Source organism: Rana temporaria, chromosome 1 (assembly GCF_905171775.1).
Source record: "Rana temporaria chromosome 1, aRanTem1.1, whole genome shotgun sequence".
Lineage (NCBI taxonomy): Eukaryota > Metazoa > Chordata > Amphibia > Anura > Ranidae > Rana > Rana temporaria.
This window is the reverse complement of record NC_053489.1, coordinates 50,484,510-50,618,304: the sequence shown is the minus strand read 5'-3', so window position 1 is coordinate 50,618,304 and position 133,795 is coordinate 50,484,510. Positions and strand designations below refer to the sequence as shown.

The 133,795-nt window shown below is 46.5% G+C and overlaps 1 protein-coding gene across 1 annotated transcript; it reads right to left on the bottom strand.

The window, feature by feature from the left end:
- Positions 1 to 12,204: 12,204 nt before the first annotated feature.
- Positions 12,205 to 117,309, bottom strand: ZNF532 (zinc finger protein 532). The gene is made up of 8 exons (XM_040337771.1): positions 114,976 to 117,309; positions 107,087 to 107,268; positions 103,288 to 103,464; positions 87,741 to 87,903; positions 86,182 to 86,469; positions 31,493 to 31,605; positions 25,460 to 25,607; positions 12,205 to 13,908 (listed from the first exon to the last, which is right to left on the bottom strand). Exons 1-8 carry the CDS (start codon positions 117,286 to 117,288, stop codon positions 13,414 to 13,416), a joined length of 3,879 nt encoding a protein of 1,292 aa, XP_040193705.1. The 5' UTR covers positions 117,289 to 117,309; the 3' UTR covers positions 12,205 to 13,413.
- Positions 117,310 to 133,795: the final 16,486 nt, after the last annotated feature.

Genomic DNA, 133,795 nt, shown 5'->3' with positions numbered 1-133,795 from the left:
TGTGTTGCAGCTATACAAATAAATTATGTTAAAATATATATTTAAAGGGCTTTCCACTTGAAGACTAAAAAAATAAATAAAGCCTGGTTACATCCCTTTTATCCCTTGCATGGAAGGAAGTAAATCCCCCCAAAAAATGTAAATAAATACAAAATTGTTGTGTTGCTTCCACTGCCTGGATAGATACAAGTCTCCGGCACAGAAGTGTTTTCTGTAGGCCCGTGCGTGTTGAGTTGCTCTCGTAGTGCCGCACACTAAAGCAAGGAGAATAAAGCACTAAAATAGATGAAACATGGCACCTGTATACATTGGGGACATCAGCCGATGGTAAATAAAACCTTTCCTTCCTTCTGTGTCCTCCAAAACTTTCACGTGGGACTGTCTCTCCATATATGTTACTGCTGTGCATACAGTGACCCAACTATGCCATGCCCCAAACCCAACAAAATGGCAAATTACAAAAATCCTGTGTGCGAGATCTAAAATCTGTTAAAGCCAAGGTTGCCATATATTCTGGGATCCAATACCAGCCCTATACAATTCCTTGAAAAAGTATTCATACCTCTTGAAATTTTCCACATTTTATAATTTTACAACCAAAAACAAATGTATTTTATGTGATAGACCAACACAAAGTGGCGCATAATTGTGAAAAATATGTGTTTTTCAAACTTTTTTACCAATATGTGAAAAGTTGCAATACTTTGTAGAACCTCCTTTCTCTGCAATTACAGCTGCAAGTCTTTTTTGGGATGTCTCTACCAGCTTTACACATCTAGAGTGGGACATTTTTGCCCATTCTTCTATGCAAAATAGCTCAAGCTCTGTCAGATTGGATAGAGAGCGTCTGTGAGCAGCAATTTTCAAGTCTTGCCACAGATTCTCAATAGGATTCAGGTCTGGACTTTGACTGAGCCATTTTAACTCATTAATATGCCTTGATCATTCCATTGTAGCTCTGGCTGTATGTTTAGGGTCGTTGTCCTGCTGGAAGGTGAACCTTCGCCCCAGTCTCAAGCCTTTTGCAGACTTCTTCAAAGATTGCCCTGTATTTGGCTCCATCCATCTTCCCATCAACTCTGACCAGCTTCCCTGTCCTTGCTGAAGAAAAGATTCCCCACAACATGCTGCTGCCACCACCATGTTTCACGGTGGGAATGTGGATGGAGAGTTAATGGATATGTGCAGGGTTAGTTTTCAGCCACACATAGCATTTTGCTTTTAGACCAAAAAGTTCAATTTTGGTCTCATCTGACCAGAGCACCTTCTTCCACATGTTTGCTGTGTCCCCCACATGGCTTCTCGCAAACTGCAAGTGGGACTTCTTATGGCTTTCTTTCAACAATGGCTTCCTTCTTGTCACTCTTCCATAAGACTAGATTTGTGGAGAGCACGACTAATAGTTGTCCTGTGGACAGATTCTCCCACCTGAGCTGTGGATCTCTGCAGCTCCTCCGGAGTTACCATGGACCTCTTGGCTGCTTCTCTGATGAATGCTCTGCTTGCCTGGCCTGTCAGTTTAGGTAGATGGTCATGTACTGGTAGGTTTGCGTTGTCCTATACCGTTTCCATTTTCAAATGATAGATTGAACAGTGCTCCGTGAGATGTTCAAAGCTTTTTTTTTATAACCTAACCCTGCTTTAAACTTCTCCACAACTTTACCCCTGACCTGTCTGGTGTGGTTTGTTCACTAAGGTTCTATAACAAACCTCCGGAGGGCTTGGAAAACAATTTATTCTTGCACTTCATAATTATGTGCCACTTTGTGTTGGTCTATTACATAAAACCCCAATAAAATACATTTAAGTTTCTGGATGTATCATGACAAAATTTGGAAAATGTCAAGGGGGTATGAATACTTTTTCAAAGACACTGTACAGTAAATGCTTTCCTATTAAAACAACTGGAAAGAAGACACATTTTTTTCTACCCGCCAGGTGAGCAACAAACCTACAAGATGGCAAGCATACCATATCATCAAGACTTGACCAGATAAAGCGATTGGATTAATTCTAGTTGCTATAATCAGAGACTCAGTGAAACCGTGAGAGAGTAGTGAGGAAGTACTACATCCCATCAGCCTAGACTAGGCGAGGGCAAACTCGGCCCTCCAGCTGTTTTGAAACTACAAGTCCCATGAGACATTGCAAGACCCTGACAATCACAGGCATGACTCCTAGAGGCAGAGGCATGATGGGATTTGCAGTTCCACCAAAGCTGGAGGGCCGAGACTGCCCACCCCTGGCCTAGACATTGGCTCTTTAGCCTAGTACACACACCACGAATGTTGGGCACCACCATTCGGCCAGTATGTAAGGCAGCAGGTCCGTAATAAGCCATTGGCTGAGAGCGCCGACTGGAGTGGGGGGATGATGAGGAAATCTTGAAACACAACACATAAATGGTATGAATCACGGGAATGCTTTCTTGACCAAAAGTGGAAACTCCTTTACGTATTTCTATCTTTGTCTTAAAGGAGTTGTAAAGGAAAAAATGTTTTTGCCTAAAATTAATGTCTGCAAGGTAGACAGAATAGTGTAATGATTCTGTTAGAAAACTAGCAAATACCTATTAAATTCCTTCATCTATATCACCTCCGGCGTTCTAGTTTCTGTTCTCTCATTCACTTCCTGGTTTGCGGCGCTCGTTCATGTAAGAACTACATTTCCCAGTATGCATTGCGGCACGCCCAGTAATTCACACCTCCTTGAAGTCTCTAATATGTAGAGAGCGTCCTGCCGCACAGATCTAGTTCCCAGGAGGGGGTGAGCACGTTACTCACCACTGCAGTAAAGCCTCCCGTCACGGTGGTGAGTAACAATCAGACAAGCAGGAAGTGAACAGAACAGAGAAGAAATAGAGCAACTTCTGAGCAAAAACAAACAATGAGGCAGGTAAAGGATGCTTATTATGACACATACATTTTTTTCCTTTACAACCCCTTTAAAGCGGGAGTTCACCCATTTGTAAAAAAAAATGTTTTCTCCCCTTAGATTCCTGCTCGTTTTTACTAGGGGAATCGGCTATTTATTTTAAAATATGAGCAGTACTTACCCGTTTTCGAGCTGCATCTTCTTCCGTCGCTTCCGGGTATGGGTCTTCGGGAGCGGGCGTTCCTTCTTGATTGACAGTCTTCCGAGAGGCTTCCGACGGTCGCATCCATCGCGTCACTCGTAGCCGAAAGAAGCCGAACGTCGGTGCGGCTCTATACTGCGCCTGCGCACCGACGTTCGGCTTCTTTCGGAAAATCGTGACGCGATGGATGCGACCGTCGGAAGCCTCTCGGAAGCCTGTCAATCAAGAAGGAACGCCCATTCCCGCAGCCCATACCCGGAAGCGACGGAGAGGATGCATCTCGTAAACGGGTAAGTACTGCACATATTTTAAAATAAATAGCCGATTCCCCTAGTAATAACGAGCAGGAATCTAAGGGAAAAAAGTGCCCTCTAAGGGTGAACCACCGCTTTAAGTAATAGCAATGGGGCATTTAGAAGCTTCAGGGACAACAACAAAAAAATACTGCCATTTTAATTGAATGCTTAATTGTCCTTTTCTTTCACACTATTAAAACATGGAACTAATACTTCATCTACTATAGACAACGCACCACCAACCGAAAACAAAAAATCAAGCTGCTCCAATTTCTAGTCATTTTTTTACTGGAAATTAATACATAAAACGCCAGTAACTACCAGTTCCACCAAGATCATGAAACCTGTTACAATACAATTTGAGGGATTGGATATGATAGCTAACTAGATTCTTTCCATCATTCTGAAACCCACACCAGAAAAAAAAAAATCTGTTTGGATTGTAACTAGTTATCATAGGCAAGTTCCATTCCATATATTAGTTCCACAGTAGTATTGAATTCTTCTACAATATTTATTAAAACGCTTGACCTAAATATGTTAGCTGCCATCCCCGCATAGGTCGCTTGGACCTTTTTAGGGCATCTTGGACAAAAACTCAATGGGGGAGATTTACTAAAACTTGAGCACTCAGACTCTGATGCAGCTATGCATGGTGGCCAATCAGCTTCTAACTTCAGCTTGTTAGAATTAAAGGGGTTGTAAAGGTACATTTTTTTTTACCTTATGCCCCTTTCACACAGGGGTGTTTTTCAGGCGCTTTGGCGGTAAAAAAAGCCTGTAAAGCGCCTGAAAGAAGCCTCATCTGCAATCCCAATGTGAAAGCCCGAGTGCTTTCAGAGCCCTTTCACACTGCCAGCGCCCGAAAAAAGCTGGTAAAGCGCCGCTAAGACCCCTTTCACACTGGGGCGTTTTTCAGGCGATTTGGCATTAAAAAAAAGCTCCCTTAATGGGAAGGGGGCTTTAGGAGCGGTGTATTTAACCACTTGCCGACCACCGCATGTATATGTACGTCCACAGAATGGCACGTACAGGCATATGGGCGTACATGTACGTCCCCGCCTTTCCGCGGGTCCGATCGGGACCCCCCCCCCGCTACATGCGGCGGTCGGATTCCCACGGGGAGCGATCCAGGACGACGGTGCGGCTATTCGTTTATAGCCGCTCAGTCGCGATCGCTCCCTGGAGCTGAAGAACGGGGAGAGCCGTATGTAAACACGGCTTCCCCGTGCTTCACTGTGGCGGCTGCATCGATCAAGTGATCCATTTTATAGGGAGACTCGATCAATGGCGTCAGTCCTACATCCACACCCCCCTACAGTTGTAGGCTGCATTCACACCTAAGCGACAGCCGCGTACGCGTGTAGCGGCAGATTTGCCGCGATTACAAATGTTTCTTTTTTTTTTTTTTTTTTTCTAAAGTATTCCCATTGCTGTCTATGGGAAAACGCGCCTGTCGCGTGAAAAAAAGGGTCCGGGACTTTTTTTCAGGCGACAGGCGTTGCGCGTCTATGAGATGTGAACCATCTCCATAGACGGCAATGGGAATTCTCCCCTCAAGCGACAGAAGCGTCCCGCGTCGGGCGTTTTGTCGCTTAGGTGTGAATGGGGCCGTAAACACACACTAGGTGCACCCTAACTCCTACAGCGCCCCTTGTGGTTAACTCCCAAACTGCAACTGTAATTTTCACAATAAACAATGCAATTTAAATGCATTTTTTGCTGTGAAAATGACAATAGTCCCAAAAATGTGTCAAAATTGTCCGAAGTGTCCGCCAAAATGTCGCAGTCACGAAAAAAATCGCTGATCGCCGCCATTAGTAGTAAAAGAATAATAATTAATAAAAATGCAATAAAACTATCCCCTATTTTGTAAATGCTATAAATTTTGCGCAAACCAATCGATAAACACTTATTGCGATTTTTTTTACCAAAAATAGGTAGAAAAATACGTATCGGCATAAACTGAGGAAAAAAAACATTTTTATATATGTTTTTGGGGGATATTTACTATAGCAAAAAGTAAAAAATATTGCATTTTTTTCAAAATTGTCGCTCTATTTTTGTTTATAGCGCAAAAAATAAAAACCGCAGAGGTAATCAAATACCACCAAAAGAAAGCTCTATTTGTGGGGAAAAAAAGACGCCAATTTTGTTTGGGAGCCATGTCGCACGACCGCGCAATTGTCTGTTAAAGCGACGCAGTGCCAAATCGCAAAACCTGGCCTGGGCATTTAGCAACAAAATGGTCCGGGGCTTAAGTGGTTAATGCTCCTAAAGCGCTGTAAAGAAGCTGCTTGCATGACTTTTTTTTGTTGCCCTGCCAGCGCTTGGACTTTCACATTGGGATTGCAGATGCAGCTTCTTTCAGGCACTTTTTTAAACGCTAAAGCGCCTAAAAAAAGGCCCCAGTGTGAAAGGGGTCTTAATGCATTCTATGCATTAAGGTGAAAAACATCTGCCAATTAGCTGCCCCCCCAGCCTACTTACCTGAGCCCTCAAAAGTCCTGCGTTGTGAACGCTCTGGCTTCTTGGCTCTTCCCGGCTCATTCATTGGATGAGCAGCGCAGCCATTGGCTCCCACTGCTATCAATCAAATCAATGACTCGGCGCACCGGGCCGAGTGATACAGTCGGCGGCTATAGCCGACTGTATCACGGGAGCGCGCCTGCAAGCTAACTACCTTGGGAGAGCGCTTCCCAGAAGGTGGTTAGCTCTTACAGGGAGGAGCCGAGACAGCCACCGAGGGACCCCAGAAGAAGAGGATCGGGGCCACTCTGTGCAAAACGAGCTGCACAGTGGAGGAACGTATGACATGTTTTGTTATTTTATTTATTTTTTAAAAAGGAACCTTTACAACCACGTTAAGCTTTGACAATAAAAACGTGGAAGCCGATTGGTTTCTATGCAGCGCTGCACCACATTTTGCATTGTCCAATTTTAGTAAATAACCTATTAACTGACAACATTCAAGAACATCCTACAAGTCCTTAAAAACAACCAGTTTTCAAATCCCGGTATAACAATACATATTTGCTTGTGTAAATGTGGTATATAGTCAGTTTTTCACATACCATCAATGACATTCACAATACAGAAAACCCAAAGGTGCTGCAAACTTTCAGATCTTTAAGAACATTTATGTGACCATAAAAAAAAAATCCTTAAAATCAAAAAAGTATGTGACCAAGTTTATAGGCACAAAAACAACAAAAAACAAACAAAAAAACAACAAGGTTGGCATTGCCAAGCCATTACCGTTTAGCTACGTACTTTTATAGCTTAACTGGTGATCTTGAAGTTTAATACTCCACACAAATCGCTAACCGGATAGTTACCTGAGAGAGGGGACGATTCTTTTTCTTACCTATTGTTAGACCTGTTACTTTTGGCCTTATCCATGATGGATTGTTTTGAGATTGCTGAATACTTGACCTTTTACTTGCCTATTTTCGTGTGCAAAGACTGTAATGCAAAAACCTTATTGTATGGCACCCATTAAAAACTATGGGGCAGATCCACATACATCTGCGTGGGCGCAGCGTATGTGAGATACGCTACGCCGCTGTAACTTACTTTGCTATTCTTTGAATCCTGAAAGAATTTGCGCCGTAAGTTACGGCGGCGTAGGGTATCTCTCGCGGCGTAAGGGCGCGGAATTCAAATGCTGCGAGTAGGGGGCGTGTTTCATTTAAATGAAGCGCGTCCCCGCGCTGAATGAACGGCGCATGCCCCGTCCGTCAAAACTCCCAGGGTGCATTGCTCCAAATGACGTCGCAAGGACGTCATTGTTTTTGACGTGAACGTAAATGGCGTCCAGCCCCATTCACGCACGACTTACGCAAACGACGCAAAATTTTCAAAATTATACGCGGGAACGACGGCCATACTTAACATTGAGTACGCCACCAGATAGCAGCTTTAACTATACGCCGTAAATGGCGCCCAGCCCCATTCACGGACGACTTACGCAAACAACGTAAAATTTTCAAAACTATACGCAGGAACGACGGCCATACTTAACATTGAGTACGCCACCAGGTAGCAGCTTTAACTATACGCCGGAAAAAGCCGAACGGAAACGACGTAAAAGAATGCGACGGCCGCTCGTACGTTCGTGGATCGTCGGAAATAGCCAATTTGCATACTCAACGCGGATTACGACAGGAACGCCACCTAGCGGACGTCGAAAAATTGCATCTAAGATCCGAAGGCGTACGAAGACGTACGCCTGTCGGATCTAACCCAGATGCCGTCGTATCTTGTTTTGAGGATTCAAAACAAAGATACGATGCAGGAATTTTGAAATTACGCCGGCGTACTTTCTTTGTGGATCCACCCCTAAAACAATAATATATATTTTTTTAAATTAGCATTTTCAAACTCATCTATATGAAATTATAAAAAAAAAAAACACACACACACACACACACACACACAGGAGCAAGCAAACACCTAGTGCATTAGTGTATTATTGTAAAAAATAATTGAGGGATAATAAAATGGGTACTCGTAAAGATGGAAGGTACAAAAGCATTAAAACCACCAGACACCATGCAGTGCAGGAATCATGTAACCCGAGTCACTCAGTTGTGCTGGCAGGCTGATGCATTTCGGGGCGTACCCCCTTCCTCAAAGCTACAGTGTTTCCCCCAAAAATAAGACCTACCCCGAAAATAAGCTGCAATATAAGCCCTACTCTGAAAATAAGCCCTAGTTTAAAATGCTTCTAAAATCCTATAATCCTTTCTATTACAGTAATATATAATGTACAATGTGTGCGTTTCTGTAATATAATTGAAGGAAAGAGAGCTCCGGCGAGTCACAGAAGTGCAGAGCGGCGCTATAGCGAAGGTATTTGGCACAATTATATTACAGAAACACACACATTGTACATTATAATGATTATATATTACTGTAATAGAGTGGATTATAGGATTTTAGAAGCATTTTAACTTGGTTCACACTGGGGATTCCTGTCAGGCTGGGAGAGAAGACAGCACATTACATGGTAAGACCTATCCCAAAAATAAACCCTACTGTGTCTTTTGTTGGCAAAATTAATATAAGACCCGGGCTTATTTTTGGGGAAACATGGTAGGCGGGCTATCACATACATACCCTAATATATAGTATACATACTCTCTCTCCTTCTCTCAAATATTATGATATGGATGTGCTGGCCGGCCTAGCTGTGAGAAAGGGGACCCACCTCTGAAACGTCATTTTGCCAGCATAGCAAGGTGACTGTCGGGTTACATGATTCCTGCACCGCATGGTGTCTCGTGGTTTTGATGCCCTTGTATCTTTGTACCCATTTTGTGAGCTTCCACATCTGAATACATTAAAACTCTGGCAATGCACTAGGCGCTTTCTCCCCTCCTGTGTGCTTTTTTTTTTATAGCTTTATACTGGATCCCCAGTCTGAGGAGGTGCTGCATGAGCCAAGCTTTCCTGAGGAATGTTCTTTTGTCGCCATTGGTGGTCTAGTTAAACTGTGATGGTTCTCCGTGATTCTATATGAGCTGGGAGTGAATGTGTTCTTTACTCTTCCTATATAAAACACATTGTGGTTGAAATGTACATAGAAGTAAGTTACATGCCCAGCAGTGCATTTCCTTAATGGTACTTTTTAAACACTGCAACCCAGAATTACGGTAATAGAGAAAGACAATTTGTAAGCGAAACCAATTTACGCAAGAAGGAGCTTGACTACTTGGCTCAGGACATAATCAGTTAGGACAGTTGCCCTGTTAGAGGTAGTCAGGGAAAATCAGGTCCAGAGAACTGTAGTAGTAAGTAGATAGCGGAGGCTAGTAGCTTATGACATAAGCCAGTAAAACTGAGCCATCAATGGTAGCAGAGCTTAACCTGTGACATTCTATTTATTTGTTCTGCTGACTATAAAATATTTAATTTCCCTCAGCAATCCCTGGCATCATTGGAACACGTCTGGCAGTGTGGGGGTCAATATTTCATAAAAAATAAATAAAAAAAAGAGTCCTAACATAGTCCCTGCATTCTGGAAGAGATCTGCAAACAATTAAAGAATACCTCTAGTTAGAGCCATACTTTTCCCATTCCCACCATTGGCCACTATGACACGCCAAGGCAATGCAAGGTGCACATATGATTTTTTTTAAACCTCCCCTACATGTGTATGACTGCTGGAAGCAACAGGGCTCTATAAAACATTACCAGCTCTATTTAATAAATAAGTCTGTGCTTCTTGTATCCCTTATTCAAACCGCCACTGCTGATCTATTCCTGAAAATGCTATGGCGAACCTTGGCACCCCAGATGTTTTGGAACTATATTTCCCATGATGCTCAGCTACACTGCAGAATGCATGAGCATCATGGGAAATGTAGTTCCAAAACATCTAGGGTGCCAAGGTTCCCTATCACTGATCTAGACCAATGATGGCGAACCTTGGTACCCCCAGATGTTTTGGAACTCTATTTCCCATGATGCTCCACTACACTGCAGAGTGCATGAGTATCATGGGAAATGTAGTTCCAAAACATCTAGGGTGCCAAGGTTCCCTATCACTGATCTAGACCAATGATAGCGAACCTTGGTACCCCAGATGTTTTGGAACTATATTTCCCATGATGCTAAACTACACTGCAGAGTGCATGAGCATCATGGGAAATGTAGTTCCAAAACATCTAGGGTGCCAAGGTTCCCTATCACTGATCTAGAACAAGGATGGCGAACCTTGGTACCCCAGATGTTTTGGAACTATATTTCCCATGATGCTCCACTACACTGCAGAGTGCATGAGCATCATGGGAAATGTAGTTCCAAAACATCTAGGGTGCCAAGGTTCCCTATCACTGATCTAGAGCAAGGATGGCCCTTGGTACCCCAGATGTTTTGGAACTATATTTCCCATGATGCTCCACTACACTGCAGAGTGCATGAGCATCATGGGAAATGTAGTTCCAAAACATCTAGGGTGCCAAGGTTCCCTATCACTGATCTAGACCATTGATGGTCAGGCAGGGTAAACAGTAATAAGAATCTTTTTATTTCCCAAGTTCAGCTTTCTTTTACATTTCAATTATTAAGTTTGAATGAACTCAAATCAGCAAATCAGAATCTATCTTTGACTAGTTTGCAATCCTTTGGCAAGGGTAGTACAGCGACTCTGTGGTTAGCACTTATACCTTGCAGCAGTGAGGTCCTCGAGTCCCAGTCAGGACACGCTGCATGACGCTTTCATGTTCTCTCTGTGCTTGCATGGGTTTCCCACAGTTACTCCAATGACATAATGCTAGGTTAACTGGCTATTGTCTAGCTTGGTCCTATTATATGTACAGATCCTGTTGACTGGCTAATGCGGCTATAGTACCTGGTACACATTTTGGGCATGGAGCCAGAGAAGTAAGGTTCTAAGTTTAGTGCACCACAGATTGCCATGTGGTAATGGTAGTGGGCATAGGATGGGGTATTCTTTGGAAAAGGCCATAGGAATTTTTCATGTGATGGGTATTGAGTTTTTTCTTAAATCACAAAGGTGTTAGGAGACCAGCTTAGAAATAAACAGTAATTTTGGAAATAAAATTGTAGCATTCTACTGCATTCACTTATTGATTCACATGAGTCTTTAGAGGCTTGTACTTGGTCCATGTCCCCTGGGTGGGAATTTAGGCCAATATGTGAAAAGATGCATCCTATATTCCTATGTAGGACAAAGTGTGAGGCCCCGTACACACAACCGAGTTTCTCGGCAGAATTCAGCCAGAAACTCGATCGGAGCCGTATTCTGCCGAGAAACCCGGTCGTGTGTACACTTTTGGCCGAGGAAACCGACGAGGAACTCGTCGAGCCAAATAGAGAACATGTTCTCTATTTCCTCGTTAGTCAATGAGGAAACTTGGCTCGCCAAGATCCTCGGCGGCTTCACAAGGAACGTGTGTACGGGGCCTGAGTGACTGTTTCTTATAAGCATTCTACCTGAAATTCGGTCTGGACGTGAGGTGCAATGGTGCTTTTTGACAATACTGAAAAAATGAGTCACCATTTATCAAAGAGCAGCTTACGCTGGACGTTTTACATTTCTGAGAACAATCAGCAAACCGGTGAATGTGCAAAAACATATACATTATAAAAAGGAAAAGAGCAATGCACAGAGCTTCATGCCACTGCAACCAATCAGTATGCAGAATTCACAGACCTGATAGGTTGCTGAGGGTTAATACACATCACTTCTGCTATTGGGATTGCATGATTAGGCAATTTTGAGGCATCCGGATGTGTTTTTTACCCACAAAAAAAATGACAATTAGGCTGGGTGCATACGATTACCCTTTCTTCCTGTGCCCCAGTTTTCATAATCTCCCAGGATCTCTTTTCCTGGTTCATACAGCTGGGCTCTCATTCTTGGGTCTTTCGGACTGGCAGGACTATGTAAACACATAACACAAAGTACAGCTGACCCATGCCACCCAAACAGAAGACAGGTCTAACTGCCAGTATAGTAAACTGATTGGTTGCAATGGGTTACTGTGTGCCATTACCTTAAGCACTGTGTTATTATATAAACCCAATACCTATGTAGCACATCTGTACAACTAGGTCAACTACAATTTTAAAAAGGTACTTTGTCACACCTGTGTAATAAGCCTCAGATGCAAGGAGCCATTCTCTTAATACTGGTTGCACTTCAGTGACCCATTGAAAGTTGCATTGCTAGTGTGCAGCAATGTCTTCATGCAAGGCTTCTCACATGAGTATTTTGCTTTGGGACAGGTACCCTTTAAATCAAATTTTCACCTAGGTCATATCACATATAAAATAACTTTTTTGTACATCAATACAGTCACAAAGAGTATAAAAAGGAGTCTATATTTACATCTGTTGTGGATTCTACATTGAACACTGCTTTTGTAGGGCCAGTGTATCAGTATCTTGAAGAGGCAGGTAAGTGACGATGAAAAGTATTGCAATGGGGTGATTCCATCGTCTTAGTCCACCAATTATTGGTTGTTGTTCTTTAAAGGTACTTAACAGCCGATCCAAAAAAGTGGACATGTTGGTGAAACAGTGGGGGCCATTGTTTAAGGTGAACCAATAATCATGGAGGTCGCAGCCCATTATTTGCTAGCAAAGGGAAAAATTAGATTTGTAGTGTATTGTTGAAAGTACAAGTCATCCAAAGACAATCCCTTCATGGCGCCAGTATTCCATCTTGTGTTCTCCCAGCTTTTTCGGTGGTCCATTCCAGCGACTGGTGGTCAACCAATCCTACCCAAAACAACTACAACGCCAACAGCTTCAGCAGCACTGCATTATAAGTGGATCTCCTTCATTAACCAGTAAAAGGCTAAAGAAATGGAGTGTCCATGCTGCATAGACACTTAGCTGTGGTCTTCGAGATCCTATCCCTTGGGGCTAGACAACTTTAGGTGACAATTGTCCCAAGCAGTCAACCTTTTCGCATTTGAAGTGAAAACCTCCCACTCATTCCGGTTTGATATCACTGAAAGTTACTAGAAGCTTCCATAAGGACAGAGGTAATGCCACAAGACCTCCTTATAGACTAACTCAGAGGCAGCTGTCTTCATCCGGGCCTTCTGGGCTGGGAGTGGCCACACTTCTGTAGCGCTAAAGATTCCATCTACACCATGGGAATGTTTGAGGTGGATTACTAGTACCCAGAATCTGATGCACATCCTTCCTTAGGAAGAAGGTACCTTCTCAAATGTAAACTATGAACCTCACTTGCACGTCTTCTCTGCCCTCATTCTCACCTCTTAGCTGCCGGAAGGGCATTGCAATGAACACTGCAAGTGAGGACTGAAAGTGTTTGGGGAGTAATTGGACTGCAAATGCAAGGGTAGAACTTGGATTCACCCCTAGCATTTAAGAGCCCTGTGCTTTTCCCTTGTACAGCAAGAAAAATGTACTATTGAACTACCCCTTGAGTATTGGTTCAATGCATAAAATGGCTGCTTTAGCCTTCTATAGATAGGTCTTCTTCTAATCACACTTTTGCAGGACAGAAGTGCTGTACTCCTTAATGTAGAGACAATGTCATTTCTCTGAAGTGCCCATCCTTTTAGACTTTATAAAAGCCATCCCATGAGTCCTCATGTGGGTATTTAAGGCAGCTTCAGTTTCGAATGTCTTGGAGCAAACTTTGCACGTTTTGTCAGATGTTATGCCATCTGCTGCTTCGTTCCCAGCTGCAGGTTTATTCTCCTGCTGAGCATCCTCTCCAGAACCATTGAGCTTGCCAGAGGTCTGTGGCTCCTTGAGCTTGTGAACAATGAAAAGGTGTCTGGAGAGGGACACTTGAGAGGTGTAGCAGAGGCCACATTCCTGGCACTGATAGGAGGAACCATCAGATTTGTGCTGGGGGATGTGCTCGTGGAACTGAAGAAGATTTTCTGTCGTAAAGCCACACACAGCACACTTGTGGACCTTGAAGACGTTGATCTTCAGTTTCTTCAGGGGCTGAGTAATGGCTCCCCGGGGAGACCGGAATTCCATAACGGGTTCTTCTAGCTTGCGCTTTTGTGCAGGCACCTGAAAAAAGAAAAAAAAAAACACATATTTAATATAACACCATGAGATACAATAGGCTTACCAGAACCCCAACACAAACCTGGGCAATGCAATGTTCAGCAATGAATTCACAAAATGCATAAAGATGTGGTAGATCCAGATGTATAGGCGGTTACATTTTAGATGTAAACTTTCATGTAAAATTATACTGGGCACTTGCCTCCTAAGTTACGGCGGCGTAGCGTAAATGGGCCGGCGTAAGCGTGCCTAATTCAAATTGTGAAGAGGTGGGCGTGTTTTATGTAAATAAACCATGACCAAACGTGATTGACGTTTTTAACGAACGGCGTATGCGCCGTCCGTGGACATATCCCAGTGTGCATTGCTCCAAAGTACGCCGCAAGGACTTATTGGTTTTGACGTGAACGTAAATTACATCCAGCCCCATTCACCGACGACTTTTGCAAACAACGTAAAATTTTCAAAATTCGACGCGGGAACGGCTAGGCCAGCTTTTTGTTCGACTAACTTTACGTCTGAAAACGCCTTACGTAAACGGCGTATCTTTACTGCGACGGGCAAGCGTACGTTCGTGAAAAGGCGTATCTCGCTGATTTACGCATGCTAGCCGTAAATCAGCGTTCACGCCCCTAGCGGCCGGCGGAATTAGACAGCTAAGATACGACAGCGCAGGCAGTGGTTTCCTAGCAGATATTCTACCATGAAGGCCTGATTCACACAGTCTCCTCTTAAAGCGGATGTTCCGCCAAAAAAAAATATTAAAAGCCAGCAGCTACAAATACTGCAGCTGCTGACTTTTAATATTAGGACACTTACCTGTCCTGGAGTCCAGCGGTGTCCGCAGCAGAGGACGAGCGATCGCTCGTCACGCTGCTGCTCCCCCCTCCATCCACGCTGAGGGAACCAGGAAGTGAAGCGCTCCGGCTTCACTGCCCGGTACCCTACGGCGCATGCGCGAGTCGCACTGCGCCCGCCGATTGGCTCCCGCTGTTTGCTGGGAGCCGAGTGTTCCCAGCACATAACGGCGGGGGGGGCGACGGGATGTGACGCAATGCCCGTCTTTTGCCCGTGAATGCCGGGCCGGAAGTGGGTGCCGATCAGCGCGACTTCATTTTAGGGTGGAGAACCGCTTTAACAGTTCTAGAGATGTGTCTGCTGCAAAAGGTGGCTACTTTGAAGAACCTAGAATATGAAATATATTTTCAGTTGTTTCACACTTTTTTGTTATGTATAATTCCACATGTGTTAATTCATAGTTTTGATGCCTTCAGTGTGAATCTACAATTTTCATAGTCATGAAAATAAAGAAAACTCTTTGAATGAGAAGGTGTGTCCAAACTTTTGGTCTGTACTCTGTGTGTGTATATATATATATATTATATATATATATATATATATATATATATATACACACATATATACACACACACACACACACACACATACATACATACAAGTATTATTATCCTTAAAAGAAATCATTATAGAGTTAAAAAACCCTTCAGGAGTGATTAAGTGAAAACAGCTGTTACTCGTCTCCTTCTCACTCCTTCCGGCCCCCTCCATCAAGTGAAGCAAGATGGCCCCCGTGAGTCTGAGTGAAAGACCTTGTGGCAAGAACAGACGTCACAAGAAGAAAAGCCATATATGGACTAACGAATCAGATGTGCTCATATGAATGATGTCATTCCGTCTATAAAGCTGTGATGATAAAAAAGGTTCCGCCTCTTTGCGGCTGGACACTGAGGGAAGCAGACTGTTCCTCCCTTTCTGCATGCTTTCATAATTTGGGTCAGAGGCAGTTTTAGGTTGCCCTGGAGTTGTGCCAGGGGATGTCCATTTCAACAATTTTCCTGGAAGTGTCAAAAGCTGAAGGCACTGATGGAGGCTGCAGTGCTGGAATGAAGGGGAGGCTGGCGACAAGGGCCAATGTAGTGGAGAGTACAATAGCTTCTCTCTTGCAATTACATCACAGTAACATGTTTTAGGAACCTGAGATTGTCACTTTAAAAGTGGTAAAAAATCTTCTGGGTGAGCCCCCCCCCCATATACTATCCTGAGCCCCATCTCGATCCAGCAATGTGCATGAGAGCAGTGGCTCTCTTAGGTTGCTCCTTTCTCATTGGCTCACAGCAGTGCGAGCCATTGGCTCTTTCTGCTGTCAAGCACACCCAGTGATCCAATGAGGAGGGATCAGGCAGAGGGGCCGAGCCCCGCTGTGTGTGTGAACGGACAATGTCCATTCACAGGAGCGTGCCTTGGGAGGAGCCATAACCGCCGGCAGGAGACCCAAAAAGAAGAGCATTGGGGCTGCTGTGTGCAAAACCATTGCACAGAGCAGGTAAATATAACATGTTTGTTAGTAAAAAAATTAATAAAATAATCCACCTTTAGAATCACTAAAAAGGAAAAATCATATTCTCAGGATCCTAGTTATATAATCCATATTATGCCCTACCTTAGTCTTACAGTTGAACTCCTCTAGTGATATTACGATATTAATACTCAATCATTGTGTCTATAGGAAAAAAAAAACCTTCTAAATTTCTGTTTCCTTGGACATCTTTCACACCACTGTGCAAAAGCAATAGAGCCGATTGGTTCTCAGTGCTGGCTCCTCCTCAAATAGTTCTGCTGTGCAGAGAATTACAGGAGGCTGATAGGATAAGATATTTAGCCACTTCCTTACTGGGCACCAATTTCCTCCTCCTCTCGTGTCCCTGGTCGGTGCTCCTGTCTCCTCCCTCCTACCAGGTGCCCCAACACCAAGCAGCTTTCTCTGGTGGAACCCAAGCAGGCGCGGTCCTGAGCTGCGGCTTTGTGTGCCCATTTCTCGGCCCGCCCCCTCCATCTTCTGATTGGCTCACTGGCTGTGATTGACAGCAGCGGGAGCCAGAGTGCGAGTCCCTGGAGAGGCAGGGCTCTCGTGGAGATTGCTGGATCGAGAGGGGGGTCAGACAAGTATTAGGGGGGCTTTTTTACTTTCATAAACAGAATTGAATGAATAGAATAGGTAAAAAAACTTGTGCCTTTACAACCACTTTGGGTAAAGCTGTACAATTAGGGCCAGATTCACAGAAGAGATACGACGGCGTTTCTCTGAAACGCCGTCGTATCTCTCAGAGTATCTATGCGGCTGATTCATAGAATCAGTTACGCATAGATAGACCTTAGATCCGACAGGTGTAATTGACTTACACCGTCGGATCTTAGGATGCAGTACCTCGGCCGCCACTGGGTGGAGTTTGCGTCGTATTCCAGCATCGGGTATGCAAATTAGCAGTTACGGCGATCCACAAAGGTTTTTCCCGTCGTTATGTTGGCGCAAGTCTTAGTTTCCCGTCGCAAAATTAGGGGTACTTTAACATGGTGTAAAATTACTCCACCATGTTAAAGTATGCCCGTCGTTCCCACGTCGCTTTTGAATTTTTTGTTTTTCCCGGCGTAAGTACGTTACGCACTTCGCGATTCACAAACACGTCGCGCCCCAGTCATTTCGCGCAAAGCACGTCGGGAAAATTGCGAACGGAGCATGCGCAGTACGTCCGGCGCGGGAGCGCGCCTAATTTAAATGGTACCCGCCCCATTTGAATTGGGCGGGCTTGCGCCAGACGTGTTTACGATACACCGCCGCAAGTTTACAGGTAAGTGCTTTGTGGATCGGGCACTAACACTGAAAACTTGCGGCGGTGTAACGTAAACGGGTTACGTTACACAGCCGCAATTCTATGTGAATCTGGCCCTTCGTTTTTAACTACAGGTACCCCTCACATGCATAGGCAGTTTTTCGTAAAGGTGATTTGTAATCAAATCGTACTGAAACAGACTATGCAGCAGAAATAATAAGAGATGTACGATTTGATCACTACAAATGCAGGATTTTGTTTTGGGGTTTGGAAAATTAACTCTGTATGGACGACACCCAAAACGCATTGGCCTTTTTTGCATTAGTACAGTTTCGGTGTTGGCCTAGATCAAATCGCTTTCATCCGTCCCCTGGAATGGCTGCGGAAATTTAATTGGTTGTTATGGGTTATGCGCTCTTTCCAACCCTGCTGCCATTTGTACGGTTTATTAAAAAAAAAAAAAAAAGGTCTGAAAGGGTATTTAAACAAACTTGATCTGTAGGAGATAATGGAGCATTCTCCGACTGGTCTGCTGGTTGCCATGGTGATGTTTTTCCAGCAAAGGGAAGACTGCAAGATGGCATAAAATCCCAGGCGGTGGGAGCACACAATCTATTCTCAAATATAGAAGTGGACACAAGTTCATACGCCCTACCAACACATAATGATGGCACACAATCAGAGAGTGTACATGAACTATAAAAGCAAAGATTTTATATTCTATATGCAACATCTAGAAAATAAAACGGCATTATAAACCTGCCTACCTTTTTACCCTGCGTAAGAGGTTGCCCTGTACACACAGCCTATTGTAAGGTAAATCTTCACGATCTTTTGTCAGCAAATTCTGTTTGTGTTCAAACGTGAGGCTACATGGTACTCTTTATTGTGTGACCTCTGTCTGTAGTCTAAGAACTGACACTTCCTGTGAAGAAACTATATATCCCACAATCTCTGGGTCTCTCAGGCTACTGCTAATAAGTGAATGTTCCACTTTACTGATGAGGCTGCACTGATGAGGTGCCACTTATATGTAGCACTGATGAGGTGGCACTTATGTAGCACTGATGGGAACTTTGGTAGTGTAGCAAAAAGTCGTCACAGTGCCCAGCTGTCCTACTGATCTTAGTATTACAGGCACTGCCAGCCCACCTGGCTGCAGCTGCCTCTTTCACTAGCCCTCCTGGCTAAGACTCCACAGTCCTCCCAGACTGACTCTGCATCCATTCCAGATCTCTCAGTCCTCTGGCTGTACCAGCCCTTCTGGCTGTCTTCCTTCCTGGAGATTTTCCCGGCATTGTTCTCCTGCTGTCCTCAACCTTGCTCCTGTGCCTCCTGGTCAGTACACCTCTGTGTCATGAAGAGGGTCCCTTCCACACCCGAGCCCAGGCCTGAGGAAAGCCTCCATCTCCATCTTCCACTCGAACGCCACTGCCCACAGCTGGGCTGACTCTGAGTATTTGAGGGGGCCTGCCCCCTGCCAACCCAACTGTTGTCAAAGTATTGAAATCATGCCCTGGAAGATTCTTGTGTGCAGCAATAACTTTGCATTCATGGAGGATTAGCAATGCATGTCTTACAGCATGGGTGCCCAACCAGTGGCCCGGGGGCCACATGTGGCCCTTGGCCTCCTGCTCTGGGATAGCAGGTTGGCAAGCCCAGATCACGGTTTGCCGACCACCATCCCAGAGCAGCAGTTTTGTGAATTAAGCCACTGGTAGAGGAATCAAGCACTGAGCCATAGACTTCTGTTATTACCTGTGGGTTTGTTGCGTTTTCAGAAAGTGCGCCACACCGCAAAAAATGCACCTGCGGTTTGAGAAAATCGCAGTGCATCAGTGTGAAAGCAGCCTTAGCCCCTTTTCACATGATCGGTCCGACCCAATCAGACTTAATATTCACCTCTATGGAGCAGCAGATGTAAACAGACTTGTGTCTGTTTACACCCGCCTACCTAAAAAAAAAAAATAGAAAGAGATCTGCCCCCTTCCATCTGGGCTAATCAGACCTGTCATCCTCCCGCTCCGCTCATTGTGCCCCGCGACCAGTTACCAATTCGCTTAAGTGGCCCTCGCTCTTCAAAAGGTTAGGCAACCCTGTCTTACAGCATAAGATAACAGGAACTGAATACAAACAAGTGCATATAACACAACAAGGAAGGTACTTCCTCTGATTGCATTACCATAGAAAACACATGAACTGTACACTATAATACTACAGCGCCACCTGCTGCATAGAGCCACCTGCTGCATAGATGGGTATATTGCATACAGTATTGCCAGTTTATAAGCAACCATGCTGCTGTTCTTTCCAACAGGGGATTGGTCAGGGCCCTCATGAATACTCCAGGCAGCTCCTCCACACCTCCTTTCCCATTCTTCTGGAAATTTCTAGTAAGTTCGAGAAGTGGGGGGTGGGGGGGGGGGTCTCAGTGATGCTGTCTGCGAGTCATCCAGCCCTCCCTGGATCTCTGCCCAACCCAGGAAAACAAAAACACATATAGGCAAGCCTCAACAAATTTACCTACACTAAACAATAATCTATTTACACTTCTAGCACACTAAAGGGTGCTACACGTGTATGCACTACTTTTGTTGCAGTCCATTTACATCATTGGGCTGAAAACACACTGCACCCAAAATCGCACAGGAATTAGACTTGAACGCTACTGAAAAATATCAGTGCACTTCCTGTGGCTAGGGACTCCTCTAAATCTGCTGAACATCCAATGAACTGCTGCCTCCGACTGCTAGTCTCGTGATGTTTTACTCTGATTCAATACATTTTTATTAAAAATTTTAAAAATATTATGGGGATACAAATAGTATATCGATATAGAATGATAGATTTATCTTGAAGAGATAAATGTATAAATAAAAGTAGAACAAAATTAATCAAGATAAAATAAGGAAAAAGAGGGGGAGAAGGTGAAGGGAATATAGAGGAGAAGAGCAAAGGTTAGTAATCGAGTTATTTCATTCTGTCCTAGATCTCCCCATTATTCAAATCTAGAGATTATAGGGTTTGGAGGTATTTGATCCAGGGGGACCATACTTTCTCAAATTTGGTCTGTTTAGCTTTAAGGATGCTGGTCAATTTTTCATTGACCATAATCCAAGAAATGTTATGTTTTACTAGGGCAAGATTGATTATGAGAGTTTTCCATGCTCGTGCTATTATAATTTTTGCTGCTGAAAAAGTGATGTTTTACTCATGTCACCACTGAACTGCTCACTATTCTGCTTCCTGTGGAGCAAGCTGTACTCAAAAGACCTGCAGTGGAAGCATCTCTCTGCTTCTACTTCATTTTTTCATTTCATTCATATGGACTTCCTCCAACTTTCCCGCTGCTCCTTGATCATTAGCCACCAGGTACAGTTCTGACATAGGGAAGCACAGCTCTGCTCCTCTACCAAGATGGATGTCTCCACTACAGGTCGACCGATATATCAGCCGATATTTGGCCATTTTTTTTTAAAAATCGGCATCGGCCGATTATTGTGACAATTAGGCCGATTTTCGGCTGCCACACTAAACCCTGCTGACCAGTGCCCCTCTCCGCCTACAGCAGCACGTAGAATAAATCCTTCACCCGCGCCACCGATAGCCTGCGTGCCGGCCCCTATAGAGGAGAAGAGAAACAAGTTTCACTAGCACTGCCCAGCCCCACCCCCCTACCTCGGCGGGCTGTAGCAGAGGAAGAAAGCATCATCATCAAACATCATGTCACAAGCCTTAGCCCCTGCTGCCTGTCTGACTAGTAACTCCCCCCCCAGCAGGTGATCGCGGCCAGCACTACCTCCTCTTCCTTCCCTGCATGGATGGAGGGCAAGTCAAAAATGTAATGTGTGCTGCTGTGCCCCCTGCAGACTTTAATCTCCTTTGATAGGACACCTGGCTGAGACTGACAAGCTGGCATTGAGTTGCATTGTGAAAATGGATGAGGATGACTGGGTGGATATGAGCCTCTTCACAATGTAACTCTCATCCTCACCCATTTTCACAATGCAACTCAATCATCTTCATCCCCCTCCACAATGCATCCCCCACCCAGCACCATCCATCCCCCTCCACAACGCACCCCCCACCCACGGCTAGCTCCATCCATCCATCCACTCCCCTCCACACCGCATCCCCCACCCACGGCCAGCACCATCCATGCATCCACCCCCCTCCACAATGCATCCCCCACCCACGGCCAGCACCATCCATCCATCCCCCTCCACAACGCACCCACCAACATCCATCTATCCCCCTCCACAACGCACCCACCAACATCCATCTATCCCCCTCCACAACACACCCACGGCCAGCACCATCCATCCATCCCCCTCCACAACGCATCCCCCACCCACGGCCAGCACCATCCATCCACCTTCCTAACGCATCCGCCATCCACGGCCAGCACCATCCATCTATCCCCCTCCACAACGCATCCCATGGCCAGCACCATCCATCTATCCCCCTCCACAATGCACCCCCCACCAGCACCATCCATCTATCCCCTTCCACAACGCACCCCCCACCCACCGCCAGCACCATCCATCTATCCCCCTCCACAACGCACCACCCACCCACCGCCAGCACCATCCATCCATCCCCCTCCCACGGCCAACATCATCCATTTCCCTCCACAACGCATCCCCCACCCATGGCCAGCACCATCCATCCACCCCCCTCCCACGGCCAGCATCATCCATCCGTCCCCCTCCACAACGCATCCCCCACCCACGGCCAGCACCATCCATCTATTCCTCTCCACAACCCATCTCCCACCCACGCCCAAGACCTTCCACCCACCTCCGCAATGCATCCCAATCCAAAAATCGGCCTAAAATATCGGCCGCAAAAATCGGCATCATATAACGGTCATCGGCCTCCTCGATTTCTAAATATTGGCATCGGTCAGAGAAAAACCCATATCGTTCGACCTCTAGTCTCCACACAAAAACACAGTGTAGAACACAGCATTTTAAGTCAGTAATGGGTAAAAGAACAGCTGCAGGGAGATCCCAGGCAAAATTGGTGACTAGTCTTTAGGCAGCCGATAGAGAATTTGATTTTATTTCCTTCCACCATGGGTTACAGGAAAGAAAAATGGCACGATTCCCCATTCACTGTTTATAGAGGAATGCCTCCTGCAGCGCTATTGTGGGGAATATTACCAGCTGGTAGAACACAATGATTACTACTAGCAGCTATAGCTGCCTCCAGTAATCATATGTAAAAAAAATCCAACAGGCTGGTTGTGCCCAAGTCGATCAATGCTGCCTAACTAGTCGAATTGTAATCCATGTATGGCTGGCTTTAGTTCTCCGTTATTGTTTTTTTTTTTTAGCACAGCTTTCACAATACAAGTCCTCCGTTTTACATAGCTAAATAGCTGTAGCCCAAAATGACTGAGCTGAATAAGTCATACTAATTGCCCATCCCATTCTTTTTTGCTCCGTTTAACTCAGTACAGGGTTTGCAGCTAGAAAGAGAACGTTTAAAAAGGAAACAGCTTCTGCTATGCCCTCTGTTTAGTATAGCCATAGGGGTTGATTTACTAAAGGAAAAAAGACTGAACTGCTGTGTAGTTGCTCCAGAGCTTGGTAAAGAAGCAGACTTTCATCATCCAATCATGTGCAAGCAAGAATTCCGTTTTTTTTTTTTTTCCTTGCATGTGATTGGGTAATCTGCAAAATGCAGCCTTACCTAATTTACTAAGCTCTAGAGCAAGGGTGTCAAACACAAGGCCCGTGGGCCAAATCCAGGCCTCCAGGCTCCAGCTCCAGCCCCCCTCTGGTCCTCCTCCAGACCCCTACTTTCTGCTTTCAAGCAATGCATCCAGCTTCTTCCCAGCAGCAGCATAAGGAAAGGGGGGCACTGTGAAGGAGAGTGGGGGAATCAACTTCTGATGGTGGGGTGGCTCTTGACATCTGATGTAAGGGGAGGGGATGCGCTGGACATCTAATCTTACAGATACAACCGGCCCTTTTGAGGGCAATCATAATGCTGATGTGGCCCACAATGAAATGGAGTTTGACACCCCTGCTCTAGAGCAACTGAACTTGCAGAGGGCAACTGCACAGTCTATTTGCTTTTAGTAAATCAACCCCACAATGTTATGCTGGCTGTACATGGCTTGAGTTGCAGTTGATCCATCAGGATGGTTGGCACCAATCAGCTCGACAAACTTTAACCTGAAAATCAAAAGAGCCAGACGAAAATTTGCGGCTAAACAGCAAATACAGCCAATTAGGTGTAGTCACTGGTCAGGTACCATTCAAAATAAGGACATCATTCTGTGCTTAGTATTAAATGTTTATATGTCAAACATGGTTTTTCCAGAAGTACAAAAAACAAACAAAAAAAAAACACACACAAACGTTAAACCTTTAAAAATGTATAACAAATGTTCACCTTAAGGCTCCATTCACACCTAGGCGTATATACGCCTGAAGCGCGACGCCGCAGCAGCCCCTAATACGCTGGAGGGATGATTTTACATTGCCCTCTATGGAGATGGTTCACATCTTCATGCCGAACGCCGAAACACCTGAAGCTCAAAACAAGTCCCGGACCCTTTTTTTCAGGCGGCTTCGGCGTTCGGCATAGGAGATGTGGACCTGGGGGTAAGGCTGCATTCACAATCGCTGTGTTTTGTCGCCGCAAATCGCGGTACAAAACGCTGCAATTTGTCGCCGCAATTCGCGGGACAAAACGCCGCGATTAGGTACGCCAAGGTGTGAATGCAGCCTTAGGAACTTGGCCCTGGTTTAGCCTAATTTATTCCCCCCAGTTATTCTACAACACATTTAGGTAGATTCAGTAAGAGTTAGGCCGGCTTATCAGTAGATAAGCCAACCGAACTCAGAATCTACGCCGACTTATGTTTAAGTGTATGCTCAAACAGAGATACGCTTAAACATATCCGTCCTATCTTAGATTGCAATATTTCGGATGGCCGCTAGGTGGCGCTTCCATTGCGGTCGGCGTAGAATATGTAAATGAGTAGATACGCCGATTCACGAAGGTACGCCCGGCCGACGCAGTACTTTTACGCTGTTTACGTAAGAGATAGGCCGCCTAAAGTAAGAGCTTAGCCCTAATGGAATAGTAATGTTAAGTATGGCCGCCGTTCCCACGTTGAAATTCGAATTTTTAACGTCGTTTGCGTAAGTCGTCCGTGAATCGGGATTTACGTTGTTTACGTCCACGTCGAAATCAATAGGCCCGTGCGGCGTACTTAGCCGCAATGCACACTGGGAAATGTAGGCGCCCGGCGCATGCGCAGTTCAACAAAAACGTAAAAAACGTAAGGTCAAGCACTATTAACATAAAACACGCCCCCCTCAAACACATTTGAATTAGGCGCCCTTACGCCCGCCGCTTAAGGCTACGCCGCCGTAACTTAGCAGGCAAGTACATTGTGAATCATGTACTTGCCTCGCTAACTTACGGCGGCGTAGCTTAAATGCCTTAAGCTACGCCGCCGCAAAGTTGCGGCCATGTACTTAAATCTAGCTAATTAACTTTATATTTTTTTATAGGTTCATTCAATTCTATTCTCTGCATAGATGACATAATTATATTATATTATTTCAAATCAGCTTAATTTCTCAATTACTTGTCGTCAAATAGCTGCCATGAAGCTATGATTATGACACTTCATGTTACATAATCTTATCCTACAATCCTCTAGGTTATCTATTTTTATTTACATTTATAAGAGTTACTTCCCTGAATGGTTACGCCTTTTTCTACTATACTATTGTACATGTTCTCTTAATGGAATATCGATTTCTATTATATTATTGTATATACTCTGTTAATGGAATTTTGTTGATAATTATAAAATTCAATAAAATACTTGAAACAGAAAAATGTTCACCTCAAATCCTTATATTTTCCCTTATATTTTTCCCAGAATTAAAATGTACCTGCGGACAGTCTTTCTCCTCCAATGTCTCTTCAGTTTTCACTTCTCTGCGGGCTTTCACTTCAGGTTCTTTGATGCCGTGCATGAGTTGAATGTGTTTCTCCAACATTAAGCGCTTGGTGAAAGCTCGTTTGGTGTCGGTACAATGCCTAGACAACAAAACATCACAATCACACATTAAACAAAACAAAAAAATGGCTACCGTAGCAATACTCATGCCTGCCTAAAAGTTGTTTAGCCCCTATAATGCTTAGTGGGATGCAAAGAGGTATACCTATTCTTTACAATGGGAAAAAGTAGGCACCCAAGGGGGGCTCCAAGTCTAAATGGTTTGTGGTTTACAGCTTATGCTACCAGACCAGAATCTCCATCTGCTATCCTATAGCGTTCCTAGAAGTCTGGAGAACCCAGGTGATCTGATAGATATTAGTGACCAGTTCCTGTAGTCGCAGGCTCTGGCTCACCCCCTCCAGCTCCCAACTATTTGCCCATTACAGTCTATCACAGGCTACCTCACTATCTAATAATATTAAAGTGGAGGTTCACCCGGAAATGACAATTTTTAAGATTAGATTGATGCTCATTTTGTCAAGGGGAATCGGGTGTTTTTTTTAAATCAAAGCCGTACTTACCGTTTTAGAGATACATCTTCTCCGCCGCTTCCGGGTATGGGCTGCGGGACTGGGCGTTCCTTCTTGATTGACAGTCTTCCGACGGTCGCATCTGTCGCATCTATCGCATCACGATTTTCCGAAAGTAGCCGAACGTCGGTGCGCAGGCGCCGTATAGAGCCGCACCGACGTTCGGCTTTTTTCGGCTACTCGTGACGCGATAGATGCGACCGCCGGAAGCCTGTCAATCAAGAAGGAACGCCCAGTCCCGAAGACCATACACGTAAGCGGCGGAGAAGATCGCTCTCTAAAACGGTAAGTACTGCTTCGTTTTTAAAAAAACTACCCGATTCCCCTTGAAAAAATGAGCCTCAATCTAATCTTAAAATTTTTTTTTAGGGTGAACTCCCGCTTTAAGCAGGCAATATGGGAAGATTTCCCCAAGGGTTTTTTTTAGCAACAATATAATGAATATCAAAAAAAGGAATGGATATGAATAAAGAAAAATAATAATCTTTATTACAAAAAATATCCAATATCATGTGCAGCACACAAAGAAGAAGTCTTATCTGTGAAAACTGAGGCCTTAAGTGATGAAGATTTCATCACTTCCAGCATTGGTTCTGCATTTACCTGGCCTTGGAGGACAGAGGAGGGATCAGGGGTCTAATAAATCCCAGATCTCTCCATAAAGAGATTATGTCACTACCCAAGGTATCACAAGGGATGAAAATATCACTAGTTTTGTTAGCTGTTTTTTTTTGTTAAGGTTATCTGAAAGATGGGTTTCAAATGTTTCGACAGGGGCGCAGTTTCAGTGCTTGCCATAGGCGCTATTTTCACTAGATACGCCTCTGCCCCCACCTCCCCCAAGGATGGGGCTCAGCTCAAGAGGGCTTGCAAGGAGCCACACTATTTGACACCCTCAAAGAAATAGGAGGAGCAGCACCTTTAGTGCCGATATGACCAATGTGGGCCGTTAATTTGATGTGGTTGATACCTGCCTGCAAATATAAATGAGAGGCAAGGGCTATGGAGCCATATGTGTTTAGTGATCATCGTCAGTTCAGATTTGCATGGGATCATACCGGGGGGGGGGGGGGGGGGGTCACTTTTGGAGGAATTGCTGTAGCAATCTGACCGGCAGTGGGGTAACAGTCTCCAGTCAAAACTAGGTTCCCACTCCCACCCTCCCAAAAAACATTCCAAAAGTAAAAGAGAAGGGGGAAGTGGAGGGCATAAAGTGGAATGAAGTTAGGATGAAGTTCCACTTTAAGCTAGCCAACAAGACCACTTTAAACCTGAAACATACTGGTTACCTTAAGTGAAAACCGAAAGTCAAGATGGTCAGTAGATCTAAAAATAGGCAACTGACTTTATATGCAAATTTCAGCATTCAGTGTAAATGACGAGCTTGGTTCTGCTACCTCCCACCTCCAGAGCTTCTTCGTTGGTCAGTAATGTCATTAAAATACCAATAAAAAGGCTTAAGAAGTAAGTGTGGGCAAAACCAGACAAGGGCCCGGATTCACGTAGCACTTACGCCGACGTTTCTCGAGATACGCCGCGTCAGTATAAATGTGCGCCGTTGTATCTATGCGCCGTGCCCACAGAACTAGATACGCCTGAAAATAGGCTTCATCCGACCGACGTAACTTTCCTATGCCGGCGTATCGTGGGCGCATATTTACGCTGGCCGCCTCATTGCAAATATGCAAATGAGGGAGATACGTCGATTCACGACCGCAGTTGCGCCCAGCGCATAATATACGCGGTTTGCGTAAGGCTTACGTCCGGCGTAAAGTTATTCCCCATCTATGAGGCGTAGCTCATGCAAAGGTATGGACCAGGGAACACAGCCGTCGTATTTTACGTCATTTATGTAGTATTACGTGAATAGGGCTGGGCTTAGGTTACGTTCACTTCGTAGGCAGTGATCCATCGTATCTTAGGGAGTAGTTTTGATGTGATTCTGAGCATGCGCAATGGGATACGTCCACGGGAAGGTGCATGCGTCGTTTCTTTCTAAGTACTTTCTATGACGCTCGGCCCATCATTAGCATGGGGTCACGCCTCATTAGCATGGCTCACGCCCACTACCTCCTACTCTGGCTTACGCCGAGGAAACCCAGCTTATCTTTAACAGCGAGTGGGGGCGAGTGATTTGTGAATACTGTGCTTGCCGCTCTGCGCTACGCCGGCGTAGCCTAAAAAAGATACGCTACGCCGGCATAAATATGCGCCAATGTATGTGAATCCGGGCCATGGTCTTTACTGACAGAGGTGCACATGAATTCAGCGACCTATAACAGCTTTCACTGAAGGTAACCTATATAAATATACACTATATCACTATATTGTCAAAAAGTATTGGGACGTCTGTCTTTTACACGCACATGAACTTTAATGTTCAGTTCCAGTCTTAGTCTGTAGGGTTCAATATTGAGTTGGCCCACCCTTTGCAGCTATAACAGCTTCAACTCTTCTGGGAAGGCTGTCCACAAGGGAGTGTGTCTATGGGAATGTTTGTCCATTCTTTCAGAAATGCATTTGTGAGGCCAGGCACTGATGTTGGATGAGAAGGTCTGGCTCAGAGTCTCCGCTCAAATTTATCCCAAAGATTTTCTATCGGGTTCAGGTCAGTGAAGTTCCTCCACCCCAAACTCACTCATCCATGTCTTTATGGACCTTGCTTTGTGCACTGGTGTGCAGTCATGTTGGAACAGGAATGGCCCATCCCCCAAACTGTTCCCACAAAGTTGGAAGCATTAAATTGTCCAAAATGTCTTGGTATGCTGATACCTTAAGAGTTCCCTTCACTGAAACTAAGGGGCCAATCCAACCCCTGAAAAGCAAGCCCACATCATAATCCCCCCTCCACCAAATGATGTGGACAAGTGCACAAAGCAAGGTCCATAAAGATGGATGAGTGAGTATGGGGAGGAGGAACTTGACTGGTCTGCACAGAGTCCTGACTGCAAATTGATAGAACACCTTTGGGATGAATTAGAGTGGAGACTGTGAGCCAGGCCTTCTCATCAACATCAGTGTCTGACCTCACAAATGCGCTTCTGGAAGAATGGTCAAACATTCCCATAGACACACTCCTAAACCTTGTGGACATCCTTCCCAGAAGAGTTGAAGCTGTTATAGCTGCAAAGGGTGGGGCCAACTCAATATTGAACACCACGGACTAAGATTGGGATTCCATTAAAGTTCATGTTTTTTGGGAAATTTAATGGCTGCAGATGGGCACTGAGAAAGGTGAATTTTTGGGCAATTTAATGGCTTCAGATGGGCTCTGAGAAGGCTGTATTGTTGGGCAATTCAGAGGCTGCAGATGGGCACTGGTGAGGCTGCACTGATGAGCAGTGACCCTAATTTTGCTTCAAAGTTCTTTATTTAAAATGTACGTTTTTTTCTTAAAACTTCCCCCTTAAAATTATAGGTGTGTGTTATATGCCTGTGCATGTTAGGGCTCTTTCACACAGGGCGGACGGTTTTCGGGCTCCGCTTTGCTCACCGGGGATCGCTCCGTCGATCCCCGCTGAGCCGGCAGACGACAGGTCTGTCTCTGCACACTGTGCAGGAACCGACCTGTCAGAGCGCCGCTCTCCCCTATATGGGATCAGAGGACGACAGACCGTAGAGTCTGTTGTCATCCGATCCGATAGACGGATGGAAAATAGGGTTTTCCTCTGTCACACTTTGGCGGATGGGAGTGGGTCGGATGTCAGCGGGCATATCACCAGTGACATCCGTGGCTCCGTAGAGAAGCACGAAGCGCCCGTTCAGGTCCGCCTAAAAAAACTGGCAGGTGAACCTCAACGGTCCGCCCGTGTAAAAGAGCCCTTATATGCCGATAAATACGTATTCTGACAATCTAGGGTATAATACCGAATATCCGGGTTTGTGAGAGATAAACTTTAAGCTGCTAGTTTACAAGTTTCGTTTTTCACCCAGACTCCGTATAATCTTCACCATACTGAAATGCAGGTCTTGGGTGAAAAAAGAAAAGAAATGGTAAAGTTAGTATAGCAGGGCTCGACAAATCCCGGTCGCCATGGCGACTAGAAATAGCGTCCTGGCGACTTGGCTTGGAAGGTGGGCAAAAAAAAAAAATATATATATATATATATTTTTGTGAGCTGGCTCCATCTGGTGGTGGCCGTTGGTATTACAAGTTAAAGCGGGGGTTCACCCGAAACATTTTTTTAACATTAGATTGAGGCTAATTATGCTAATTATGCTAAGCAGAATCGGGTGTTTTTTTTTTTAAATCAATGCAGAGAGATCGATGTTCTCCGCCGCTTCCGGGTATGATCTTCGGGACTGGGCGTTCCTATTTGAGTGACAGCCTTCCGACGGTCGCATACAGCGCGTCACCGAACGTCGGTGCGGCTCTATACGGCGCCTGCGCACCGACGTTCGGCTACTTCCTGGAACTCGTGACGCGATGGATGCGACCGTCAGAAGGCTGTCAATCAAATAGGAACGCCCAGTCCCGCAGCCCATACCGGAAGCGGCGGAGAACATCGATCTCTAAAACGGTAAGTACAGCATTGATTTAAAAAAAAACACCCGATTCTGCTTCGCATAATTAGCCTCTAATCTAATGTTAAAAAAAGATTTTTTGGGTGAACCCCCACTTTATTAAGCATTACAAGTTTAACAGCAATTCTAATGTCATTTTTCACTATTAGAACCCCCAAACATTATATATATATTTTTTATCCTAACACCCTAGAGAATAAAATGGCGATCATTGCAATACTTTCTTTCACGCCGTATTTGCGCAGCGGTCTTACAAGTGCACTTTTTTGGGAAAAAATTACACTTTTTTTAATTAAAAAATAAAACAGTAAAGTTATCCCCATTTTTTTTTAATATTATGAAAGATAATGTTACGCCGAGTAAATTCATACCCAACATTTCATGCTTTAAAATTGCGTCCGCTCGTGGAATGGCGACAAACTTTTACCCTTTAAAATCTTCATAGGCGACGTTTAAAAAAATCTACAGGTTGCATGTTTTGAGTTACAGAGGAGGTCTAGGGCTAGAATTATTGCTCTCGCTCTACCAATCGCGGCGATACCTCACATGTGTGGTTTAAACACCGTTTACATATGCGGGCGCTGCTCACGTATGTGTTCGCTTCTGCGCGCAAGCTCGTCGGGACGGGGTGCGTTTTCTGGCTCCTAACTTTTTTAGCTGGCTCCTAGATTCCAAGCAAATTTGTCAAACCCTGTAGTATAGGAATATAAAAATACAGCCAGGATGCAGCCTAAATGTCAACATGATATTGGTGGATTTTTCTTTGTGCATAGAAGAGAGAGATCACATGTAATATCCTGAGAAGGACTAAGACCTATCTACGAGGCAGATTGAATTAGGAGACACAGGAGCCAAAGAGAAACACTCACGGGCAGGTGTAGACCTTGCGGATGCCTTTGTGTTTGATGCGGTTGTGCCGACATAAACTGTGTGATGAACTGAAGGACTTGTCGCACTGCCGGCATGGATGCTTCTTCATGTGCTGTAAAGAGAAATGCAGAATTATTTGGCATTGCCATACAATTAGATATTTATTATGTTATGATTATTGCATCTATTTTTTTTATCTGCCCTGTAGAATGCAGACATACAGAGGAAAGCCTAAGAAAAATCACCCATAACTGGACCCTGCCATTGCAACATTTGTGTAGTTACACCCAGTGAAGTGAACAGCCTCAGATGATACACTGAGATGAACCAAATCTCCCTACATAGGTTTCATATGTATATCTGCCGTTTTCACATTTATATACTGTTTAGAAAGTTGAGATCGTATTAGGAAATCATCTCTTCCTGGTTAACACAGAGTGTGATGTCTGGGTATACAGCCAAGATAGCCAACATTGCTGATTGGAGGAAAGACACACACCCCCTCTCATAGTAGGCAGAGACTCTCAGAGGTGTTTTGTAACAGGACCCGCTCCCTGCTAATCTATTTTAGCAACCTCCCCAGACTGAAGATTCAGGCTGCTTTTGTCTAAAGTGTTGGAGAATTTGTCAGGAGTTATCAGGCTGATAACAGAGGAATGGTTCAGGAGAGAGCTTTGGGATGTTTAAAAATTTCTACAGGTTACCAGTTTAGAGTTACAGAGGAGGTCTTTTGCTAGAATTATTGCTCTCTCTCTAACAGGCTCAGCGATTTATCACATTTGTGGTATGAACACCGTTTACATATGAGGGCGAGACGTACGCTTGAAAAAAAATAAATAAATCTTATTTATTTTTTTCTATTTTTACATGGGCCCTTTAAGACCCCTTTTCACACTGGGGCGGTTTGCAGGCGTTATTGCGCTAAAAATAGCGCCTGCAAACCCACCTGAAACAGCGGCTGCTGTTTCTCCAGTGTAAAAGCCCCAATTGCACCCTTACATTTCTTGTTGCATTCTTTATAAAGTCTGAATGCTGACGATGATCCCTCAACCTTGTATTTTTTGAAGGCCTTCTCTTTTGCTTTTATATGCATTTTTACATTGGAGTTGAGCCATCAGGACTTTTGCTCGCTTTGGCTAATGCCCTTATTTAACCACTTGCCGCCCGCCAATGACAGATTGACGGCGGCAAAGTGGTTGCTTAATCCTGACTGGACGTCATATGACGTCCTCAGGATATTGAGCCGCTGCGCGCCCCCGGGGGCGCGCATCGCGGCGATAGTTGTTGCAGGGTGTCAGTCTGACACCACGCAACACCGATCTAGGTAAAGTGTCTCTCACGGAGACACTTTACCACGTGATCAGCCGTGTCCAATCACGGCTGATCACGATGTAAACAGCAAAAGCCGATAATCAGCTTTTCCTCACTCGCGTCTGTTAGATGCGAGTAGAGGAGAGCCGATCGGCTGCTCCTCTGACAGGGGGGGTTTGTGCTGATCGATTATCAGCACAGCCCCCCTGAGGATGCCCACTGGACCACCAGGGATTCCACTAGATCACCAGGGATTTAAATCAAAGGTATGCCACCCTAGACCACCAGGGATGACACATAATGGATGCCAATCAGTGCCACAATGGATGCCAATCAGTGCCCACAATGGGCATCACTGATTGGCAGGCATTGTTTGGCACTGATTGGCATCCATTAGTACAACACATTAGTTAGTGCCCATCTATGCCCATCCATGCCGCCTATCAGTGCCCATCAATGCTGCCTATCAGTGCCCATCCATGCCACCTATCAGTGCCCATACGTGTCGCCTATCCCTGCCCATCCGTGCCGCCTATCCCTGCCCATCCGTGCCACCTATCCCTGCCCATCCGTGCCACCTATCCGTGCCGCCTATCCCTGCCCATCTGTGCCGCCCATCAGTGCCCATCCATGCCGCCCATCAGTGCCGCATATTGGTGCCCATCATCAATGCCACTACATCAGTGCCACCTCATCGGTGCCCATCAGTGCCACCTTATCAGTGCCAGTCAGTGCAGTACCATCAGTGCCCATTAGTGAAGGAGAAAACGTACTTATTTACAATGTTTTATAACAGAAACAAACAAAAAAAAATTATTTGCAGAAAATAAGAATCCCAGAGGTGATCAAATACCACCAAAAGAAAGTTCTATTTGTGGGTACAAAATTATAAAAATTTAGTTTGGGTACAGTGTAGCATGACCGCGCAATTGTCATTCAAAGTGCAACAGCACTGAAAGCTAAAAATTGGTCTGGGCGGGAAGGTGTATAAGTGCCCTGTATGGAAGTGGTTAATATGCTCTTAAAGTAAACCCATCTCTCCTTCATGTTCTTATTTGTGTGATTTATACTGAAGCCAATTGACCTGTGATCAATGGGCCAAATCTTCAAAAGAGATACGCAGGCGGAACTGCTGTTTAGCCTGCGTATCTCTGTGCCTAACTTTGAAAACGATCCTCAAAAGGATTTTTCCAAAGTTAGGCAGAAGATCCGACATCTGTAAGGGACTTACACTGTCAGATCTTAGGATGCAGTACCGCATCCGCCGCTGGGGGCATTTCTCATTGAAATGCCGCTTTGCGTATGCAAATGAGGACTTAAAGCGGTGGTTCCCCCTTAAAAACAACTTTTTTTTATTCCACTGCCCCCCCACATTACAATCGAATTAAGGCTCTTATTTTTTTTTTGCTGCTGTACATACCTTGATACAGCATCTTCACCCGTGCATCCGGGTTGCGAGTCCCGCGGGAGTGGGCGTTCCTCACATGCTGTTGATTGACGTTTTGCCCAAAAACGAGCTCTCCCCCCGTCGCGTAAGCCGCGTCACGATTGGCGAAAGGAGCCGAACGGCGATGCGCATGCGCAGTATAGCGCCGACTCGCCGTTCGGCTCCTTTCGCCAACCGTGACGCGGCTTACGCGACAGGGGGGAGCTCGTTTTTGGGAAAAATGTCAATCAAACACATGTGAGGAACGCCCACTCCCGCGGGACTCGCAACCCGGATGCACGGGTGAAGATGCTGTATCAAGGTATGTACAGCAGGAAAAAAAAAATAAGAGCCTTAATTGTATTGTAATGTGGGGGGCCAGTGGAATAAAAAAAAGTTGTTTTTAAGGGGGAACCACCGCTTTAAGCAGATCCACAAAGCTTTTAAGCATTGTGGTTTCTGCGTAAGTTCCGATTTGCTTGCGCAAAATTAGGGCTGGTTTTACAATGTGGAAAGTTAGTCCACCATGTAAAACCAGACCTTTTTTTCGATCGCCGCGTTTTTTTTTTAAATTTGAATTTTTTTTCCCGGCGCGTATTTTTTTTTTCACCCGTCGCAACTTTATTGTCCCGTCGCAATCCACAAAGCCCGGCATAAATTACGTTCGCGCGCTGCACGTTGGGAAAATTACGTCACACGCATGCGCGGTACGGCCGGCGCGGGAGCGCGCCTCATTTAAATTGTAATCGCCCCCCGGAGAGGAGGACCGCCTTGCGACGGAGGCACTTAAGTTACACGGCGTGTCATTTCTAGGTAAGTGCTTTGAAGATCGGGCACTTAGGTATAAATTTAACGCCTGTGTAACTTAACTGCTGAAAGTTAAGTTAGGCTACGTTTTTGGGAATTTGGCCCAATGTTACCTAAATTGCCCCGTATTTCCACATCCGTGATCAGGTCTATATTGTTGGTAATCGGTAGATCCAGTAACGCTTTATTTCTAGTTGGTGCGTCTACCATCTGACCCATGAAATTGTCCATGCAGGACATTTAGCAAATGTTGAGCCTTAGACGAATGTGTGGTTCCCTCCGCCCAGTCTATGTCTGGATAATTAAAATCCACCATTATGATAACACTTCCCATCATTGCTGCTAATCCAAATTGTGATAGGAGCTCTGTCTCCCCCTCCTCCCTCAGGTTAGGGGGCCTATAGTATACTCCCAGTATTATTTTCCCCTTAGCTTCATCCCTTTGGAGCTCTACCCACAAGGATTCCACCTCCTTCCTAGCTCCTTTAGTGATGTCATCTCTCACATTCACTTGTACATTTAATTTACAATGTTGGCTTACAAGTCCTTACAAGTTTTATCCAAACACTGGGGTTCCCCTTTCAAGTTAATCTGAAGCTCAAACTGTAGCGGCATTGAAAGGCTTTCACATGACTACATCCACACTAGGATCGGCTACAGTGAGCAGTGGTTTCATGCTTATACTGTATGTTCATTGCTCACTGGATGAGTTTTTCTTACGCTGGCATTCCTACTATCTTGAGTACCAACAGGGTCTCACACCTCAGCTGGAGTGGCACCACCAAGCACTAATGCAACCATGATTTCAGTACTGCCTTTATTCGCAGGCGATGATCAGCCGTTTTGTAAAAGTGATCACTTTTACAGCACTGTGAAGGGACACCATCACCCATGGTGGTTCTTGGGCCCTCCTGTTCCTCCGGGGAGAACAAGACTGCAGTAAGCGGCATGATCTTTGAGCCTAGGTTCACACTGCTGCGAATTAAAAATCGCGGTAAAATGCGCGATTTTACCGCGATTTCGCGGCTGCGATTTTGGCCGCAATTTAATGTAAATCGCGGCCCGAAATCGCAAAAAGTAGTACAGGAACTACTTTTTGAAATCGCAGATGCGGCGTGGCACGGATTAGGACAATGCCATTGCCGACAATTGCCGCCGATTTGAGATGCGATTTGACATGTCAAATCGCATCTCAAATCGTTCCAAATCGTACCCAGTGTGAACCAGGGCTAATACGTTAGTAAACCACCAGAACTTTTTTTTTTTTTTAAACCTGTAAGGCAAAGTTATAATGTGCTAGTATGCATCAGTAAGGGCTTTCATCTTCACCTGGTCTTCCCTCTGGGTTTGGGGGCTCCAGTCCTTTGATTGGATGAGCCAACGATGACTTCACTCCTGCGCATGAGTGTGGGAGCCGCTGTTTACGGCTCAGGACTCTGAGAGAATGGCACAGGGCATGCTGTTGCTTCGGAGCACATGCACTTTTGATGTCACCAGCGGCTTCGTAAAGTAAATATCTCCTTAATGGTGCACGTTTAGGAGACATTTACCGTATTTATCGCGGTATAACGCGCTCCCGCGTATAACGCGCACCCCTAAAGTGGCCCCGAATCCTGTGGAAAAAAAGTTTTTTTGTACTTACAGTTTTGGTGTCTTGCGCAGCGTCCATCGGCGGCCTCGTCGGGTCCGGCGTCCGTCTGCGGCTTCGGGTGTCCTCTTCGTCGGGTCCGGCGTCCTTCTGCGGCTTCGGGTGTCCTCTTCGTCGGGTCCGGGGTCCGTCTGCGGGCTTCGGGTGTCCTCTTCGTCGGGTCCGGCGTCCTTCTGCGGCGTCCTCCCCGCGCCGAGTTTGAATACTGCGCCGACATATACAGAGCGCAGTACACTGGTGTATTGTCGGGCAGGCTCGGCAACACTCGCGCTCACGTCCTGTACGTGAGCGCGGAAGGAGCCGAGACTGGCCGACTATACCCGAGTGTACTGCGCTCGGTATATGTCGGCGCAGTATTCATAACTCGGCGCGGGAAAGCGGGTATCGGCGTATACCGCGCACCCACGATTTTGCCCTGATTTTCAGGGCAAAAAAGTGCGCGGTATACGCCGATAAATACGGTACTGTACCTATAGGCAAGCTTTATTCAACTTAGGGAGTTTACTCCCACATTAATATTGTACCCCAAATTGTTTTTATTATTTTGTGTTTGTGTGCACTAAAATTTATTTTTGTATTTTTTTCTAATGTTGTGTTTGATAAACAAATGTGCAAATATCTTGTGAGATAAAAGATGCCAATATCCACCATTTTATTCTCAGGGCTTTAGACTTTAAATACATTTCAATAATGAAATATACAACTGACTCTTTACTGTTACTATCTACATTTTTACTGTTATTCAGTCCATTCACCCATATTCCTTTTACTGTTGGCACCCTTTCCTAACAAAATTGCCCATGATTGAGCTTGTACATTGGATGGAAAGAGGCAGAGGGCCAGATTCTCAAAAGATTTACGCCGGTGTATCTACAGATACACCGGCGTAATTCGAAATTCCCGCCGGCGTATCATTGTTTTGTATTTGCAAAACAAGATACGCCGGAATTAGGCTAGGATCCGACTGGTGTAAGTCACTTCTTAAATGCAATACAACGCTGACCGCTAGGTGGCGTTTACGTTCAGGTCTCATTTGACTATGCAAATGAGCCTGATACGCCGATTCCCGAACGAATTTGCGTCGCGTACGTCGTTTCCGTAAGCGTAAGGTTACCCCTGCTATATGAGGGGTAACCTTACGCCAGTCCGCCGTATGCCATGTTAAGTATGGCGTCGGCTTTTTCCGTTGGTTACGTCGTTTTACTAAGTCGTTCTTGAATACGACTTTACGTCAATGACGCTCACGTCGGCGTCATTGACGTTTTCCGTCGTGAGCTGGAGCATGCGCACTGGGCTTTTTTTCAGCCCGGCGCATGCGCAGTTCAATCGGCACGGGGGCGCGCTTAATTTGAATACAAGCCGCCCCCTTTGAATTTTGCGGCCATACACACTACGCCACCGCAAATTACGGAGCAAGTGCTTGGAGAATACGGCACTTGCTCCAGTAAGTTGCGGTGGCGTAGTGTAAATGGCTTACACTACGCCAACGCGGGATCTTGGAGAATCTGGCCCAGAGAGTTCTGTCACTAGTGCCGAATTATCTCTATTAATAATGTCTGAAAAGCTCCATAGCGGCCATTGTTAAAATGAAAATAAAACTCTTCAAAAGCATACACATAGAAAGCATAGAAAGCAGGCTTATTGGTCGGTAGTTACAATGGAATACATGAAAGTACAGTGAATTGTGAACAGTTCTATACTCTCTCTCCTTTCTTCTGAATATAATCTCTTCTCATTGTTATAACCTGCTGTGGCTATTCTAACACAGTCTCTGTAAAGGATCTTCGGCGTCTACCTTGCTGCATCTCATTATATTTTCCCCAGCTGGACCAGTAAGAAGGTCACAGCCCACTATCTTCCCAGCAGAGTCTTTTGGTCTGTTGAAAAAACTGCCACCCTCTGAGAATCCAACTGTGTCCCTGTACCGTACAGAGGAACGACATAAAGACGCCGTACTTTTAATTCAAGTGGTCCGGACTCGATTGATGTCCGTGTGTAAAACAGATGCTTGGACGGGGTTCAGGCGCAAGCCTCACTTTGTTGCTGCTCGTGATCCCTGGTCCCCCCCTTTCTTCTTCCAGTAAAAGAAAGGTCTGCTTTGGCTTTTACTCTGCTCCTAGGCAGCGAAGAGGTATTTCATGAAACATTAATAAGCACTTTAGTACTGCAGCTTTTAGATACCGTGGGAAGGCTCAGAACTTGTATGACAACATGCAAAGCCTTTAACTTAGTTCTCTCCAAAACTTACTTCTGCTTGTTGGGTAATAAATGCTGTATCTTGTATACTCAACTAAACAGTGAGATGTAGATGTGTGTATATATATATATATATATATATATATATATATATTGTGACAGGAAATCAGGTAAATCTGTGGGTGTTGTCACAAACGGGACATACATTTCTGCCTTGCTTAGACAATAAACTAATCATTATTGGGCGTCGGCTGCAAAAAATAGCCAGACAAGGTCTAAGGGCGTTGAAAGACTCCAGCTGTTCAGAGTGAGGCAATTAAGCCCTCTATAAGAAGTCCAGAGGGTTACCACTAATTGGCTGCATCACTCCTAATCTGTGTGAGTAGGAGAGCAGTGCCAGAAGGTCTTCTGTGAAGGTGAGAAGAGGATTGATTTTTCTGTGTGATAAAAATCAAAAAACTATTGTTTTGTGCTGTATGACCAGCACTGTCTACCCAGCAGTAGGCTGTGTTAGGTTCCTGTGTGGAAGGTAGACGCCCAGAGTGGCTAGGATTTATTTTATGTTTGATTTTGTTTATGCTGTTTGGATGCTTGCAATTGTTTTCCAGCAAGATGGAAAAATAAACCAGAAACTTTGTTTTCAACCGTCTTCGACTGCCAGTCTGTAGAAATTCAGTGTGTGGTGAACCCATCCAAGGGGTCACACACCCCGCTATCGAGCTAACCCCTCACAATATATATATTACACATACATTACAGTGGAACCTTGGATTACGAGCATAATTTGTTCCAGGAGAATGCTCGTGATCCAAAGCACTTGCATATCAAAGAGAGTTTCCCCATAGAAGTCAATGGAAACGAAAATAATTAGTTCCGCATCGACTTCTATGGCATACAATACCGCATGTGGCCAGAGGTGAGGGGGGCACCGGAGAGAACTGAGTATTTCCGAGTTTTTCCGCTTGGCACCACCCTACCCCAGGCCACACGCGGTACTGCTCACCGCTGTGGATTGAATCCTGCTTGTTTTGCGAGACAACACTCGCAAACCGAGTCAGGATTTTTAAAAATACAGTGCTCGTATTGTTAGCCACTTTACTCGCAATCCTAGGTTTCACTGTGTGTGTGTGTGTGTGTGTGTGTATGTGTGTGTATATATATATATATATATATATATAATGTAGCGCTCACCCCCGAAGGAGCCGCTGATAATAGATGGGATGGCAGATTTGCCTTATGGCTCCCTCCGAATGTCTAGGGATGAATGATGCATACAGCAGCAGTAAGGAATGTCCACGAATAAATGTATTTTTATGTGCTCTTTATTACCCAGCCGGGTAAAAAAAGTAGACAGGTGATGAAAGGGATAGAGATGAGAAGGAGAACAGCAGATTCAGGCGTAGTATCTGGAACAGTCCTGTTCCCATGCGTAACACTTTCTTTCCTTACCACTCCTGCTTGAGTGGGCTCAGCGTGCCCGGATAGGCCTCTCTCACTTACCTAGCAGCCGGGACACCCCTCAAATCTCTTTAGGACAAAGTCTCTGCCACAGGCCCTCTTGAATGAATGTCAGAAAGGGGTAACCCTCTTAAGTAAAGTTACGCCTGAATCCTCTTTTAAACGTCGCCACAGGTACCGACAGAAAGAGGAGTCAATCCTTCAGTGTCCGCTCACCTCGATCCCCGGTGGTTCGTCAGAATCCTATTGGACCGCCAGCCTCTCATTGGCGCTCCTCAGATGGACTCCCCACCGAACAGCTACACTTGCTTGGGATCTTCAAAAGTGGGAACCCAGTCGACTACTAAGTCCCCGTCCTGCTTGAATACTCCGGACCAACTTAGGCCCGAAACCAGGAACACCGCATAGCACGCCCGTACCGGCCAGGTAGGCCATAACGCCGGAGCGCTGTGTCGTGGCCAACGTTAAGGTAGGTGATACACCGGAAGGAACACCCGGCTAAAATGGCATCTGCTCCATAAGTACCCTCTCCCAGCATGCCCAGCAAGGCCCAAGCCTCCTGTATGTCCTCCCAGAAACACGCTCCCCACGATCTGCTGCAGGAGCGCATCTGGGAAAATATGTGATGGCCGTGTCCCTTGGACACAGCCAATCACAGACCGTGGTAAATGGTCAATCACAGTGGGCATTTACCATGTGATAGGCGTGTCCAATAAAGATAATCTCAAGTGTAAACGTATAAGATCGCCTTTCATTGACGGCTCTCCCTCCTCATACAGAGACCACGGGTGAGGAGGGAGAGTGATCTGTGATTAGTGAGCGAATTGTTTCCTTGCCAATAGAGTGCCCATCATTGTCCACAGTGCCCGTCAGTGCCAGTGCCATTAGTGCCCACCAGTGTCACAGTGCCCATAGTGCGATCAGTGTGGGCATTTCCATCGTCCTGGGGCTCCAGGGCCTTCAAAAGTGAAAAGCCCCATACACACGATTGGACAAATCCGTGGATTTTTGTCCGAAGGGTATTGTCCGTGAACTCCTTCTGCATACAGACGGCAGAACATTTTCAGTCAACATACACCAAACCACATGGTTTTTCACTGCCACCCTTTGGGCAACTTCTGCTATTGTTGGCTGATGTTTAGCATTGGTTCGGAGCATGCGTGTTTGTACTTTGGATTTTAGTTGGACGGATTTGTGTACACACGATCATATAATCCGACGTAACACATTTATTGTCAGACAGTTGGTGAGCATGAACAGCCAACATGTTTGTCGTTAATTTCGCCAACAATTATCTGATGGAGCATACACACGGTCGGATAATCTGACACAACACGTCCATCAGGCAATTATTGTCATAAAATCCGATCATGTGTATGGGCCTTAGTAGGTGGTTGAGAAATTAGTTGTGCAATTTATGCTCCTAGAACACCTGAAGGTGCTTCTTCAATGTTGGGCCTCTGTATGTGGCTAAGCTGTGTAAAAGTCTTACACATGTGGCATCGCCATACTCAGGAGGAGCAGCAGAATGTATTTTGGGGTGCGATTTTTGCACATGCTATGTTTTGGAAATATCTTATAAATGGACAACTTTGTGTAAAAAAAAAAAAAAAAGAAGAAGAATATACGTTGGGGTGTTTGCTTTCCAAAATGGGGTCATTTCCATTGTGCCCAGGGGCCTTCAAAATTGTAAGAGGTAGTTAAGAAACTAGCAGCTAGATTCAGGTACGGCGGCGCTTCTTTAGGTCGGCGTAGCGCATCCCCTTTGCACTACGCCGACGTAAGATAGTGAGGCAAGTATTGTATTCACAAAGCACTTGCCTCCTAAGTTACGTCGGCGTAGCGCAAATGGCCCGGCGTAACCCCGCCTAATTCAAAAAAGGCAGGTAGGGGGCGTGTTGTATGGTAATGAATTCACGATTCATTACCATACATGTAAATGAAGCGCCGATCGTACGGCGCATGTGCGCGCATGCTCAGTATCACGTCGCAAATACTCAATGCTTTCGACGTGAACGTAACTTACGCCCAGCCCCATTCACGGACGACTTACGGAAACAACGTAAAACGTAGAATATTCAACGCTGATCCGACGTCCATACTTAACATTGCCTGGCCATCTTTTTGGTGGTTTATCTTTACGTCTGAAAACGCCTTACGTAAACGGCGTATCTTACATGCGACAGGCGTGCGTACGTTTGTGAATAGGCGTATCTTGATAATTTGCATATTCTCGGTGTAAATCGACATACACGCCCCTAGCGGCCAGCGTAAATATGCAGCTAAGATACGATGGCGTAGGAGACTTACGCCGGTCGTATCTTAGCAACAGATAAGTGTATCTCAGATTGAGAATACGCTTATAGATACGACGGCGCCGCATTCAGACTTACGACGGCGTATCTACTGATACGCCGTCGTAAGTCTTTGTGAATCTAGCCCTAGATGTGTAATCTATGCAACCAGAACACCTGACCATACTCCCTGCATGTTGAACCTCACTATGTGGCCACGCTGTGAAAAACTTCCACACATGTGGCATCGCCATACTCATGAGTAGCAGGAGGAGTTTTGGGGTGTAGTTGCAAGTATGCATATACCACATGAGAGAAATAACCTGTTAATATGACAATTTTATAAAAAAAAACATTTTTGCAAAGAATTGTGCGAAAAAATAACTTCATAAAAATCTCCATGCATCTTACTAAATACCTTGGAATGTCTCCTTTCCAAAAAGGGGTCATTTGGGGGGTATTTGTACTTTCCTGGCTTGTTAGGGTCTTAAGAAATGAGATAGGCCGTCAGTACATCAGGCCTGATCATTTTTCCATGACTTTACCTTTCACAAAGACCAAATCACATACACTTATTTGGGTTATTTTTTATCTAAGCAATGTAGCAGTATAAATTTTGACCCAAATTTATGAAGAAAAATGACTAATTTGCAAAAATGTTATCACAGAAACTAAGAAAAATGGGCCAGATCCACGTACAGCGGGCTTAACTTAAATATTGGGATTTAAGTTACACCGCCGCAAAATTTCTACCTAAGTGCCCGATCCACAAAGCACTTACCTAGAAATTTTCAGCGGTGTAACTTAAATCTGTCCGGCGCAAGGCGTGCCCAATCTAATGGGGCGAGTCCCATTTAAATTAGGTGCGCTCCCGCGCCGGACGTACTGCGCATGCTCCCGACGCGATTTTCCCGACGTGCTTTGCGCGAAGTTACGTTGCGCCAAGTTTTGTGAATCGCGCCGGGTAAAAAAAGTTGCGTCGGGGAAAAAAAGAGATGCGGCGGGAAAAAAAAATTTAAAATTTTTTTTTACAGCGTCGCGGGAAAGAAGGGTCTACTTTTACATGGTGTACTAACTTTACACTTTGTAAAAGCAGCCCTATCTTTGCGTTTGCAAACTAACAACTTACGGAGACTTCACGAAGGGAAACCGCTTCGTGGATCTCCGTAAGTGCTAATTTGCATACCCGAAGCGGAATTTCGACGAGAAATGCCCCCAGCGGCGGCCGCGGTACTGCATCCTAAGATCCGACAGTGTAAAACTATTACACCTGCCGGATCTTAGGAATATCTATGCGTAACTGATTCTCTGAATCAGCCGCATAGTTAGAAACAGGGATACGACGGCGTATCAGCAGATACGCCTGCGTATCCCTTTTGAGGATCTGGCCCAATGTGTTTTTTTCACTGAACAGAGCTGTCATGCACACGATCATTTTTCATCATGAAAAAAAACGTTGTTTTTCAAAAACGTAATTTAAAATGATCGTGTGTGGGCTTCTGAAAAACATAAAAAAAAAAAATTCAAACATGCTGCATTTTTTAATGTCGTTTTAAACGATGTCGTTTTTTGGGTTGTAAAAAACGATCGTGTGTGGGCTAAAACGAAGTTTTAAACCCGCGCATGCTCAGAAGCAAGTTATGAGACGGGAGCGCTTGTTCTGGTAATACTACCGTTCATAATGGAGTAAGCACATTCATCACGCTGTAACAGACAAAAAAACGCGAATCGTCTTTTGCCAACACGGAAACAGCTAAAGCAGCCCCAAGGCGAATGGAACTTCCCCTTTATAGTGCCGTTGTACGTGTTGTACGTCACCGCGCTTTGCTAGATCATTTTTTTAAAACGATGGTGTGTGGGCAATATCGTTTTAGCCCTGGTTCACACTGGGTACGATTTGGAACGATTTGAGATGCGATTTGACATGTCAAATCGCATCTCAAATCGGCGGCAATTGTCGGCAATGGCACTGTCCTAATCAGTGCGACGCCGCATCTGCGATTTCGAAAAGTAGTTCCTGTACTACTTTTTGCGATTTCGGGCCGCGATTTACATTAAATTGCGGCCGAAATCGCGGCCGCGAAATCGCGGTAAAATCACGCATTTTACCGCGATTTTGAATTCGCAGCAGTGTGAACCTAGGCTTAATGATGAAGTTGGGAAAACGTTGTTTTTTGGACATGCTGAAAAACAACGTTTTTTCCCATGATGAAAAATAATCGCGTGTATGCGGCATTAGTCTTGCACAGTGGGTTTGCTGACAGGACTAAAGATTGATCACCCCATCAGCCTGAATAAAATTATATTAACACATTTTTATATATAAAGTACATTAATAGAATTCGCTTTATAAAAACATCACTAAGGCCGTCCTTGGAACCAGAAACAAAGTAACACTGTTGCATTGCTAACAAAGCACTTCCCTTGAATTAATGTAAGACCTCTGAGCCTAGCCAGGCTGATACCTGTTATTCGGGATGACACAAATGAGGATGATAATTGGAGGCTTGTGTACTGGTGAGGGCATCGCAGCAAAAAAAAAAGAAAAAAAAGAAGATGCCGTATTTCCATTCCTCCTTCTTAAATATTCATGAAAGTGACATGCTCGGGGCTTTGTACTTTGCAGGCAGCATATGCCATGTATCAACATTTGTTTGAGCTGATTTGCCAAGCTGTTGTGTGTTTATCTTATGTAACCGTCACATGGAAATCTCCAAAATTAAGATAACAGGACAGAGAAAAAGACATTAAAAAAAATGACTCTGCCCTTGGTTAATGTACACAGTTTGGGGGGGGAAGAAAAAAAAAAAAAAAAAGAAAGAAAAGAAAAAAAAGGAAGGAAGGAGAAGAAATTAACAGGTGTAGTACTTTTTATGACCACTTGAGAGCACTGCAGATCTCTTCAGAACTGTATATAAATTGAGTCCTATTGTTAAAGGGGTTGTAAAGGTTTATTTTTTTACAAACATGTCATACTTGCCTCTACTGTGCAGCTCGTTTTGCACAGAGTGGCCCCGAACGTCCTCTTCTGGGGTCCCTCGGCGGCTGTCTCGGCTCCTCCCCACAAGAGCTAACCTTCCTCTGGGAAGCTCTCCCCCCCAATGGGGTTAACTTGCGGGCACGCTCCAGTGATACAGTCGGCAGCCATAGCCGCCGACTGTATCACTCGGTCCCGCCCCCCCGCGTCATTGATTTGATTGACAGCAGCGGGAGCCAATGGCTGCGTTGCTATCAATCATCCAATGAAGAGCCGAGAAGCCAGCGCGTTTACGACGCAGGACTTTCAGGGGCTCAGGTAAGTAAACAGGGCACTGGGGGGTGGGGGGGGGGCAGTAAGCATCGGATGTTTTTTCACTTTAATGCATAGGATGCATTAAGGTGAAAAAACACAAAGCTTTACAACCCCTTTAAAGCAGGTAGGTCCTCCATGCTTAAAAAAAAATCTCTCAAAACAAAAGCACAAAAAAAGTAAAAAAAATGGCAAAAAATAAATAAAAATAAACGCTGTACTCCCTGGCTTGTGGTGGGATCACCTAGGTGAAGGCAACACCGCTGAGCCTTCCCGTATGATCCTGGGACAGCAATGGATATGCTCAAGTATAAAGTCAAAGGGCTAGATTCAGCATTGAATTACGCCGGCATATCTATAGATACGCCGTGTAAATTCAAAGCTGCGCCGGCGTATCTTTTTTCTGTATTCAGAAAGCAAGATACGCCGACATTAGCCTAAGATCCGACTGGCGTAAGTCTCTTACGCCGTCGTATCTTAGGGTGCATATTTACGCTGGCCGCTAGGTGGCGCTTCCGTCGTTTTCGGCGTAGAATATGCAAATGACCTAGATACGCCGATTCACAAATTTACGTACGCCCGGCGCTATTTTTTTTACGTCGTTTACGTTGGGCTTTTTCGGCGTAAGGTTGCTCCTGCTATTATGAGGCGTACGCAAATGTTAAGTATGGACGTCGTTCCCGCGTCGAATTTTGAATTTTTTACGTCGTTTGCGTAAGTCGTTCGCGAATAGGGCTGGACGTAATTTACGTTCACGTCGAAACCAATGACGTCCTTGCGGCGTACTTTGGAGCAATGCACACTGGGAAATTCCACGGACAGCGCATGCGCCGTTCGGGAAAAACGTCAATCACGTCGGGTCACCACCCATTTACATAAAACACGCCCCCCTCATACTCATTTGAATTAGGCACGCTTACGCCGGCCCCATTTACGCTACGCCGCCACAACTTACGGAGCAAGTGCTTTGTGAATACTGCACTTGCCCGTGTAAGTTGCGGCGGCGTAGCGTAAATAACATACGCTACGCCCGCACAAACTTACGGCGGGCTACTTGAATCTAGCCCAAAGCTTTCTTTTTTCTTTAAGTTTTGTATATAGTAGGAGGGAATGGTTGGAGGATATAAAATAAAAGAACAATGTAAAGTATAACTAATGGTAAAACTATTATTTTTTTAGCCAGAGTAGAGAAGCATTAGAACAGCTGTCAGTTATTATTGCAGTCTGTGCCCCCCTTAGGGAGATTCACCCTCTCCGTTTGTCCTGCTTACCATTATCACCAAGAGTTAAAATAAAATCCCTCATTTTGGGTTGTCACCATGGTCACGGAAACGCACGCCCACGGCGACTAGTTAAAGCGGAGCTTCAGTCATTCTTTCATCTTTGCATCTATTAAATCTTCTGCCATTGTTGTTGTTTTAACTTTGGATAGTAAAACTTTTTTTTTCTGCCAGTAAATCCCTTATACAGCCCACTTCCTGTTTCTTGTCTGGTAAAAAGCCTAGGCCAGTGATGGGGAACCTTGGCACCCCAGATGTTTTGGAACTACATTTCCCATGATGCTCAACTACACCGTACAGTGCATGAGCATCATGGGAAATGTAGTTCCAAAACATCTGGGGTGCCAAGGTTCACCATCACCGGCCTAGGCTTATGACATGATGCACAGCTCTCTCTCACTCTCATGAGAGTTTGTCAGGAACGGAGGGGGTGAGTCATAAGAGGGCCAATGAGAGCCGCAGGGCTGGAGGTGTGCCTCTGTGTGTCTGTGTAAATCCAGGAAGTGAACGGGCAGCAGCTTCAGCTGCCCACAGTTAAAATGGCTGCAGCCAGACTCGGTGGAGGGAGATTTCTGCAGCATATTTGGCAAGTACAGAATCACAGTATATCTAAAATATGCAAAGCGGTTGGAGGGAAGCTTCAGAATGGCAAAGATGTTTTTATTACAAATGATGTGAGCAGACTGCAGTTCCTCTTTAAAACGAGACGTGGTTCCCATGACTGGGGGTATGATGAAATGAGGGGGATCTTATACTGAGCAAGTAAGACTGGCCGTGATACACTTTCACAACCTTCACTACCTCTGGCCACCACTAGAGGGAGACTCCACACCACTTCAATCCAGCTGGCTGACCACACACAGGCAGATACATTTTTTACATACAATCTGGTGCACTACTCTAAGGCCCCTATTCACACTGGGGCGGGGGCAGCGTTGGCGATAAAGCGATTTACCGTCAATTTAGCTGCGCTATTCGGCCGCTAGAGGGGTGCTTTTACGACCCCCCCTCCTTACGGCTGAGAAAGGGTTAACCACCGCAAAGCGCCCCTGCAGAGGCGCTTTGCCAGCGGTATAGCCGCGGTGCCCCATTGATTTCAATGAGCAGGAGCGGTGAAGGAGCGGTATACACACCGCTCCAAAGATGCTGCTAGCAGGACTTTTTTTAGCGTCCTGCCAGCGCACCGCTCCAGTGTGAAAGCCCTCAGGGTTTTCACACTGGAGAGACAGCAGCGGCTGTTTCAGGTCGCTTTCCAGGCGCTATTTTTAGCGTTATAGCGCCTGCAAAGCGACCCAGTGTGAAAGGGGCCAAAGGGTTAGGGGGAAAAGCCTAGCAATTAGCACACACTTCTAGGGTTCCTCCAGCTATCCTACAAGCTAGAACCCCCGTGGTTAATCGCTCTTCCCACTGTCCACACACAAAACGCACAACACAATAGCCTGACACCGCCCAACAGTTTGTCCGCAGACTGGTCTGCTGGGCCACCACACACACACACACTGACCTCCGTCTGGCAGATCTGCTAGTTTACAACCTGCATGCAATCGGCCAACACGCAGTGGCATTTACATAAAGATTGGCAATGAACTTAAACTGAGCATAGAGACTAAGGGGCAGATCCTCAAAGAAATTACGCCGGTGTATCTCTTGATACGCCGGCGTAATTTCAAATTTTGCGCGTCGTATCTTTGTTTTGGTATCCACAAAACAAGATACGACGGCATCTGGGTTAGATCCGACAGGCGTACGCCTTAGTACGCCGTCGGATCTTAGATGCAATTTTTCAACGGCGTTTCCGTGTCGAGTATGCAAATTAGCTATTTCCGACGATCCACGAACGTACGAGCGGCCGTCGCATTTTTTTACGTCGTTTTCGTTCGGCTTTTTCCGGCGTATAGTTAAAGCTGCTATATGGTGGCGTACTCAATGTTAGGTATGGCCGTCGTTCCGGCGTATAATTTTGAAAATTTTACGTCGTTTGCGTAAGTCGTCCGTGAAACTGACGTCCTTGCGACGTCATTTGGAGCAATGCACCCTGGGAGTTTTTACGGACGGCGCATGCGCAGTTCGTTCGGCGCGGGGACGCGCTTCATTTAAATGAAACACGCCCCCTACCCGCCGAATTTGAATTCCGCGCCCTTACGCCGCGAGAGATACACTACGCCGCCGTAACTTACGGCGCAAATTTGTTGAGGATTCAAACCAAAGCCAAGTAAGTTACAGCGGCGTTGCGTATCTTACATACGCTGCGCCCGGCGCAGATGTATGTTGATCTGCCCCTAAAATGCAACAATCTCTCCAGAAAGGGGGGGGGGAGGGCAAGGACTTTCTTTGAGGCTTCACTCAAATGGGAGACTTTTATTGGCATCTAGGTGCGAACGCGATCCTAGGAGCATGCGAATGGAAGAACAGATGTGTACGAATACAGGATTCCTGAATACTAGATCTTTAAGCGTTTGCCGAACCAGACGCCATCATTATACTGTGGCAGGTTGGCACGGCTGCGCCAATCGCCGTAGGTGTAGACCAGCCGCTTTAAGAGCCCTAGGGGGTGCGCGTGGCGCTGATGAGTGTAGCTGGCGGCCGCAATGTCTGCCAACGACCCGTGATCGCTCCTGACAGAGCCAAAATGGGGATCTGTTAATGTAAACAGATCGATCCCCGTACTCTCAGGGGAGTACAGTGTGATTGTCTATTCCTAGAGTTTAGGAACAGTGATCTCTCTCTACTCCCAGTCAGTTCACCCCCCCCCAGTTAGAAACACCTCCCTAGGGAACACTGAACCCCTTGATCACCCCTTAGTGTTAACCCCTTCCCTGCCAGTGTCATTTATACAGTAATCAGTGGCTATTTTTTTTGCTCTGATCGCTGTATAAATGTCACTGGTCCCAAAAAAGTGTCAAAAGTGTCTGATCTGTACGCCGCAATGTCGCTAAAAAAAAAAAAAATCTATTACTAGTAAATAAAAAAATAAAAATGCCATAAATCTATCCCCCATTTTGTAGACACTATGGGCCATATTCTCAAACAAGTTACGCCGGTGTATCTACTGATACACCGGCGTAAATCGAATTTCCCACCGGCGTATCATTGTTTTGTATTCACGAAACATGATACGCCGGATTTAGGCTAGGATCCGACTAGTGTAAGTCACTTACATTGTCGGATCCTAAATGTAATTCGCCGCCGGCCGCTAGATGGCGTTTACGTTCAGGTCTCATTTGTTTATGCAAATGAGCCTGATACGCCGATTCCCGAACGAAATCGCGTCGCGTAACCGTCGCTTACGTCGTTTGCGTAAGCGTAAGGTTACCCCTGCTATATGAGGGGTAACCTTACGCCAGTCCCACGTATGCCATGTTAAGTATGGCGTCGGGTCCGCGTCGTCTTTTCCCGTCGGGTACGTCGTTTTACTAAGTCGTTCTTGAATACGACTTTACGTCAATGACGCACACGTCGGCGTCATTGACGTTTTCCGTCGAGAACTGGAGCATGCGCACTGGGCTATTTTAAGCCCGGCGCATGCGCAGTTCGAACGGCACGGGGGCGCGCTTAATTTAAATACAAGCCGCCTCCTTGGAATTACGCAGGGATACGCCGGGCCAATTACACTACGCCGCCCCAAACTCTACGAGAATATGGCCCTATAACTTTTGCGCAAACCAATTAATATACTTACAGTAGGTGCACGCGATATTGTGTCAATCTCGCTCCCTTTCTCGGCGAGATTGAGCACCTACGAGCCCCATCGCGGGAGCCAGCGCCGAGCTGGCTTGCCGCGATAGAGACAAAGCCGTCATAGAAGCGACGGGAGATCCGACTTGGATTCCCGCCAATTCTACACGTGTGCGGCGTTTGTTATGAATCCTGAGGGGGAAGTCCCCGCCGGATTTTAAATAAAAATTCGGCATGGGTTCCCCCCTCAGGAGCATACCGGGCCCTTAGGTCTGTTATGGGTTGTAAGGAGAGCCCCCTACGCCGAAAAAAACGGCGTAGGGGGTCCCCCTACAATCCATACCAGACCCGTATCCAAAGCACGCTACCCGGCCGGCCAGGAAAGGAGTGGGGACGAGCGAGCGCCCCCCCCCTCCTGAGCCGTACCAGGCTGCATGCCCTCAACATGGGGGGTTGGGTGCTCTGGGGCAGGGGGGCACACTGCGGGGCCCCCCCCACCCCAGAGCACCCTGTCCCCATGTTGATGAGGACAGGGCCCCTTCCCGACAACCCTGGCCGTTGGTTGTCGGGGTATGCGGGCGGGAGGCTTATCGGAATCTGGGAGCCCCCTTTAATAAGGGGGCCCCCAGATACCGGCCCCCCACCCTAAGTGAATGGATATGGGGTACATCGTACCCCTAACCATTCACCTGTAGGAAAAATGTCAAAGTTAATAAACACACCACACAAGGGTTTTTAAAATAATTTATTTTTCTGCTCCGGAGGCTCCCCCTGTCTTCTTTATTAGCTCTTCTACCAGGGGGAGCTTCTTCTTTGACGTCTTCGGGTGGGTGGGGGCCGCCGTCTGGTTCTCTTCCACCGCCGGGGGGGGTCGCTTTTAAAAAAGCCCCCACCCCCGGCGGGTTTCCTCCGGCGTCTTCGGCGGGGGGGCTTCTTCTTCCGCTATCCCGACGGGTCTTCTCCGCTATCCGGGGGGTCTTCTCAACTCTCCGGGGGTCTCCTTCTATATTCGCCGCTCTCCGCTGTTGACTCGGCGCACCCCGGTTCTTCCTCTCGCTGTCCCACGTGGGTAGGTATCACATGGGTAGGTACAGAGCATGATGGGACTGTGAGGCATATATAGGTCCAATGAAAGCAGCGCACCTGCTATTTCAGCGAGAAGAGCCGGCGTGTCAACATCGGGAGAAGAGAAGACGTCACAGCACAGCGGCCTGAAGGGAGAAGTAGAAGACGTCACAGAACAGCGGAAGAAGAGGAGAAGACGTCACAGAACAGCGGAAGAAGGAGAAGGCACCGGACAGCGGGAGGAAGAACCGGGGGGCGCCGAGTCAAGAGCGGAGAGCGGCGAACATAGAAGAAGACCCCCCGGAGCGGAGAAGACGTCACAGAAGAGCGGTGAAGACCCCGGAGAGCAGGAGAAGACCCCCGGAAATCGGAAGAAGAAGCTCCCCCTGGTAAAAGAGCTAAAGAAGACAGGGGGAGCCTCCGGAGCAGACTAATAAAATATTTTAATACCCTGTGTTTTTTATTTGTGTTTTTACCACTTTTCCTCCAGGTGAATGGGTAGGGGTACGATGTACCCCATATCCATTCACTTAGGGTGGGGGGCCGGTATCTGGGGGCCCCCTTATTAAAGGGGGCTCCCAGATTCCGATAAGCCTCCCGCCCGCATACCCCGACAACCAACAGCCAGGGTTGTCGGGAAGGGGCCCTGTCCTCATCAACATGGGGACAGGGTGCTCTGGGGTGGGGGGCCACAGTGCGCCCCCCTGCCCCAGAGCACCCAACCCCCCCATGTTGAGGGCATGCAGCCTGGTACGGCTCAGGAGGGGGGGGCCGCTTGCTCGTCCCCACTCCTTTCCTGACCGGCCGGGTAGCGTGCTTTGGATACGGGTCTGGTATGGATTGTAGGGGGACCCCCTACACCGTTTTTTCGGCGTAGGGGGGGGCTCTCCTTACAACCCATAACAGACCTAAGGGCCCGGTATGCTCCTGAGGGGGGAACCCATGCCGAATTTTTATTTAAAATCCGGCGGGGACTTCCCCCTCAGGATTCATAACAAACGCCGCACACGTGTAGAATTGGCGGGAATCCAAGTCGGATCTCCCGTCGCTTCTATGACGCGCACGTTGGAATGTGCCGTCACTATTCCAGTGAGTGCGAGATCTCGGCACCATGTCGCCGAGAATCAGCGCGACGCTGTCATGCTAAAAACACAATATCACAAACACCTACTGTATTGTGATTTTTTTTACCAAATATACGTATGTAGAAGAATATATATTGATTAAGAAATGTGTTGTTTTTTTTATATATATTTATTATAGCAAAAAGTAAAAAAATATATCGTTTTTTTTTTTCTCAAAATAGTTTTTTTTCTTTCGTTTACAGCGCAAAAAATAAAAACTGCAGGAGGTGATTAAATACCACCAAAAGAAAGCTCTATTTATGGGGGGGAAAAAGGACATACATTTTGTTTGGGTACAGTGTTGTGCAATTGTCAGTTAAAGCGACACAGTGCCGTATCGCACACCAACAGCCACACCCCCCCTACAGGTAGAAACACAGATGAGGTCACACTTAACCCCTTCAGCGCCCCCTTGTGGTTAACTCCCAAACTGCAATTGTAATTTTCACAGTAAACAATGCATTTTTAATGCATTTTTTGCTGTGAAAATGACAATGGTCCCAAAAATGTGTCAAAATTGTCCGAAGTGTCCGCCTTAATGTCGCAGTCACGAAAAAAAAATGGCTGATCGCCGCCATTACTAGTAAAAAATTTTTTTTTATAAAAATGCACTAAAACTATCCGCTATCTTGTAAACGCAATAAATTTTGCGGAAACAAATCGATAAACGCTTATTGCGATTTTTTTTTACCAAAAATAGGTAGAAGAATACGTATCGGCCTAAACTGAGGAAAATATTTTTTTATATATATTTTGGGGGATATTTATTATAGCAAAAAGTAACAAATATTGATTTTTTTTTAAAATTGTCGCTCTATTTTTGTTTATAGCGCAAAAAAATAAAAACCGCAGAGGTGATCAAATACCACCAAAAGAAAGCTCTATTTGTGGGGAAAAAAGGACGGCAATTTTGTTTGGGAGCCACGTCGCACGACCGCGCAATTGCCAGTTAAAACGACACAGTGGCGAATCGCAAAAGCTGGCCAGGTCCTTTACCTGCATAAAGGTCCGGGTCTTAAGTGGTTAAGGGGGAAAACCTTCCAGTCCAATAGCCAAGAGTTAAACTACATCTACAATTACATTACTTCTACAGATCACATCTCGGCTACTGGCACAATTGCCCTACTTATACATTCATGTTATACAACCATAACAGGAATAGAGGGGGGGGGGGTGATCTTTCAACGAGGACAACCAGGCATCCCGTTCCTTTGGAGGATAATTCCCTAACCTCTATGTAGAGAGAAGTAGACATGTCTGAAGTTCAGCCTAGGTGATAACCACGGCTCCTTCTATAGATACAGTGGAGGAATGAGTGTAGCCACCCAGGGACAGGAAGTGTGTTTTCCCCATGATTACCCTGTAAAGATAAAGATATATTTATTGTTTTTAGATTTAGAAATGCTTTAAAGTGGAATTTATCCCAAAACCAAACAATGCAATATATTGCAGCTTATCGATCATTAGATGTGGTGGCTGCATTTGCGCTTTTTTTAGGCTTTTCCCCTCTGTTTTCACCTGGTGTTCTGGCCAGTAAACACATCTCCTGTATTACAGGGGCCCCCACTCTGGATGAAGCAGCACAGGGGGTACCTTTGGACAGCAGCATTGTCAGTCTGGGGGAAAGGAAGTGTTTGAAGATAAACTCCAGCTCGCACTTTATAATCAGTTATATCCCGTTTGGGATAAAGGTTTTACATACCGTATTTATTAGGGTATAGCGTGCTCCCGCGTATAGCGGGCACCCCTAAAGTTGGCCGAAATTCCTGTGGAAAAAAATATTTTTTGTACTTACAGTTTTGGTGTCTTGCGCGGCGGCCTCGTCAGGTCCGGCGTCCGTCTGCGGCTTCAGGTGTCCTCTTCGTCGGGTCCGGCGTCCTTCTGCCGCGTCTTCGCGTCCTCCCCGCTCGTTTCCCGCGCCGAGTTTGAATACTGCGCCGACATATACCGAGCGCAGTACACTTGTGTATTGTCGGGCAGGCTCGGCTACTCCCGCGCTGACGTCCTATACGTCCAGGACGTCAGCGCGAGAGGAGCCGAGACTGGCCGACTATACACGAGTGTACTGCGCTCGGTATATGTCGGCGCAGTATTCAAACTCGGCGCGGGAAAGGGGGTATCGGCATATATCGCGCACCCACGATTTTGCCCTGATTTTCAGGGCAAAAAAGTGTGCGGTATACGCCGATAAATACGGTAAATAAAAGCTGGTCATTGCAAGCACTCCTGCCAGTGATAAATAGTTTGTCTCATCCCTGTATAACTCAGAGGTCTCCAAACTTTCTAAATAAAAAGGTCCAGTTTACTGACCTTCAAAATTTAAGGGGTTTGGACTGTGGCCAGTGGGAGAGAAAAATGTCCTGACGCCAGTGAGATTAAAGCAGAGTTCCACCCAAAAGTGGAACTTCCGCTTATATGCTCCCCCCCCCCCCCCTGGTGTCACATGTGTTAACTTTCAGGGGGCACGGGGACCCGCTTTTGACAGGTCTAAGGTCTCCTTCCCCAAGTTCCGCCCCCTCCTCCTTCCCTCACCACCGGGCCAATTAGAAAGCGCAGTGCGCATGCTCAGTAGGGAACCCATCAGTGAAGCTGAAATACTTCACTACTGGGTTCCCTTACCAGGAACGGCGATGGCAGCACCCAGGAGTAAATCCAAAGATTGTGCCCTAATATTAAAAGTTTGTAGCTGCAGACTTTACATTTTTTTCACCCAGACTGGACTTCCTAAAAACAATGCCCTCTCATTGATATTATTGGAATGTATAGGGCCCCCATCATTGGTGTCAGTGGGAGGAATCAGGCCCCCATCATTGGTGTCAGTGGGAGGAATAGGGCCCCCATCATTGGCGTCAGTGGGAGGAATAGGGCCCCCATCATTGGTGTCAGTGGGAGGAATAGGGCCCCCATCATTGGTGTCAGTGGGAGGAATAGGGCCCCCATCATTGGTGTCAGTGGGAGGAATAGGGCCCCCATCATTGGTGTCAGTGGGAGGAATAGGGCCCCCATCATTGGTGTCAGTGGGAGGAATAGGGCCCCCATCATTGGCATTAGTGGGAGTAATAGGGCCCCCATCATTGGTGTCAGTGGGAGGAATAGGGCCCCCATCATTGGTGTCAGTGGGAGGAATAGGGCCCCCATCATTGGCGTCAGTGGGAGGAATAGGGCCCCCATCATTGGTGTCAGTGGGAGGAATAGGGCCCCCATCATTGGTGTCAGTGGGAGGAATAGGGCCCCCATCATTGGTGTCAGTGGGTGGAATAGGGCCCCCATCATTGGCGTCAGTGGGTGGAATAGGGCCCCCATCATTGGCGTCAGTGGGTGGAATAGGGCCCCCATCGGCATCAGTGGGAGGAATAGGGCCCCCCATCATTGGTGTCAGTGGGAGGAATAGGGCCCCCATCATTGGTGTCAGTGGGAGGAATAGGGCCCCCATCATTGGTGTCAGTGGGAGGAATAGGGCCCCCATCATTGGTGTCAGTGGGAGGAATAGGGCCCCCATCATTGGTGTCAGTGGGAGGAATAGGGCCCCCATCATTGGCGTCAGTGGGTGGAATAGGGCCCCCATCATTGGCGTCAGTGGGTGGAATAGGGCCCCCATCGGCATCAGTGGGAGGAATAGGGCCCCCCATCATTGGTGTCAGTGGGAGGAATAGGGCCCCCATCATTGGTGTCAGTGGGAGGAATAGGGCCCCCATCATTGGTGTCAGTGGGAGGAATAGGGCCCCCATCATTGGTGTCAGTGGGAGGAATAGGGCCCCCATCATTGGTGTCAGTGGGAGGAATAGGGCCCCCATCATTGGCGTCAGTGGGAGGAATAGGGCCCCCATCATTGGCGTCAGTGGGAGGAATAGGGCCCCCATCATTGGTGTCAGTGGGAGGAATAGGGCCCCCATCATTGGTGTCAGTGGGAGGAATAGGGCCCCATTGTTGGTATCAATGGGAGGAATAGTGTGCCAGAGTTGGTGTCAGTGGGAGGAATAGTGTACCATTGTTAGTGGCAAAAACTATGCCCTACTGTTGCCGAGAATAATGTCCCAAGGGCCGGATAAAAAGGAAGCAATGGGCCACATACAGCCCCCGGGCCGCAGTATGGAGAACACTGCTGTAACTGACCCATTTAGAGGATAGCTTGTCCTTTTGAAAAAAAAAAAACACGACAGACTTCCTGGCTAGATCACTAGGTGAAAAAAGAAGAAAGCCTAAAGGAAAACTAAGGCAGCCACATCTAAAAATTGATAACTTCACTAGAATAAATGTTTGCCTTTGAGTTTAATACCCCATCAAGGATTTTGTTGTTGCTTTCTGTATCAGGGAAGAGTATCTTCACTTACTCTCCTGAAAACAGGGGGTAAAAAAAAAAGAAGGAAGTCAAAACTATTCTGACCAAGGTGAAGTAAATCCCTCTTTTACAACTGCCAGTGGAACAAGCGACCCATTTGAAACCTCCCCCCCCCCCCCTGTTCTTGTAGAGCCAACCGTGAAATGATGTATAGCCCTTGACTTTGTTTCAGTGACAATGGTCAGCAGGGCAAACAGAGGAATGAATTACCCTAGGGTGGACATAGCAGCAATAAAAACCTGACAGAGGTTCTAACCCTCCACACTGTATCCTACAAGGCATATTATTTTTGGGGCTTTATTTATATTTTTGAATAAACAGGAAGCGTTATTATTGGATTATTAAGATAGCATTGACATTTAGAGGCCCTGACTGTGGCAGCAGTGGCGTAGCGTGGGGGGTGCCAGGGGGACCACCGCCCCGGGCGCAAAATTTAGAGGGGCGTTGTCACAAGTGTGGAGAGGAGGGAGCACCAACAACAGGTGGAACATAGGAACATATGCATAATGTCACCCCAGCTGGAGCACATTGATCATGCTTTGCTGGTGGTGTTTGCCTTCCTCTGGATCAACTGCCTCACAACCCAATACACCCACTCATCTACCACCAAGAGGGGACGCTACCACCCTGGGTATGGGGTGAGTGTGGCCAGTGGAACTTCCCCCCCAAGTTTCATCTGTCCACATTCCCCCACGCCCAGCGTAATGGTACTACCCCCTGGCCCCACCTATATGCACTCGTCTACCACCAAGAGGGGACGCTACCACCCTGGGTATGGGGTGAGTGTGGCCAGTGGAACTTCCCCCCCAAGTTTCATCTGTCCACATTCCCCCACGCCCAGCGTAATGGTACTACCCCCTGGCCCCACCTATATGCACTCGTCTACCACCAAGAGGGGACGCTACCACCCTGGGTATGGGGTGAGTGTGGCCAGTGGAACTTCCCCCCCAAGTATCATCTGTCCACACTCCCCCACGCCCAGCGTAATGGTACTACCCCCTGGCCCCACCTATATGCACTCATCTACCACCAAGAGGGTCCAGAGAAAATGGGGTGCCTTGCAGATAAGTTGGGCTACATGCCCAGGTAAAAACAGGATGTTGACACTGGTCAACATACAATGACTGGCATGCACTGACCTACACTAACAGACGAAATCCAGATGTACATAAAATGACCGCTCCATGCTTTAGATCATGGGTCTTCAAACTACGGCCCTCCAGCTGTTCAGGAACTACAATTCCCATCATGCCTAGTCATGTCTGTGAATGTCAGAGTTTTACAATGCCTCATGGGATGTGTAGTTCCGCAACAGCTGGAGGGCCGTAGTTTGAGGATCCCTGCTTTAGATAGATGCACATAGACAGACAACCAAATTAGGAGAGAGTAGATCGCACACACAGATTATAGGATGAGGCCTACTACAAACATACATCCAACATTAGAAAAAGGATGACTAGCATCCAGTAGGGTAGCTTAGTGTAATTAGTGTAGGTCCTGCCCTATAAGAGTCTACCTTGCCGTGGTGGGCAGGCTTGGAATCTCTTGGTCAACAGTGTGCCAGCAAACGGGCGAGAGGATCACTAGATCTTCACTTCTGGCCAATTGATTTTACCAAAGGACTCTTGGTTTAATCAGAGTATATAGAGTTGGAAAAGGAAAAAATGTGTATAGGTCCAGGGCTGGACTGGGACAGAAATGTGGCCCTGGACTTCATCCAGACCGGCCCACTTTAATTTTAAGTGTCCCCCTTGCATCAGAGTCCCCCTTACATCAGCGTCCCCCCATCAGAGCCCCCCTTGCATCAGAGCCCCCCTTGTATCAGAGTATCCCCCATCAGAGTCCCCCTTGGATCAGAGTGTCCCCCCTTGCATTAGTGTTGCCCTTCAGTGTCCCCCTTACATCAGAGTGCCCCCCTTGCATCAGAGTGCCCCCCCCCCTTACATTAGTGTCCCCCCTTGTACCAGAGAGCCCCCTTTGACTGTTCTGCTTCGTAACAGGACAGTGATCCACTGCTCCCTGTGATCCGGAGCAGTGATCAGTGTTGTGTCACTGGTATTCCATCCCCCCACACAATTAGAATCACTCCCCAGGACACACTTAACCCCTTCCCTGCCAGTGTCATTTACACAGTAATCATTGCATTTTTATAGCACTGATAGCTATATAAATCACAATGGTCCCAAAATAGTGTCAAAAGTGTCCGATGTGTCCGCCATAATGTCGCAGTCACAATAAAAACATTTTTTTTTAAATAAAAATGCCATAAAACTATCCCCTATTTTGTAGACACTATGGGCCAGATTCACAGTGGAGATACGACGGCGTATCTGCTGATACGCCGTCGTATCTCTGTTTCTATCTATGCGAATCAGTTACGCATAGATAGCCAGAAGATCCGACAGGTGTAATTGTTTTACACTGTCGGATCTTAGGATGCAATACCGCGGCCGCCGCTGGGGGGAGTTTGCGTCGTAAACCAGCGTCGGGTATGCAAATTAGGAGTTACGGCGATTCACGACAGATTTTCGCGTTCGCTACGTCGCCGCTAGTCTAGTTTCCCGTCGCAAAGTTAGTCGTCGTTTTAGGTGCCCTAACTTTAGTCAGCAAACGTATTGCTGTCTAAAGTATGGTCGTCGTTCCCGCGTCGAAATTTAAAAATCAACGTCGTTTGCGTAAGCCGTCCGGGAATACGGAATTACGCTACGCGCGTCGTCGTTCGAAAAAATGACGTCACGGCGCGCAATGCACGACGGGAGTTCGTAAATGGAGCATGCGCGGTAGGTCCGGCCCACGCCCATTTAAATTGGCCCGCCTTGCGCCGGAGGCCGCCGGCATAGGTTTTCTCGCAAGTGCTTGGTGAATCAGGCACTTGCGATGAAAAATTGCGGCGGTGTAACGTATCTACAATACGTTACGCCGCCGCTCTGCAAAAATCAATATACGCTTATTGCAATTATTTTTTTTCACCAAAAATATGTAGAAAAATACATAATCGGCCTTAACTGATGAAGATTTTTTCTGGGATATTGTTTTATAGCAAAAAGTTCAACATTTTGTGTTTTTTCCTAAATTTTTTGGTTTATAGTGCAAAAAATAAAAACTGCAGAGGTGATCAAAAGAAAGCTCTATTTGTGGATATCTTGTCATACCATTGCGCCCGGCCTCTGAGCGATCATAGTGACTCCGGCGACCATCTGATGCGCCAGAAATCACTATGGTAAACATCTGGAGCCGGTGGATCCGTTCTCCAACTCATTGATGGCAGGGGTGAGTCGGTAGAAGCATCAGAGGGCAGCGGGAGGAGGGGGGACATCCCCTCTCGCCACCCGTAAGAACGATCAAGCGGCTAAAAAGCCGATATGATCATTTTTATGGTGAAGGGAATCGCCGGCTGAAAAAGATGACATTTGAATGGTGCCTGTAGCTGCACCCATCATTCAGATACCCCCCACTCAAATCATGAAATGTCATATGACGGCCGGCGGGAGGGAAGTGGTTAAAGGGTTAAAACCAATGAACAATATAGTTTGGTAGTGAAAGGGTTAAATCTCGTTCACAATAACCGTCACTTCAAGAAAAACATGTTATTACAGGAGGCATATCCCTATTACATCTGTATACTGAGCCTACAGCTTGAATTCACAAAGCTCACAAAAAAAGGACGAGGCTCCTTTAAGAAAAATCGTCAGTTATTTTTTTTGCTGAGTCATCATGAGTTGTTGTTGTTTATAAATCTCATGACGACTCAGCAAAAAAAATAACTGCCAGTGAGAGAGTGAAAAAAAGTTCTTTGTGATGTCATAGCATGTGGACCCAATATAAGGCTGAGCGGAGCGGAGGAATCAGTAGCTGAGTTGTTTGCTGTACAGTGAAGACGTGTTCTTCTCTCTGTCCAGTGTTCTCTTGCTGTTTGATTGGATTCGGATTTATTCGATTCAGTTTTACTGCGATTTCTCAGACTTAAAGCGTGTTTTATTATATCTTCATAATGAAACTATTTAAAAGTAAACAGATTGTTTCTCAAAATAACAACATTGAGAAACCAACCAGAGGAAGCTCCGCTATGGAAGGAGCTATCAACCAACAACAGCTTGTAGATCCTACAAGCAAGAAGCCCACCAAAATCGTTATCGGATGTTTTGATGCCGGCAGTAAAGCCGATGAAACGCGCCGTCACAAAGAACGCGGCGCTGGTAAGTTTTATAGATATTGATAAATACAAAACACTTTCATTGGATTTGTTTTCCCCCCATTGATGACAACCCCCCCCCCCCCCATATGTACACTTGTATAGGAATGGCCATAGACATTGCTGGTAAACACCATTATGAGGATTTCTTAAATCAAGAGAAGCAAGTAGCTATTTTTAGATCTGTTGACCCTGAGCCAAGTCCCCCCACCCCCCCCCCCTTCTTTTTCCAACTGCCGCCTTCTAACTGACTTTTTTTTTTTTTTTTTAACAAATCGTGCATGCCACTTTTTACAGACTGGACTGATGACCTCAGTGCCACCCAGCAAGATGGCAGAGGATTTACAATATGGAAAGAAAAGAACCCCACATACATGTTTAACCCCTTGTTACCCACATAAGACATATACATAGTTGCCAAAGTTTAAAAAACCTTTCTACAGAAACAGTTTTTAAGCTGCACATGTAGCAAGCCATTGTAGGCAGAGAATGTATTTCCATTTACAATAGGAGTCATTCTACAAGACGCAGATCCAGGGCCGCCATCAGGGGGGTACAGGCAGTACACCTGTAAGGGGCCCGGAGGTCCCCAGGGTCCCGGATGGCAACCCCCTTTCTTTCTTTCATATATATATATAATATATATATATATATATATATATTTTATATATATAATTTGTTTTTATTTTTATTAAAGGGCCCGGATGGCTACCCCCCTTTTATATATATATATATATATATATATGTAAGGGGACCAGGAGGTCCCCAGGGAAACCTCCCCAAATCGTGCCCCTCCCCCATGCTTTTCAATTCACGCCCCCCGCTTCTCAATTCACGGCAGCCCCCCCCCCCGCTTCTCAATGTGAAGCGGCAGCTCCAGGGGGCCCATGCCTGAAGCTGTGTAAGGGGCCCCATAATTCCTGATAGCGGCCCTGCGCAGATCATTAAACCAATGCCATACATTACAGTGATGGTAATGCTTGTTCTTTTATTTTTTACCTGCTCTGTGCAATGCTGAGAAAGAAAAAAAACAAGCTGCCTCATGCACACTGGAAGTTATAATAACGTTATATAAACGCCAGTAGCTTTGCAGTTGAGTTTTTCAACGTTTTTGCAATAGCATTTTTTTACAGCGTTTTAAGCGTATTTTTTTTTTTTTTAACTGAGCCAGTGAGGAGCAAGAGAGCCTTGGCTCTTGTGCACATTGCTAGATCGGGATCAGGTTTAGGTATGTTTTTAGGGGGGGCTGAGGGGGAGCTGCATATAGAAGTTTTTTTTTTAGAAATTTAGCAAGATAAAATCCCTCTGCCTTTACAAGCACTTTAATTGAACCCGTATAAGGGAGCTGAAGTTGTCATGGCTAAAGAAAAACAAAAAAACACACTTGTAGGAAGCATGTCCACTGATCCCAAGGTTTTGCAAGGTGCATTTTGAAGAGGCGCTCCAGTCTGCCCCCCCCCCCCCCCCCAATTTTTTTAAGTCAGCAGCTACAAATGCTATAGCTGCTAACTTTTAATATAAAGACACTTACCTGGAAACAGCATCTACCAAACATAGGTTAAAAGTAAATAGTGGTGCTAGGTACTGTAATGCAATGACACAAACAATACACATATATATTACACACCCAGTGAGTAGCAATGTGCAAACAATAAATATGCAAAAACAGAGAGAGTCCATAAGCTGTGATATTAAAGAGGATGTCCGCTGAAAAACAAATATTAACCACTTAAGGACCAGCCCATGTACATATACGTCCACAATATGGCACGTACAGGCACATGGGCGTATAGGTACGTCCTCGCCTATTAGCGGGTGGGGGGTCCGATCGGGACCCCCCCCGCTACATGCGGAGGTCGGGTCCGCTCGGGGAGCGATCCGGGACCACGGCGCGGCTATTTGTTTATAGCCGCTCCGTCGCGATCGCTCCCCGGAGCTGAAGAACGAGGAGAGCCGTGTGTAAACACGGCTTCCCCGTCCTTCACTATGGCGGCGCATCGATCGCGTCATTCCCTTTATAGGGAAGACACGATCGATGACGTCATTCCTACAGCCACACCCCCAAACAGTTGTAAACACATACTAGGTGCACCCTAACTCCTACAGCGCCACCTGTGGTTAACTCCCAAACTGCAACTGTCATTTTCACAATAAAGAATGCAATTTAAATGCATTTTTTGCTGTGAAAATGACAATGGTCCCAAAAATGTGTCAAAATTGTCCGAAGTGTCCGCCATAATGTCGCAGTCACGAAAAAAATTGCTGATCGCCGCCATTAGTAGTAAAAAAATAAAAAAAAATAAAAATGCAATAAAACTATCCCCTATTTTGTAAACACTATAAATTTTGCGCAAACCAATCGATAAACGCTTATTGCGATTTTTTTTACTAAAAATAGGTAGAAGAATACGTATCGGCCTAAACTGAGGAAAAAAAATGTTTTTATATATGTTTTTGGGGGATATTTATTACAGCAAAAAGTAAAAAATATTGCTTTTTTTTCAAAATTGTCGCTCTATTTTTGTTTATAGCGCAAAAACTAAAAACCGCAGATGTGATCAAATACCACCAAAAGAAAGCTCTATTTGTGGGGAAAAAAGGACGCCAATTTTGTTTGGGAGCCACGTCGCACGACCGCGCAATTGTCTGTTAAAGCGACGCAGTCCCGAACTGTAAAAACACCTTGGGTCTTTAGGCTGCATATTGGTCCGGGGCTTAAGTGGTTAAAAGCCAGCAGCTACAAATACTGCAACTGCTGACTTTTAATATTAGGACACTTACCTGTCCTGGAGTCCAGCGCCGTCCGCAGCAGAGAACGAGAGATCGCTCGTCACTCTGCTGCCCCCCCCCCCGCCCGCAATCCTCGGTGAGGGAACCAGGAAGTGAAGCGCTCCGGCTTCACTGCCCGGTTCCCTACGGCGCATGTGCGAGTCGCGCTACGCCTGCCGATTTGCTCACGCTGTGTACTGGGAGCCGAGTGTTCCCAGAACACAACAGGGGGGGGGGGGTAGGTGACGTCATGCCCGCAGTCTGCCTGAGACTGTGTGGCCGGAAACGGTTGCAAATACCTGGACAGGCATCTGCACCCCCCCCCTGAAAGGTGTCAAATGTGACACCGGAGGGAGGGGACGGTTCCGATCAGCGGGAGTTCCACTTTAGGGTGGAGCTCCGCTTTAATACTGGGTAGTATATGTGTGATAGATATTCAGTTGATAGAATGAACTGACACCCCACCCCAGCACTGTGTAACTGCTTACCCGCCCACACAATGTGCCCACAGCAATTACCTATGTTTGGTAGATGCTGTTTTATTATACTGCTAAAAATACTTGTTGGCTTCCAATCATGGAATTTTAGTGGGTCAGCATAACTGCCAGGCAACCAGCATTTTTATACAAAGGCCAATAACAGTTTTTCCTGTGTGACTGTCATGTCGGGTTTACCATCTGTCCCTGGCAGTGGAGTTTTGAACTTTTTTCTTCATAATTTGATGTTGTATAAAGAAAAATATATAAATAGTAGGTATAGATGCTAAATCCAATTTCTCTTTCTTTATTGCAGATGAAGGCGAGATTTACTGCAGACCCAGCTCACACGGCAGGCCTGCCACAGTGAGCAGTATTGAAAGGGACGTTCAGACTGCAGAAGAGTGTGTCGCCCACGCTCAGACTCCAGAAGAGTGTGTCGCCCACGTTCAGACTCCAGAAGAGTGTGTCGCCCACGCTCAGGTTCCAGAAGAGTGTGTCGCCCACGCTCAGGTTCCAGAAGAGTGTGTCGCCCACGCTCAGGTTCCAGAAGAGTGTGTCGCCCACGCTCAGGTTCCAGAAGAGTGTGTCGCCCACGCTCAGGTTCCAGAAGAGTGTGTCGCCAACGCTCAGGTTCCAGAAGAGTGTGTCGCCAACGCTCAGGTTCCAGAAGAGTGTGTCGCCCACGCTCAGGTTCCAGAAGAGTGTGTCGCCCACGCTCAGGTTCCAGAAGAGTGTGTCGCCCACGCTCAGGTTCCAGAAGAGTGTGTCGCCCACGCTCAGGTTCCAGAAGAGTGTGTCGCCCACGCTCAGGTTCCAGAAGAGTGTGTCGCCCACGCTCAGGTTCCAGAAGAGTGTGTCGCCCACGCTCAGGTTCCAGAAGAGTGTGTCGCCCACGCTCAGGTTCCAGAAGAGTGTGTCGTCCACACTCAGTCTCCAGAAGAGTGTGTCTCCCACGTCCAGTCTCCAGCAGAGTGTGATACTAATGTGCAAGCTCCAGTAGAGTGTAATGTGCACATTGGGACTGTACCAGACATTGAGACTCCACCAAAATGCCAGGTGAACCATGGGAACATCTCCTCCGGTAGAGATGGGGGCAAGGTTACAAGAAGGTATAAGCAGATACTGGTGGTAGGGGATTCAATGATTAGAGGGACAGAGAGGGCAATCTGTCACAAAGACCATCACCTCCGAACAGTATGTTGTTTACCAGGCGCTCGGGTTCGGGACATTGCAGATCGGATGGAAAGATTGTTGCGTGGGGCTGGGGAGGACCCAGCTGTTTTGGTACATATTGGTACCCATGACAAAGTTAGAGGAAGATGGAGCATCCTACAAAATGATTTCAGGGACATAGGGACTATGTTGAAAAAAAGGACCTCCAAGGCAGTATTTTCAGAAATACTGCCTGTACCTCAAGCCACTCCAGAAAGGCAGCAGGAGCTTAGAGAGCTTAACAAGTGGCTGAAGAACTGGTGCAGAGAAGAGGAGTTTGGCTTCATGGAGAACTGGGCTGACTTTGCGGTCAATTACCGGCTCTATAGTAGGGATGGACTGCACTTAAATGGGAGGGGTGCAGCGTTTTTGGGAGTGAAGATTGCCAACAAGTTGGAAGAAATTGTTCAGACTCCAGAAGAGGGCGTCTCCCACGTTCAGACTCCAGAAGAGGCCGTCGCCCACGTTCAGACTTCAGAAGAGGGCGTCTCCCACGTTCAGACTCCAGAAGAGGGCGCCTCCCACGTTCAGACTCCAGAAGAGGGCGCCTCCCACGTTCAGACTCCAGAAGAGGGCGCTTCCCACGTTCAGACTCCAGAAGAGGGCGCCTCCCACGTTCAGACTCCAGAAGAGGGCGCCTCCCACGTTCAGACTCCAGAAGAGGGCGCCTCCCACGTTCAGACTCCAGAAGAGGGTGTCTCCCACGTTCAGACTCCAGAAGAGTGTGTCGCCCACGTTCAGTCTCCAGAAGAGTGTGTCGCCCACGTCCAGTCTCCAGAAGAGTGTGATGCTAACGTTGAGACTCCAGCAGAGTGTGATGCTAATGTGCAAGCTCCAGTAGAGTGTAATGTGCACATTGGGACTGTACCAGACATTGAGACTCCACCAAAATGCCAGGTGAACCATGGGAAAATCTCCTCCGGTAAAGATGGGGGCAAGGTTACAAGAAGTCATAAGCAGATACTGGTGGTAGGGGATTCAATGATTAGAGGGACAGAGAGGGCAATCTGTCACAAAGACCATCACCTCCGAACAGTATGTTGTTTACCAGGCGCTCGGGTTCGGGACATTGCAGATCGTATGGAAAGATTGTTGCGTGGGGCTGGGGAGGACCCAGCTGTTTTGGTACATATTGGTACCCATGACAAAGTTAGAGGAAGATGGAGCACCCTACAAAATGATTTCAGGGACATAGGGACTATGTTGAAAAAAAGGACCTCCAAGGCAGTATTTTCAGAAATACTGCCTGTACCTCAAGCCACTCCAGAAAGGCAGCAGGAGCTTAGAGAGCTTAACAAGTGGCTGAAGAACTGGTGCAGAGAAGAGGAGTTTGGCTTCATGGAGAACTGGGCTGACTTTGCGGTCAATTACCGGCTCTATAGCAGGGATGGACTGCACTTAAATGGGAGGGGTGCAGCTTTTTTGGGAGTGAAGATTGCCAACAAGTTGGAAGAAATTGTTCAGACTCCAGAAGAGAGCGTCTCCCACGTTCAGACTTCAGAAGATGGCGCCGCCCGCGTTCAGGCTCCAGAAGAGGGTGCCGCCTGCGGTCAGGCTCCAGAAGAGGGCGTCTCCCACGTTCAGACTTCAGAAGATGGCGCCGCCCGCGTTCAGGCTCCAGAAGAGGGTGCCGCCCGCGGTCAGGCTCCAGAAGAGGGCGGTGCCCGTGGTCAGGCTCCAGAAGAGGGCGGTGCCCGCGTTCAGGCTCCAGAAGAGGGCGTCGCCCGCGTTCAGGCTCCAGAAGAGGGCGTCGCCCGCGTTCAGGCTCCAGAAGAGGGCGACGCCCGCGTTCAAGCCCCAGAAGAGGGGGTCGCCCACGTTCAAGCTCCAGCAGAGTGCGACACTCCCGTTCAGGCTCCAGTAGAGTGCGACACTCCCGTTCAGGCTCCAGCACAGAGGGCCATTCAGGCTCCAGCAGAGTGGGCCATTCAGGCTCCAACAGATTGGGATGGCCACGTTCAGGCTTCAGAAGGGTGGGCCGTTCCGGCTTCAGAAGGGTGGGCCGTTCCGGCTTCAGAAGGGTGGGCCGTTCCGGCTTCAGAAGGGTGGGCCGTTCCGGCTCCAGAAGGGTGGGTCGTTCCGGCTCCAGAAGGGTGGGTCGTTCCGGCTCCAGAAGGGTGGGTCGTTCCGGCTCCAGAAGGGTGGGCCGTTCCGGCTCCAGAAGGGTGGGCCGTTCCGGCTCCAGAAGGGTGGGCCGTTCCGGCTCCAGCAGAGTGGGATACCTACGTTCAGGCTTCAGAAAGGTGGGCCGTTCCGGCTCCAGAAGGGTGGGCCGTTCAGGCTCCAGAAGGGTGGGCCGTTCCGGCTCCAGAAGGGTGGGCCGTTCCGGCTCCAGAAGGGTGGGCCGTTCCGGCTCCAGAAGGGTGGGCCGTTCCGGCTCCAGAAGGGTGGGCCGTTCCGGCTCCAGAAGGGTGGGCCGTTCCGGCTCCAGAAGGGTGGGTCGTTCCGGCTCCAGAAGGGTGGGTCGTTCCGGCTCCAGAAGGGTGGGCCGTGCCGGCTCCAGAAGGGTGGGCCGTGCCGGCTCCAGAAGGGTGGGCCGTGCCGGCTCCAGAAGGGTGGGTCGTTCCGGCTCCAGAAGGGTGGGTCGTTCCGGCTCCAGAAGGGTGGGTCGTTCAGGCTCCAGCAGAGTGGGATACCTATGTTCAGGCTTCAGAAAGGTGGGCCGTTCAGGCTCCAGAAGGGTGGGTCGTTCCGGCTCCAGAAGGGTGGGACGTTCCGGCTCCAGAAGGGTGGGTCGTTCAGGCTCCAGAAGGGTGGGTCGTTCCGGCTCCAGAAGGGTGGGTCGTTCCGGCTCCAGCAGAGTGGGATACCTACGTTCAGGCTTCAGAAAGGTGGGCCGTTCCGGCTCCAGAAGGGTGGGCCGTTCCGGCTCCAGAAGGGTGGGTCGTTCCAGCTCCAGCAGAGTGGGATACCTACGTTCAGGCTCCAGAAGGGTGGGCCGTTCAGGCTCCAGAAGGGTGGGCCGTTCAGGCTCCAGAAGGGTGGGATACCTACGTTCAGGCTTCAGAAAGGTGGGCCGTTCCGGCTCCAGAAGGGTGGGACGTTCCGGCTCCAGAAGGGTGGGACGTTCCGGCTCCAGAAGGGTGGGACGTTCCGGCTCCAGAAGGGTGGGACGTTCCGGCTCCAGAAGGGTGGGTCGTTCCGGCTCCAGAAGGGTGGGTCGTTCCGGCTCCAGAAGGGTGGGTCGTTCCGGCTCCAGAAGGGTGGGCCGTTCCGGCTCCAGAAGGGTGGGCCGTTTAAGCTCCAGAAAAGGGGCTTTTCAGGCTCCAGCAGAGTGGGCCTTTCAGGCTCCAGCAGAATGGGCCATTAAGGCTCCAGAAGGGGGGCCATCGGGGCTCCAGGAAATATTCGATTGCCTCTCGGGGGATCGGGAAGGAATTTTTTCCCCAGCTGGAGTGGCCAGTGGAACTTCCCCCCAAGTTTCATCTGCCCTCACTCCCCCACGCCCAGTATACTGGTAATACCACCTGCCCTCACCTATATGCACTCATCTACCACCAAGAGGGGACGCTACCACCCTGGGTATGGGGTGAGAGTGGCCAGTGGAACTTCCCCCCAAGTTTCATCTGTCCACACAACCCCACGCCCAGCTTAATGTTACCACCCCCTGGCCCCACCTATATGCACTCATCTACCACCAAGAGGGGACGCTACCACCCTGGGTATAGGGTGAGAGTGGCCAGTGCAACTTCCCCCCAAGTTTCATCTGTCCTCACTCCCCCACGCCCAGCGTAATGGTACTACCCCCTGGCCCCACCTATACGCACTCATCAACCACCAAGAGGGGACGCTACCACCCTGGGTATGGGGTGAGTGTGGCCAGTGGAACTTCCCCCCAAGTTTCATCTGTCCTCACTCCCCCACGCCCAGCGTAATGGTACTACCCCCTGGCCCCACCTATATGCACTCATCTACCACCAAGTGGGGACGCTACCACCCTGGGTATAGGGTGAGAGTGGCCAGTGGAACTTCCCCCCAAGTTTCATCTGTCCACACTCCCCAACGCCCAGCGTAATGTTACAGGCCCCTGGCCCCACCTATATGCACTCATCTACCACCAAGAGGGGACGCTACCACCTTGGGTATAGGGTGAGAGTGGCCAGTGGAACTTCCCCCCCCAAGTTTCATCTGTCCACACTCCCCCACGCCCAGCGTAATGTTACTACCCCCTGGCCCCACCTATATGCACTCATCTACCAATAAGAGGGGACGCTACCACCCTGAGTATAGGGTGAGTGTGGCCAGTGGAACTTCCCCCCCAAGTTTCATCTGTCCACACTCCCCCACGCCCGGGGGAGTGTGGAAGGAATTTTTTCCCCAGCTGGAGCACATTGATCATGCTTTGCTGGGGTTTTTCGCCTTCCTCTGGATCAACTGCCTCACAACCCAATACACCCACTCATCTACCACCAAGAGGGGGCGCTACCACCCTGGGTATGGGGTGAGTGTGGCCAGTGGAACTTCCCCCCAAGTTTCATCTGCCCTCACCCCCCCACGCCCAGTATACTGGTAATACCACCTGCCCTCACCTATATGCACTCATCTACCACCAAGAGGGGACGCTACCACCCTGAGTATAGGGTGAGTGTGGCCAGTGGAACTTCCCCCCAAGTTTAATCTGTCCACACTCCCCCACACCCAGCGTAATGTTACTACCCCCTGGCCCCACCTATATGCACTCATCTACCACCAAGAGGGGACGCTACCACCCTGAGTATAGGGTGAGTGTGGCCAGTGGAACTTCCCCCCAAGTTTCATCTGTCCACACTCCCCCCACGCCCAGCGTAATGTTACTACCCCCCTGGCCCCACCTATATGCACTCATCTACCACCAAGAGGGGACGCTACTACCCTGAGTATAGGGTGAGAGTAGCCAGTGGAACTTCCCCCCAAGTTTCATCTGTCCACACTCCCCCACGCCCAGCGTAATGTTACTACCCCCTGGCCCCACCTATATGCACTTATCTACCACCAAGAAGGGACGCTACCACCCCGAGTATAGGGTGAGAGTGGCCAGTGGAACTTCCCCCCAAGTTTCATCTGTCCACACTCCCCCCACACCCAGCGTAATGTTACTACCCCCTGGCCCCACCTATATGCACTCATCTACCAATAAGAGGGGACGCTACCACCCTGAGTATAGGGTGAGTGTGGCCAGTGGAACTTCCCCCCCAAGTTTCATCTGTCCACACTCCCCCACGCCCGGGGGAGTGTGGAAGGAATTTTTTTCCCAGCTGGAGCACATTGATCATGCTTTGCTGGGGTTTTTCGCCTTCCTCTGGATCAACTGCCTCACAACCCAATACACCCACTCATCTACCACTAAGAGGGGACGCTACCACCCTGGGTATGGGGTGAGTGTGGCCAGTGGAACTTCCCCCCAAGTTTCATCTGTCCACACTCCCCCACGCCCAGCGTAATGTTACTACCCCCTGGCCCCACCTATATGCACTTATCTACCACCAAGAGGGGACGCTACCACCCTGAGTATAGGGTGAGAGTGGCCAGTGGAACTTCCCCCCAAGTTTCATCTGTCCACACTTCCCCACGCCCAGCGTAATGTTACTACCCCCTGGCACCACCTATATGCACTCATCTACCAATAAGAGGGGACGCTACCACCCTGAGTATAGGGTGAGTGTGGCCAGTGGAACTAATCCCCCAAAATTCATCTGTCCACACTCCCCCACGCCCGGGGGAGTGTGGAAGAAATTTTTTCCCCAGCTGGAGCACATTGATCATGCTTTGCTGGGGTTTTTCGCCTTCCTCTGGATCAACTTCCTCACAACCCAATACACCCACTCATCTACCACCAAGAGGGGACGCTACCACCCTGGGTATGGGGTTAGGGTGGCCAGTGGAACTTCCCCCCAAGTTTCATCTGCCCTCACTCCCCCACGCCCAGTATACTGGTAATACCACCTGCCCTCACCTATATGCACTTATCTACCACCAAGAGGGGACGCTACCACCCTGAGTATAGGGTGAGTGTGGCCAGTGGAACTTCCCCCCAAGTTTCATCTGTCCACACTCCCCCCACGCCCAGCGTAATGTTACTACCCCCTGGCCCCACCTATATGCACTCATCTACCACCAAGAGGGGACGCTACCACCCTGAGTATAGGGTGAGTGTGGCCAGTGGAACTTCCCCCCAAGTTTAATCTGTCCACACTCCCCCCACGCCCAGCGTAATGTTACTACCCCCTGGCCCCACCTATATGCACTCATCTACCACCAAGAGGGGACGCTACTACCCTGAGTATAGGGTGAGAGTAGCCAGTGGAACTTCCCCCCAAGTTTCATCTGTCCACACTCCCCCACGCCCAGCGTAATCTTACTATCCCCTGGCCCCACCTATATGCACTTATCTACCACCAAGAAGGGACGCTACCACCCTGAGTATAGGGTGAGAGTGGCCAGTGGAACTTCCCCCCAAGTTTCATCTGTCCACACTCCCCCACGCCCAGTGTAATGTTACTACCCCCTGGCCCCACCTATATGCACTCATCTACCACCAAGAGGGGACGCTACCACCCTGAGTATAGGGTGAGAGTGGCCAGTGGAACTTCCCCCCAAGTTTCATCCGTCCACACTCCCCCACGCCCAGCGTAATGTTACTACCCCCTGGCACCACCTATATGCACTCATCTACCAATAAGAGGGGACGCCACCACCCTGAGTATAGGGTGAGTGTGGCCAGTGGAACTTCCCCCCCAAGTTTCATCTGTCCACACTCCCCCACGCCCGGGGGAGTGTGGAAGGAATTTTTTTCCCAGCTGGAGCACATTGATCATGCTTTGCTGGGGTTTTTCGCCTTCCTCTGGATCAACTGCCTCACAACCCAATACACCCACTCATCTACCACTAAGAGGGGACGCTACCACCCTGGGTATGGGGTGAGTGTGGCCAGTGGAACTTCCCCCCAAGTTTCATCTGTCCACACTCCCCCACGCCCAGCGTAATGTTACTACCCCCTGGCCCCACCTATATGCACTTATCTACCACCAAGAGGGGACGCTACCACCCTGAGTATAGGGTGAGAGTGGCCAGTGGAACTTCCCCCCAAGTTTCATCTGTCCACACTCCCCCACGCCCAGCGTAATGTTGCTACCCCCTGGCCCCACCTATATGCACTCATCTACCACCAAGAGGGGACGCTACCACCCTGAGTATAGGGTGAGAGTGGCCAGTGGAACTTCCCCCCCAAGTTTCATCTGTCCACACTCCCCCATGCCCAGCGGAATGTTACTACCCCCTGGCACCACCTATATGCACTCATCTACCAATAAGAGGGGACGCTACCACCCCGAGTATAGGGTGAGTGTGGCCAGTGGAACTTCCCCCCCAAGTGTCATCTGTCCACACTCCCCCACGCCCGGGGGAGTGTGGAAGAAATTTTTTCCCCAGCTGGAGCACATTGATCATGCTTTGCTGGGGTTTTTCGCCTTCCTCTGGATCAACTGCCTCACAACCCAATACACCCACTCATCTACCACCAAGAGGGGACGCTACCACCCTGGGTATGGGGTTAGGGTGGCCAGTGGAACTTCCCCCCAAGTTTCATCTGCCCTCACTCCCCCACGCCCAGTATACTGGTAATACCACCTGCCCTCACCTATATGAACTCATCTAACACCAAGAGGGGACGCTACCACCCTGAGTATAGGGTGAGTGTGGCCAGTGGAACTTCCCCCCCAAGTTTCATCTGTCCACACTCCCCCCACGCCCAGCGTAATGTTACTACCCCCTGGCCCCACCTATATGCACTCATCTACCACCAAGAGGGGACGCTACTACCCTGAGTATAGGGTGAGAGTAGCCAGTGGAACTTCCCCCCAAGTTTCATCTGTCCACATTCCCCCACGCCCAGCGTAATGTTACTACCCCCTGGCCCCACCTATATGCACTTATCTACCACCAAGAGGGGACGCTACCACCCTGAGTATAGGGTGAGAGTGGCCAGTGGAACTTCCCCCCAAGTTTCATCTGTCCACACTCCCCCACGCCCAGCGTAATGTTACTACCCCCTGGCACCACCTATATGCACTCATCTACCAATAAGAGGGGACGCTACCACCCTGAGTATAGGGTGAGTGTGGCCAGTGGAACTTCCCCCCCAAGTTTCATCTGTCCACACTCCCCCACGCCCGGGGGAGTGTGGAAGGAATTTTTTCCCCAGCTGGAGCACATTGATCATGCTTTGCTGGGGTTTTTCGCCTTCCTCTGGATCAACTGCCTCACAACCCAATACACCCACTCATCTACCACCAAGAGGGGATGCTACCACCCTGGGTATGGGGTTAGTGTGGCCAGTGGAACTTCCCCCCAAGTTTCATCTGCCCTCACTCCCCCACGCCCAGTATACTGGTAATACCACCTGCCCTCACCTATATGCACTCATCTACCACCAAGAGGGGACGCTACCACCCTGAGTATAGGGTGAGTGTGGCCAGTGGAACTTCCCCCCAAGTTTCATCTGTCCACACTCCCCCCACGCCCAGCGTAAATGTTACTACCCCCTGGCCCCACCTATATGCACTCATCTACCACCAAGAGGGGACGCTACTACCCTGAGTATAGGGTGAGAGTAGCCAGTGGAACTTCCCCAAGTTTCATCTGTCCACACTCCCCCACGCCCAGCGTAATGTTACTACCCCCTGGCCCCACCTATATGCACTTATCTACCACCAAGAGGGGACGCTACCACCCTGGGTATGGGGTTAGGGTGGCCAGTGGAACTTCCCCACAAGTTTCATCTGCCCTCACTCCCCCACGCCCAGTATACTGGTAATACCACCTGCCCTCACCTATATGCACTCATCTACCACCAAGAGGGGACGCTACCACCCTGAGTATAGGGTGAGTGTGGCCAGTGGAACTTCCCCCCAAGTTTAATCTGTCCACACTCCCCCCACGCCCAGCGTAATGTTACTACCCCCTGGCCCCACCTATATACACTCATCTACCACCAAGAGGGGACGCTACTACCCTGAGTATAGGGTGAGAGTAGCCAGTGGAACTTCCCCCCAAGTTTCATCTGTCCACACTCCCCCACGCCCAGCGTAATGTTACTACCCCCTGGCCCCACCTATATGCACTTATCTACCACCAAGAAGGGACGCTACCACCCTGAGTATAGGGTGAGAGTGGCCAGTGGAACTTCCCCCCAAGTTTCATCTGTCCACACTCCCCCCACACCCAGCGTAATGTTACTACCCCCTGGCCCCACCTATATGCACTCATCTACCACCAAGAGGGGACGCTACCACCCTGAGTATAGGTTGAGAGGCCAGTGGAACTTCCCCCCAAGTTTCATCTGTCCACACTCCCCCACGCCCGGGGGAGTGTGGAAGGAATTTTTTCCCCAGCTGGAGCACATTGATCATGCTTTGCTGCGGTTTTTCGCCTTCCTCTGGATCAACTGCCTCACAACCCAATACACCCACTCATCTACCACCAAGAGGGGACGCTACCACCCTGGGTATGGGGTGAGTGTGGCCAGTGGAACTTCCCCCCAAGTTTCATCTGTCCACATTCCCCCACGCCCAGCGTAATGTTACTACCCCCTGGTCCCACCTATATGCACTCATCTACCACCAAGAGGGTCCAGAGAAAATGCAGATAAGTTGGGCTACATGCCCAGGTAAAAACAGGATGTTGACACTGGTCAACATACAATGACTGGCATGCACTGACCTACACTAACAGACGACGTCCAGATGTACATAAACGCTCCATGCTTTAGATAGATGCACACAGACAGACAACCAAATTAGGAGAGAGTAGATCGCACACACAGATTATAGGATGAGGCCTACTACAAACATACATCCAACATTAGAAAAAGGATGACTAGCATCCAGTAGGGTAGCTTAGTGTAGTTAGTGTAGGTCCTGCCCTAGAAGAGTCTACCTTGCCGTGGTGGGCAGGCTTGGAATCTCTTGGTCAACAGTGTGCCAGCAAACGGGCGAGAGGATCACTAGATCTTCACTTCTGGCCAATTGATTTTACCAAAGGACTCTTGGTTTAATCAGAGTATATAGAGTATATAGAGTTGGAAAAGGTATATAGAGTATATAGAGTTGGAAAAGGAAAAAATGTGTAAAGGTCCAGGGCTGGACTGGGACAGAATTGTGGCCCTGGACTTCATCCAGACCGGCCCACTTTAATTTTAAGTGTCCCCCTTGCATCAGAGTCCCCCTTACATCAGTGTCCCCCCATCAGAGCACCCCCTTGCATCAAAGCCCCCCTTGTATCAGAGTATCCCCCATCAGAGTATCCCCCATCAGAGTCTCCCTTGTATCAGAGTATCCCCCATCAGAGTCTCCCTTGTATCAGAGTGTCCCACATCAGAGTTTTTCTTGCATCAGAGTGTCCCCCATCAGAGTCCCCCTTGCATCAGAGTGTCCCCCCTTGCATTAGTGTTCCCCTTCAGTGTCCCCCCTTGCATCAGAGAGTCCCCCTTACATCAGAGTGCCCCCCTTGCATCAGAGTGTCCCCCCCTTGCACCAGAGAGCCCCCTTTGCGTTAGAGTGTCCCCCCTTGCATCAGTGTGCCCCCTTGTACCAGAGTGTCCCCCCTTGCATAAGAGTGTCCCCCATCAAAGTGTACCCCATTAGTGTGCCCCCCCCCCCTTGAATCAGAGTAACCCTCTCCCACATGTACTCATTAACAGCTCTCTAGTAAGGATGAGCTCTGGCGTGTTCGCATAGAACACGTGCAGAGCCCACTAGGAAGTGTGCATGTCGCCGCGCTAATAACAGCCAGGGAGACATTTCACGATCCCTGCAGCCGAGCATCGGGACAATGTCTCCCTGGCTGTGATTAGCACAGAGCCGTGCAGCATTGTTCCTCTCTCCAGTCATGTGATAAGTGACAAGTGATAAGGGGAGAGAGGAAGGAAAGTCTGCCGACTGTCTATCTCCCCCTATAGGGCGGGAGGGAGCAGAAAGGCTAATACTCACTACAGCAAGTGACGGCTGCTGCTTCTCTTGACAGGAGTGAAATCGCGATTACTCACTGTCAGAGAGGAGCGGCTCAAGGACTGCACCTGAACGGCCCACTGAGCCATCGGCCCACCGGGAAACTCCCGGTAGTCCCAATAGCCAGTCCGTGCCTGTATAGGTCCATAATTATAATTTCATAAACACACAATAAAAATTTGGTATATTTACATTTGAATTGCTTCCTCTTTTATTTATTCCTTTTATGACCTGGGGTCATTACCACTTGGATGCACAGGCCCACATTTGCAAGGCTGGAAGGGGCTCTATGGCTACTTCTTCCACTTCTGGTGTGTATAGGGATGTATAATAGGTGTTTATGTATTAACATGTGTCCTAACCATGTATATATGTATGTACCGACAAGCCCCTTATGTGACAGTAGTGACAAGGTCCTCTCAATGGAAACATCAGGGGTCTTCTAGCTTCACCCCAAGAACAGGATATACGATTAAATCCTGTAATGAAACATTCCCCTTTACTAGGAAAAGACATCAAGTTCTCAGGGAATTTTATATTGTTTTTTTTATTAATTTTATATTCCTACACATTCCACTCACAAAATATATAGGGAATTCTTTCCTGTTATCCAGGGCTAGAGGATCTGCTCTATTCAGAAAAATGAGTTTTTCTGCCCTCTCAATCTATACTTTAGGCAATCTAAGCCTTTCTCTAGTCTCCAAAATAATTGTAAAATTCTCAATTTTAAAAAGTGACCGCGAGGCCCGGTTCACACTTGTGCGATGCCAGACATCACATGTGATTCGCAGCGCACTGCTGTTCACATTACATGCAATGTCTGTGCAATGCGATTTCAGCCATACAGATAGTATGGCTGATATCGCACCGCATTCGGTCCAAACGCGCACAGGACCCTTTTTTCTGTTCGGACCAGAATCGGATTGCATGGGTGTTCACACATATGTGATCCGATTCATGTCCGAACAGTCAGGTCGCAGTGCGATACGCAAGCTGAAATGGGGGTGTCCTTAACATTTAATGACACTCCCCAGCAGTTCGCATATGGCAGTGGAAGTGAAGGGGTTAACCACTAGGTGGCACTGAAGGGGTTAAGTGTGTCCTAGGGAGTGATTCTCACTGTTAGGGGAAGGAGCTACCAGTGACACGTCACTGATCACTGTAGGCAGGCATGCACGGCGCCGGATAGAATGAGGAGATCATCTTGGCATCATTCTTTTCAGCCATCGGTCGGCTTTTGGGTAAAAAAAATCCTAGCGGCTAATTAGGCTTTAGACTGCTTTTACAAGCAGTGGGAGGGAACATCCCCCCCCCCCCCACCGTTTTCCATGGTTTTCTCAGGGAGTCTGAGAATGCAGCTGGTGGTTCCACCAGCTGACCATAGAGCTGATCAGAGACCGATGAACGAAAATTCTCGTACGACAAAGGCTTACAAAATGTTACCTCGGCAAGGCAAGGAAGAGAAATGCAGTTGCTATGGGTAACCAAGTGAAGGAACAAGCAACCAGTCCTTAGGCGTGGTACCTGGTAAGGTAGCAGGTCTCCTGTAGTGAGGGGGTCAGTGTTCTGGCTCCTGCCCTAGCAATCCGTTTCCCATGGCAACCGGATGCAGACTAGTGTCACAGAGCTCTATGGCCTGGTCAAAGTACGGGAAGGAAGGATTTAGGTGAGAGCACGCATGAGGTCCGGAAGGGGCCATATTCTGTTACTGGGAGTGAGGTAACAGAGGTACACTGGATTGGTGGAGTGGGTGCAGGCTCAGCACGTCCCTTCCAATGCAAACATTCAAGTTGCAGTGTGTAGTGACAGATTATTACTTAAGTCCCCACCTGGTCATAGGCATTGATGAGTGCGTCCATGAGACTACAAGATAGCAGGTAGAGGCAGTGGTGTAGCGTTGGGGGGTCAGGGGGGTGGTTGCCCTGGGGGCCAAACTTAGAGGGTCGGCAGGTTACCTGCAGCGCTTCTCCTGCGCTGTGCAGTCTAGGAGACTGTGAGCTCTTCCGCTTCGCTACGAGAAATAAGTTGCGGTGTAGTCCCGGCTTAGGCTCCAGCGGTGACACTGACACAGCAGTGAGTAAATGTACACTGAAGACCATCCATGATGATCCCAGGGATTGTGACCGTGCGGAGACTGAGGGGAAGGAGGAGGGCAGTTTAGTATAGGAATCAGGTAGGTCACTGTGTGGCAGGTATAAAGAAATATTACAAGACCATTGGCTGCAGCCATGATCTTGGGGCTGTCTTTTTCAGGCGCGTTCGGCTGATTTACATCACTGTGAAGGGGCGAGGACTATAGGCCGATATGTATTCTGCTACATATTTTTGGTAAAAAAGATCCCAATAAGCGTATATTGAGTGGTTTGCGCAAAAGTTATAGGGCCAGATTTCAAAATCGACGCGGGAACGACGGCCATACTTAACAATACTTACCCCTGCTTTTAGCATGGGTAAGTATACGACGGGTACCGCGCTACGGAAACGACGTAAGAACACCGCGTCGGGTCCGCGTACGGTCGTGAATTTCGCGTATCTCGCTGATTTACATATTATTCAGTGTAAATCAGCGGGAACGCCCCCGGCGCCATTTTTAAATAAAAAAAAAGATCCGACAGTGTAACACAGTGTGACACTGTCGGATCTCAGCCCTATCTATGCGTATCTGATTCTATGAATCAGGTGCATAGATAGGACCAGTAAAAATCCGAGATACGATGGTGTATCTGAGATACTCCATCGTATCTCTTTTGTGAATCTGGCCCATAGTGTCTACAAACTAGGGTTGTCCCGATACCACTTTTTAAAGACCAAGTAATAGTTCTGATTCCCCCCCCCCCCCCCCAAGTACTCACCGATACTGATTACTTATTTTTTATTGTCATGTGACAGTTTTCAAAGCACAATACAGACTAATGATAGGTGGCAATGAGTGATGGCTGGCACCGATACGTGCCACTTATGGGCAATTGCTGGCCTTGCATAATAAATTACATGAATGATGAGGAAAGGAAGGGTTTTGCATATAGCATTGCAAAATCCTTTTTTTTCCCTCTCATCATTCATGTCATTTATTATACACAGTAGTATGCCCATCTTGGTACACCTTGCAGGGTGTACCAAGAGGATGTGATAGATAATTACTAAAGCACTGAAATGAATATTCCAATTATACATTATTAAGAGATAAACAAATGATAACAGCTGCAACCATTAGAAAAGTGCTCTGTCACCATTATATAAATGGTAAATTGTACAATGATGCGCTACGATCAGCCTCTTAACCACTTAATACCCGGACCATTATGCAGGTAAAGGACCTTGCCACTTTTTGCGATTCGGCACTGCGTCGCTTTAACTGACAATTGTGCGGTCGTACGACGTGGTTCCCAAACAAAACTGACGTCCTTTTTTTCCCATAGAGCTTTCTTTTGGTGGTATTTAATCACCTCTGCGGTTTTTATTTTTTGTGCTATAAACAAAAATAGAGCGACAATTTAAAATAAAATAATAAATAATAAATATCCCCCAAATATATATAAAAAAAAAAAATTCCCCCTCAGTTTAGGCCGATACATATTTTTGGTAAAAAAAAAAAAAAAAAAATCGCAATAAGCGTTTATTGATTGGTTTGCGCAAAAGTTATAGCGTTTACAAAATAGGGGATAGTTTTATGGCATTTTTATTAATACTTTTTTTTGCTAGTAATGGCGGCGATGAGTGATTCTTTTCGTGACTGCGACATTATGACGGACACATCGGACACTTTTGACACATTTTTGGGACCACTGTCATTTTCACAGCGAAAAGTGCTATAAAAAAACACTGATTACTGTGAAAATGACACTGGCAGTGATGGGGTTAACCACTAGGGGGCGTTAAGGAGTTAAAGTGGAATCCACTCCTCGCCCCATTTGGCATGTAATTTTTTTTTGGGGGGGGGGGGGGAGTGGGGGCTTCAGGAGGAGTGGGACTTCCTGTCCCACTTCCTCCTTCCGCCGAGGGGCTGCTAAGGCGATACGTCATATCGCCTTTTGGCAGCCCCTCCCTGTAGGCGATCGCCTGGGACACGTGACAGGTCCCAGGCGATCACCTGTCCAATCGGATGGCGCAGCGCTGCAGTGGGTGCCCGGCCGTGAAGCCAAAAGCTGTCACGGCCGGGTGCCCACACTTAGAATGAAGACGCGGCCGGAGGGGGGGGGGGCGGAGGAGCAGAACCCCGGCCGGCGCGTCGCTGGAACGTGGAGCAGGTGAGTATGTTTATTAAAAGCCAGTAGCTGCTGACTTTTAATAAACATTAAAAATGACTGGAACAACCCTTTAAGTGTGATTCTTACTGTAGGGGGCGTGGCTATACGTCACTGATCGTCGTTCCCTATGACAGGGAACAGACAATCAGTGACAAGCCACAGAGAAGAACGGGGAAGGTTGTTTACACTCACCTCTCCCCGTTCTTCAGCTCCTGTGAACCGATCGCGGGACACTGGCGGCGATCGGGTCCCGCGGGCACGGTCACGGAGCTTCAGACCGGGTCGCAAGTGCACCGCTGGCGGCGCGCTCGCGACCCACGGCTGGGTTCTTAAAGGGGACATACCTGTACGTCCATGTGCCCAGCCGTGCCATTCTGCCGGCGGTCCTCAAGTGGTTAATAGCCACAGTGAATACAAGTTAAAAAATGTGTGCAAATAATTCCTTATCTATTGTGCAAAACACATAAAGCACCACAAATAAAAAAGTGCACATGACAAGACGTCCGCCAAGCAGTCAGCCTGCTTTGATAATGAAAAATGACAACCGAAGATCCTAAGTGGCGACATCTACTGTGTAACATCACACTGGATGCTGGAGCGAGGAGGACACATGCTAATTTGGATCTGATCGTTTTTATACATGTGCTACAACAACATGCATTGGAATATTTAGAGGAGGAACCATAGAGAATTACAGGATTGTTGGAAAGGGAATTGGCTGGTATTAGATGTGCTCACCTGGATGATCTTCGGTTGTCATTTTGCATTATCAAAGCAGGCTGACTGCTTGGCGGACTTATTGTAATATGCACTTTATTTGTGGCGCTTTATTAGCCGGATTCAGGTAGAGCGGCGCTTCTTTGTTCCGGCGTAGCGCAGGTCATTTACGCTACGCCGCCACAAGTTAGAGAGGCAAGTGCTGTATTCACAAAGCACTTGCGTCCTAAGTTACGGTGGCGTAGCGTAAATGTGCCGGCGTAAGCGCGCCTAATTCAAATTGGGAAGAGGTGGGCGTGTTTTATGTCAATAAGGCATGACCCCACGTAATTGACGTTTTGATCGTATCTTAGGCATTCTATCCGACGCATGCGCACTGGGAAACGTCCACGGACGGCGCATGCGTCGGATAGAATGCCTAAGATACGTTGAACACTGCCTACGATGTGAACGTAACTTACGCACAGCCCTATTCGCGTAAGACTTACGCAAACGACGTAAAAAGATATGCTTGTTCCGACGTCCATACTTTGCATGGGCTGCGCCACCTAGAGAGCAGCTTTATCTTTACGCCGGCGTATGTCTTACGTAAACGGCGTAACTAAATGCGACGGGCGTACGTACGTACGTACGTACGTACGTACGTACGTACGTACGTACGTACGTACGTACGTACGTACGTACGTACGTTCGTGAATCGGCGTATCTTGCTCATTTGCATATTCAACGAGGAAAACAACTGAAGCGCCACCTAGCGGCCATCATAAATATGCACCCTAAGATACGACGGCGTAGGAGACTTACGCTGCTCGTATCTTAGCCTAATTTAAGCGTATCTGGTTTTCAGAATACGCTTAAAATATACGGCGGCGCAGGTTCGGAGTTACGCCGGCGTATCTACTGATACGCCGGCGTAACTCTACGTGAATCTGGCTATATGCGTTTTGCACAATAGATGAGAAATTGTTTGCACCAGGGGCGGACTGACAAGTCATGGGGCCCCCGGGCAATAGGAGATTATGGGGTCCCCAGGCAATAGGAGATTATGGGGCCACACAGTATATACACACACACACACACACACAGTATACACACACAGTATACACACACACAGTGAGAAGGGACTGGAAGGGCGGGGCAGCTATAGACTTGGGATTTTTAGACCAAAAGGATGTCGGTAAGGGACATTTCAGGGACAGATGTAAAAAAAACAAAAAAACACAGATTTTTATATACTGTCCCTGGTTTCACTGAGGCTGGCAACCCTGATGGGGCCCCCTAGTGGCATGGGGCCCTCGGGCAGTGCCCGAGTGCCTGACTGGTCAGTCCGCCCCTGATTTGCACACATTTTTTTATTCATATATTCACTGTGGCTATTAAGAACCTGGTTGTAGCGCATCGGTGTACCAAGATGGGCGTCGTGATTTTTAACTTCTGAAGAAAACACGGAACATTGCTTCCTTTACCGAATATGACGGCTCCGGACTCCGATTTCGACTGAATATGCGGATGCCATCCTGCACCCCTGCCCCACCCAGCTTACACCCAAGTTCCACTGCTGCCAGCCTGTTGTTGACTCGCTCTCCGCCCCGCTGACGTCCGGTTCTGCCGCATTCCCCGGTATCGTATTAGACATTGGACACATTTGTGCGAGTACAAACGGTCGGTATCGGGACAACCCTACTACAAAATATGGTATATATACACTGGAATTTTTTTTTTTTTTTTTTTTGTTATACTAGTAATGGCGGCAAACAATGACTTATAGTGGGACTGCAATATTGCGGCGGACAATTTGACACTTTGTGGGAACAAGTGACACTAATAAAGTGATTTGTTCTAAAAATATGCACTGTCACTGTACTGACACTGGCTGGGAAGTGGTTAAACATCTAGGGTGATCAAATAGTTAAATGTGTGCCTAACCAGAGTTTTTGTGCGTATGGAGAGCTGCTTTTACTAAAAGGAATGTGATTGATTTTATTCCGTTGCAGGGAAACCAAATCCAGCACATCCCCACTGACAGGACAGAGCTCTGCATGGTTTACATAGACAGAGCTCTGTCTTCCTCCACACCGACCAGTGTGTGCCAGTGGTTATCCCTTGGTCGGCATCTGCTGGATTGGCTTGTGCTGTGACTAATCACAGCACACGCAGCGTGCCCCCTACTTGAAGCGCCAGATCACGTATTAGGTATGTGATCACGAGCAGGATTCAGGCCAAATCAGTGTGCAGTACTGTGTTTGGTCTAAGGTGGGGGGGCGCCAGAGCCGAGCCGAACGGCGCAGGTCGGAAATGTTTAGAAACACTCTGTTTCCGAGCCTTTCCAAGGTCAGGCGATGTTGTCCTCTGGGCTTTCCAGCCGTTTCCAAGGCTCTGCAGCGCCCATCCCCCCCACCGCTTGCTGCATGTGGTATTGCATGCCATTGAAGTTAACCACTTAAGGACCGGACCAATAAGCTGCTAAATGACCCAAGGGGTTTTTACAATTCGGCACTGCGTCGCTTTAACAGACAATTGCGCGGTCGTGCGACGTGGCTCCCAAACAAAATTGGCGTCCTTTTTTTCCCACAAATAGAGCTTTCTTTTGGTGGTATTTGATCACCTCTGCGGTTTTTATTTACTGTTTGCTATAATAAATATACCCCAAAAATATATATAAAAAAAAAAATTTCCCTCAGTTTAGGCCGATACGTATTCTTCTACCTATTTTTGGTAAAAAAAAAAAATCGCAATAAGCGTTTATCAATTGGTTTGCGCAAAATTTATAGCGTTTACAAAATAGGGGATAGTTTTATTATTATTATTTTTTTTTTACTACTAATGGCGGCGATCAGTGATTTTTTTCATGACTGCGACATTATGGCGGACACTTCGGACAATTTTGACACATTTTTGGGACCATTGTCATTTTCACAGCAAAAAATGCATTTAAAGCGGAGGTTCACCCAAAAATCCACTTTTTGACATTTGCTGTAGCATACTGCTAACATCTGCAGTATGCTGTTTTTTTTTTTACTTGTACTTATCGTTATATGAGCCCTTGTTTTCCGGCTCCGAGCGGGGAATCCTGCGGGGAATGGGCGTTTCTAAGCGAAGAGGAGTTGATTGATGGCTGCTAAGGCGCGTCTTGGCCTCTGTTTAATCTTCAACTGCCATGATGCTGCATATGTGATCAGTTATGACACCAGCCATTGGATGGTTTGACAGTTTGGTTGAGAGCACAACCAATGTGACAGTTAGCATTTCCGGCATGCCAGGAACGGAACTGCTTTTTCAAACTGTTAAATTGATGGGTTTACTTCCGCTTTAAGGATGCTGGAAAGTTCATTTTGAGGGTGAACCTCTGCTTTAAATTGCATTGTTTATTGTGAAAATGACAGTTGCAGTTTGGGAGTTAACCACAGGGGGCGCTGTAGGAGTTAGGGTTCACCTAGTGTGTGTTTACAACTGTAGGGGGGTGTGGCTGGAGGTCTGACGTCATCGATCGAGTCTCCCTATAAAAAGGATCACTCGATCGATGCAGCCGCCACAGTGAAGCAGTGTTTACATACGGCTCTCCCCGTTCTTCAGCTCCGGGGAGCGATCGAGAGGGGGCGGCTAGAAACGAATAGCCGCGCCCTCGTCCCGGATCGCTCCCCGCGGGTTTCCGACCGCTGCATGTAGCTGGGGGGGGGGGGGTCCCCGATCGGACCCCCGACCCACGTCTAGGCAGGGACGTACAGGTACACCAATGTGCCTGTACGTGCCATTCTGCCGACGTACATATACATGCGGCAGTCCGGAAGTGGTTAATGTAGAACAAATTATTTTCTTTTCCATTGACTTTAATGGGGAAACTCGCTTTGATATGCGAGCACTTTGGATTAAGAGCATTCTCCTGGAACGGATTATGCCCGTAATCCAAGTTTCCACTTACTTGTGTTGTATATACAGAAGTGCAAATATCGTGGGATATAAAAAAAAAAAAAATTCAGCAACCCCCATTTTATTCTCCACGGCCTCTACTTTCAGAACATATATAAATGTTTGGGGGTTCCAATTAGTTTTCTAGCAAAGAAATGCAGATTTTAACATGGTTGCAAAATTAAACAATTTTTCCAGACAGAAAATGGTTGATAAAGTGCTGGTATAGATATTATACACATGAAGAATATTACCTGGGCGGTGCCCCTTACCTTTCCGTGCTCCTTTTTCATGTGTGAGATGTACGGCTCCCGCTGGTTGAAGTTGCGGTCACATTCCCAGCAGGTCCAGCCTGTATTGGGAAGCTTGTTGATTAGCTGGCTGGAAGTTTTCTTTTCAGGGACAGATGCGTTCTTCTCTGTCTTCTCCGTGCCGTTAACAGGCTTGGACTCCTCCTTGCTGGGGCTGGTGGAATTCTGGGTAGTGGGTTTGGTGCTCAGAGGCAAGTTGGTGCCCAGCTTTGGAGGGCCGTCAATACTCTTCAGGGTCCCATGCATAGACTATAGAAAATAATAAACACTTGTTGGAGGAGGAGGATTTAAATCATTGTTTCTTAACACCCGACACAATCTCTGTCAATTCCAAATGAGCACATGATGAAAAATACATAAGTAAACGTTACCTTCAGGGAAACTTTTTTAAAATGGCCCGTGTAGGACCCAGGAAAAGTAACAGCTGAGGTTATATAAGAGTTTTTTAAATGTCCTTGTTTAGAGAGATGATGCACACACAAGGGGCACTCTCAATGCCTGTGATTGAGCTGTCATTAGACAGCGCAGATCAGTTGCCAAATATAAAGAGCCAACTAGAGTGGCTCTGTGCCTTGCGTCCAGTCACCAGTCACAGTGATCATAATAGTAAATGGTTCATTCTTCACTTTTGCCGTTTATTATAACCAGCTGCTGCTCAGCATGGGACTCAGAAGCAAGTGGAGATCACTGGAGTGGCGGTGTCTGCTACAATGTTTTCCTGAGGGATCCCTCAGGTATGGTATGTACCAGATTTTTCGCTCCATAAGACGCACTCCCCCCCCGCAGGCCGTCGTATCTTAGCTAGATTTAAGTGTATCTCATTTTGAGAATACACTTAAAGATACGACGGCTTAGATTCAGAGTTACGACGGCGTATCTACTGATACGCCAGCTTAACTCTTTCTGAATCTAGCTATTGGACTACAGAACATGTTCCATAGGAAACCATGTTATATGGGCTGTAGTGCAGCAAAATGCAAAAAGCACTAAAAATGACATAGGTGTGAATCCAGCCTGAAAGAATTTATAAAGAGAACTAGGAAGAAGCCCAATGCAGGGAATCATCTGGGTTCTGCGCACCCAAATTTTTTTTGTTTATTTAAAAAAAGTGAAAAAATGGGGGTGGGGCCGAGAGGGAAAGATGGGGGTGGGGGAAAGGGGATGTGAAGGAAAAAAAAAAGTCACCACCGGGAGAGCAGGAGTGACCAAAACCAGTTGGTCAGCACAGTATTCAGACGGCTTGCATAGATCACGTATGTTGGAGGCATTCCTCGGAGAAGAGGAATAGGTGGGTTTTGAGTGTATTTGGTCGCCCTGATTAGGCAGGAGATTTTTTCTCCTAAAAAAAACGTTGGCTGCTTTTATTTGTTTGAGTTCTAAATAACTAAAGGAATCTTATGGGAAAAACTACACAGATACCCCAAAGAAGATTTAGCTATGATTGGCACGGTTCTGAGAAGCTGGTGGGACGGAGGGAGAACGAATCTTCCTATAGTTACCATGTAGAGGACTCTTCTTACCTTGATATGGTCCATCATCAGCTGCTTCTGTGCATACAAGAGAGAGCAGTCCGGACACTTGAACACGGACACTTTCTGGTGCTCAAGGTGTTGGTCGAAATGGCGGTAGAGTAGAGGCTGCATGGTGAACACCGTGTCACACATTGAGCACTTGTAGATTATTCTGGAAAAGACAGGCAGACACATTGGTGATTAGAGAACTGTGTCAACCAGTTAGCTAATTTGTTTTTTAACCACTTCCATACCGGGCTTTTATACACCCATCCATACCAGGCCTATTCTGGCACTTCTCTCCTACATGTACAAATCATAATTTTTTTGCTAGAAAATTACGCAGAACCCCCAAACATTATATATGTTTTTTTAGCAGACACCCTAGGGAATAAAACGACGGTCTTTGAAACGTTTTATCTTGCACGGTATTTGCGCAATAATTTTTCAAATGGCTTTTTTTTTTTTTTTTTTTATTGTTTCATGAATTAAAATAACAAAACAGTAAAGTTAGCCCAATTTTTGTGTAAAATATGAAAGATGATGTTACACCGAGTAAATAGATACCCAACATGTCACGCTTTAAAATTGCGCATACTCATGGCGCCAAACTTCGGTACTTAAAAATCTCCATAGGCAACGCTTTGATTTTTTTTACAGGTTAGCAGTTTAGATTTACAGAGGAGGTCTAGTGCTAGAATTGTAGCTGCCACTCTAACGCACGCGGCGATACCTCACATATGTGGTTTAAACGGCGTTTACATATGTCGGCGGGACTTGCGTGTGCGTTCACTTCTGTGCGCGAGCTACTGGGGACAGGGGCGTTAAAAAAAAAATGTATTTCTTTTTTTTACATATTTATTAATTTTTTTACACTTTTTTTTAATTTTTTTTATTATCACTTTTATTCCTATTACAAGGAATGTAAACACCCCTTGTAATAGGAATAGTGTGTGACAGGTCCTCTTTATGGAGAGATGCGGGGTCAATAAGACCCCACATCTCTCCTCCAGGCTGGAAAGCATGAAATCGGTGAAAAAAAATTCACCGATCTCATGGTTACGGTTGCTTAGCAGCCGCAATCGCGGCTTTGTTTACTTACGGGGACCCGGGCGTGACGTCATCACATCGCGCCCGGGTCCTCCGACGGTCATAGAGATGACTGGTGACCATCTGGTCACCAGTCATCTCCATGCTTCCTGCCAGCGCCGGATGATTCGTTCTCCGGGCCCCCGATGGCACGGGAGAGCCCGGAGAAGCACCGGATGGCGGCGGGAGGGGGGGATGTCCCCTCCCGCCGCCTATAAGAACGATCAAGCGGTGGAACCGCCGCTATGATCGTTCTTATGTTGCACAGAATCGCCGGCAGAAGAGAAGGATATCTGAATGATGCCTCTAGCTGCAGGCATCATTCAGATATCCCCCCACAAAGCCCAGGACGTCATATGACGTCCACCCGGAACGGTAGAGGTCCTTTGTGGACGTCATATGACAATGGGCTGGTATTGAAGTGGTTAAAGGATGTTAGAGGGCAACCATAGACTGCAGTGTACTGGAGCCATTGGGAGCGAGCAAGGAAATCAGCCCTATAGTCAGAGCTTACACAGCACTAAGCATTCCCTGCCCCCCCCCCCCCCCCATGAAAATCTGGACAAATGACAAAGCTGCCAACTGAAAGGAAGTGGAAGGAGTCACCTGATCCCCCATATCTGGAGGTACAGGATGTATTCGCCTGGTGACTAAGTGGAGTGCTGGGGAAGCAAAGGAAAAGGTGAGTATGTGCTGCTGGAAAAGAAGATTAAGGTGAACCTGTTGCTTTGCCCTGCATGAACAAAGCAGAGGTCTGCTTTAACCACTTAAGACCCGGACCTTTAGGCACCTAAAGGACCAGGCCAGTTTTTGCAATTTGGCACTGCGTCGCTTTAACTGACAATTGCGCGGTTGTGCAACGTGGCTCCCAAACAAAATTGGCGTCCTTGTTTTCCCCACAAATAGAGCTTTCTTTTGGTGGTATTTGATCACCTCTGCGGTTTTTATTTTTTGCGCTATAAACAAAAATAGAGCGACAATTTTGAAAAAAATGCAATATCTTTTACTTTTTGCTATAATAAATATCCCCCAAAAATATATAAAAAAAAACTTTTTTTTCCCTCAGTTTAGGTCGATACGTATTCTTCTACCTATTTTTGGAAAAAAAAATCGCAATAAGCGTTTATCGATTGGTTTGCGCAAAATGTATAGCGTTTACAAAATAGGGGATAGTTTTATTGCATTTTTATGAATTTTTTTTTTTTGTTACTAATGGCGGCGATCAGCGATTTTTTTCGTGACTGCGACATTATGGCGGACACTACGGAAAATTGACACATTTTTGGGACCATTGTCATTTTCACAGCAAAAAATGCATTTAAAATGCATTGTTTACTGTGAAAATGCCGATTGCAGTTTGGGAGTTAACCACAAGGGGGCGCTGAAGGGGTTATGTGTGACCTCATATGTTTTTCTAACTGTAGGGGGGTGTGGCTGTAGGTGTGACATCATTGATTGCGATTCCCTATATAAGGGAACACACAATCAATGCGGGCGCCACAATGAAGAACAGGGAAGCTGTGTTTACACACAGCTCTCCCCGTTCTTCAGCTCCGGGGACCGATCACGGGACTCCAGCGGCGATCGGGTCCGCGAGTCCCGCGGTCCCGGAGCTGGGCACTAACAGAGAACATACATGTACGTGCATGTGCCCAGCCGTGCCATTCTGCCGACGTAAATGTGGAGGAAGCGGTCCTTAAGCGGTTAAAGCATAATTTTAAAGCGGAAGTAAACCCATCCATTTAACCATTTTAAAGAAGTTACATTTACGGCACGTGCCAGGAATGCAACCCTCCCATTGGTTGTCCTCTCAACCGGACTCAAACCATCCAATGGCTGGAACCATAACTGATCCCATGTGCAGCATCATGGCAGTTGTAGATTAATCAGAGGCCAAGATGGCCGCTTCCTTGGCTGAAAATGATAGGAGGGTTTTCTTCCACTTTAAACCGATTTCTACGCATGTTTTTTTTTTTACTTGGGCAAATTGGTTCAGCTTGGACCAATGTAAGGTAAGCATGAATATGCCATGCCTGGTTGAACCCTGTGGAAGTGGAAAACCACTACAGCGATCGCTGCCGTCTTCCAGGTTTCGTGCAGAGTGGCTGCCCTTCTGCATGGTAACCACAGGAGGTTGCTTGCTCAGTACAGGCTTCATTCATGAAAAACAAAAAAAAATAAAAACACATTGCATTTTTCTAAATTATTGTAAAGTTTTCCGATTGGATGAGAAGGAAGGTGGGGCAGTGATCATCACATGCCTGTTGAAGAGGTCTTGCAGGGCCCCGAAATGTTGCAATTTACTGTCGTGATTATTAATATTCGGGATTTATACAGTGCCAAAAGTTTTCTCTGCTCTTTTCAATATACAGGCAGAAAGCCAAGCTGGATCAATGTAACTGCATAAAACACCATGCCTGGAATCCAGATTTAATTGCAAAAACATCCTCTGCCATTATAAACTTTCATCATAAGTGTACCTATAAAAAGGGGGCATCTCAACCCGACCAACGTCCTTGCCCAAAACAAAGCGGCTGCACCTGTTTCTATGTATCTCCGATGCTGCAGACGTCATGATGCCCACCTTCAATCCTGAGCCAAAGATGAGCGGACACAAAAGGGTGCATTCTTATCTATATCAAGAGATTAGGTGACAGGAGCAACACCTGGACATACACAGCAGCCACCGGTTTTATCCACTTAAGCCCCGGACCCAAATGCAGCTAAAGGACCTTGCCCCTTTTTGCGATTCGGCACTGCGTCGCTTTAACTGACAATTGCGCGGTCGTGCAACGTGGCTCCCAAACAAAATTGGCGTCCTTTTTTTCCCACAAATAGAGCTTTCTTTTGGTGTTATTTGACCACCTCTGCGGTTTTTATTTTTTGCGCTATAAACAAAAATAGAGCGACAATTTTGAAAAAAATTCAATATTTTTTACTTTTTGCTATAATAAATATCCCCCAAAAATATATATATAAAAAAAAAAAATATATTCCTCAGTTTAGGCCGATATGTAGTCTTCTACCTATTTTTGGTAAAAAAAAAAAAAAAAACGCAATAAGCCTTTATCGGTTGGTTTGCGCAAAATTTATAGCGTTTACAAAATAGGGGATAGTTTTATTGCATTTTTAACCACTAATGGCGGCGATCAGCGATTCTTTTCGTGACTGCAACATTATGGCGGACACTTCGGACAATTTTGACACATTTTTGGGACCATTGTCATTTTCACTGCAAAAAAATGCATTGTTTATTGCAGTTTGGGAGTTAACCACAAGGGGGCATTGATGGGGTTATGTGTGACCTGAAGTGTGTTTACAACTGTAGGGGGGTGTGGCTGTAGGTGTGACGTCATCGATTGTGTCCCCCTATAAAAGGGATCACACGATCGATGCAGCCGCCACAGTGAAGAACGGGGAAGCCGTGTTTACACACGGCTTTTCCCGTTGTTTAGCTCCGGGGACCGATTGCGGGACTCCAGCGGCGATCTGGTCCCGCGGTCACGGAGCTTCGGACCGGGTCGCGGGTGCGCGCGCCCGCGACCCACGGCTGGGTACTAGTACAGGACGTATCTGTACGTACATGTGCTCAGCCGTGCCATTCTGCCTACGTATATGTGCAGGAGGCGGTCCTTAAGTGGTTAAATAAGAGCTCAGCCATATCAAAAAGTGCTTCTTTAAATTCATAAATATGCTGAAAATTGAGTGCCATGATGTGTTTTTTTTCTGGCAATGTGCACTTGGACTTTCAGTGGTTTTTGTTTTTATAGGATCCCTTTCTTACAGATTTCTTTGTAGGCGTCTGTGAAGGCATGCTTATTTCCTATGTACTTTCCTCTGTACACAATGTATCCTAAGGCTGTTTTTACATCACTGAAATTGATATACTGCATGACAAGAGTTATGCCAAGACCGCATCCATTGCTAATTTTCTATATATATATATATATATATATATATATATATATATATATATATATATATATATATATATATATATATATAAAGTGAAGAGTGCAAATGAAAGGCCTATTATTGCACTGCCGGCGCTTAGTGTTGCAACAACACCTTTAAAGTGACTGTGTGTAAAGTGGCATAAAGTTTTACCAAACAAAGTGTGAGAACACCTCTAAAAGTGAGAGAGGTGTCGTCTAATAAGCAGCTGTTAAAGTAAACAGGGAAGCTCCATTTAAAGTAATGGTAGTAGGTATCTTAAATGTGTGAACAAACAGTTCAAAAGATAAACAGCGCTAATGAGATGATATATCAACTCAAAACTAAAAGAATAAATAGCCCAGTGGACCCAGTTGGTGTAAAGGTAGTGGACTCCTAAGTGTCAGTGCATCCAAAACAATTCAAGAGAAAAATACCTCTGTAGCCAAACTCACCCACCAAGGGTGTGAGATTGCCACAATAGAGCGATGTTGGAGCTCTATAGGTACACCATCTGGTCCTCCAGGTATTAATACGTCAAACACAGGTCTCAGCAAGGTGTCATGAAAGACAGATAAAGAAACAAATAATAGTGCAATAGTGCCCTAGGGCGTGGCTACAACGACGCTACATACGGACATAGCCTGCGTTCCACCGCGCTCCACCATCCACCAACCTCGATCCAGCGCCTGTCATAAACAGCTTCAGCTCAGCACGCGCGCGGCCCCTGGAGGATTTTAAACGGCGGTGACAGCGGTGATCGTATTCTATGCTTATTTTTCAGTGATTTATTGTACGGGCACTCACTTAAGGTTGTTAACCCTCTCTAGTCAGGTTCATTTAAGCAGTATTGCACTATTATTTGTTTCTTTATCTGTCTTTCATGACACCTTGCTGAGACATGTGTTTTATATATATATATATATATATATATATATATATATATATATATATATATATATATATATATATATATATATATATATACACAAATATAAATAATAGAATATAATATAGGGCTCTTTTAACCCTTGCTAGCGTCCGAAGAAATGGTTAATAGCGCCCATGCTGCAATTTGCAGGCGCTTCCAAATCATTTCAATACACCGCTGGGTCATGTGACAGCTGTATATCAATTAGGAAAGGTACTTTTTTTTTTAATTTAAATAATTATCGTGCCATCATTCACATACAGAAATAGAAGGGATAATGTAAATTAAAAAGAGTGTGTGTTTAGTATCACTTTAAGAGGAAAAGTAGAATGTGTTTCCAATATGCACTTATGAATTAGTGTTACGGTGTTTACTCTAAAGTAATTTTGATGAGACTTTGAAAAGTTTGCACTTTCATATATTTTTAGTATTAAATGCAGAGGTTTTTAGAATAGCCACTAGAGGGAGCTCTCAGCAACCATGGAGCTACAATACCAAAACACTCAAAATTATTATTATTATTATTTCAGGTACTGTACCGTCAATTTATGCAGCGCTTTACATATATTTCACTGCTTAGTGTAAAAATGTAAAGCCGTTGTTCATACACTACTAGAGTTTCCTTTGAAATGTTTTATTTCAAGAAAGTTCGTTTGGTTTTCTAATATTTACATGGGGTCAAATCGATATTCATTTTTTGACTGCAGTGAAGAGCAAATTCGAGGGAGCAGGATGGAATTTTTTTTCCCTCAAACATAATACTAACAGTGTATCATTTTCGATTGGGAAAGCTCACTCTAAAAACGATTGTTAAAGTAGTTGTAAACCCTTACAGACCACTTTTACCTTCAGGTAAGCTTAGATTAAAGAGGAGTTCCACCTAAAAATGGAACTTCCTCTTAACCCACTCCTCGCCCCCTTACATGCCACATTTGGCATGTAATTTTTTTGGGGGGGGGGGGGAGTGGGGGCTTCAGGAGAAGGGGACTTCCTGTCCCACTTCCTCCTTCCGCCGAGGGGCTGGAAAGGCGATTAGCTTAATCGCCTTTTCACAGCCCCTCCCTGTAGGCGAGCGCCTGTCCAATCGGACGGCGCCGCGCCGCTCGCGCAAATGCGCAGTGGGTGCCCGGCCGTGAACCAGAAAGCTGTCACTGCCGGGTGCCCACACTAGAAATGAAGACGCCGGCCGGCGAGGGGGGGCGAGGAGCGGAGCCCCCCGTCCGGCGCGTCGCTGGAGCTGTGGAGCAGGTGAGGCTGCATTCACACCTAGGCGTAGGCAATAGCGGCGTTTTCCGGCGTTTTTTTCGGGCGTTTTGTCGCACGTATTCATGCTAATATGCGCGTTTGCATACAGCGTTGTCCGACGTTTTTGTACTTTGACGTTTTTTTTTAGCCAATAGGAAAAACTATCATCTTTTCATCACTTGTTGCTATGTTGGTAGATTTTTTTAATCTTCTGCATGGGCGACAAGTTCTATTGACGAAACGCCCGTAGCAAACGCCCGTTGTCGCGCAAGTCGCTTGAATCGAGCGTTTCCATTACTTTCTATGGGAAATGGAAACGCTCAAATACGCACATATCGCGCGATATGCGCGACAAAAAAGGGTCCGGAACTTTTATTGACTACATGCGATGCGCGTCAGGCGCATCGGCGTTCAGATGTGAACCATGCCCATAGCCTTATATGTATTTAGGTCCCTCTGGCGTTTGTGCGCGTCGCGCTACAGGCGACAAAACGCCAAGGTGTGAATGGGCTCTCAGTGTCAGTTTATTAAAAGCCAGCAGCTACACTTTTTGTGGCTGCTGACTTTTAATAAACTTAAAAAAATGGGTGGAAAACCCCTTTAAGGTTTACCTGTAGGTACAAGAAATACCTCCTAAACTTACACGGTTTAGGAGATATTTGCAAAAAAGGTGCACTGTGGAAACCTTTAGGAAACGATTAGCGTGCATAAAGGTGATCGTGCCTTGACTGGTGGCTCCTGTAACGTCATCGCGGCTCCGGCCAATCACAGTGCCAGAGCCATGGTACCTGGAAGTCGCTCTGGGAGAGATGGCGGGGAACGAGGACAGCTGCGGGGGCTTCGATCTCAGGGAAGTAATTCATAATGAGCTAGTATTCTATGCATACTAGCTCATTATGCCTTTGTCTTGCAGGGTGTTTACTTCCTCTTTGAAAGCAAACAAAATTTGCTATCTGTTCTCCTCTCTGCTCCTGTGTCCACCCCCCCCCTCTGTCTGTGTGTGAGCCGCCCCTCCCCCCTTCTGCTGCTCTCATAACACTAACCTGTATACACCATCAGCCCTGCCTCCTATTGTAGTGTCCCCCTCTGTGGATAATTTATAAATATAAATGCTGTAAGTACCTAAGAGCAGAGATTGCGATCACATGACCAGCCAGCTCTCTCCTTCTCCCCTCCAGACTAACATCAGCAGAGGAATCTCAGCCCCGCCCACTGCAACTCTCGGAGGAAAGGAGAAAGCTGGGCAGTCATGTGATCACAATCTCTGCAGTGAAAGTAGGTATTTGCAGCATTTATTTTTATAAATCACACACAGAGGGGGATACTACAATAGGAGGCAGTGCTGATGGTGTATACAGGTTAGAGTGGCTTAACAACCACTTTAATGTAAAATAACACTTTTTGGACCACTGGTTCCTCTTAAAAGGGGTTGTAAACCCTTTACAGCCACTTTATGAATGAATGAATGAATGAATGAATGAATGAAGAACTTATATAGCGCGGCACATGCGAACTGAATCGCCTCTGGGCGCTTGATGTTTCGTGTCTCATGACATCAGAAGAGCAGAGTTTTAATCTGTTTTCTGAAAGTCAGGTGGTTTTCCTCCAACCGAACGCTGGTTGGTAAAGCGTTCCATAGTCTCGGACCTTGAAAAGCAAACCTTCTTTCTCCTTTGGACTTGTATTTGGTTTTTGGCACCCTGACCAGATTTTGGTCAGTGGATCGCAGAACGCGATTAGAATTGTGAGGTTCTATCTTGTCGCAAAGATATTGCGGCGCCTTCCCATGGATGCACTTATGTGTCAGGCAGAGTACTTTAAATACAATTCTGTCTTTTACTGGCAACCAGTGAAGGGTTCTCAGCGAAGGTGAGATTGATTCCCATAATAAGGCTTACCTGTAGCTACCCAGGATATCTCCTAAACCTGTACGGTTTAGGAGATATCCTCTGTCCCCTGCATGTGCCGATGTCATCAGGCACATGCGCACTGGGGCAAACTGAAGCAATGGCACGCATGGGCCGTTGCTTTAAGTCTGTGTGCAGTTACCGGTGGCTCCTGTGCGCATGCGCAGGAGTGACGTCATCGCGGCTCTGGCCAATCACAGCGCTGGAACCGCAATACCCGGAAGAAACTACGGGATGACATGTCGCCGGCCAGAGGAGGAGACGAGGACGGCTGTGGGGGCTTTGATGCAAGTATATGTATACAGATATTTTATTCACAAACCAAAAAAATACTAAAGTAACCAGAACTTAACATAAGTCCTGCTAGATAACTTCATGCTTGCACCCTTTTGCAGGTACAGGTATGTAAATTGTTTTTAAAAATAAATGCCTATAGTGTTTAAAATCCGTTATACACGGTCTCACCCTGCTCTGCACATGCTCAGTTGGTCTCTATTTGTCATCACTGTGGCAAAAATTCAAGCCCCCTAGAGGCCGATCTGCTGTCAGCCTGAAGATTTACTGCTGCTCAGGGGCTCTCTGCCTCAAATGGTAGCCTTCCCAAAGAAGAAACAGTAATAATGCTGGAGGCAATTTACAGCACACATTCATTTTGGTATCATCATTATTAATGTGGAATGGATGTTCCTTGCTCAAGAACATCATTTTTAAGTGGTTATGGTTAAAGTTCCGCTTTAAAGTGGTAAAAGTGTGTTTATATAAAAAAAAAAATAACACATTATAATCAATACTAATTTCCCACTTCCACTAAGAGCAGAATGATGTATCTCCTTAATGTGTAAAATGTCCATTATGATGTGAGCTTGCCCTAGCCTAAGTGTATCAGAACCCTGTGCATCTTTTATATAAAAACCATTAATGATGGATGAGTTGTTTTCTTCTGGAATTATCCCCTACTGGAGGAAAAAAACGTCTTGAAGCGACCTATGGTAGGAACGGTACGCATGTTTCTCATAAGGACCATTATTGTAGATTCCTTTTTATAATGAAGACTGAAAGGCTAAAAACAGGGGCAGCATTGGGTACGTGCAGGGCCGGCCCTATGATGGGACCGGGTGGTACCATGGGTACCAGGCAGCACTTTTAGGGGGGCAGCATACTGATGCCCGCCAGCCCGTTCCGCCACCCAAATAAAATTGATATCCTTTTTTTCCCACAAATAGAGCTTTCTTTTGGTGATATTTGATCACACCTCTGTGGTTTTTATTTTTTGTGCTATAAATATATATTTTTTTACTTTTTGCTATAATAAATATCCCCAAAATTTTGAAAAATAAACAATTTTCTTCAGTTTAGGCCAATATGTATTCTTCTACATATTTTTGGTACCAAAAAAAAAACACAATTAGCGTACATTGATTAGTTTGCGCAAAAGACATTGTGGCCGCCGGCAATTCACAGGTCCCTTTATACTCCTGGATACATGTATAGAGCCCATGGCAGGTCCTTTTATACGCCTATATGCATGTATAGAGCCATGACAGGCCCTCTTTATACATATATAGAGCCATGACAGGCCCTCGTTATACTCCTTTATACATGTATAGAGCCATGACAGGTCCTCTTTATACTCATATATACATTTATAGAGCCATGGCAGGTCCTCTTTATATTCCTTTACATGTAAATGGTCTCGACAGGTCCTCTATATACATGTATAGAGCCATGACAGGTCCTCTTTATACTTCTTTATACATGTATAGAGCCATGACAGGTTCTCTTTATAATCCTTTACATGTAAAGAGTCTCGACAGGTCCTCTATATACATGGATAGAGCCATGACAGTTTCTCTTTATACATCTATAGAGCCATGACAGGCCCTCGTTATACTCCTTTATACATGTATAGAGCCATGTCAAGTACTCTTTATGGTCCTATATACATTTATAGAGCCATGACAGGTCCTCTTGATATTCCTTTACATGTAAAGAGTAATGACAGGTCCTCTATATACATGTATAGAGCCATGACAGGTCCTCTTTATACTCCTATACATGTATAGAGCAATGACAGGTCCTCTTTATCCCTTTCACGCCGAGCGTACGCATATATGCGTCCTCGGCTTTCAGGGGTTGTACCGGGATGATGCCTGCAGCCGCAGGCATCATCCCGGTACCGTTGTTTAGAGCGGGCGATCGGCTTTCCAAACATAACAACCGATGCGGCTAAAAGCCGCTCGGTTGTTATGCCGGAGGAGCGGGAGGGGACATCCCCCCCCTCCCGCCGCCTCTCGCCGCTCTGACCGGGCCTCCCGTCCCACCGGGAGACCCGATCCACGATCCGGCGCCTCCAGCGTCTCGGCGCGCTCTGAAACAAAGCCGTAAACGGCTTTGATTCAGTGTGCGCATTGAAACCACGGAAGCGGCGTCATGACGTCACTTCCGGGTTTCTCGGCTGCCAATGGCGCCGGATTTAAAAAAGTACACAGTATTCAGAATCGCCGTTTTCGGCGATCTGAATACTTTGAAGTGCAAAGGAGGGCTCGGAGGTCTTTTAGACCCCGATCCCTCCATAAAGAGTACCTGTCACGACCTATTGCTGTCACAAGGGATGTTTACATTCCTTGTGACAGCAATAAAAGTGATCAAAATGTAAAAAAAAAAAAAAAAAAAATGTAATATTAGAAAAAATAAATAAATAAATAAGAAAACAAAAAAAAAAATTTTTTAAAGCGCCCCCCCTCCCCGCGAGCTTGCGCAGCAAAGAAAGCGCATACGGAAGTCGCGCCCGCATATGAAAACGGTGTTCAAATAACACATGTGAGGTATCGCCGCGATCGTAAGAGCGAGAGCAATAATTATAGCACTAGGCCTACTCTGTAACTCTAACCTGGTAACCGTAAAAAAAGTTTAAAGCGTCGCCTATGGAGATTTTTAGTTACCGTAGTTTGTCGCCATTCCACGAGTGCGTGCAATTATAAAGCGTGTCATGCTTGGTATCTATTTACTCGGCATAACATCATCTTTCACATTATGCAAAAAAATTGGGCTAATTTTACTTTTTCATTTTTTAAAATTCATGAAAGTAAATTTTTCCCAAAAAGTTGTGTTTAAAACACCGCCGCACAAATACCGTATGACATAAAATATTGCAACAATCGCCATTTTATTCTCTAGATTCTCTGCTAAAAATATATATATAATGTTTGGGGGTTCTAAGTAATTTTCTAGCCAAAAATATGGATTTTAACTTGTAAACACCAAATGTCATACATAGGCATAGGCATGAAAGGGTTAAACTCCTTTATACATGTATAGAGCCATGACGGGTCCCCTTTAGTTATCATGATATAAAATAATGAATGTGGGGGCCTTTTGGTTGGCGTGATTTTTTTTCGGGGGGGGGCAACATTTCATTCTTGGTCCCAGGCAGCACAATGTCTTGGGCCGGCACTGGGTACACTGTATTGTCCTATAGAAAGGCTCCATGAGAGCCAGAAGAGAATGGCACCAATAAATATAGGCAGAGGTATAACCAATTCAGTGACCTATGGAAGTAGAAGGTCAGTCCTGGGTGTCAGGAGGCTGGCAGAAGAGCGGCAGCAGATCAGCACCAGAACATGTGGACTAATTATTCTTAAATCAAGCTCTAAACAACAATCAGTTCCTTCAGCTATGGAGTAACACCTTGATGAAGGGGATTTTCTGGTCTCTGAAACGCGTAGCCATTTTCTTTCTACTGGTTTTTACTTTACTGTCAAGAATAAAGGATTTATGGACCTTTGAAATAATTTTTGATGCATGATCCCTTAATTTCAGGCAAAACTCCTCAAGTAGACATGTGCGGTTCGATTTGTTCCAAATTGAAATTCGGACAAATTTTTCGTTATTCAGATGTATCTGAATATCCGAATTACATTCGTAACGAATTTAAACAAATACAAAATAAAAAAAAAACGACATTTCTGACGAAATTCAAATCGTTTTTGAATTCGAATTGTTTTCGGATATGAATTCCTGAATGGAATAGAATAGAAAATAAAGGAATAGAATAAAAAGGAACATAATGGAATCTAATAGGGTAAAGCAGAACAGAATACAAAATAAAAGAATATAAAAAAATATAACAGAACATAAAGGGATAGAATAGAATATAGTAAAATAGAACAAAATAAAATAGAAAATAAAAGAACAGAATAAAATAGGGTAATGAATAAAGGAATAGAATACAAAATAGAAAGAATATAACTATGTTCTGAAATTCGAATTTTAAATAGAGTACATTTGAATACAATAGAAAATAATAGAAAAAAAGGAATATAAAAGAATAACATGGAAAGAATAGAACCTTCTTCCAAATTTTGAATAAAAAATTCAAATTTGACAAAAAAAAATAAAAACAATAGAATAAAAAGAATATAACCATTTTCCAAAATTCTAATAGAATAAATTTGATTTTGAATGAAATTCAAATAGAATTCAAATCAATTCAAATCAAATTAGAATTTTCCAAATTCGACTCAATGCAGAAAATTTTAACTGGTTCGAATAAACGAAACAAATTCCGAAAACAAATTAAACAAAATGTAACTAAAGAAATTTATGTAAATACACATTTTTTTCATTCTGCACATGTCTATCCTCAAGTTGGTTGTGTCAACTTCTATGCTACCATCCCCCAACTTGGTGTTCTTCAAGTGGCCAAAATCCATTTGGGAAGAACCACTACCAATTAGGGTGACCACGTGTCCCGTATTGCCCAGGACAGTCCTGCATTTTGCAGGTCTGTCCCGGGCACCTTCATTCCAGGGCAATACAGTGTCCCGGGAATGAAACTGACACAGCCACCCCCCCCCCCCCCCCCGGGCCAATCTGAAAAAGGCCGCCATCACCGCTTTACACACTGACAGTACTTGTCCTGGCCAGGAATGCCTGGAGAAGCACAATTTATGATTTCTCCAATCACAAACAGGGGGTTTGTGATTGGAGAAATCATAAATCCCGACTCTTGTGTTCAATCACTGTGCTGTGATTCGTTATAGCACAAGCTGATTTTTGGGAAGGGGGTGTCCCTGAATTAATTGTAGTTTGGAAATGTGGTCACCCTACTACCAATCTTCATTTGAAGTAGGGGTGCAACAGATCCTCATTGATCCGTACGGATCAACACCTTCGGGTTGGCACACACGTGATCTGCGGGCCCCCCGGTCCTGCATCACCCATAGAAAAAGGCAGTGGCTTCGGCCTAGCTCCCGGAGCGGCGGCCATCTTAGTCCACCCATCGGCAGCCACACCAAGCTTTCCTGGCCCGATTTGCCAGGAGTTTCTAGATCAGCCTCCGGAGTGCCTGAGAGCACATCCACAGCCTACACCTGCCTTGGGACAGGCCGCGGTGTCGGCCTACCTCCTGGAGCGGCGGCCATCTTGCTCCACCCGGCGGCGGCCTAGGTGAGCTCCCCTGCCTTCCCACAGTGCCCAGTGTTCCGTCCTCCCCTGGAATGGCCTCCAGGCTGCCTGTGGCGGCTACCAAAGCGCCTCCACTTTGGGGAAGGAATCAGTCCACACACAGCGTGGTCATGGCGAGCGGAGGAACGGAGGAGCTTGAACGCCCTGCGCCATTTAAATCCCGTCTTTTTTTTTGTTGCCGATCCGAAAAATGATCCGATCAGTGACTCTGATCCGAGAAACGATCCGAACCGTAAGTTTTTATGATCCGTTGCACCCCTAATTTGAAGACGGCCAACCTTCAAGCTCAGTGCTTCTATTTTATTTCATCAATACACTCTCTGTACTAGGGTGACAACCATACTGAGCAGCATTGTCACCTTAGAAAAGGCAGTGTGTTCGGAAAACAGAACACTGTGCTAGGACTACATAACACCACCCAGCTAACTGATAACAGTCCAGAGGCAGAGAGCACAGGAAGTGATCAGCTCACAAAATTTCTGACGGGATGAACAGGGATTTTTTTTTTACTTATCCAAATCAAGTGCCAACAGTGACAATGCCGATAGCAACACTCCCCCCCCCCCCCCCCGCAACATCTTCCCATCTCGCTGTTATAAGGCAAGCACATTCTACATGAGAGGGACCATGCTGCTTTGAAATCAGGAGCAGTGCAGCATTGTTGCCACCCCATCACAGGAAGATGCATGTGGTAGACTTCACTGACAGGTATTTGAGGGACTTTACAGGGGGCTAAGAAATGTAAGTTCAGGAGCATTTACAATGATCTGCTGCCACACATTTTAAAAGAAGGGGGGGGGGGCAGTTCTACTAATGTGCCTTCGATATATTCTGGAAAGGAAAACCAAGGACAGGGTCTATTTAATTAACCTTAAACAAAAAATAATAATCTCTCTCACAATAGATAGATCACCTTGAAAATTCCCAATATTTTTTCTTTATCAAATGCTGTTTCCAAACATATGAGAAACATATTGATACGTACTTGGGTTCACCTATCTTCACACCCGGGTGCTGCGTATATGCATGAGAATGGGTGCTGGGTGCAGATTTAAATGCCATCGGACAGATAGGACACTTGTAGAAGACCTCACAATGGGATCCTTGAATGTGACACTTTAATGCTGCGACCTCTGAGTAGACCACATTGCAGTGCATACACCTGTGAAAATACAAGACATCTTTAAAAGTCAGTAATCTCAGCTTGGCACAAATGGAGGGTCATCTTCCTCTTCACTGGAGTAGTTTTACCTTGAGATGGATTAAGTCATGCAAAATGTCGTATACACAAGTGTCCTTCCCGGATATACTCACCCCCATGAGTGAAGCTGTTCAGATCTGCTCCAAGGTTGACAGCCAGGGCCACAACTTGCCCAAATATGACCATACACTACTGACCAATCTGATTATGCAATCACCAGGGCCATCTTTAATGATTGGACCCTGGCCAAACATTTTCTTGGGCTTGGACACCACTCTGTTATCGGAGCCAGGCCACTGCTCTTATTGGCCCTTAGTGCTGTCCATCTACCATCGGGCTGCTGCTAATTGGGCAGGATGCTGTAGACTACAAGGTTTGAGGCTGCATGTTTTGTATGTCCGCGGATTGGTGGGTGTGCATGCTGGAAAGCAAAAGCCAGGAAAACGATTTGCAGGCAGCACAGGCTGAAGGGGCAGCTGCTTTGGGCTCCACAACAATGACTGGGCCAGGGGCGGCTGACCCTTTTGCCCCATGTTAATGACAGCCCTGGCAATCGCTTTTGGACCTACCATCAACTATGTGCAAGTACAGAGTGTGGCTAGCTTAAAGTGGTTGTAAACCCTTAACAAAAAAAAAAAAAAAACCTGCAAGACAAAAGCATAATGAGCTAGTAAGCATAGCAGTGATCCACGCAGCTGTCCTCGACCTACCCTCCGGCCACGGACATCTATCCCGGAGCTTACTTCTGGGTATCGCGGCTCCGGCAATGACGCATGTGCGCAGGAGGCGCCGGTAACGGCACATCTAACTGAAGCAACGGCACGATGTGAAAGAATGTGCCAATGTGCCAAAAATTGGTGAAAGAATGTGCCAATATTTTGGCACCGGCAATCACTCACCTTATAAACCAATCGTTTATAGTTGGCTTTGTGCCGACCTCCTTAAAGCAAGGCATAATTAAACCCCTTCTAAAAAAAACTAACCTAGACCCTAAAGACCCAAACAACCGCTTATAACCTCCCTCAATATCTCCAAGGTTATGGAAAAAGCGGTAGTACAACAGCTACAATACCATTTAGACACCCACAAACTGCTGGACCCACTTCAATCGGGTTTCCACCCAAGACATGGTACGGAAACAGCACTTCTTAAAATATGGGATGACGCTCTCGAAGCAGCAGACGGCGGAGAATCTTGTCTCCCGATACTGCTGGACCTTAGTGCTGCCTTTGACACAGTAGACCACAAACTGCTGTTACAGAGGTAGCGGGAGTGGTAGACTCGGATCTACCATGGTTTTCATCATTTCTGGAAAATCTTTCTCAGAGAGTGAAACTAGGGCCTTTCACGTCTGATTCAGGGATCACCCGTGCTATTCAATATTTACCTCCACACACTCCTAAAAATAATAAGTAATCATGAACTTCTCCATCACTCCTACGCGGACAACATGCAACTTTATTTTCGTATCAGCGACAAAAAGAACCAATACACCGTATTAGAAAAATGCCTAACTCAGATAGACGACTGGATGACGGAGAGTCACCTCAAACTAAATGGAGCAAAAACAGAACTCCTGCAACTCCATTCAAACTGAAATAAACTAGCCAGAACTCGCTGGACACCACCACCCATCCTGGGACAAACCATCACCCCAAGCACCAAAGTCAAAAGTCTCTGAGTCATTTTTGACTCTCACATGACAATGGATGCACAAACAGGATCAGTAGTTAGTGGTTCCCACCATCTTCTACGTCTCCTACGAAGAATTGTCCCCTTCATCCCCAAAGAAGACACAGCAGTAGTGGTAGGGACAATCATTAACTCTAGGTTAGATTATGCAAATTCCCTCTACCTCGGACTCCCGGTCGGCCCGTCTCCAAGTCGTCCAGAACACAGCAGCACGACTGGTAACAGGGGAAAAACCCTGGGAATCAATCACCCTGTCCCTGAGATCCCTCCATTGGTTGCCCGTAAAAGACCGAGTCACATTTAAGGCCCTATGCCTGACGCACAAATGTGTACACGGAGACGCTCCCCAATACTTATGTGAGAAAATAAAACAACAAAACCCCAATCGAGTGCTTCGATCAACTAACCAAAAACCACTACAAATCCCCAAAGCCCGCTACAAGACCAAAGGAGAACGTCGATTTGCATACCAAGGACCTCGATTGTGGAACGCCTTACCAACTAACATCCGAATGAAAATTGATCACCTGGCCTTCAGAAAAAAACTCAAGACCCACCTATTCTGAGGGATAAACAGAAGGAAAAGGGATACCAAGCACCTTGAGGCGATTCAGTTCGCAATTGTTGCGCTATACAAGTTATTCACTCACTCAATGCTTTGCACAAATTATTCAACACAATGAGACTGGTGGGTGGCATGGAACACAACCCATGGAACACACAACTTATTCAAGCGAATGGGGAAGCACCGCAAATGCGGGGTATTTGTGTGGCAAAATTGGGGTTAAAACAACCAGTGAGGAGGCATCCCCCTGCCTCCTCACCACTTGCCAATCACCTCCGAAAAGCGTTACAAAAGCAGATCACTCTTCAGGAAGAAGAGTGTGGGGCATTTTTGTCTGACATGTCTCGGCTGCCGAGATTTCGGTGCATCTCTAGTTAGTACAGCAATCTCCTATTGGCTGAGAGTGCTGATCGGGAGTCGGTCGGCAGCCCGTTTTCGGTCATGACCCTTCGACCAGCTGCCATACACACGGGCTGAATGTCGGCCGTTTTCTATTGAACCGCCTGACATTCAGCCTCTTTGTACTAGGCTTTACAGACAGCTAAAAAGAGCAATGATGTCAGGAGGAGGCAGGAATTGCTCATTGCTCAAGGAACCCCTAGCTGAGAAACCCGGTCTCATAAGTTCTTCAGTGAACTTGGGAGCGCAACCATTTTTCTTTTTGATTGAACTACATAGTTTTTTTTTTTTTTTTTCCAACCTCACTTTATAACTGTAGCTCTAGGACAATACCACCTAAACACTAAATAATTCTAAAGTACTAAATTATTTCCAAATAAAAAAGGTCTACTAAAAAAGTGAAAGTCTCCGGATTTAACTGGTTAAAGCGGTTGTTTTTTTTTCTCATGCAAGGCAAAAGTCATAATGAGCTAATATGCACCGCATATTAGCTCATTATGAAATACTTACCTCGGAACGAGGTTTGTAGCACTTACCTGGTCCACGCCAAGCGAGATGTCCTCTTGCCTGGCGTGTCTTCCGGGTATCGCCTGTGATTGGCTGGAGCGGCGATGACGTCACTCCCGCGCGTGGGAGATTTAAATTCGGCAAGGTCCGGCGGCTGCCGGTCCTTTCGCCGTAGATCTCCCCAGCGCATGCGCCGCGGCGCATTGCGAGGGGAATATCTCCTAAACCGTGCAGGTTTAGGAGATATTCTCCTTACCTACAGGTAAGCCTTGTTATAGGCTTACCTGTAGGTAAAAGTAAAAAAAAAGGGTTTACAACCACTTTAAATATTTGAACATTCTAGTATATATTTTAAACCATTACTTCTTGTTAAGTGACCAAGGCAGGTCCCCATTTTTCTGGCATTTGGATAAAACTTACCGGAAGCCGATCCTGCGGGTGTAGTGCAGACAGTTCTTGGTGACGTGCGTCTGGAAGTGTGCCGACCTGCAGATTGCTCCGCACTCAGGACACGTGTATGGAGATTTGTGCTGATGAATGCGCTGGTGGCAGGCAAAGCTACACGGGTTGGGTAGAAGCATCATACAAATGCTACACGTCTTCTGCAAAAAAAAAAAGCCAAAAAGATTTGCTGTTCAGTTACTAGAGCTTCAGGAAGCTTTCACTTACTGTGGTTTCTGCTAAACTGGCGCACATGCTGGCTTCCTATGTATCCAGTGGTGAGACGTTTCCACCAGAATTTCCATATCTTCCCTACCGTAAAAAACACTACAAACCCAAATAACGGTAAACTGTGACCACACATGGCATGCAGACAGTTGGCTTAGGCATAATGAAAGAGGGCGTCTAAAAGACAGCTGGATTATCACACACATAAAAATGTCAGATTTATAAATCCTTGGATCACCACAGAGGACAGTCACTGGGAATATGCTCAACTCCCACCAAACATTATTGGTTTAGGATAGACAGAAAAAAGGGCGATAACCTCTCTGCCCTGAGCTACATCACCAATCTTGTATCCATCACCCAAACCATCCTCTCCGCTCTTCTCAAGACCTCCTAGTCTCAAGCTCTCTCGTCTCCAGGATTTCTCCAGAGCCTCTCCCATCCTCTGGAACTCTCTAGCTCAACCAGTCCGGCTATCCCCTACTCTTGCTGCCTTCAAGCGATCCCTGAAAACTCATCTCTTCAGGGAAGCCCATCAAGTCTCCAACTAATCTTTTACCACTTCCATCAGCTCATTCCCCACAGTTACAACCTTTTTTACCACCTGCCCCACCCTATTAGATTGTAAGCTCTTTGGAGCAGGGTCCTCTTAATCCTCTTGTATTTTATTGTATCATAACTGTATTGTCTCCCTTTTATATTGTAAAGCGCTGCGTAAACTGTTGGCGCTATATAAATCATGTATTATAATAATAATAATAACCCATGTCTGTTTTTTATTGTCATCGGTGTCTTTGTTAGACCCCTTTCACACTGGTGCGGTTTGCAGGCACTATTGCGCTAAAAATAGCGCCTGCAAACCGACCTGAAACAGCGGCTGCCGTTTCAGGTCGGTTTTATTTGAAAAGTTTGGAGACCCCCTTGCCTTAGAGCATGGACCCAAGAACATACGTTGTTAGGTCAAATGCGCTTGGACCCCTCAGGGGTACAGTAGATAGGAATTCCTTCAATGTGGATATCCTCTAGGTGTTGCGATAATCTTGGTGGTAGTAGTAGGCCAATACGTCAGAGGAAGTCACAAGGGCGGTGACGTAACGTGTGGGAGGAGCTGGGTGACGCTGATGTTGCAGAGTAATGGATTGCAGCTGTTACAGTAAGTTTTAAGGCACATTTACTTATTTTTAATGAGGGCATTTATTTTAAATATGGTAAATTCTGGATTCTGTTACATGCTACACTTTGCGCACCCACCTGTGTTTCTTTGAGAAAGCGGTAACAAATAAAAATGGGACGGAAGGCCCTTTAACCACTTAAGACCTGGACCTTTAGGCAGCTAAAGGACCCGGCCAATTTTTGCGATTCGGCACTGCGTCACTTTAACTGACAATTGCGCGGTCGTGCGACGTGGCTCCCAAACAAAATTGGCGTCCTTTTTTCCCCACAAATAGAGCTTTCTTTTGGTGGTATTTGATCACCTCTGCGGTTTTTATTTTTTGCGCTATAAACAAAAGTAGAGCGACAATTTTGAAAAAAAATGCAATATTTTTTACTTTTTTCTATAATAAATATCCCCCAAAAATATATAAAACATTTTTTTTCCTCAGTTTAGGCCGATACGTATTCTTCTACCTATTTTTGGTAAAAAAAAGAAAAATCGCAATAAGCGTTTATTGATTGCTTTGCGCAAAATTTAGGGGATATTTTTATTGCATTTTTATTAATTTTTTTTTTTTTTACTACTAATGGCGGTGATCAGCGATTTTTTTCGTGACTGCGACATTATGGCGGACACTTCGGACACATTTTTGGGACCATTGTCATTTTCACAGCAAAAAATGCATTTAAAATGCATTGTTTACTGTGAAAATGACAAATGCAGTTTGGGAGTTAACCACAGGGGGCGCTGAAGGGGTTATGTGTGACCTCATGTATGTTTACAACTGTAGGGGGGTGTGGCTGTAGGTCTGACATCATCGATTGTGATTCCCTATAAAGGGGAAAACACGATCGATGACGCCGCCACAGTGAAGAACGGGGAAGATGTGTTTACACACAGCTCTCCCCGTTCTTCAGCTCCGGGGACCGATCGCGGGACTCCAGCGGCGATCGGGTCTGCAAGTCCCGCGGTCACGGAGCTTCGGACCGACGCGACCCCACGGCTGGGCTTAAAGAGCCACGTACATGTACGTGGATGTGCCCAGCCGTGCCATTCTGCCGACGTATATCGTCGGTAGGGGGTCGTTAAGTGGTTAAAGGAAGTATTAGCCTATTACTACCACTACCAAGATTATCACAACTTCTAAAGGATATCTACATTGAAGGAATTTCAATCTACTCATTACCCTGAGGGGGTCCAAGCGCATTTGACCCAACATTGTTTGTTTTTAGATCCATGACCTAAGGTGAGCGCATTGGAGTGAAGGTAGTAGGATCACACCTACATAATGGTGGAGATACATTACTTAAAGGGGCTGTAAAGCTTATAAGGGAGTACCACATAATTAGCTACACCCAGTACCACTAAGTATGTTGGGACACATATAGCCAGATTCAGGTACATCGGCGTATCTTTGTGCCGGCGTAGCGCAGCTCATATGCGCTACGCCGACGTAACATAGAGGCAAGTACAGTATTCTCAAAGCACTTGCTCCGTAAGTTATGTTGGTGTAGCGTAAATGGGCCGGCGTAAGCCCGCCTAATTCAAATTAGGCAGGTAGTGGACGTGTTGTATTAAAATTAGCCGTGACCCCATGTAAATGAATGGCCGAACGAACGGCGCAGAATCACGTCAAATTTACGCCTTAAGATACGACGGCTCAATGGCAACGACGTGAACGTAACCTACGCCCAGCCCCATTCACGTACGGCTTACGTAAACAACGTAAAATCCGGCGGCTGTTCCGTCGTCCATACCTTTGCATTGGCTGCGCCACCTATAGAGGCGTTTTATCTTTACGCCGGACGTACGCCTTACGTAAACGGCGTAGCTTACTGCGACGGGCGCAAGTACGTTCGTAAATTGGCGTATCTCGCTCATTTACATATTCAACGCGTAAATCAATGGAAGCGCCCCTAGCGGCCAGCGTAAATATGCACCCAAGATACGACGGCGTAGGAGACTTAAAGGAACACTAAAAGTTCGTTTTTTATTAGATCAATTGATTGCTGTAAGCTAGAGCATTTAAATATCACTTACCTCGTTTTTCCTTTTGACCTCCAAAATACAGTAATCCAGGTTTGAAAATGCCATTTCCTGTCTCTCCTCTTCTTGCTTTCCACCAGCATCTGAGCCGTTTTGCATGGTGGAAAGCAGAATGTGCTCACCCCCTCCCTATGACTACAGCCCTGCGTGAAGATGCTCTCTTATCCCTCACAGGCATGGAGGCTAAGCCTAATGGGAACTGTAGTTCCCATTAGGCTGTGTTGTAGTAAGAATGAATGCGCACCGCAAACCAGGAAGTCAGTGAGAATAACGATTCAGGAGTGCTGGAGGTGAATAAAACGGCTCCATTTCAAACTAGTTATATGCAAAACATTACTTTTTCCTTTATCAGCTACTGTCAGACTTTAATTTAAGAGGAAAATATTTTTGTCTTTACAACCCCTTTAAGTCGGTCGGATGGAGCCAGATTTCAGGCGTATCTTATTACAAGAACACAGCGCATAGATACGACGGTGCATCTGTGGACTTACGCTGCGTATCAATAGATACGTCGGCGTAAGTCTTCGCGAATCCGGCTAATAGTCCTAAAACCTGAAAAGTTGAAGAACCACTTTAAGCTTTGACGAAAAACAAACAAACCTGTAAGCCAATAGCTTTCTATGCAGAGCTGCAGTAGATTTTGCGTGCTTCAATTTTAGTAGCCCAATCCCTGTGTGTCAGGAGAACAAAATATATGGACCGCAATTGCTGTCTTTCTTCTGCAAATGCTAGAGCCTGGCTGTTCCTGGCTTCAATACTTTTGACATATACTGTATGCGGCATGCATGCAACAAATGAAAGTTGGTCAGTATCCCTCATTCTCTATACTTGTTATGGGCACAAGTAATGAAACGCCCCTTGAAATATTCTACTGATTGACAACTGATCTTCCAGATCCAACATCTCAATCCTCAGAATAAAGGCAGGAAAAAGCAGCCCACCGTAAAAGCCAAGATTAAGTTCATTGAAGCAAATCAGACAAGACAAGCCCACCAGGTGCAACAAACCCCAACGTGTTTCATTCCTAACTGAAGTTTATTGATTTGCTTCAATAAACATAATCTTGGCTTTTACAGCGACCAGCTTTTCCCCTTTTGAGGGCTGAGTGTAGGATGTGGAGCGCCTGCTCTTGATGCTTGGTGGCTGGAGAGAAGGTAAAGCCGTCCGTGGGGGTATCCCAGTGCGCATGCTCAAAATCACGTTGTAAATAGTCAATGCTTTCGACGTGAACGTAATTTACCCAAAGCCCTATTCGCGAACGTTTTACGCAAACAACGGAAAAATCGACGCTGGCCCGATGTCCATACTTAAAATTGCGTACGCCTCATAGACCCAGGGGAAACGTTACGCCGAAAAAAGCCTGACGTAAAAAAATGCGCCGGCCGGACGTATGTTCTGAGAATCGGCATATCTAGCGAATTTGCATACTTTACGCGGAAATCAACGGCAGCGCCACCTAGCGGCCAGCGTAAATATGCACCCAAGATCCAACGGCGTACTAAGACGTACGTCAGTCAGATCTAGCCCCCATTTAGGCGTATCTTGTTTTGTGGATACAAAAACAAAGATACGCCGGAGCATCCTAGAAGTTACGCGGCGTATCAATAGATACGCCGACGTAACTTCTTTGTGGATCTGGCCCTAAATATATCAACGGATCTGGTTGTTTGGGGAACCAGGCAGGGGGGACTTATTTCATAGGGCAACCAAAAATAAAATATATTCTTAGCTGATCAGACCCCAGTAAACTAAAATCTGATTGGCTGGCATGGATAACTCAACCTTTGCACATCCCTGATGCGCTTTGATTTGATTATTAGAGAACATTAAAAGTGTCTAAACTTAAAGTGGATGTAAACCCTCCATACATCCAGTGAAGTGAACAGCCTCAGATGATACACAGGGATGAACCAAATCTCCCTACATAGGTTTTATATGTATATCTGCTGTCTTCACAGTTATATACTCTTTAGAAAGTTGAGATGTGTTATGCCGCATACACACAACTGTTTTTCCTGTCCTGCAAAAAAACAACGTTTTTCTCTACGTGATTCGTTGCGATTCCTCTCAAGCCTGCCTTGCATACACACGTTCATGAAAAAGAACAGTCAAGCAAAGTTTGGTGACGTACAACACGTACGACGGCACTATAAAGGGGATGTTCCATTCAAATGGAGCCACCCTTGGGGCTGCTTTTGCTGATTTTGTGTTATCGTGAGTTAGTAAAAGTTTGGTGAGAGACGATTCGCGCTTTTCAGTCTGTTACAGCGTGACGAATGTGCTATCTCCATTACGAATGCTAGTTTTACCAGAACAAGCTCTCCCGTCTCATACTTGATTGTGAGCATGCGCATTTTTCCCCCCTCAGAAAAGCATACACACAAGCGATTTTAACGACGAGAAAAACGACAGGAAAAACCAATGAGAAAAATGACAGGAAAAGCGACGAGAAAAAATAAAGCAGGTTCTAATTTTTTTGCGGGCAGTTTTCTTGTCGAGAAAAATGCTATGGAGCATACACACAACCGGTTTTCACGACCAATCAAAAAAAAATGGCAGTTTTCTCGTCATGAGGAGATTTTCTCTTCCTGTTTAAAGCGGAGTTCCACCCAAAATTGGAACTTCTGCTTAAACCACTCCCTGCCCCCTTGCATGTAATTTTTTTTTTTCCTGTCCCACTTCCTCCTTCCGCCCAGGGACCGCTTAGGCGATACGTCATATCGCCTACGGCGGCCCCTCCCTGCAGGCGATCGTCTGGGACATGCGACAGGTCCAAGGCGATCGTCTGACCACTCACAGATCGCAGCGCTGCTCGTGCAGTGAGTGCCTGGCTGTGAAGCTGAAAGCGGTCACGGCCGGGTGCCCACAGTTAGAATGGAGGCAGCGGTGGAGAGGAGCAGAGCTCCGGGCGAGCGCGTCGCTGGACAGTGGAGAAGGTAAGTTTCTGTTTATTAAAAGCCAGCAGCTATACTTTTTGTAGCTGCTGACTTAAACATAAAAAAGGCTGGAACTTCGCTTTAACACAGAGTGTGATGTCTGGGCATACAGCCAAGATAGCTAACATTAGTAGTTACGCAGCGCAATGGCTTACTTGCGCCGGCGTAACGAATGCTCCTGATTCAGGAACCTCATTACGCCGACTGCAGCCTAAGATATGCGTGGCATAAGGCTCTTATGCCCGCATATCTTAGGCTGCATTCTTGCGATGGCCGCTAGGTGGCGTTCCCGTTGTGCTCAGCGTATAGTATGCAAATTGCATACTAACGCCGATTCACGTTACGCGAGCCCTGCGTACGCAGTTTACGTCGTTTGCGTACGACGGTTTTCGCGTAAGGCTGCCCCTGCTATTAGGGGCAGCCAATGTTACGTATTCCCGTCGTTCCCGCGTCGCGAAATTTGAACTTTACGTAGTTTGCATAAGTGATTCGTGAATGGCGCTGGACGCCATTCACGTTCACTTTGAAGCAAGTGACGTCCTTGCGACGTCATTTGCCGCAATGCACGTCGGGAAAGTTTTCTGACGGAGCATGCGCTCTACGATCGGCGCGGGAACGCGCCTAATTTAAATGATTCCCGCCCCCTACGGGATCATTCAAATTGCGCGTGCTTACGCCGGGCAATTTTAAAGAGCGCACACGCAATTTACGGAGTTACTGCTCCGTGAATCCCGGGTAGCGCAGTAAATTTGCAGGGGCGCAGGGCAAAAACGGTGCCCTGCGCCTACGTAAAAAATGCGTAAATGTTACTGAATCTACCCCATTGTTGATTGGATGAAAGGCACACACCCCCTCTCATCATAGGCAGAGACTCTCAGGAGGCGTCTTGTAATAGGGCCTGCTCCCTGCTAATCTATTTTAGGAAACTCCCCGGACAGAAGATTCAGGCTGCTTTTGTCTAAAGTGTCAGAGAATTTGCCAGGAGTTATCAGGCTGATAACATAGGAACGGTTCAGAGAGAGCTAAAAGGACTTGGCTCATTGAAGAGAGATAACAAAATACTGCAGATATATGTACCCAGCTCAAATTTCATGAATCGGGTTTACATCCACTCTAATCTGTAGGTGCTGGTGGAATCTACTGCTGAATTCAAGGGTAGCCTTAAAAAAAAAAAAAAAATGGTCATCTTAGACCCGGTTCACACTGGGGCGACTCGTCAGGCGACGCAGCCGCCTGACAAGTCGCGTCTCATTCTAGTGAATAGAACCGTTCTAATAGGAGCAACGCAAGTCGCTCCGACTTAGAAAAAGGTTCTTGTACTACTTCGGGGGCAACTCGGGGCGACCTGCATTGACTTCTATACAGAAGTCATTTTGCAAGTCGCCTCTGAAGTCGTCTTCATGTCGCCTGGCCGAGTCGCCCCCGAAGATGTGCCGCCCCTGTGTGAACCGGCTCTTAGCATCAAACTAAACACTTCTATTTATATACACAAGGTACCGTACTTGTCCAGTTGCATCCGCGGCTTGTTGGTAGTGTGTTGCTAAGGACGTTTCATCTGTAAAGACTTCATTGCATTCCAAACACTTCAGACTATGTCTGCAGAGCTTAGATGAATCTTCATCCAAAGGCATTGCTGGGGTAACAGGTGCACTGGCAGGACCAGAAATCACTGGTGCAGATGCACCCGACAGCACCTTCGATACTGGGTGGGCAACTGCAATAGCTGGGCTTTGTCGCAGAGTCAAGGTCGTTGGAGCGGGAACGTTGTTCTGGGACGAAGCGATCATTTGGTCTACTGGCACTGGCTTGAGGATAAGGTGCGAACACTGCATCACGACTCCTTTCTCTTTATGAGCACGTGCGTGCGACAAAAGACTGCATTTATTGTAAAAAGCTAAATTTTTCCCACAGTGGTTGCAGGTTACTTCAATCCTAACACTTCGGCGATCATAATGCTGCAAAAGACTCTTTTCCAGTGCAAAGGCGTCTCCACATTCTAAACACTTGTATCCCCGTGCTGGCAGAGTAATTCCTGCATTGGTTGGGGGACTCAGGTTGGGAACATAGACTGGAATGGGATTTACACTACTAAGTACTTTGTTAAAGGCCTCCACCACAGAGCTTTGGGAGGAAGCCACTACTTGGACTCTGGACACCTTCTTGGGTTGAGTCACAGCAGTGGTCGATACAAGAGTTTGTTTGATTTGCTGCTGGGTTTTAGTTAACACGTGACGAAGCTCTGAAGTAGCTTGAGAACCTTGAGGCAAGAGGTTAAGATTGGCAAAATGAACTGTCTTTGGCACAAGTTTTGCGTTGGCAAGACTGGAAGCTGGGACCACCATGGTTTGCTGTTGCATGGCACTGGCTGCTTTGATGATCGCATTGCTGGCACTTTGGACAGATGCAGCAGATATAACGGTGGCTTTAACTGTGGTATTGTTACCGAACTTCAAATTTATCACTTGCGAGCCTGCCGTTTTTACTGCAGATACAGGTAGGAAAGCTGTAGCCACTGGTTTGATTGTAACCTGTTTTGGAGTGCCGTCTGTTGCCACAACCGCATTAGTAGCAACGGTCGTTTGCAAGGACGCCCTAGTAGGTGAAGAAAGAATAGCAGCAGCAGATGTTGGGGATGACAAAAGAGAGGAGACTACTACTGGCGAAGTTTGATCTGATACTTGTTTCGTACCTTCGGCTTCAAAATCAGGCAACACTCGTGTGACAGTTCTTTTGATTTCCCCTGAGGAAGTCTTGATGGTCTTAATTCTTACTTTTGGTATAGCGGGAGTTGAGCCACTAGATGATGGGGATCCTTTGCTGCTGTTCTCACTCGATACACTACTTGGGCTGTCTGATGGCTTTACTGGGGTCTTCTTTGTACTATCAATCATATTTTGCATGGTCAGTTGAGCTTCAGAAGGCTTTACGTTGGCCAATGGAGTGTCAATTTCTTTTGGCACTTGAGAGGACTCCTCTGGAATGGTGTGTATCTCCTTAGGGTCACATGTTGTCTTCTTCGCACTAAGAGCAGCAATGGCAGCAATGCAGGATGAAAGCTTTGCAGAAGACTTTAACTTCAGCTGTGCTACATTTCCTCCATTCACTTCACTTTTTTCAGAGTCCAGTTTGCCATCGATCGCTTTGCTCTCTAACATTTTTTGAGCGCCCTCTTCCAGCTTCTCATCAAGTTTTTTAAGTTTAAAGGTGTCAAATACGGAACCAACCTCGTAGTCTTGTTTGCTCGCTTTGCTTTTTTCCACGTTGTTGGCGACGGGAGTCCTAGGCTTTATTAAATGTTCAACGGCTTTGTCCCGTTCATAGAGATGCTGAGTTAATATACTGGAGCCAAAACCTGAACACAAGGCTTCTCGATCAGGAGGATCGTCCACTTCAATTTTTTCATCGTCATCAAATTCTTCAGCACTGGAAATGGGACTGAACTGATTAAAGACAGTCTCTTTGTGAATGGTGCCAGATGCAATAGCTTTTTCCTTTAGAGATTTCAGCCCTTCCTTGTTAAACCGTTCAAGATTTGAAATGGTGAGAAAGCCATTGTGCAAGCCATTACCGGTTGAGTGATGATGATCTTTGTCTGACGTTTCAGAAGATTCGAGGGTTCTTATGTTTTTCACTATAACGCTGACGCCAACATCCGATGAGGAAGGGATGTGGGCATCATCATCGCCTTGGGCAGTTTGCTTCATGTGATCATGTTCATCATGGCCAGACTCAATAGCTTCATTGGGATCCACCATGTCAGGAATGTCAAAAGCTGCAAGAAGGTCGTCAAAGTCTGGGGTCTTCATATCTCCCATGATCACAAGTTTGTATTCATTCAACACTGCAAAATAAAATATGGATTAACATACAGAATTTACACATATAAAGTCAACCATGAAAATCTACGTTAAAATATACGGCACATATATTTCCTGCTATACAACTACACTATATAATGGCAATTTTGTGGACACCCCTCCAAATAATTGAGTTGAGGTGTTTTCAGGTGTGAAGATTATGGTTAATGGTACAGCATACAAAGTTATTTTGAGCAATTCTGTTGTTTCAACCTTGGGAGGTAACAGTTTGGGGGAAGGTAATTTTCTGCTCCAGGATGACCGTGTTCCTATGCCCAAGCCAGGTCCATAAAGATATGGGGGTAGATCCACGTACAACGGCGCATTATTGCGCCGGGCACAGCGTATCTAAGATACACTACGCCGCTGTAACTTACTTTTTTTGTTTCGAATCCTCAATGAATTTGCGCCGTAAGTTACGGCGGCGTAGTGTATCTCTTGCGGCGTAAGGGCGCGGAAATTCAAATGGATGTAATGGGGGGCGTGTTTTATGTAAATACGTCGTGACCCGACGTAAACAACGTTTATTTTTAACTGCACATGCGCCGTCCCTGGGGGTATCCCAGTGCGCATGCTCGAAATTTAACCGGAACAAGCCAATGCTTACGACGGTGACGTCATTCTACGCAAATTCCTATTCGAACGACTTACGCAAACTACGTAAAAAATAAAAATTTGTACGCGGGAACGACGGCCATACTTAACATTGAGTACGCCACCATATAGCACCTTTAACTATACGCCGGAAGAATGCCGAACGAAAACGACGTAAAAAAATGCGCCGGGCCGACGTACGTTCGTGGATCGCCGTAACTAGCTAATTTGCATACCCAACGCGGATTTTGATGGGAATGCCACCTAGCGGCTGCCGAAAAATTTCAGCTTAGATCCGACGGCGTACTAAGACGTACGCCGTCGGACTCTGCTGCTGAAATCCAGATCCTGTTGATGTGTCTTTCACCAATTCATATTCAGCTTTTATTAACCCTTTGAGCGTACGCTTATTTGGGTTCAATATTTCCAGTAAGCCTCCCCTTTTGGTGGTGGTTGTTTTCACATGATTAATTTACCGTAAATCACTGTGGTGTTTGGAATCATTTACTGCACATGGTTTATTCATCTGTCAACATTTTCACAATTATATGGACTTGCATCCGATTACACTGTCACTCAGTGTTGATATAGACTTTCAGTGTTTTATCATTATTTTTATTTTAGCGCCACCATTTTTTGTATATCGTACTAAGACGTACACATGTCGGATCGATCCCAGATGCCGTCGTATCTTGTTTTGTGGATACAAAACAAAGATCCGACGCTGGAAATTTAAAATTACGCCGGCGTATCAGTAGATACGCCGGCGTAATCCTTTTGTGGATCTGCCCCATGGTGTGGAGGAACTCAAGTGACCCGTACAAAGCCCTGACCTCAACCCTACAGAACACGTGTGGGATAATTAAACACGCTGACTGCAAACCAGGTCTTACATCAGCACCTGACCTCACATATGCTCTTTCTGTACAAATTCCCACAGACACGCTTCAAAATCTTGTGGCAAGCCTTCTAAGAAGAGTGGAGGGTGTTATATCTGCACACAACGGGGCAATCTTCCACTAATGACGGCTCCTGTAAGCTGCAGAGATGACCGGAATGCGGTGGGAGGGGGTGAGCCTCATCATGCCTGCGCATGCGCTGATCTTGTAGTGCACATGCATCCCTCTGTAAAACAAAGCCTGCTGAAAGGCGAGACCTGGATATCCCAGGAGGCAGTGCGGGTCCCCATCTCATGCTTGCTTATGGAAGGAAGCAAGGATTACTGAACTGAAAAAAGAATACAAAAATGTTTTTCAAAATGTGAAAACAATTCTCAGATTGTGGAATACGGGAGGAAACAAGAAAACAGCTTTCAGCTGCTATATTGAAATCTATACAGGGAGATCGGTGCTTGTAACTCCCCCCACTGCCGCACCGATCGTCCCTGACTGTCCCTGTATCCTCCTCCAGTCCCCCTCAGTGTCCTCTGTGCTCCTCCTGTCCCCCTCCGTGCTTCTGTTACCACTCCATGCTCCGCTTTCCCCCTCTGTGCTCCACTTTCCCCCTTCTATGCCCCCCGCCCGTGCTCCACTTTCCCCCCTTCTATGCCCCCCCTCCATGCTCCGCTTTCCCCCTATATGCCCCCCTCTGTGCTCCGCTTTCCCCCCTCTATGCCCCCCCCTGTGCTCAGCTTTCCCCCTCTATGCCCCCCTCTGTGCTTAGCTTTCCCCCTCTGTGCTCCGCTTTCCCCCTCTATGCCCCCCTCCGTGCCCTGCTTTCCCCCCCCCCCTGTGCTCCGCTTTCCCCCTCTATGCCCCCCCCCTCTGTGCTCCGCTTTCCCCCTCTATTCTCCACTTTCCCCCTTCTATGCCCCCCGCCCGTGCTCCGCTTTCCCCCTCTATGCCCCCCATCCGTGCTCCACTTTCCCCCTTCTATGCCCCCCTCCATGCTCCGCTTTCCCCCTCTATGTTCCGCTTTTCCCCCCCTCTATGCCCCCCCTCTGTGCTCCGCTTTCCCCCCCTCTATGTGCCGCTTCCCCCCCCTCTATGCTCCGCTTTCCCCCCCTCTATGCCCCCCCTCCATGCTCCGCTTTACCCTTTATGCCCCCCCTCCGTGCTCTGCTTCCCCCCTCTGTGCTTCTGTCCCCCCGTGCTCCGCTTTCCCCCTCTGTGCTTCTGTCCCCCATGCTCCGCTTTCCCCCTTCTGTGCCTCCCTGTGCTTCTGTCCCCCTCCGTGCCCCGCAAACGGTGTTTACAATGCTTCAGTTTATGAATGGGGAGGAGCCTCTGTCTCCTGTCCAGTCATCTCCAGCGCAGCTGAGGCTGCAGAGAAAGGGACTAGGGAGTCTGTGTCCTCTTTCCCGTTCCCTGTCTCAAAAGGAGAGAAGTCAGGGGATGTTAAGACCTCTGATATCTCACCAAAGCCCCCCAACAGGGCTAAAAAATAAAGAATTGTGATAAATATTTAAAAGGTTAAATTGTAAAAAAAATAAAAAAATACACCACACACACATACACATACGTCCCCTTTAAGAACCCAGCCGTGGGTCGCGAGCTCGCCGGCGCACTCGCGAACCGGTCTGAAGCTCCATGACCGCGCCCGTGGGCCCGATCGCTGCCGGTGTCCCGCGATCGGGTCACAGAGCTGAAGAACGGGGAGAGGTGAGTGTAAACAATACTCTCCCCATTCTTCCTAGTGGCAGTGTCAGTGATCAACTGTTCCCTGTCATAGGAAACGACGATCAGTGACGTCACACGCCCAGCCACACCCAACAAATAAAAAAAATAAAAACCGCAGAGGTGATCAAATACCACCAAAAAAAAACGTTATTTGTGGAAAAAAAAGGACGTCAAATTTGTTTGAGAGCCATGTCGCACGACCGCGCAATTGTCAGTTAAAGCGATGCAGTGCCAAATCGCAAAAAGGGGCAAGGTCCTTAACCTGCATAATGGTCCGGGGCTTAAGTGGTTAAATGTAACCATATTGCTACACTTAGAGGCGCCTCTCTTCTCTTTTACACTCTGTAGCTCCTGCTGGAGTTACTTCTAATCCCCTTGTGGAGGCTTCCATTTGTGGATGGACATTTTATGATTACACTTATCACATTGCTATAATACTTTTATATGGACTATAAAATGAAGGACCTATGAATAATTGGTTGTGGAACAAATCATTTGAGTTTCCATTATTTCTTATGGGGAAATTTGCTTTGATATATGAGTGCTTTGGATTACAAGCATGTTTCTGGAACGAATTATGCTCGCAATCCGAGGTTTTACTGTATAAGCTGAATTTACTTTTAAAAATAAGTGTGCAATGCATAACTCCAGTGGGTGTAACAAGATGTCCACTTGCCGCCTTCTCAATGTATCCTTACTGTGGACGAGTGCAGGGTGTAGCAAGATGGCGGCGATGGAACATCACTTCCGTTACAAAATCTGGGACGCCTAATCGGACGAAAAGTCTGCATGGCACAGAGAAGCACAGAGACCCAGTGATGATAACATTAGGTCAAAAATAAGATTAAACTTCAGCTTCCAGACATCTTTTAACTACTTGCCGACCGCGCACCGTCATTATACGGTGGCAGCGGTGCTCTCCTGGGCGAGAGCCCGTAGCTATACGGCGGCTCTTTGAGCACCCCCCGCTCGCCCCCGACTCCCGTGCCCGGCGAGCTCGATCGCCGCTGGGCACCCGCGATTGCTCGTTACAGAGCGGGGACCGGGAGTGTAAACACACAGCTCCCGGTCCTGTCAGGGGGGGAAATGCTGATCTTCTGTTCATACAATGTATGAACAGAGGATCAGTGTTTCCCCTAGTGAGGCCACCCCCCCTACAGTTAGAACACACCCAGGGACATACTTAACCCCTTCCCCGCCCCCTAGTGTTAACCCCTTCACTGCCAGTGGCATTTTTATAGTAATCCAATGCATTTTTATAGCACTGATCGCTATAAAAATGCCACTGGTCCCAAAAATGTGTAAAAAAAAACGTCATAATGTCGCAGTACCGAAAAAAAAAATCGCTGATCGCCGCCATTACTAGTAAAAAAAATATATTAATAAAAATGCCATAAAAATACCACCTATTTTGTAAACGCTATAACTTTTGCCCAAACCAAACGCTTATTGCGATTTTTTTTTTACGAAAAATATGTATAAGACTACGTATCGGCCTAAACTGAGGAAAAAAAAGTTTTTTTTATATATTTTTGGGGGATATTTATTACAGCAAAAAGTAAAAAATATAAATTTTTTTCAAAATTGTCGCTCTATTTTTGTTTATAGCGCAAAAAATAAAAAACAGCAGAGGTGATCAAATACCACCAAAAGAAAGCTCTATTTGTGGGAAAAAAAGGACGCCAATATGTATAAGAATACGTATCGGCCTAAACTGAGAAAAAAAAAAAAGGTTTAAAAAAATTGGGATATTTATTATAGCAAAAAGTAAAAAATAATATCAAGTTTTTTTTTTTCAAATTTGACGCTCTTTTTTTTTTTTTATAGCGCAAAAAATAAAAACCGCAAATACCACCAAATGAAAGTTTTCCATTTGTGGGGAAAAAAGGAGGTCAATTTTGTTTGGGAGCCACGTCGCACGACCGCGCAATAGTCAGTTAAAGCGGCACAGTCCCGAATCGCAAAAAGTGCAGCAATATGGTCCGGGGGTTAAGTGGTTAAGTGCTTTTCTATGGTGCCCGAATCGCAAAAAGTGCAGCAATATGGTCCGGGGGTTAAGTGGTTAAGTGCTTTTCTATGGTGCGGTTCCGCAGAAGTTAAACAGTTTCCCACTCAATCCTTTCAGCATGACACAATTCCCTTCTGTAGAAAAGTCTCGCACAATTCAGCTTGGCCGTGGCCAAGGGAACGCTCTCTGCCCCAGCAAAAAGTAAAAAATATTAATTTTTTTCAAAATTGTCGCTCTATTTTTGTTTATAGCGCAAAAAATAAAAAACAGCAGAGGTGATCAAATACCACCAAAAGAAAGCTCTATTTGTGGGAAAAAAAGGACGCCAATATGTATAAGAATACGTATCGGCCTAAACTGAGAAAAAAAAAAAAGGTTTAAAAAAATTGGGATATTTATTATAGCAAAAAGTAAAAAATAATATCAAGTTTTTTTTTTCAAAATTGACGCTCTTTTTTTTTTTTTATAGCGCAAAAAATAAAAACCGCAAATACCACCAAATGAAAGTTTTCCATTTGTGGGGAAAAAAGGACGTCAATTTTGTTTGGGAGCCACGTCGCACGACCGCGCAATAGTCAGTTAAAGCGGCACAGTCCCGAATCGCAAAAAGTGCAGCAATATGGTCCGGGGGTTAAGTGGTTAAGTGCTTTTCTATGGTGCGGTTCCGCAGAAGTTAAACAGTTTCCCACTCAATCCTTTCAGCATGACACAATTCCCTTCTGTAGAAAAGTCTCGCACAATTCAGCTTGGCCGTGGCCAAGGGAACGCTCTCTGCCCCTCCCCCCCGCACAGGAAAGAGGCCAGACAGGCTGAATGGAAGGCATTGTAAAGCTCTGTGGTGTCTGGCGGCCTCGGCTCTGCTGCTCTTCCTGGAGGAAGGCTGGGAAGGAATACCAAACAGATTCCATGTCTTCCCCTCCAGGGGAGCACAAGACTGGTCTTGTACAGGCCCAGCAATAGAGAACCACAGAGCTGGGCTCAGAGCACACAAGACTTCATGTGCAAAACATTTTCCACGCCATATTCCCCAAAAAAAAATGCAATATTAAAGGGGTTGTAAAGGTAAAAGAAAAATTTCCCTAAATAGCTTCCTTTACCTTAGTGCAGTCCTCCTTCACTTACCTCATCCTTCCATTTTGCTTTTTAAATGTCCTTATTTATTCTGAGAAATCCTCACTTCCTGTTCTTCTGTCTGTAACTCCACACAGTAATACGTCACTTTCTCTCTGGTGTGGAGAAAGCCTCTTGAGGGGGCGAGCAGGAGTGTCAGGACGCCAACTAACACACAGCTCCTTTCTCTATCTGCAAAGTAGAGAGCGTCCTGACTTGCCTGCTCGCCCCCTCAAGAGGCTTTCCCCATACCAGGGAGAAAGCCTCGCATTACGGTGTGTAGTTACAGACAGAAGAACAGGAAGTGAGGATTTCTCAGGAGAAATAAGGACATTTAAAAGCAAAATGGAAGGATGAGGTAAGTGAAGGAGGACTGCACTAAGGTAAAGGAAGCCATTTAGGGATTTTTTTTTTTTTTACCTTTACAGCCCCTTTAACCACTTGCTTACTGGGCACATATACCCCCCTCCTGCCCAGGCGAAATTTCAGCTTCCGGCACTGCGTTGCTTTAACTGACAATTTTGCGGTCGTGCGACATGGCTCCCAAACAAAATTGACGTCCTTTTTTCCCCACAAATAGAAAACTTTCATTTGGTGGTATTTGCGGTTTTTATTTTTTGCGCTATAAAACATAAAAAAGAGCGTCAATTGTGAAAAAAAACACAATATTTTTTTACTTTTTGCTATAATAAATATCCCAATTTTTTTTTTTTTCTCAGTTTAGGCAGATACGTATTCTTCTACATATTTTTGGTAAAAAAAAAAAAAAAATAAGCAAATGGTTTGCGCAAAAGTTATAGCGCCTACAAAATAGGGGACAGAATTTTTTTTTTTTTTTTTTTTTACTAGTAATGGCAGCGATCTGCGATTTTTATTGGAACTGCGACATTATGGCGGACACATCGGACACTTTTGACACCATTCACATTTATACTGCGATCAGTGCTGTAAATATGCACGAATTAATGTATAAATGTGACTGGCAGGGGGCGAGGAAGGGGTTAAATGTGAACCCTGCATAGTGTTTCTAACTGGGGGAGGTAGGGTTGCCAACTCATCCCTTTAAAACAGAACACATATTAATTACACAGGTTCTGTGGCTGATTAAGGAGGTAATTAAACTCACTTGGTGCCTTGTTTGCATTAAATTAGCCTCAGAACCTGTGTAATTCATATGTGTTCTGTTTTAAAGGGATGAGTTGGCAACCCTAGGGGGAGGTGACCATTCGGTGTCCCTATGTACAAGGGACACAGCTTCGGTCTCCTCTCCCTGACAGGACGTGGTGGATCTGTGTGTTTATACACACAGATCCACGTCCTTGTCTGTGTAACCACCGATCGCTGGTGCTTGGCGCACATCGCGCCGCCAGGCACACGCATCGGCATCTCAGCGATGCGGCGGGCGCGCGCCCCCCAGTGGCCGGAGGAGCCGAGGACATCTATGGACGTCCTCCCAGCAATTGAGAGCCAACTTATGGTCGTCTTTTCACAATAGGCTGGATACCAAGTGGTTAAGGACCGGGCCTATTTTTCATATTTGGTGTGTACAATTCAAAATCATTTTTTTTTTTTGCTCGAAAATTATTTGGAACCCCCAAACATTATATATATATATATATATATTTTTTTTCTAACTCCCCAGTGGTCATCAACCCTGTCCTCAGGGCCCAACAGGCCAGGTTTTATGTATTACCTTGGAGAGATGCAGACTAGAATACTGCAATCACTGAGCAGCAAATGATATCACCTGTGATGTATGTCAGTTATCTTGCAAACCTGGCCTGTTAGTGGGCCCTGAGGACAGGGTTGATGACCACTGCCTTAGAGAATAAAATGGCGGTTATTGCAATACTTTCTGTCACGCCGTATTCGCGCAACGGTCTTACAAGCGCACTTTTTTGGTGAAACAATACACTAAAATACACAAAATAGACAACAGTAAAGTTCGCCCAATTTTTTTTATACTGTGAAAGATAATGTTACGCCGAGTAAATTGATACCCAACACGTCACGCTTCAAAATTGCGCCCGCTCGTGGAATGGCGACAAACTTTCACCTTTAAAAATGTCCATAGGCGGTTTTTAAAAACTTCTACAAGGTACCAGTTTTGAGTTACAGAGGAGGTCGAGGGCTAGAATTATTGCTCTCGCTATATCAATCACAATGATACCTCAATCACAATGATACAATGTGTGGATTGAACACCATTTTCATATGCGGGAGCTACTCATGTATGCGTTCGCTTCTGCGTTTTTTTATTTTATTTTTTTATTTTGACACTGTCCTTTAAAAATAAAAAATATTGGGTCATATTATTCCTATTACAAGGAATGTAAACATCCCTTGTAATAGAAAAAAAGATATAAAAAAATAAATAAATGAGCAAGGATGTTTGACGTCGCTTCCACCCTTCAATGCTATGGAGCCAAGCGGGGGCCATCTTCCCCTCACTTGGCATCCAGGCAGTGAGGGGGAGAGGAACCAACCGGCTCCGGTAAGCGGCTAAGACAATCGGAGCATGGCGCTTACACACAATAGACCGCTCTAATCCGCCTGTCAATTTTTCAGGCGGATCTGAGCGGGCCACCCATTGACTTGTATGGGCAGACACATCTCCGCTGACACCAGCCTGCCAATCAATCCAACAAGATCAGCTGAAAACAGGCGGATGGCGATCCGCTGGACAGGTGGCAAATGTATTGGATGGGATGAAAACAGACATGCTGTGCGTTTTCATCCGATCTTCTCATAGTAAGCAGAGACGGACATGTCATCCACCGGCTCAGCGGGGATCAACAGATTGATCTCCCGCTGAGCAGATCTGACACGCATGAAAGGGGCCTAATAGATCTTCATGGACTCAACTATATACATCCAGTATATATATATATATATATATATATATATATATATATATATATATATATATATATATATATATATATATATATATACACACGCACACACACACACACACACTTCTACCTCCAGCACTTGCTTAAAGGACTACAACTCCCAGGACCAGCTGGCACCGACAGTTTGATCCAACAACATCTTCTCAGTCAGATCTGAGCAAATGCCCTTTTCAGGCAAGCTTCCCCTTTAGTGGTGCAGCAAAAATAGGAGGTATTTGGTAGCCATGTCCCCAAACATATCCAGCCATGTCCCCAACATATGCAGCCATGTCCCCAACATATCCAGCCATGTCCCCAACATATGCAGCCATGTCCCCCAACATATCCAGCCATGTCCCCCAACATATCCAGCCATGTCCCCAACATATGCAGCCATGTCCCCAACATATGCAGCCATGTCCCCAACATATGCAGCCATGTCCCCAACATATGCAGCCATGTCCCCAACATATGCAGCCATGTCCCCCCCATATGCAGCCATGTCCCCCCACATATGCAGCCATGTCCCACCACATATGCAGCCATGTCCCCCCACATATGCAGCCATGTCCCCCCACATGCAGCCATGTCCCCCATACCTAAATGATGCCGCTGCCGCGTTAATCACCGCGCGGGGAACATTACAGTCAGCTTTCGTTTGAATGGCCGTTTTCCCCGCCGCGCTGTGTATAGAGACACTCCCCCTTGCTCGCGATTGGACAGATCCGTTCAAGGGGGAGTGTCTATGCGCGGTGGGGAAAACAGCTATTCAAACGAAAGCTGACTGTAATGTTCCCCGCGGTGATTAACATGGCAGCGGCGGCGGCTTTGCGACACATGACGGTTGCGGCGACGGGGGGGGGGGGATTGGGGGGAGTATTCTATTTTGGCATCGGGGGTCCCGATACCGATACTGGTATTGGTATCGGGACAACCCTACAAAGGAGAATAGGAACAAAATGGCCCTCTCTAGATGTGCAAAGCTGGTAGAGACATCCCCAAAAAGACTTGCAGCTGTAATTACAGTGAAAGGCGGTTCTAAAAAGTATTGACTCATGGGGGCTGAATACAAATGTACCCCACACTTTTCACACAGTGCTGTGAAAAAGTATTTGGCCCCTTCCTGATTTGTATTTGTTTTGCAGATTTCTCACACTCAAGTAATTTGTTTGATCTGAATCATTTATCTCATTGCCATAAGGGACTGTACACAGCTGGTACCAGCTGTCAATGGAATGTTTGCATAGGCACAACATTCCGTGTACAAGTCATCCAAGGCAACAAGGGAAAATATTAATCGCCCACCTAAATGGGACATCTCACAAAAGACAGGTTAGAATATACAGTAACAGATCGGAATTGTGTGCTCAGTCAAAATATATAGATTTAAAGCAAATAGAACTTTTCCTAAGATCCCATACACACTAGATTTTTGTCTTCAGATTTACAAAAAACATGTAGTGCAAGGGCCTGTCTGATTTGCATTGACCTCATATTATATGGCTTTGGTAAATCTGAAGACAAAAACCTGCAGAAAATCTAATAGTGTATATGGGGCTATAAAAGGCTACAATGGAAGCTTTCACAGGTTGCATACTCCTTCCTGATTTTGGATGAAGCTTATAGATTAAAGCGGAGTTCTGGCCACAATTTCACTTTTTAAATATAAATACCCCTGTAATACACAAGCTTAATGTATTCTAGTAAAGTTAGTCTGTAAACTAAGGTCCGTTTTGTTAGGTTGTTACAGCATTTAGACACTTTATAAAATAGAAATTGACTTGGGCCATCTTAAGTGTGGGCATCATGAAGCCAGACTGTATGACTTCCTGGATTTCAGCCTTCCAGATCTCGCACATTCTCAGTGCTGCACAAGCAGTGTCAGATCAGGTTTCAGCACCTGTGCTGTCCAAGTCACATGATTCTTTGAGACTGGGGAGTGCACAGACTCCTGGAAAGTTACACCCACTACATTCCCAGGAGTCTGTGCGGTGCATTAAGCACCTAGGTGCAGGAAGTGGGAAGATTAACTATTCTGCCTAGCAACAACACTTTGAACGCATCTAAAAAAAAAAAAATCCGTAAAGGACTAATGACATTTTTTTAAAACTACTGATGTAATGTTATATTTATGGGTGGAACTCCACTTTAAATCAGTGGTTCTCAACTCTGTCCTCAAATACCACCATGTTCAGAATTTTTCAGTTTGTTTGCGAAACATTTTTAAACATGGAGGAACCCTTGACTTAAAGGGGTTGTAAACCCTTGTGTTTGTTCACCTTAATGCACCCTATGCATTAAAGTGGATGTAAACCCAATTTTTTTTTGATGTCACAATGTACAGTATAAGATTTCCTATCATCTGTGCCCAGTCTTGCCACACAGTTAATCCAGCTCTGAGCAATCCTCTTATTGTTCAGTGAAATACAACAGACTTCCAGATAAAAACCAAAGTCCTTGCTTCTGAAAAAAAGTGCAGAATTCACATCCCCTCCCCTGTGTTTTGATTAAATGTTTTCAAAATATGGGGTGAGTCACAGTTCAGTGCCATGAGAAAATGCAACAGCCATCAGAATATACATAGAGCTGGAGGGAAGAGGGGAGGGGGATGTGAATTGAGCACTGTTTACAGAAGCTGTGTATGTCTGCAAGCAGTGCACGAGATATGTAAATAACCTGTCACTCAAGCAAGGACTTTGGTTTTAATCTAGAAGTCTGTTTTATTTCCCTGAACAATAAAAAGAGGATTGCTCAGAGCTGGACTAACTCTGTGTGGCAAGAATGGGCACAGATGATAGGAAATCTTATTCTCTACATTGTGACATAAAAAACATTTTTTTTAGGGGTTTACATCCACTTTAAGGTGAAAAAACACCTTGCAGTCACCGGCCCCCCAGTTTTACTTACCCGAGCCCTGAATTTCCCTTGGCGGGGGATGCGCTGTCCCTCTCTCCATGGGTTCCCAGATCTTGATTGGATAGATTGTTAGCAGTGCAGCCATTTCAGGGGTGGGGGCGGGGTCGAGTCATACATTTGGCGGCTATGGACGCTGAATGAATGACTCAGGAGCATGCCGGCACAGTAACCCCACGGGACAGCGCTTCTTCTAGGGCAGTGATGGCGAACCTTGGCACCCCAGATGTTTTGGAACTACATTTCCCATGATGCTCAACTACACTGCAGAATGCATGAGCATCATGGGAAATGTAGTTCCAAAACATCTGGGGTGCCAAGGTTCGCCATCACTGTTCTAGGGCATGGGTCTTCAAACTATGGCCCTTCAGTTGTTCAGGAACTACAATTCCCATCATGCCTAGTCATGTCTGTGAATGTCAGTGTGTTACAGTGCCTCATGGGACGTGTAGTTCTACAAAAGCTGGAGGGTCGTAGTTTGAGGATCCCTGTCCTAGGGGGTTCTCTGATGTGGGGAGGAGCCAACGAGAGCCGCAGAGGGACCCAAGAAGACGAGGTTCGGGGCCACTCTGTGCAAAACGAGATGCACGGTGGAGGCAAGTATGACGTTTGTTATTTTATTTTTTTTAAACACGTAAAGCTTTACAATCACTTTAACTTTCAGGCCTTGGGGCTAGTAATTACTGTATCTACAGCTCATGGTTCATTAGTGTGATGGTCAGTAGGAAGAGTGCTTCTTACATTAGTGGGAAAAGAAGCAATAAAACAAAGGCATTTTTCCTGTAGCGATGTTCCTGTTTAATGTACTGATCTTTACCTTGGAGCTGTACAAACACACAGAGCGTATATTGCTATCTCCTGGGCTGGTGTGTTTGCCAGCAGTTAAAGGGGTTGTAAAGGTACAATTTTTTTTCCTAAATAGCTTCCTTTACCTTAGTGCAGTCCTCCTTCACTTACCTCATCCTTCCATTTTGTTTTTAAATGTCCTTATTTCTTCTGAGAAATCCTCACTTCCTGTTCTTCTGTCTGTAACTCCACACAGTAATGCAAGGCTTTCTCCCTGGTGTGGAGTGTCGTGCTCGCCCCCTCCCTTGGACTACAGGAGAGTCAGGACGCCCACTAACACACAGCTTCTTTCTCTTTCTGCAACATAGAGAGCGTCCTGACTCTCCTGTAGTCCAAGGGAGGGGGCGAGAGCATGACACTCCACACCAGGGAGAAAGCCTTGCATTACTGTGTGGAGTTACAGACAGAAGAACAGGAAGTGAGGATTTCTCAGAAGAAATAAGGACATTTAAAAGCAAAATGGAAGGATGAGGCAAGTGAAGGAGGACTGCACCAAGGTAAAGGAAGCCATTTAGGAAAAAAAAAATTGTACTTTTACAACCCCTTTAATGAAGCCGATGAGAATGGAAGGTTGCTGGGAAATACGGGCTTAAAGCGGAGCTCCACCCTAAAGTGGAACTCACGCTGATCGGAACCCTCCCCCCCTCCGGTGTCACATTTGACACCTTTCAGGAGGGAGGGGGGTGCAGATACCTGTCTAAAGACAGGTATTTGCACCCACTTCCGGCCACACGTCACGGGCAAAAGACGGGTTTTTCCTGACTTCCTGTCTGTCCCCCGTTGTGTGCTGGGAACACTCGGCTCCCAGCACACAGCGTGTGAGCCAATCGGCGGGCGCAGCGCGACTCGCGCCGTAGGGTTCCGGGTAGTGAAGCCGGAGCGGTTCACTTCCTGGTTCCCTCACAGTGGATGGCGGGGGGGGGGCAGCAGAGTGACAAGCGATCGCTCGTCCTCTGCTGCGGACGACGCTGGACTCCAGGACAGGTAAGTGTCCTAATATTAAAAGTCAGCAGCTGCAGTATTTGTAGCTGCTGGCTTTTAATATTTTGTTTTACTGGCACATCCGCTTTAATGATAAACGCTTCCATAAAGGGCAATGCTGCCATATGTACACGAGGGGGATCGTACTATATTTACCAGGGCTTGTGTAGGGTGGTCCTCTTTACACACATCGGCCTGTTTAATGCATCTTGACAGATGGACAGCAATAACGTCTACCAGTCAGGTACTTGAGGTCGGGTGATGAGTGACGACCAGGTGCGTGGCGTGACCCTCATCTTCAACTGCAAAGACAAAATCAGCTTCATTCAGGAAAACTTATCAGAATCATTACAACAAGATCTTGTGGGCAATGCAGATCACGCGCTTTACACAGACGGTAGAGATAGGACTGAAATATGTAGACAACAAACATGCACATCAGGTGTTCTAATTTCCCCTTATCTTCACTGGCTACATTTTTTTTTTTTGGGAGGGGGACATTAAAAAAGGAGAAGTCCAACCTGCGCTTTTTAGGCTGGGCTCCTCCTCCAGGTCACAGGAGTGCAATTTGTTTTGCACTCCTGTGACTCAGTGGAGGCAACGTGTCATTCCGACTTCCAAGTCTGGATCCATCAGCTGCTTTGATAGATGGCAGTCTCAGCGCGCCTCTACCTGCCCCTCCTCAGCTCAGCGCTCCAGTGAGGGTGGAGAAGAAGAGAGGAGAGACGGTCAGCAGCTCTCCTCTAGTGGATCTGTAAAAACTGAGCCATCGGCGGTGTTCGGTGGCTCGGTTCTCAATGCAGAGACGGCGGGGGATAGATGCAGCATCAGTCTGATGCTCCATCCACCGAGATAAGTATGAATAAAAAAAAACAAAAAAAACAAAAAAACAAACATACTTCTGTTTAACCACTTAAGACCCGGACCAAAATGCAGCTAAAGGACCAGGCCCCTTTTTGCGATTCGGCACTGCGTCGCTTTAACTGACAATTGCGCGGTTGTGCGACGTGGCTCCAAAACAAAATTGGCGTCCTTTTTTCCCCACAAATAGAGCTTTCTTTTGGTGGTATTTGATCACCTCTGCGGTTTTTATTTTTGCTCTATAAACAAAAATAGAGCGACAATTTTGAAAAAAAATGCAATATTATTTACTTTTTGCTATAATAAATATCCCCCAAAAATATATAAAAAAAACTATTTTTTTCCTCAGTTTAGGCCGATACGTATTTTTCTACCTATTTTTGGTAAAAAAAAAAGAAAAAATCACAATAAGCGTTTATCGATTGGTTTGTGCAAAATGTAAAATGTATAGCATTTACAAAATAGGGGATAGTTTTATTGCATTTTTATAAAAAAACATTTTTTTACTACTAATGGCTGCGATCATCGATTTTTTTCGTGACTGCGACATTATGGCGGACACATCGGACAATTCTGACACATTTTTCGGACCATTGTCATTTTCACAGCAAAAAATGCATTGTTTACTGTGAAAATGACAATTGCAGTTTTGGAGTTAACCACTAGGGGGTGCTGAAGGGGTTATGTGTGACCTCATGTGTGTTTACAACTGTAGGGGGGTGTGGCTGTAGGTGTGACGTCATCGATTGTGTATCCCTATAAAAGGGATCACTCGATCGATGCCGCCGCCGCCACAGTGAAGAACGGGGAAGCTGTGTTTACACACGGCTCTCCCCGTTCTTCAGCTCCGGGGACCGATCGCGGGACTCCAGCAGCGATCGGGTCCGCGAGTCCCGCAGCCGCGGTCACGGAGCAACAATATAGTAAAAACGTAAAATTCAAGTTAAAAGTTTCTTGGCCAAGAAGTGGTTTGTCTTTGCCAATGTTTCCATCACTCCTCTATTCTATGCCGAGTAGTACTCAGGAGGTTTGGATCTATGGTAGTGTAGCTTTAAGGCCCCGTACACACGTCCGAGGAACTCGACGGGCAAAACACATAGTTTTGCCCGTCGAGTTCCTTGTGAAGCCGCCGAGGATCTCGGCGAGCCGAAATTTCCCATTGAACAACGAGGAAATAGAGAACATGTTCTCTATTTCCTCGCCGAGATCCTCGTCGGCTTCCTCGGCAGAATTCAGCTCCGACCGAGTTTCTGGCTGAATTCTGCCGAGAAACTCGGTCGTGTGTACGGGGCCTAAGAGTACCTTCAAAGCCTTATAATAAGCAAAGGCCCAGATTCTCAAAGGGCTTACGACGGCGCAACGCAATGTACGCCGTAGTAAGTCCTAATCTGGGCCGTCGTATCTATGTGACTGATTCTTAGAATCAGTTACGCATAGATATCCATTAGATCCGACAGGCGTAAGGCTCTTACGCTGTCGGATCTTAAATGCAATTTTTTTTTTGCCGCTAGGTGTCGCCTCCATCGTTTTCCCCGTTGAGTATGCAAAATACGCAAATTCCCGAACGTACGCGCGGTCGACGCACTGACGTTACAACGTTTACGTTAGATTTGCGACGCGTAAAGTTGCCCCTGCTATAT

Bases quoted from the DNA above. Each gene is read 5' to 3' on its own strand.
- ZNF532 (XM_040337771.1), bottom strand. From the start codon at position 117,288: ATGGGAGATATGAAGACCCCAGACTTTGACGACCTTCTTGCAGCTTTT. The intron at 87,904-103,287 runs GTACGTATCAAT...TGTCTTTTCCAG, and splicing joins GTGAAGATAGGTGAACCCAA to AATAATCTACAAGTGCTCAA. The intron at 31,606-86,181 runs GTAAGGGGCACC...TTCTCTTTACAG, and splicing joins TGAAAAAGGAGCACGGAAAG to CACATGAAGAAGCATCCATG.